The following is a 144,179-nucleotide window of genomic DNA, read 5'->3' as shown; positions in this document are numbered from 1 at the left end:
CTGAGTTCCTTTGGGAGGACAGGCTAAAAATTTGAATAAATAAATCAGCAATAGAGTAGACACATGAGGAAAGACCTAGCAAAGCTTGAAGAATGGTCTTAGATTTAATGCTAAGAAATTGGTTTAAAAACCAGAGGAAACAGTACAGTTTAGGGAGTGAAGAACTTTTGTGCATGGAAGAGGAGCTGGACTTGAGCGTTATAATAATAACTAGTCCTTAAGCCCGTTACATTAACGGGTGCTAGAATATGTGTGTGTGTGTGTGTGTGTGTGTGTGTGTGTATATTTCTTTCTTTCTCTCTCTCTCTCTCCTTAGCCTGTTTCTGTATTTCTTTCTTTCTGTCTTTCTTTTTCCTCGGCTATCCACCACCACTCCTTGCCTGCTCCCTCTGTCCATTCTCCCTTCCTTTTTCTTCCCCTGTGTCCACCACCACCCCTTCACTGGTCCCCTTATCCAGCAGCAGCCTTTCTCCCTTTGTTTTAACTCCCCCCCCTGTCCAGCAGCACCTCTTTCCTGCTCCCCCTGTCCAGCAGTAGGCCTCCCTTCCTTTTTTTGCCCCCCCCTCCTGTCCATCAGCACCTCTTCCCCTGTCCAGCAGTACTTCTTTTCTGTTCCCCCTGTCCAGCAGTAGGCTTCCCTTCCTTTTTTTGCCCCCCCATTCATCAGCACCTCTTCCCCTGTCCAGCAGTACCTCTTTTCTGTTCCCCCTGTCCAGCAGTAGGCCTCCCTTCCTTACCCCCCCTGTCCATCAGCACCTCTTCCCCTGTCCAGCAGTACCTCTTTTCTGTTCCCCCTGTCCAGCAGTAGGCCTCCCTTCCTTTTTTTTGCCCCCCCTGGTCCATCAGCACCTCTTCCCATGTCCAGCAGAAACTCTTACCTCCACTGACATCTGCCTAAAACCGCCGCGGCCTGCAGGCACCGACAGCCTCTGCAGCCTGCTCCCACTCCCTCCTCGTCATCGCTTGCCGTGCCGTTCCCCCCCCCCCCCCGGGGAAGCTTCGTTTCCGGCTTCGGCAGCTTCCTGTTTGCGGGCCGCCCGCCTGCCCGTGTATCACTTGAAAGCCGACGCCGCAGCTCCTCTCTCGATCCCCGCCTGGTGTGGTTCGAGAGAGGAGCCACGGCGGGCGGGTGAGGAGGGTGAGAAGATCCTGGCAGGTGCGCCTGTGCCCCCCCTTCCCCTCCGAATCAGCGGCAGACTCTGGCGGTGAGTGACGTCGAGGGGGGAGTGTCTCCGTGTTCTGGCCTGCCTCCGTGTTCAAAAATCGAATTCAGCACGGAGGCACACCTCACGCCACCAGGAATCACACTCTTTGAAAAGCGCATGCACGCTTAGCCTTTTATTATTATTGATAATAAAAATAATAGTTTATATACCGCAGAACCGTGAAGTTCTATGTGGTTTACAATGGTTAAAAGATGTTACAAATTAATTAGAATTAACAAGGTTAGAAGCTAGTTATTAACATCGCTAGAGATCAGTTATTGTGGAGCAGGATTGTACAGGTTAGTTGGCTTAAAATGGCCAAACAGATTGAAAAGATAATGGTGAACGCTAGAAGGATGCTAGGTTGCACAGGGAGAGGTATGGCCAGTAGAAAAATGACGTATTGATGCTCCTATATAGGACTCTGGTAAGACCTCATTTAGAATATTGTGTATAATTCTGCAGACCACACCTTTAAAAATATATAAACAGGATGAAGTCGGTCCAGAGGAAACCTACTAAAATGGTTGGTGGGTCTTTGTCATAAGGTGTATGAGGACAGACTTAAAGATCTCAATATGTATACTTTCAAGGAAAGGAGGGAGAGGGGAGATATGATAGAGACATTTAAATACCTATGTGGCATAAATACACATGAGGTGAGTCTCTTTAAATTGAATGGAAACTCTAGAGCAGTGGTTCCCAAACCTGTCCTGGGGGACCCCCAGCCAGTCAGGTTTTCAAGATATCCCTAATGAATATGCATGATAGAGATTTGCATATAATGGAAGTGACAGGTATGCAAATCTCTCTCATGCATATTCATTAGGGATATCTTGAAAACCTGACTGGCTGGGGGTCCCCCAGGACAGGTTTGGGAACCACTGCTCTAGAATGAGAAGGCATAGATTGAGGTTAAGAGGTGATAGGCTCAGAAGTAATCTAAGGAAATACTTTTTTTTTACAGAAAGGGTGGTGAATACTTGGAATGGTCTCCCAGAGGAGATGAAGACAAAGACTTTGTCTGAATTCAAGAAAGTATGGGATAGGCATGTGGGATCTCTTAAGGAGAGAAGGAAATAGTGGATGCTGCGGATGGGCAGACTGGACGATCCATTTGGTCTTTTTCTGCTGTCATGTTTCTATGTTTAGATTAGTGCCATCTGCCATAAGGTGGATAAGCCGCAACCTCAGTGAGGGAATATTGTTATAGACACTTGCCGCAATACCACTCACTCCCTCACACTGTACTTAAGTGATATAGCATGTAAATGCAAGGGGGTGTTCACATTGGTGGAACATGGAAGTTGTATGGGTGGAACTGTCACTTATGCATGCAATTTACAAACTACTCTCAGGTATACCTACTACTATTATTTCTATAGCGCTACCAGACGCACGCAGCGCTGTATGGAGTCACAAAGAGTAAGAAAACAGTCCCTGCTTGAAAGAGCTTACAATCTAAACAGGCAAGACAGACAAACAGGATATCATGGATAGAGTTAAGGGGAACAGTTAATCAGCTGGCTGGGTTGGAGGGCAGAGGAGTAAGGTTAAGGATTGAAATACCCCTGTTGCAGTTGTGCTAGGTCTATTGCTGGTGTAACCATGAGAGCATAAAAGGTATGCAAGGTTATGCTAGTATTCTATAATAGAATCTGGGTACCAAGATGCTTTTATAGTTTGGGCTCTCACCATGTGTCTTCAGGGCACCGAAAATGGAGCACCCAGTTATAGAATTTCCCCCTAAACATCATATAACAACCATGACTACTGCCTAATGGTTAGTGCAGTGACCTGAGAACCAGGTTGGACTCCCACTGCAGCTCCTTGTGATTCTGAGATAGTCATGTAACCCTCCATTGCCCCAGGTACAAAATAGGTACCTGTATATACTTGTAATATGTAAACCACTTTGAGTATAACCACAGAAAGGTGGTATATCAAACCCCATCCCCTTTTCCTTTAAGACATGGTACATCATGATATGTAACTCATGAAATACATAAATAATATTGAATCAAAGCTACATGTTAGGAGCTTTTGATACTTCTCCTAGATGAATTTGGTCACCCATTGATGAGCCCTTCAAAGGTTACAATAGTACTGTACAGGTGGTGCCCTTTGGGATATTCTTGTCAACAGAAGTTGCCCAAGCTAGTAATTTATTCTGGAAGAACCATTAGCAATCAGCAATCTGAGATACACAGATGATACTACCCTGCTGGCAGAGAGTAAGAAGGACCTCAAGAAGTTGATCCCAAAGCTGAAAGAAGAAAGCGAGAAGATGGGACCTTACCTGAAAATCAAGAAGACTAAAATCATGACTACAGCCACCAAGAAAGTTTACATATAGATCAACAATGAAGAAATATTTATTTATTTACTTCACTAGTCTTATAGCCCGTTACATTAACGGGTGCTAGAATATATGTGTGTGTGTCTGTCTTTATTTCTTTCTCTCTCTCTCCTTAGCCGCTTTCTGTATTTCTGTCTTTCTTTCTGTCTTTCTTTTTCCTTGGCTGTCCACTACCATCCCGCACCCCTCCTGACCCGACTCCCGCTGTCTTTCTTTCTGTCTGTCTCTGTCCCTGGCCCCCTTTGTCTGTTTGTCTTTCTGTATATGTCCCTGGCCCTGTGTCTTTCTTCTTTTCTTTCTGTCTCCCTTCCTCCCTCTGTCTGTCTGTCAAAAGCAGCATTCCCTCCCCCCACACCAGTTCCCTGGGCACCTGCCCCTGTGTCTTTCTTCTTGTCTTTCTGTCTCCCTTCCTCCCTCTGTCTGTGCAAAGCAGCATTCCCTCCCCCTTCCATTTCCCTCCCCCCACACCAGTTCCCTGTACAGCAGCATTAGCGTTTCCTCTACCCTCTTTCCCTTCCCACAGTGGCGACTACAAACGCGGGTCCGAGTCATTTGCCGCCCCCCCTTCCGTTCCCGCGGGCCCGACTGGCGATTTAAGCAGCGTGTGCATCAGTGTTCACACGCTGCTTCGGGTCCTTCTACTGCCCTAATTTACTCAGGCACGTCCGGAGCAAATCAGGGCAGTAGAAGGGCCAGAAGCAGCGTGTGAAGACTGATGCATACGCTGCTTAAATCGCCAGTCATGCCCGCGGGAATGGAAGGGGGGGGGGCGGCGGCAAATGACTCGGGTCCCGGGCAGCGGAAAGTTGCTGGGCTCCGCAGGCCTCCCCACCCCACCATCCTAACGTCAAACTGATACCTGAGGCCGGCCACCACCACCACCACTTCCGCAGCTCGCTCGCACTTCGGCCGGTAGGTGGAGAGCAGGGAAGCTTTTGTGATGCGCGAACACGCAGCAGCAGGACGGACCAGAAGCCACGCATGCGCACTTCCTATGTGTCGCTACAGCTCACGGAAAAGCGGCACACACTTAGGAACAGCGCATGCGCGGCCTAGCATTTTATGATATTAGATTTTCTATCCCATTGTCTCCAAAGAGTGCAGAACGGGTTACAGGTTAAACATACAAAATATCAGTACAAGATTACAACGCAAATTTTCATCCTAGTTGGCACATATTAGGTGTAGTTATCCTTACGTGAAACAGACTAGTTCAGTTACCAATATACAATTCTTTGTAGTCCATGGATCAAGGGCAGGAGGGGTCAGATGAAGAGGTATGTTTTTATTTCTTTTCTGAAGTTGAGGAGACCTTCAAGAGATCTGATCTGTTGATGGCAGTCGATTCCAGTGGCTTGGTATGAAGTGGGAGTAGGACCAATGTTTGGCAGTTTGTAGTTGAAGGCACAACCAGGGGGCGTTTTGAGGCATATTTCATCCTGGTAGCGGAGGGACCAGTTTAGCACTTATGGATGAAGTTTAGCCATCACTTAGAAGTGGTTGATAGCTTCATTTTCCTTGGGTCCCTAATTGATCACAGTGGCAGTGATCAAGCATCGATTAACACTGAGGCGTGCAGCCATGGTGAGCATGGACCAAATATGGAAATGCAAGGATGTCCCAGTCACCATCAAACAAAGACTGATTACTGCCATTGAAACATAGAAACATGATGGCAGATAAAGGTCAAATGGCCCATCCAGTTTGCCCATCTGCAGTAACCATTATCTTTTCCTCTCTCTCTAAGAGATCCCCAAGTGCCTATCCTACTTTTTAAAAAACAAACCTACCCCTCTCCCCCCGGATACCCCCTCAAATAAAACCCTGCTTCTACTACCCATAAAGATGAATTACCCTTTTTCCATTGGCTGTTACACCACTCATGAGTTTATAGATTGTTGCTTAACCTCTCTCCTATCCATTCTCTAAGCTGAAGAGCTCTCTCACCTATTTATTATGACCTTAAGCATATCATTCAATTCTCTTTATCTTTTGGAGAAACTTCAGTATGGAAAAAGAACAGCAAGGATCAATATCACTTCCAAGCAGTGAAAAACCTCTGTGGGTTATCAAAACTTTTCACCCTTCCTATCACTGTACACTCAGCAGTGCCTCAATATATTTTTAAACATGCATTCTTATGCTCAGCTGGTGCAAAAGTATTAGGTAGCCTAGACAAATCCAAGTTTATTCCATACTTGATATACCATCTATCAACTTATGCACGAATACAGGATGTCCGGAGCTATACTCGGAGAGAGCTCCCAGGAAAGAGACTTGGAAGTACTTGTAGACAAGTCAATGAAACCGTCCGCGTAATGCGCAGTGGCGGTGAAAAGGACAAACAGAATGCTAGGAATGATTAAGAAGGGGATCACAAACAGATCTGAAAAGGTTATCATGCCATTATACCGGGCCATGGTACGCCTCCACCTGGAATACTGCGTCCAACACTGGTTGCCGTACATGAAAAAGGATGTAGTACTATTCAAAAAGGTCCAGAGAAGAGCGACAAAAATAGTTAATGGACTGGGGGAGTTGCCATACAACGAGAGGCTAGAGAAACTGGGCGTCTTCTCCCTTGAGAAGAGAAGACTGAGAGGGGACATGATCAAAACATTGAAGATATTGAAGGAAATTGACTTAGTAGAGAAAGAGAGACTGTTCAACCTCTCCAAGGTGAAGAGAACGAGTGAGCACTCACTAAAGTTAGAAGGGAAAAGGTTCCGTACAAACGTAAGGAAGTTCTTCACCCAGAGAGTGATAGAAATCTTCCAGAGGCTGTTATAGGGGAAAGCACTCTTCAGAGAATCAAGATAAGGTTGGATAAGTTCCTACTGGAACAGAACATATGCAAGTAAGGCTAGACTCAAATAAGGCACTTGGTCTTTGACCTAAGGGCTGCCACATGAGCAGACTGCTGGTCACGATGGACCACTGGTCTGACCCAGCAGTGGCAATTCTTATGTTCTTATGACGGTTTACATCAGCCTAGTGTTCTCTCACCACAATAAACTTTTAGGCCTTCCCCCTCATACCAATTTTCCCAGAATAATCTGTGTACAGTACTCCCCCGAAATTCACGGGGGTTTCGTTCCAGGAACCCCCGCGAAATTAAAAAAACCACGTATGTGGTTTTTTTGTCTGTCAAAAGGCAAGGGAGACAGGAGAGGACAGCTGGAGAGGACAGCTAGAGCGCCGGCAGGTGAAGAAAATCACTCGCGGTCTGCTCTGACAACCTCTTCCTGTAGTAAAGTCGGGCTACACTATTCAAGAGCTGCTTTGACACGCAACTCCTGATTGGTGTAACCCAATATTACTACAGGAAGAGGTGGTTGGAGCAGACTGCGAATGAACGAGTCCGTGATTCGCAAACTGCAAATGAGCAGGGGAACACTGTATATGGGCTGTTTGAAAACTACCCCCCTCGCCCTATATTGTTTTGCTGTGGCTGCTCTTTATTTCCCCTCAACACCACCAAAATTGCTGATCCAGGCAACACCTAGTCTACCTGTTGGGTCAGCCCTCTTAATTATTTGTAATACGAGAGTTTAAATCAGATCTGTTCTTTATCATCATTAACAACATACCAAATACAGCAAAGCCATTTTACCAGTAAATGGCTTACTTTGGCAACATAAGTAAAGTTGACAGGACAATACAGTTATTTGAACCTGAATCTCCCAATACAAACAGAAAGAGGGAAGCTGGCCTATCCTGAGGAAGATATAAACATGTGGACCCCGACCAATTTACACAGCACAAGAAGCCGAGGAAGGGGAGCAGGAGCCACAAGAAGTTTCAAAAGCATGGGCATATCGCGAAAAGTGGAGACTGCTTCTATTTTGGAAGCTCTACAAGTCCCATATTGTGTTCCCAATTGTGACATATGGTTGCAAGACATGGACTCTCAGGAAAGCAGATAGAAGAAAATTTGATGCCTTCGAGCTGTGGTGCTGGAGAAGACGTCAACAAATCTCATGGACAGCTAGGATTACCAACAAAGATGTTCTTCATCCTATAAACCCAGAGTTGTCCCTGGAAGGCAAGATTACCAGACAGAAACTGACCTATTTTGGACATGTGATGAGGGCAAATTCACAAGAAAATGAGGTGCTACTCAGAATGATCATTGGTAAAAGGAAGCAGGGGAGATCAAAGGCCCATTGGCTAGATGCTATCATGAATGACACAAGAATGAACATCAAGCAATTGAAAGAAGCCATGGAAAATGGAAGCATGGCGAGGACTCGCCTACAGATTATTCAAAGGTCAGACATGATTGAATAGATAGTACAATGTTTCTCAAACTTTCTTGAGGTGGGGCACACTAAAAGAAGTGGCCATGGCTTGAGGCACTCAGAAGTGCATGGATGTTGCCATGATGACATCATGCATGACATCATCACATCAACATCTATGCATGCGCAGAAGCTTACCAGATGGGCCCTGAGAAGCCAGTAGGGGTTGCACTTGCCAGCAGAGAAGAGTCTGGGAGATAAAAAGAGGTGCTGGTGCCGGCTGATTGTCTGCAGCAATGTTTCTCACCTAAATCAAGCTAAGTACCTCCAACCACAGAACTTCTAAGCTGTGACCCAGATCCCACCCCCTTTACTAATTGTAATGCAATTTTTTTCCTTTCATTTTTCATATACACTTCTCCCTCCGTATTTGCGGTTTCATCAATCGCGGTTTCAATTATTCGTGTTTTTTAGCTTGCTGGCTCCCCCCCCCCAAATTACATCAGCTTGCATAGAGAAATCGCTGATTCCAAGCAATTTCTTCACCGTGTTTTGCTTCTCCTTCAAGAATAGGCCAGGTCTCCCATCATGTTATTCGCGGTTTCACAATATTCACGATAATTTTTAATAGAAAACAGCGAATGACACATGAAAAAGATATTTGTGGTTTTTATGTATTCGTGGGTCTGTTAATCCCCTATCACAGTGAACACAGAGGGAGAAGTGTACACAAAATATACGCAGCAGATATAAACATTTTAATTAGAGAATGACACGGGGAAAAAATCTGTCCCCGTCACCGCCCCGTCCCCGGTCCACCATCCCCTTCACCGCCCCGTCACCGCCATTCCCTTCACCGCCCCGTCACTGTCACTGTCACTGTCATTCCCTTCACCGCCCCGTCACCGTCACTGCCATCCCATTTACCGCCCTGTCACAGTCCCCGCAGCATCCATATAAACCTTAGTACTGCAATATTGAGCTTATTCCTTTCTTATAAATCAAAGTTCTGGCTGCTGAACTAAAGAAAGAGATGTTCAGCTGGCAAGGCTTTGTTTATAAATTTTTATCAACACAACTAATATACTACTTTATCCTAAAGCAAAAAATAAATAAATAAATAGAATTTTTTTTCTACCTTTGTTGTCTGGTTTCTGTTTTCCACATCTTCTCATTCAATTCCTTCCATCCACTGTGTGTCTTCTCTCTGCATCTTCCATTTGCTGTTACTGTGCCTCTCCCTTCACCCCCCCCCCCCCCCAATTGGTCTAGCACCCATCTTCTTCCCTCCGCGCCCCCATAGTCTGGCATCTGTCTTCTTCCCTTCCAGCGTCTTCTCCCCACTCTGTCTTCCACATTTCCCTTCAGGGTCTATTCCTCTCTACCCTCTTTCAATGTCTGTTCTATTCCTTTCTACCACCACCCTTCCCTCCCTACCTTCATCATATGTTCCTTTCTACCACCCTTCAGCTCCTCTCACGTGGCATATCTATCTACCTCCCTACTAAGTCCACTTATGATAGCTGATCTTGGATTCCCTTGCGATTAGCTCAACCGGACACTGGAGCAAAGAAAGACACCCCAACCCCACCCCGGGAACCCTGGGTAGGCAAGCAAGCAGAAAGTGTGGGGATGCGGCCCACCTTACCCGAGTTTCCAGGGAGCAGGAAGGATGCAACAATTCCTCCCATATCACAATTCTGAGGAGGTTTTGATTTTTCCGTGAGGCAGGGCTGATCCTACCACTGAGCACATGGCCTCACATTTTGGCCCCATTTCCTTGCTTTTACTGATGAAAAGATCCTCAAAAGGTTTTTTTTCTCCTGGTTGGTTAACCTTTTGAGGATCTTGTCAGTGTGGTTAACCATTTTCACTATTCTTACATTTTGGCCCCATTTCCTTGCTCTTACTGATGAAACCAAATGAGGCCCTGCATCCCTTCGCATCTTCCATGGACTACCCCGTCTTCAGCGTCTTCTCCTCTCCATCCTCCCACCCCCAGCACCCTTCACGCGGTCCAGAAGCTCCCTCTTGCTGGCCAGCCATGGATTTCCCTCCCTCCCTTTCCCTTACCTTCTCTTCTCTTGTTGAAACTGGTGATTTCAATAAGGCTATGTGCTGTATTACAGCCGGAGCCTTGAAGTTGCATCGGGTTGCCTGCTAGAAAAGTCTCCTCCGATGCAACTGGAAACAGGAAGTTGCGTCGGAGGAGACTTTCCCACAAGGCAACACGACGCAACTTCAAGGCTCCGGCTGTAATACAGCACATAGCCTTATAGAAATCGCCAGTATCAACAACAAGAGAAGGTAAGGGAAAAGGAGGGAGGGAGATGCATGGCCGGCCAGCCGGCAGGAGAGAGGGGGCTGCCGGATCAAACGCTCTTCACCTCGTGTTCACGCTCGTTCACCGCCCCTTGTCCCCGATCTTGTGGTGACCTTTTTTTGGGTCACCGTTTTGGCAGATTTCCCGCGGTTAGCCGCGGCTAGCCGCGGGTAACAGCCACCGTGTTATTCTCTAATTTCAATCACTACTGTATATTGAAAATAAAATAATTTTCCCTACCTTTGTTGTCTGGTGACTTTATTTTCTGTGCTTTTAACTATGTTTCCAGGGCCTTCTTAGCCATTGACTGTTTTTCTCTCCTTCTTCACTTTCTGCCCTGCATCCATCTTTGAAAAATAAATGAAAAATAAAGAAAAAGACTGACTGCATTGGTAATAAATGTCAGCGGTGAGAGGGCTGATGACAACTTAGAAAAACGCTCAGAAAAAGTGAAACTCTGAGGGGGGTGAATACCTCCCCTTGGGCAAGAGTTTACAATCCAATCATTGCATTTGCTGTTTGAAGCATCACTCTCTGACCGCTGGTAAAACTTAATCAATTCAATAACTTTGGTTGACAAAATTTTTGTTCAAAAATATATCATACACGAACTCTCTTGCTCTTTAAACGATACTATACACTTATCTGTGCAAGCTTATAAGGATTATGGTAGTAAGGGCTCTAGGGGTCTCAACGTGGCCCCGTTTCGATAATCTTCTTCAGGAGACCCGATACTGCACACTCTAAGACCTTGTGCTAACGTATCTTTGCAACAAGAGATGATCTAGAATTACAATAAACATTTGTCAGTCACAGCGCACAAAATATACTTGCAGTGCGCTGTAAAAACTTATACTTGTTTATAGCAAAAATGAAGGTAAGAAGCACTGTATATGAACAAGTAGAACATGAAAACAGAAAATAAAAATTATCCACATACCGTTTGCCAAATTTAGAAAGTCCAAACGACGGAGACCGCTTCACTCCTCACTGGTTTTATGCTACTGTGAGGAGGAGGGGTGACCTCCGACGGAACGTGATGACGTCACTGAACTGCTGACGTCAAAGGTCATCCATCTTTGGCATTAATGTAACATTCAATTTTTCTGCTTTCTTCTACAAATCAATTTTTCCCATGTCTTACCTTCCCTTCTTATTTCTCACTCCTTCCCTTCCCATTTCCATGGTCTGACATCTCTCTCCTTCCTTTCCCCCCTTTCCAGTCTGACATCTCTCTCCTCTCCTTCTCATAATCTTCTATTACTGCTACTACTACTACTATTATTTCTATAGCGCTACCAGACTCTCCTCCTTCCCTTCCATTCCCTGGTCTGGTATCTCTCCCTTCCTTTATTTATCTCTCCTTCCCCCAGTGTAACATTTCTCTCTCCCTTCCTCATTTCTTCTGCCTGTAGTCCATCTCCCTTTCCTTCCTCCTTTCTGGCTCTCCTCCCAGTCCAACATTTCTCCATCCTTTCCACCAGTCCAACATTTCTTTCTCTCTTCCTCCTGCATGCTTCTCCTCCAGTCCACTTTCCTTCCCCTAACATCTCTCTCTCTCCCTCTATGAGTCCAACTTTTCACTCTCTGCCCTCTCCCTCTTCCCCCAAGTGTGCCATTTTTCCTTCCCTCCTTTCTGTCCTTCCCATCCATATTCCCTTCTCCATGAGCTCAACACTTTCTGCCTCCTGTATGCTTTCTCTCTTTCTCTCCTTGCCTCTTCTCTAGAGTGACATTCCTCCTTCCCACCCTCCAACCCAACATGCTCTCTCTCCATACACTATCTCACTCTCCCTTCCAGTGTGCAGAACCTTTCCTTTCCCTTCCCTTCTGCCAGGTCCAGCAGCACCTCTTCTCCCTCCCCCTGACCAGCAGTACCCCTTCTCCTTTCCCTCCTCCCCCTGTCCAGCAATACCCCTTCTCCATTCCCGCCTCTCCCTGTCCAGCAGTAACTCTCTTCCCTTTCCTCCTCCCTCTGCCCAGCAGTAATTCTCCTCCCTTCCCTATCCCTCCTGATCTGTTAAGCAGTACTCCTTCTGCCTTCCCTCCTCCCCCTAACAAGCAGTAACTCTCCTCCCTTCCCTTTCCCTCCTCCCCTGTCCATCAGTACCCCTTCTCCCTTCCCTCCTCCCCTGTCCAGCAATACCTGTCCTCTCTCTAGCCTAGCTGCAACTCACTGTGTGCTTTTAACTTCACCACACAGCTGCCGCTAACATTAGTTTAGACACAGTTTCATCAGGCATCCTCAAGGCCTTCACTAGGCCAGCCGACCTAGCAAAGGCCCCGAGGCTGCATAATGAAACCGTATCTAAACTAATGCTAGCAGAAGCTGTGTAGTGAAGTTAAAAGCATACTGAGCTTCTGCTGCTGGTCCGGGGATGCGGAGAGAAGATGAGCAAGGCAGGAGTCCCAGCATATGCAATGGTAGCAGGAAGTTGCAAGTCAGCTGATGCCGGCACTGGAGCCTCTCTTCCTGCCCAGTGTGCCACGGCACATTAGTGTGCCACGGCACACAGTTTGCGATACACTGGGATAGTAGTAGTAGCTCAGATCAGCCTTGATCTTATATATAGTAACATAGCCAAATGGTGTTTGTTATAAGACCTTCTTTGATAGGACCTTAGCGTTTCAAGCAGGTAAACTGCAATTTTGGCTTGGTGAATGTGTTCATCAAGCCACATCCTACTGTTCTTTTCGAAAATTAGTCGTCTTTTCTGTTTGACAAATTTATTACTTAACTTGGGGCTCCTTTTACTAAGCTGTGTTAGGACTTTAACGTGCGGAATAGCGCATGCTACAATGCCACACTTGCTAGACGCTAACGCCAGCATTGAGCTGGCATTAGTTCTAGCTACGTAGCGTGGTGTTAGCGCGCACTGAGCATGAGCATTGGACGCCAGTGCACTCATAAAGCTGCAGTTACCAATTAAGCTGCTAGCTTTCACTCAAGGTGTGAAAAATAACAAAAATCATGGAAAATGACGCTAACGCAAGATTTACCAAAATATTTAATTTTATTGTTTTTATTTTTTCAATCATGAAACTCAAAAGAATAGTTGAAAGAATAGTTGCGTTAGTGGGAGGTCGTTATAGTTGCCAAAATGCTGGCCTTCTGATAATGAGCTCAGCTCGATACTTCGAAGCTCCCCATTATATACCTTTGGCTCAGTCAGCCAATCAAAATTAACAGAGGTGGTGTTTAAAGTTAGACAAAGAAAATTCCTTTATATGTTTAAAAGTTTCAGAAATCATATTTGTTTGTTTACATTCATTTCTGAATATACATTAACATTTTATAACATATCCAATATTCCTTTTATCCTTTTCACAAAGGTATATTAAGAGAATTCTGTATTTGTTAAGTGCTGAGAAATTCTGAGCCTCAGAGAAAAAGGAGAAGGCAGTCAAGGAGAAGGCAATCAAGGAGAAGGAGGGGCTGTTTTCCCCCTCTCCTTGAGTTGACAGCTTCAAATTTCACGTACTCACACAGAAGCCTTTCTAACTTAACCATTTCCAGATGTTGTGTTCAGGATTTTTTCTTAGTGTTCTTTTTTTATAAACCATTGCATTTTTAAATATAAATTCTTTAATCCATCCATACCATACATTCAGGGGCCCCAAACATTCATAACTTCATAATTCGGTCATTCATATTTCATACATGTTATATCTTAGTTTGGGATACGTAATCTAATATACTTTTTCTAATCAGCCTAAGGCACATCTGGTATCAATTAGAACCACGATGCTAGAAGCAGGAAACCTGAACAAAGACAGGGAAAAAAGTTGAACACAAGATGGAGTTCAGCCAAACAGATACAGAAAGACAGAGTTCAAAATGGAGTCCATGTATATCCTGATTTCCTCCATGATCTAGCTTAATAGCAAAGTACATAAAAAGAATATTATTATGCTTTCCCTTAATATTAATCTGTAGTGTGTTTTTCTGGCCTTGGCTACATACATATTCAGATTTTTATTCACCAAATTTTCGTACGCTTCTATTGGGCATGGCCTTAACTAACACATATGCTTGTATCTGACTAGAGTTACCCAGAATCATACGAAAAGCAGGCCATTTTTGTAGAAAAATTCCACAAAATACTGCACTGTCATGTCCTGACGTCCATTCCATTATCGTCCCATAGACATCACCCCCTACTGGCCACGAGTCACTACTGCTCAGCGCTAATCTGCTGTATGCGCTAAAAACGCTAGTACACCTTAGTAAAAGGAGCCCTTGCTATTTTTAAGACTGTAATCATATTTTTAACTTTTTATTGTATGATTTTATGTTCATGGTATGAATGTATTTCACTGACTGTCCAGTTTCTCTTAGTGTAAACTGCCTAGAACTTCTGGTAATGGCGGTATAAAAGAATAAATTTATTATTAGTAGATGGCAGATAAAGACCTGAACGGTCCATCCAGTCTGCCCATAGGTTATACCCATTTAAAAAATGCATGACCTTATTACACTTTATGTGCTTATTACACTCGTACACAGATGTTTTATAGTGGAGGTCTTCCTATGTCATAAATGTGGGACGGGGGTCATACTTTGGGACATGCCTTTTGGTTCTGCCCTATTATTCAGCGCTTCTGGAGGCGTATAATCTCTTATATGTCAGGCTTAATTGGGAGAGTCTTATGTAGTACCCCGGACCACTTTGTCTTGGATTTGCCACAGGCTTTTGGCCATTTACCTAGGGGGCATCAAGCTTTGTGTAAGAAGATGAGTTTACTGGCCAGGAAATGTATTCTTCAGTTCCGGACCGTCCAGCATATTGGCATTGGCGGAACCAATTGCATCAGTTGGTCATTTGGCAGGCGCGAGATGCTAGAGGATCTAGGAAATGAAAGATGTTGTTTTTGAATATATGGAAGCCTTATCTGCAAGTCTTACATCCTAAGGGTCGCAGTGCGGATTTAAGATGGGTGTCCTAATTTGTTAGTTAGTTGGGTTGGGAGAGTAATGGTGAGTACTAGTGGGGTGGGGTGGAGAATGTCATTGGGGGGGAGGAGAGGGGGAGGTTTGAGGAGGGAAAATGGGGTGTATTGAGGGTTCTGGTAATTAGTCAAAGATAGGATAAGTGGTTCAGGTGGGGGGGGGAAGGGGTTGTGTGACATTTTTGGGGTTCATAAGAGTACAGGGCTTTGGAGTACCTTTCCACCCTCATTAATCTCACTTGCCCTATGTAGAGAAGGAAGAGGAGGGAGTGTGGTTGATGCTACTCTTTTATGGTATATGCTTGTTCTATTATTGTATATGATGCATTATTATTTGTACTGTGCACCTTTGGGGATGCTGTGTTTGCATCAATAAAAATTGTTAACCTAAAAATATGCATGATTAAATTAACTTGTCTCTTCTTTGATATTTCTGGGCCATAGACTGTAAAGTCTGATATTATCCTAGGTTCCAAATGCTGGAGTTGATGTCCAAGCTCACTCCAGCCTGTCCAATCATCCCGTTGTTTGCAGGTTATCTACCTTAAGGTCTGGCCAATAACAGCTTCATGTTCCAAATTAATGTAGCCTATCAGTCCTGGATCGAAGAACTGAAGTAATGCAGCCCTTTTATCTGGGCACCCTGGCTTGAATGTTGAAAAGTTTTCCCAATCTGTGTCTGTGAGAAAGGCCTGTGCCACTCATTCTTCTGGACTTTTCCCATCTAGCTGACCTAGATTACCGCTGGAGAAAAAAAAAGACATACAAGTTCTTGCTTATTTATATGTATTTTAAAAGCAAAAAATTGCAAAAGGATAAATAAGCAAAACACACCAACAAGCTTTAGCATTTGCTAACAGAAAGGCTTTTTAAAGTAATCCTTCAGGCACTGTGATAACAGATTTTACTGAAAAGGGAGAGGGCCTCCTTCAACTGAATACTACATCTAAACTTTGGCCTCCTAACACTGTTGTGCAGTAAAACACCAATTTGTCAAGCTGGGAACACAATTTTTTTTTTCTGCCCTGCACAGTTTGTTGTGTGATCAATTAAGCCATGCAATGTTTTGTACAGTAATGGCACTGAGTAAAAATTAAGGGTCTGCACGGCCAAAACCAAAGTTTGATGTTTTTCTTTCTTTCTACATTTTTGGTATTTTTATAACATTCCCCTTGATTATATATGGAATGCCCAATGTTGGGTACCCAAATTTGGGCATAGATTCCAGGTGCATGTGCAAACTAATTAGTCAATTGGGTGATTGCAATCAATTATTGGAGTTAATTGGCACCAATTTGCATTTGTGTGTGCACCTGCCCTAGTCACTATTTTATGGGAGGCCCACGATGCTAAGGGCACAAATAAGACACAGAAATATTTTTTTGCCGTTTGGGACCCCTATCTCAATTCGCTATTGCCTAGGCTCTGCAGCCAGATTTTGAACCAATAGTGACATGTGTCCCTCGCTATCGTGTGGCTATTGATTGGTTTCAGCTATTGAGCACCAACGGGTTCCTGACAAAGGGACGCTGAGTTACCGAAACCGGGCTTGGTTGAACCCGGCGACAGGGGATCTTTGATTGGAGCGATTCCCTAGATGTTCCCGTTACATCAAAGGAAATTGTTTTCATCTAATTCAAGCTAAGTCTGAATTCTGGGGAGTTGGCTGGGGGGGTTCTCAGAGTGGTTTTCTGTTTGATTTCACTTGTGTGATCATTGTAATTAATTAATTATTATTTATTTATTACACTGATTTTCACCATTCTGTTTGAGCACACGTGAGGTATCAGATGATGGTATGCCAGTAGGGGTTTGCTAGCCCTACCTTGTTGTTCATTGCGCTGGAGGTTTTCTTCCCTTCGCTGACCTCTCATACTGAGGATACCCCGCTTCATATAAAAAATGTTATATATATAAAATAATGTATTTATTGCTTGGTGTTCACACTATTGTTTATCTCCAAAATACCACTCTCAGAACCCATTGACTTATTAACTGCCTTAACGTTTGTGCCTTGCTATCGTCAGCCATGGGTATCCTTGCTACACTCTCTCCTGTGCTACCCGTAGGGTTGGGGGATTAGGGGTGGGATGGAGGATCATGGGGGGGGGGGGGTTACTGGTGTATTTTCTTGCTGTTTATGCCTGCTTTGTATTGCTTTGTTGCCCCTGTCTGCTTTGTTTTTGCTTGGGTTGCCTACCACAGCGGAGTTCCCTGGGTCCCTGGTACCTTCATTTGTGGTGGCCTACTGGCGCTTATGTCATTTCCCGGTTCTTGTTCTAGGGAGAGGGGTGGGGGCAATATGAACGGCAGTGTGTGTGTGTGTGTGTGGGGGGGTTATTTGGAGTTTATTACTATTAAAAATTGTATGGAGACTGGTTGTATCTTGCTCTTTGTCCTGAACCTGTGGTTTGCTTCGTTTTTCCTCGGTTTATGGCATTTGTTGACCTGTGGTCGCTTGCTGTCATCAATAAAAATTGTTTGAACTTAAATTTCATAGCGCACAACTCAAAAGAAGGCATTCCCAGAAATTAGTCATGATGTTATAACATACTTGGGTTTGCACACCCAACTGCCATCAGTTGGGCAACAGGATTTACACCAGTAATCAGCAAGCATAAGTCCTCATGCTCAAAGTTGGGTGTTAATCTGCTCTAAGTGCTATTTGATAAAGGTCACTTAGCACTAACCCCCCCTATTCTTGTATATAGCAGCAAAAGAGGGGGTACTGAAAAGTTCTCAACCCAACCAACAAGCTTCCTAAATTCTGAGCATTATTTTGCCACTGTAGATGATTTTGTTAAGTACACCTGTATCTTATTTCATTAAGTGACAATTTACAGAAACAATATTCTATGTTTTGACATTGTGTCAGATCATTGATTGAAAACAGAGAGGAAAACGGTGACGGAGTTCAAAGAAGCGTGGGATGAACACAGAGGATCTAGAATCAGAAAATAATATTAAATATTGAACTAAGGCCAGTCTTGGGCAGACTTGCACGGTCTGTGTCTGTATATGGCCGTTTGAGGGAGAATGGGCTGGGGAAGGCTTCAATGGCTGGGAGGGTGTAGATGGGCTGCAGTGACCTTTGACAGAGACTTCAGTAGTTGGAACCTAAGCACAGAACTGGGCAGAGCTTTAGATTCTTGCCCAGAAATAGCTAAGAAGAAAAATTTTTTAAAAAAAATTAAATTGAATCAGGTTGGACAGACTGGATGGACCATTCGGGTCTTTATCTGCTGTCATCTACTATGTTACTATGTTTGGTTGGGCTGAGAACGTTTCAGCACCCCCTCTTAAACTGTGTTCACTATTGCTGCCCGATTTCCGATTCGAATCGATTCACCGATTCACTTTGGGTGAATCGATTCGAATCAATGTGTATTTTTAAAAAAATCAGCCTCTCCGATTCGGGGCCCAACCTCCCCGTACCCGGCTGTAATCACGCTCACGAATCCTGCGACTCAAAACATTTTTTTTTTAAACCCTCTCACCAGCTTGTGGATTCGGCCTGACTCGGCACAGCCTGAAGTTGTGTTTGACTCTGGTAAAGAAAGTACAAAAGAAAAAAAACAGGCGCTTTTTCAAACCCTCCCTGTAACATTAACAGCTGCACTGCTTTCTCCTTCCATAGCTTAAGTGAGCCAAATCCCTTCTGCAGCCTCAGAGCCTCTGCTAGGCTGCCCCGCCTCTGATAATGCAACTTCCTTCTTCCTCAAAGGCGGGATGGCCTAGCAGAGGCTCTGAGGCTGCAGAAGGGAATTGGCTCGCTAAAGCTACAGAAGGAGAGAGCGGTGCAGCTGCTAATACAGACTAGTGTTACCGGGAGGGTTTGAAAAAGCGCCTGGTTTTTTTTCTTTTGTACTTTCTTTACCGGAGTCAAACACAACTTCAGGCTGTGCCGAGTCAGGCTGGGGAATCCACAAGCCGATGAGAACCTGTTAATCGGGAGGGGGACGTGGTGCCGATGGGACCTAGGAGACAAGAGGGAGGGGGGATGATAGGAGGCGAGGAGAGGAGGGAGTGATGCTGCTAGGCCTGGGAGGTGAGTGGGTAAGGTACTGCTTCTAGTCAGAGGGGAGGGAAAGGGAAGGGAAGGGAGAGGAGCCCTGCTAGTCGAAGAGGAGACGTGCTGCTTGCCCTGGGGGTGGAAAGGAGAGGTGCTGCAGCTAGTTGGTGGGGGAAACAGAAGTAGAGGGGAGGGAGAGGTACTGTTGGAGCTGAGTGGAGGAGGGAGATGAGACGGAGAGGTGTTGCTGGATTTGGAACAGATGAGAGTGCTGCTGGACTTAAAATGGAAGAGGGAAAGCTGCAGCAGGACTGAGGGGAGAGCAGTGGAGGAGGAGGGGGAGAGCAGTGAAGGAGGAGAGTGAGAGGGGAAGGGGGAAGAGAAATGCTGTTGCTGCACCCAATTGGGGAGAGAGGGAAGGAGGGATAAGGAAGCCCAGGAAGGGAGAGGAGAGGAAAGAGATGCCAAGACTATGGGAGGGAGGGAAAGGAAAGGAAAGGCAATACTAGACCATGGAGGGAGAGATGTCAAGGCTTGGGGGGGGGAGACAGATGCCAGGCCAGGGGAAAGGAATGGAAATGGAAGGGGAGGACACAGATGGAAGATGGATGGTTAGCACGGAGAAAGAAGAAAGAAGCGAATTATCAGAAGACAACCAGACAGCAAAAGGTAGAAAATAATTTTCTTTTTTGTGATTACAATATGTCAGATTTGAAAAGTGTATCCTGCCAGAGCTGGTGTTAGACCGCAAATGTGACCTAGGATTTAACAGAGAGAGGAAAAGTCCTTTTTGTTTCTTTATTTTGTTTACATCACAGTGCCAGTGTGGGTAGGAGAGCGCAAAGGGGGGTGTAGAAGCTATAAAATAAATCCACCAGGATATTTGAAAACAACACCCAATTGGACAGGAAAATCAAATCAAAAATAGGCTGAATCGAATCGAATCAAAATTTTTTTTTCCTGAATCGGGCAGCACTAGTGTGCACAAATTGTTACACACAACTTAATTTTTTAACAAGACCAATTGGTACTGATAATTGGCAATTAACACTTCATAAATGATGCTATTTGGCACAAATTAGAAGTTACTCACATAACTTGGGAGGCACCTTCGATAAAGTGGTGCGCATCAGTTCTAGTGGGCAAACCTGAAAAAGGAGCATAGCTAGGGGAGGAGCATGGGCAGATCATGGACATTCCTAAAAGTTAGAACACGCCTGATCCACACACAACTTAGGCACAGATATTTAGTCCTGATTTTCCTTGGTCATATCGCCGCTAAGTGTGATTCTACATATGGTGCATGCCTTTTATACAATTATGCTAAGTGCTGTTCTAGTCAGCACCAATGTTTTTGATGCTACATATATAATCAGGCTCTAAGGCTCGGATTCTATATAGGATACCGATATCGGTGACCGCCTATATGGTATCTTCTGATTGCATGTCAAGGACACCCTAAAGAGAATCATGTCTCTATGAAAGATAGGCGCCAGAAATGTAGGGTAGGTTTTTCTGGCCAGGGTTATCTTTGTTTTGACTCACGTCTACATAGGCGCTTTACGGCGCCTAACGCCATCTCCGGCATTTGCCATGCCCACAGTGGCGTCGAGTGCCATAAAGCGTCCATGTAGACGTGATTCCGGTGCCTTTTATTCAGTTGCCAGCAGACGCTTTCATTTTACCACATTTTGCCATTTGAAATGGTGTTTCTCGATTAACTTAGGCGCCAGCAGGGTGCCTACCAGCGCCTATGTTTTGGTGCTGTTTATAGAATATCACCCTAAATGACCTTTTTAGAATTGGTGCTTAGTGCAGATCTTAACGCACCTAACTTTGGGTGCTCTTTACTGAATCTAGCTCTTTACATTAAATAACTTTTTTATGTGCAGAAATCAATTGTAGATATGTACATGTGCAAACAAATAATTTGCTCGCACTTTTTATTTTTAGGCATCCATTTGAACTGAATGTGTGCTCACAAATACACAACCCTAGTAAAAATAATTCTAACTATTATTAGCATGGATGACAGCAGAGACAGAAAGTGAAATGACAGCTTTCATTCCGTCAGTTCTTGAAATCACCTGCACTTTAGTGAATGCTCTGGCATTAAGGTCAGATGTTACCAGTATGATCCCCTTGGCTGCCATGTTTTACTAATGCACAGCACACCCTCTTTAAACCTTGTAATTTCAGGATCTGGGCTGCTCTGACTCTCCTGTTCCTTCAAATCTCCATTTCACGGGCAGCGTTTTCTATGTAAGTGAAAGCCAAAGACAAACATATTGATCCAGGAACTAATCTCCTTCTGGGGTCTTTGAGAAGTCATCCCACGCCTCTAATCAAAGCTGCCTCTCTCTTTCCACGCATGCAAGCAGGGTGAGCTGCCCAGAGCACTGGCACCAGATGTGTGACAGCCTGACTTCTCAGAACTGTTATTAGAAGGGCAGGGATGTCAAGCAGGTCTCACCCTCCATCCTCCCTCCCGTTTCCTATTGATCTGTGCTCTTTTCAGACACAGACGCAGGAAATAAGAAACCTGTAAAAACTGACTTATCATGAGCCAGGACCTGGGCGGCATATACATCCTTTCTGCTTCAGAAGATGCCACTTGTGGAAAAATGGGGCAGCTTTATTTAGTGAATGGTGCTGACTAATGCCAGAGAAGCAGTTTGAGACATGCAGGTGCTGCCCGTGGCTGAGTCTTCTGATCCCGTGGGTGTGGGGACTTCAGACATCTAGGTTGCCACTTGTTTGTTACTAGTGTATTCAGAATAAATCACCATTTTGAATGCAGATTATAAATTGATGTCCGATGTGTTTGCCATGATTGATGTCCGGTGTGTTTGTCATGAGTATATTTGTCAATAAATAAGTGGATGCCTTTCCCCAAATTTTATATACATCTAGATATAAATATAAATGAGCAGGGCGTATAATACCATTCATGACTTCCACTGAGCCATGCTGCACAATGTCATCATTAGCTCAACAAAAATTCTGTGCTCAAAAGTGTTTTAAATTGTGTGTTTCTGGGATGAGTATATTTGAACACGATGTACCTTGCCCTGAAAAATCCTATGGGTGAAATGGTTGCCCCATGGGATATTTTGAAAAGGATTATCTAAACCGTGTTAGCAATTTTAGCACAGTGAGCCACGGTGCACGGCCTGCGCTGCTCCCGACACCCATAGAATTCCTATGAGCGTCAGGAGCAGTGCGAGCCATTCAGCATGGCTACCCGTGCTAAAACCGCTAGTGCGGTTTAGTAGAAGAAGGGGTTAGTCACTTTTTGTGCATTAAGAAAGAGTGTTTTCTGACCAACGAATGAAAATGGAGTCAAATTGTTGAACGACACAGTGAGAAATCAAAAGGTGTTGTCCTTCTGAGTTCTTTGTGAGTATTAGGTGGGGTTCAGAATAAGATAATAGCAGAAAATCAAAAATAATTGTACCTAAGGATCCTTTTGCAAATTAACCTTAGTGTGCCCCTGCATGAGTCATTCCCACATGCTAAAACCATTTTTTTCTATTATTTTCACCAATGGCCATGTGCTAATTTTACCATTAGCTTATGACCATTTAAAAAAATTACTCGGTGAGCGCTTACTGCCTCCTATTTAGGTATTGGTAAGCCTCCAACAACTGTGTACTAACCAGTTAGCATATGATAATGCAGAAGCGCTAAGGCCTTTCATTTGGCACCGTTAGGTGCCCCACTGGAACCTAACCAGTGGCATGGCGAGGGTGAGAGGCGCCCAAAGTGGTGGTGCCCCTCCCCCACCCTCATCTCTGCCCCCGATCCCCCCTGCCACACACGCTCCTTCACTTTCCCTTCCCCTACCCCTCCCACGAACCTCTAGTCGAAGTTGTTGCTCGCGGTGGTCAACCACATGCTCCTTGCAACTCAGTCGGCTCTCTCTCTGATGTTACTCCCTATGCGCAGCACTCAGAACTAACATCAGCAAGAAAGCCGACAGGGTCATGAGCACGTTGTTAACCGCCACCATCAACAACTTCAACTAGAGGTACGGGGGCAGGGAAGGCGGGGCATGGCGAGGGGAGGAATGGGAAGAGGCAGGGAGGGGGGGCAGAGAGGAGAAAAGGTGCTGATGCCCTCACCAACATGACACCTGGGATGGACCACTCCCTTACTATGCCACTGCACCTAACTTGTGGAAAAAGCTGTTTAAATGTGATGAAAAATAGAAAACTGATGCCTTCATCACGGTTCCGGAAGCGCTTTACCATGTCTAATGCTACTGTTGGCATGGCTAATGTCGGAAGCAGATTAGGCATCATAAAGCTCCTCCGTAGCAATGATTCATGTGAAAGGTAGGCACTAGAAATGTAGGCCTTAAAAACCCTGGCCTACATTTCTGGCGCCTACCTTTCATGAAGCTGCAATTCTATAAAAAGCACTGTTGCATGATAAACATGCAATCAGCGGCTGTTTTATAGGCAGCGGTTGGTAACGGTGCTAATTATAGAATTCAGCCCTAACTGTTTGGCACAGGAACCCTCAAACAATTTTCGGTTCATAGACAACGGTGCGAAAGACAAAAGTGCGCGCCGACAATTGAGCGCAGCGCGTGTCACCGCGCCGCTCTAAATTATAGTTTTTAGGGGCTCCGACGGGGGGTTTTGTTGGGGAACCCCCCCAGTTTACTTAATAGACATCGTGCCGGCGTTATGGGGGGTTTGGGGGGTTGTAACCCTCCACATTTTACTGTAAACTGAACTTTTTCCCTAAAAACAGGGAAAAAGTGAAGTTTTCAGTAAAATGTGGGGGGTTACAACCCCCCACAACGCGGCGCGATGTCTATTAAGTAAAGTGGGGGAGTTCCCCCCCATGCCCCCCTGTCGGAGCACTAAAAACAGTAATTTAGAGCGGCGGCGCGCGCTGCGCTCAATTGTCTGGGCGCGCCTTTGTCCCGGCGCACTTTTGACCTGGCACCCAATTTTCAAGAAGAAAATAATAAATTCACAGTTAGTGCATGCACATGTCAAAACTAACATAGGATGTTTTAGTGCATCCTGCATTGGACTTTTATTTTGATGTATTAGGCTCACCTTAATGCCTACCACAGCATAGTCAAAGGACCCCTTTGTGAGCACATTTATAAACATAAATAAACAAACACTAAGAAAGAACCCCTATGTACCGTGTTTCCCTGAAAATAACACAGTGTCATATTCATTTTAGGCCAAAAAAACGCACTAGGTCTTGTTTTTGGGATATGCACATTATCATCTCTCCCTTCCTCTCCTTCACCCCAAATCTTCCTCTTTCCTTATTCTCCCCATGTGCAGCATCTTTCCTTCCCTCCTTCCTATCCCTCTTGCAACAGGACCCTTGCCCAGCTTCTATCCTTCCCTCCCTTCCATCCCTCGTGCAGCAGGACCCTTGCACAGCTTCCCTTCCCTCCTTCCCATCCCTTGTGCAGCAGAACCCTTGAATGAGCACCCCCCCGGGAACCTGCCCCCACAGCTGAACCCCCATCCTACTCGCCCTCCGATCTGAACCCTGCCGACTGTGAGTGAGCCCTACATACTTCCCTAAGCAGCGTCGGGCTGGCAACACTCTAAACAGGCTGCTTCAGCCTTGTCCGCCCGTGAATTCACTTTGCTGCATTACTGATGATGTCATCAGTAACACGGCAGAGTGAATTCACAGGCAGACAAGGCCGAAGCAGCCTGTTTAGAGTGCTACCAGCCTGACGCTGCTTAGGGAGGTATGTATTAGGGCTCACTCACGGTTGGCAGGGTTTGGATGGAAGGGAGGGAAGGATGGAGGTTCGGCTGCAGGGCATGTGTGGGTGCTCGGGGGGAGGGGGTGGGTGCACGCTCAAAGGTTCTGCTGTACAAGGGATGAGATGGGAGGGAGGGAAGGGGAACTGCCGGCAAATCCCAGGACTAGGGCTTATTTTGGGGGTAGGGCTTATATTAAGCCCTACTCTGAAAATCCTGCTAGGGCTTATTTTCGGAATAGGTCATATTTTCGAGGAAACACAGTAGGTCTGTAATTATTACAAAACAGTTTAAAACACTGGTCTGAGTCCAGAATCTCCACTTATCATGGAATTTGGGAATATAAGAATTGCCACACTGGGACAGACCGAAGGTCCATCAAGCCTGGTATCCTGTTTCCAACAGTGACCAACCCAGGTCCCAATTCCCAAGTAGTAGAACAGATTGTATGCTGCTTATCCTAGGAATAACCAGTGAATTTCCCCAAGCCATCTCAATATTGGCCTATGGATTTCTCTTTTAGAAAATTATTTTTATGCAGTGATATGCATGAAGATTATATTATGTAATCATAAATGTTAATGCTAATTAAACTGATAACCACAAAGTTACAAATACATGGCAGAGATTTTTCAAAAGTCATTTAAAGGTAGGCATCTAAAGGGCTAAATTTTATATATGGCGCCTTAAAAAACCAGCACCAAAATAAACACTATTCTATAAACTGTGTTTAAAGTTAGGTGCGCTTTATAGAATAGCGCTTACATCTGGGAACCACGCCTAACTTTAAGCATGGCCATTTGCATCAACAAAAAGATGAGGTAAATGCTGTGACAAATCCATTGCCACCCCCAGCTTTGTCCCTGGGATTAATAACGTGTTTCTCCAAAAATAAGACCTACCCTGAAAATAAGACCTAGCATCATTTGTGGGGTAGTTCTTAATATAAGTCCTACTCCCACAATAAGCCCTAGTCCTGGGATTCGCTGACAACTCTTCAACCCTGCCCCCCTGCCGCTGCTGCCCCACCCCCCACATGCAGCTGAACCCCTGCTGACCCTCCATCGCTCCCTCCCCGCTGACTGCAAGCGAGCCCTATCTTCAACTGAAGCTGCGTCGGGCTGGCAGCAATCTAAACAGGCTGCTTGGCCTTATCCATCGGGGATTTCACTCTGCCGTGGGGAGGGAAGGATGGAAGGTCAACAGGAGTTCAGCTGCGCAGTGTGTGGAGGGGTGCTCAAGGGTTCTGCTGCACAAGGGATGCTGCACGAGGAATGGGAGGGAGGGAAGGATAGAAGCTGGGCAAGGGTTATGCTGCATGAGGGATGTGAGGGAGAGAAGGATAGAAGCTGGGCAAGAGTTATGCTGCACGAGGGATGGGAGCGAGGGAAGGATAGAAGCTGGCCAAACTTCTGCTGCATAGGGGGATGGGAGAGAGGGAGGGGAGGAAAGATGCTGCACAATTGGGGGAGAGAAAGGAAAGAGGAAGAATTGGAGTGAAGGAGAAGAAGGGAGAGATGATCATGTGCATATGCCGAAAATAAGTCCTAGTGCCTTTTTTGGGCCCCAAATGAATATAAGACACTGTCTTATTTTCGTGGAAACATAGTAAAAGCAGAACACGGTCCTTAGTCAGAAGAGCTGACCAGGTTAGGAGTAATGATGCAGGAATGGCTGACTACCTCTCAGACAGTGAGGCAGAACAAGAAAATTATGAGCCCGAGATTACTTTGGAAAAGGTGCCATATCAGTTTAAATATGGTAAGAAGCCAGTTAGAACTTGTGCTGAGAAGTGGAAATCTGGCCCTTTAAGGTGTTCTCAATATTAGCAGCCTAGGAGAAACCAGGTTCCACTTTCTAGGGAATTTCAGCCCAATTCCCCTCCTAGGAGAGAGGGGTGTGACTATGATACATTTAAAAACAGAACCCTGAATCACAGACAGGGGGAAGCAAGGCAGAAGCATCAGCAGGAGTGCAACCAGGAAGGTGAGGGGAGGAGTCTTTCCCTTCAACCTCACAGCAATAAGGAGGTGGAAATGGCTGAGGACTTACCCAGTCTGAGACAAGTTGCTGAGAGCTTGGTAGGAGCAGAGGCTATGGATACTTTTGAATTACTTCTAGGTGCAAGCTTTGACCAGGAATTAATGGAGATTAGTTCCTGAACTAAAGGAATGAGTCGGTTTGCTTTGACTATAAGAATTTAGTTTTTTGGTGCTTGCTGGCTTTCTGCAGGCAGAGGTCAGGTGACCCTATTCAAACAGAGCAGAAAAAGTCTCTCCCTTTTGCTCCATGACTGTTCTGTTATTTGTATGATAAGAAGCTGTGAATTTAAACCTGTGATATTTCTTTGATAAAAGCCTCTACAGTTCTCCCTCCGGATTTGCGGTTTTCCTACTTGTGAATTTGATTATTCGCAATTTTTTTTCTTCTTTTTGCAGGCTGCCCAAACCTCCCGAAACCTTACCTGGTGCTAGATTCACTAAGCAAACTGATCGTGTACCGATCAGTTTGCGAGCCCTTTGCGACCCGATTTCCCTCCAACCTGATTCACTAAAGCCTATAATGATCCAATCCCGATCCTCCCATGCAAATTAGTAAAACTTCATGCAAAATAGCCAAGCGACTGATTCAATAACAATTGCTTGGCTATTTTGAATCAGGTTTTACTATTGGAAAACCCGACTGCTGCAGACCTGTCGGTAATTGAGTTACCGACAGGTTTGCAGATTTTTTAACAGGCCTGGCTGCCTTTTTAATTAATTTTTTTTCCATGGCACATATAGTTTGCGTGTGTTACACATGAAAAATATCTGACCCATAAAAAAAATGAAAAGACAGGCAGGCATGTCAAGAAACATCTGAGGGCCCCTCCCCCGATGACCCACTCCCTCCTGCAACCCCCTGACCCACTCCCTCCTACAACCACCTGATGCTACCCTCTCCACCCATGTGGAATTTTCACCAAATCAACCTTTTTTTACTTGGCCTTATTTTCTTGCTAATCATGTTAACCCAAGTCCTCAACCAAAATAACCTGAGCCCAAACTCATCCCTCAGTATACCAATCCATTGGGGCTTTCGTCCCCCTGCTAATAATAAAATACATGTACCACGTCACCCATCAGTTATACCAATTGCACTTAAACAATCCATGCTCACCAATAACAATAACTCTATTCCCATTATTTCTCCATTTGTCCGTTGTAATTCCACTACTCCAAGTCAAACGAACTTAAAAATAGGACTCATAAACATCAGATCCATCAAAGGTAAATATCATCTAATCAAGGAAAAGATCATTACAGAAGGTTTCCACCTTCTCTGTTTAGTAGAAACTTGGTTAACAGAAGGGGAAGAAGCCTATTTGTCCTATTGTTGCCCCACAAACTACTCATTTATATTTAATCACCGACAGAAACGAAAAGGAGGAGGACTAGCTATAATCCATTCAAAGGACATCATAAAAACCATTGATCACTCCACAGGAAATGCAGAAATCGAATTTCTTCAAGTTCAACTTAACACTAATCCAAAAACAGATATACTATTGCTCTATATTCCCCCACCAATTGTACAGAATAACCTATTTCTTCTACAAAATCTGATTTTTGACTTCAGCTCCTCTTCTGAATATCCGCTAATCCTGGGAGACTTTAACTTCCATTTTGATGAACCTACTAATTCTCTCACTAAAGAACTTCTATCTTACACTGATGCATTAAACTTACAACCCCACATTCAAGAATCTACACACTTGGCAGGACACATCTTGGACATGATTTTTATTTCAAATACGAACTATCTTTCCTACTCTAATATTCTAAATACACCGGTTCCTTGGTCTGATCACCACCTTATCTCATTTAACTTACTATTAAGAAAGAAAATTGCATTAACTTCCTCTCCAAAAAAAATTACCTATCGAGACTATTCAAAATTAGAACTCTCTTCAGTCTCCTCCTTTCTTCTTTCAAGACCCCCAATCTTAGAGACAGACCCACTTGAAGACCAACTTAACTCATGGAATGAAACAATCCAACTTCTATTAGACAAAGAAGTCCCTTTAATTAACAAAACAGTCTCTAACCAAAAAGTCCGAAACCCCTGGTATTCACCAGAACTCTTACTGATTAAAAGACAACTTAGGTCTATAGAAAGAAAATGGCGTAAAAACAAAACCATTGAAAATATGAAATCATTCAAAGAACAATCTCAATTTTACAAAAACAAAATTAATGAAGCTAAAAGAACTTATTACTCCAACAAAATTAAAATAGCCAAAAACTCATCTATTTTATTTTCTATTATAAAATCTTTTAACTCAAACTCACAACAAGAAATTAAAAGCTCAAGCCTTTCAGAGCAAAACCTGGCAGATGCCTTTTGTAACAAAATTATCAATATACGAAACAAATTCGCCTCTAACCCAATCATTACCCCGCCTGAAACATTTAATAACTACAAACTCCCCTGTGCCAAATGTTCCAACTTCAATATCCCAACATTAACAGAAATTAAACTAATTATCTAACAAATAAACTTAAAGAGTTCTCCATCTGAGATTATTCCCCCAGTAATATTAAAGAAATATCTTTCTTGTTTTGGACCATTTATACATTCTTTTATTAAAAAAAGTCTCAACTCCGGGTTTATACCCAAGACTTGGAAAACATCTACTATACTTCCCATAATAAAAGACCACAAAATCAGTCTTGACGACCCTACAAACTACCGTCCTATTGCAAACATTCCATTCTTAGCGAAAATCACAGAGAGAGTGATATTTAACCAGTTATCAGATTTTGTCAAATCTACAAACATATTGCACCCCAACCAAACTGGTTTTAGGAAACATCATAATACTGAATATTCGTTAATTGGTCTCACAACTAATATTATCTATAATCTTGATCATCACAATTCAGTTATTTTGTTTTCCCTCGACCTTTCGGCAGCATTCGACACTATCGATCACTCTCTCCTCCTAGACAGGCTTCAATCAATAGGCATCGATGACTTATCACTACAATGGTTCACTTCCTTTCTATCTGACCGTATTTCTACGGTACGCTTCAACAATTCTAACTCTAAACCATTTTCCTATAATTACGGAATTCCTCAGGGTTCAATCTTGTCTCCATTGTTATTTAACATCTTTTTATCTCCACTTCTTAACCTTACCCAATCTATAGGTTTCACCACTTATGCCTATGCAGACGACATCCAACTGATTCATCCGGTTAACCCAGAAAATTCCAACGAAATAATGCAAATCAATCAAAAATTAGAAAAAATTAAAAATTGGCTCACACAAAACAAACTCGCCTTAAATATATCAAAGACAAAGGCTTTACTCTTCCCATCAAAACAAGGATTAAAACTCTCTATCCCTTTCTCAATAGATAATACAACTATTGAATTAGTAACATCATTAAAGATACTAGGAGTAATAATTGATGACAAATTTTCTTATCAAGAGCATATTAGCAATATAGTTAAAAGCTGTTTTTATCGTCTACGTTTAATCCGCTCAATGTCTAAATATTTAGAACCACAATCCCTAAACATCTTAATACACTCTCTTATAATATCCAAATTAGATTATTGTAATTCACTTCTGTTAAATATCACCCAAAAAGAAAAAAGACGCCTACAAATAATACAAAATACCGCTATTAAAATAATTCACAAAGGGAAGAAATACGACCATGTAACTCCTTTTTTAATAAAATCACATTGGCTGCCCATCAATCAACGAATAACATATAAAATAGCATTACTAGTGTTTAAAACAATATCCACCAATGAACCACAATTCATAGATCGGCTTCTAATACCTCACACTTCAAATCGCTCCCTCCGATCTGATTCACAAGGGTTGCTTATGGTCCCTTCATTGAAAGTAATAGGAACTAGACGTCATGATATTTTTTCAGTCATGGCACCTCTTACCTGGAATACTCTTCCTTTATATATTAGAGAAATTAAGGATCTCAACCTATTTAAAACTAATTTAAAAACTTTTCTTTTCAAAACTACATTTAATCTCTAAAATTAACCATTTCTCTACGATCTAAAATCGTGGACTTCTTTATTAGCAATATCCCAATCCAAATGTTTTACCCTCCCTACTACAACCTCTCTTTCTCCCCTATGGGAAACAACAATTTGTAACTTTACCTCCTTTTGTTTTTTCCTAATGTATCTTAGTTTGTCTGTATTGTCAGTCTATCGCCGCCCCTTTTTTTTATGTAGTATTATATATTTTAATGTTATATGTTAAATCTTTTTTTATTATTGTAATTCGCTTAGATTATAATAAGCGAAACATCAAATTCAAATAAACTTGAAACTTGAAACTTGATGTGACTCATCCCTCCCAGCCCAACCTCCCCAGCCGGATTGGCCCACCCCTGTACCTAAACCGACCCAACATCTCCCCTGTACCTAAATGTTGGGAGCAGGAGAAGTACTCAGTTCCTGCTGCTCCTTAGGCCTCCCTCCAGCGCTGACTTCCAGAGCAGGAGGAACTGCAAAGTCCTCATGCTCCTTCGTCTCCTCCTCTCCTGAATGACGCACCCCGAATGTGGGCCTTAGGTCTCACCCCGGTGCATCATGTGATGCATGGGGAAGAGCCTAAGGCCCTGATTGGCTCAGGCACCTCAGACTCCTCCTCTCTTGGGAGGGGCCTGTGGCACCTGAGCCAATCAGGTACTTCCTTAGGGCTGAGCCTAAGGAAGTCCTGATTGGTCAAAGTAATAGCTCAGCCCTAAGGAATTCCCTGATTGATTCAGGCACCACAGGCTCCTCCCAAGGGAGGAGGAGTCTGAGGTGCCTGAGCCAATCAGGGCCTTAGGCTCCCCCCGTGCATCACATGATGCACCAGGACACACATTCACGGAGGAGGAGACGAAGGAGCAGGAGGACTTTGCGGTTCCTCCTGCTCCGGAAGACAGCGCTGGAGGGAGGCCTAAGGAGCATGAGGGACTGAGCACCCCCACTGCTCCCAACTTTTAGGTTCAGGGGAGGTGTCGGGCTGGATAGGGCCAGGCCCGACCAGGAGTGGGCCACTCCAGTAGGGGTGCAGTTGGCTGGTCGGGGGTGGCGCAGTGGGCCGGTCGGGGTGGTTGCAGTCATTTGCGTGGCAGGAGGGAGTTGGCATCCCTCCTGCCTTTTGTGGGGCATCAGCGCAGTGGGGGGCATTTTTTAGGGGTTTGGGGAGGGAGTAGGCACTTTGGGAGGGGGGCTTTTTTATTTTTAAACCGAGCAGTTATTTTGTGAGTGTAATACACGCAAACTATCTGCCCTATTAAAATAAAAAAAGATGGCAGAAGCCCCTGACAGCAGTGACAGGAAGCTCCTTCTCCTGTCACTACTGTCAGGGTCTGCGCATGCTCCAGGATCGCTCTGTAGTGATCCTGGCCGTGGGTAGGGGGGCGTGTTAACGATCGTCCCCATTTGCATGCAGACCTTATGTGAATTTGTTGGCCTGCATGCAATCGGGAACGGATCGGACACGGAATCGGGGGTTAGTGAATCTAGTCCCTGGTAGTCTAGCGGTAACGCGGGGCAGGGTCAACAATGGCTGCCATGAGTTCCCGTTGTAGTCTCGAGACAAGCCCAAAGTTAGGTGCAAAAGGCACACTAAGCTAGTATGCTGTAAAGGTCATTTTACGCAAAGTGTCCTTTACAGAATACTAGAGTAGCGCAGAACACCACAGCACCTATCTTTGGCCACCATTTACTGAATTCCCCCCCACCCCCATAGTGTATACCATTAATGACATTTGTTTCAAAGTGAAAAACACATTTTCTTGCTTCCATATCTTTTGAGTATTATGAATGCTCGACTTAGATAGCATAGATCATTATACCATTTGCAAAGGAATCATTATTCATGTAGAAAGATTTGTACACATCCCTGAGGTTAGGCAGTGAGGGGAATGGGAGATGGTCCATAGTGAAAGCACAGTTGATGACCCTGAGAATGATTAATGAAACTATAGTAAATTGTGACCCAAAGGCACGGACTTATCTTGTGAAAGGAAAGAAAAGAGATAAGCCACTATTTTCAGGTAATAACATTCAAGCACTCTTTAAAAAAACAAAGAACTCTAGAATAGCATAGAAAATTGACATAGCCCCCTTAAAAGAGTCCTATGTAGAGTACAGAAAGGTAAAATTTAAAATAAAAAGGATATGAGAGCAAAGCATTTAAGAAAATCTATTAGAGATTTTTTAAAACATTAAAAGGCACCTAAAGAAATTAAGTGATTGGGAACCTAGGTAAATCTCTAGCCTTACACCCCACCCTCCCCCTTCACCACCACTAATTAACTTTCTGGTCCCTAGCTTGCAGCCACTGTTCCCGCTAAGCTGGACAAAAATCCTCCAACTGCATTGCTGCCAGTGGGTGGCAGTGCTTCAATATTGTGTCTTCCATCACTAGGAACAGACATGTTCTTTGAAGTGGTAGTGAAATATCACCCTCTACTGGCAGAACTATACAGTAGGTTGAGGACTTTCACTCAGTTTGGGAAGAGTGCCTACAGCCCCTCCCCCCAAAAAAAAAATGTTAAACACAATAAACGCAAACCATTGGCTATTGCATTATAAAGGGAGCTTAATATATTCAATCACCATCATAATAATACACCCAATATTGTTTAGTAAATCAATTTAGAGTCTCATTAGATCCTCAGCAGGCTCTTCGTTCACTGTTCATGCATAAATTGCATGAGCCACTATTGTCATTAGATCCTGAATATACAGTATATGTATTTTTTTCTTTATAGTGAATTTTTCTTATATTAAAGTTAAATTAATAATTATTATAAAACTTACCTTGTTACTTTCACTGAGGGAATGCCTCTTCCATGTTTCACTTAATTTCTTCAGGGACGAGGCTCCCAACAAGATAAATGTGCCTTCATAAGAACATAAGAATAGCCTTACTGGGTCAGACCAATGGTCCATCAAGCCCAGTAGCCTGTTCTCACATTGGCCAATCCAGGTCACTAGTACCTGGCCAAAACCCAAGTTGTAGCAATATTCCATGCTACCAATCCAGGGCAAGCAGTGGCTTCCCCCATATCTTTCTCAATAACAGACTATGGACTTTTCCTCCAGGAACTTGTCCAAACCTTTCTTAAAACCAGCTATGCTATCCGCTCTTGCCACAATCTCTGGGAATGCATTCCAAAGCTTAACTATTCTCTGAGTGAAAAAAAAATTCCTCCTTTTGGTTTTAAAAGTATTTCCCTCTAACTTCACTGAGTGTCCCCTAGTCTTTGTAAATTTTGATGGAGTGAACAATCGATCCACTTGTACCCGTTCTACTCCACTCAGGATTTTGTAGACTTTAATCATATCTCCCCTCAGCTGTCTCTTTTCCAAGTTGGAAAGCCCTAATCTTTTTAGTCTTTCCTCATACGAGTGGAGTTCTATCCTCTTTATCATCTTGGTCACTTTTCTTTGAACCTTTTCTAGCACCATTATATCTTTCTTAAGATAAGCAGATCAGAATTTAACGCAGTACTCCAGATGAGGTCGCACCATGGAGCGATACAGTTGCATTATAACATTTTTAGTCTTGTTAACATCCCTTTTTTAATAATTCCTAGCTTCCTGTTTGCTTTTTTGGCTGCCACCGCACATTGGACGGAAGGTTTCATTGTATTGTCTACGTTGATACTCAGATCCTTTTCTTGGGTGCTAACTCTCAAGGTTGACCCTAGCATCCGATAAATGTGATTCAGGGATTAGATGAGTTCCATTCAACTTCATTTCACAACAATGGGAGTATTATTTTGATGGTGATTGAATTAAACACAATAGTCAAGATCTTCACACAAAAGTCCTATAAGAATGATGGTGGTTCTTAGAGTTTGTGTGGTTTTCAGAGCCTATTGTGCCTTGATAGCAGCTCCTCTTTTGCTGCCTCCAAGAAGCTGTTACCCTAGGGTTGAACCTCCAAGAAGCTAGGTTTGCTGTCTCCAAGAAGCTGTTACCCTAGGGTTGAACCAGCCCTTTGAAAAGCCAGCATGGCAGAGAGAGAATTCGGGTTAGATAAAGGAGTTCAACAGATGTATCTGTGAGAGTGGTGCATCTCGGTGAAATCAGTTTTGGCAAGGATGTACATAGGTAAAGGCAAGCTAAGTATGTTAGTAGGCCATCTATAGCCATCCTGAATCTTCCCTCCCAAGGGATGTGAATATCATTTTAGAGGTTATGGTGAATAATTTTATTCTGCCTGATATTTAGACTGTGGTAGATAGATGGCTGCCTCCAATGGTCCACATTGAACCTGGAAATTCAATGTTGGTGTCATATCTGGCAACCAGCATTGAATTTCCAGGTTGTTTTTTTTTTTGGGGGGGGAGGGCAGCTGAGACATAGGCAGAACATAACATAAGCAATGCCTCCGCTGTGTCAGATCTGAGGTCCATCGTGCCCAGCAGTCCGCTCACGCGGCGGCCCAACAGGTCCAGGACCTGTGCAGTAATCCTCTATCTATACCCCTCTATCCCCTTTTCCAGCAGGAAATTGTCCAATCCTTTCTTAAACCCCAGTACTGTACTCTGCTCTATTACATCCTCTGGAAGCGCATTCCAGGTGTCCACCACACGTTGGGTAAAGAAGAACTTCCTAGCATTCGTTTTGAATCTGTCCCCTTTCAACTTTTCTGAATGCCCTCTTGTTTTATTTTTTGAAAGTTTGAAGAATCTGTCCCTCTCTACTCTCTCTGTGCCCTTCATGATCTTGTAAGTCTCTATCATATCCCCTTTAAATCTCCTCTTCTCCAGGGAAAAGAGACCCAGTTTCTCCAATCTCTCAGCGTATGAAAGGTTTTCCATCCCTTTTTTCAGACGTGTCGCTCTCCTCTGAACCCTCTCGAGTAACGCAGTACTCCAGATGCGGACGCACCATCGCCCGATACAACGACAGGATAACTTCTTTTGTTCTGGTTGTAATACCCTTCTTGATTATACCTAGCATTCTATTCGCTTTCTTAGCGGCACTGTGCCGTTGGCTTCATTGTCATGTCCACCATTACCCCCAAGTCCCTTTCTTGGGTACTCTCATTCAATAATATCCCTTCCATCGTATAGTTGTACCTCGGGTTTTTGCTTCCCACATGTAATACTTTACATTTCTCAACGTTGAACTTCATCTGCCATCTCGTCGCCCATTCCCCTAGTTTGTTCAAGTCCCTTTGCAATTCTTCACAGTCCTCTTTAGTCCGAGCTCCACTAAATAGTTTGGTGTCGTCCGCAAATTTTATTATCTCACACTTCGTCCTTGTTTCTAGATCATTTATGAATATATTAAATAGCAGCGGCCCGAGCACCGAGCCTTGCGGGACCCCACTCGTGACCCTCCTCCAGTCCGAGTAGTGGCCCTTAACTCCTACCATCTGTTTCCTACCCGCCAACCAGTTTCTGATCCATCTATGTACGTCTCCTTTCACCCCATGGTTCTTCAGGTTCCGGAGTAAACGTTCATGAGGCACCTTGTCAAAGGCTTTTTGGAAATCTAGGTATATGATGGCTATAGGGTCTCCTCTGTCCATCCATTTGCTAATTCCTTCAAAGAAGTGCAATAAGTTAGTTAGGCACGATCTCCCCTTGCAGAAACCATGTTGGCTGGTTATCAGAAGTTCATTTCTTTCAAAATGTTCATCAATGTTTTCTTTTATCAGTGCTTCCGCCATTTTATCTTCCAATCCTCCGGGATCACGCCTGTTTTCAGAGATAGGTTGCAAATTTGCTGCAGTAGTTCCGCTATCTCCTCCTTTAATTCCTTCAGCAATGCCAATATTCATCAGCTGGCTCGCTAAGTCCTAGTGGTCAAAGATATATACCCATGTAAAAAGCAGGTCTATCTTTGACCACTAGGACTTAGCCAGCCAGCCAATGAATGTTGGCGATGACCAGCTATGTCATGCAACATAGCTATTTCCATTGGATATCATTGGATAGCCAGCTATTTAGCCAGCTGGGAGTCATTCCCAGCAAGCTAAATAGTGCTGAATATCTGGCCCATTGAGTGCAATCATTTTTTAAAATTTTTGTAATTGTTGAAAACTAACAAATCCCAAATACCTTCCACTGTTTCCTTCCCGCAAATAATGGAGAAAGGAGGAGTGGGGAAGGTTGATGAACATCCATAAGCCCCTTGCTCCTTCTCAAACAAACCTTAGCCTAGTGTAGAAGCAACTCATCATTTCATTTGAGAATTTCCAGTAATACTAGAATCTCCTATCTTAATCAGCCTTTTTTCTTCTAAATAGTAATTATCAATCAAGGACTTCCTCTTAGAAAGTACTTATCACCTCTGAAATGTCATGTTTTTAGACACCTGGGTTTTGTTTTTTAGTTTTTTTTGCAACGTTCTCCCTGGTCTAAGCAAAACATTTGCTAACCCTTTCTATACATGACATCTACATATCTTATAGTTAATTCTTCTAAGAATAATAACATGAGATCACTTAAGAGAGTTATTCTATAAAGGGGCATAAAGAATAAACCTATTTGAAGCCCATTGTATAATAAAAATTAGGTGCCTACTTTTCTTTATAGATTACTAGTAAAATAGATCGAAAAATGCAGTAGTACCACAAGATTGCTGCAAGAGGTCGTGCAAGGCATTTTCCAGATGTTGCAGCCCCCACTAGACCACCTGGATCTGAAGGTAGGCCCAAAGTGACCTACTCAGATGAGATGGACTGGGAGATCATTGGGGGGTGGGAGGGAGGTATTTAAGTTTGTGGGCCAGGGGTGAAGGGGGTAGGATAGAGGGGGGCCATTTTGGGAGGGGCAGGGGATTCAAAGGGTTGCTAATGGCCCTCTGGCCTTTCCTAACCATTTAAATCCCTTTGCATATCAACCATAATGTATGTGATCAACAGTTTTGCCAAGAAACCTAAAACATATTATTTCAGAAAGGAGTGAAAACATTGCATTTATTTATTTAATAAAAGATTTAATTCCCCTGTTTTGGCAGTGTTCAAAAGGTCATCATGTTCCCAAAGAGATCAGGCAATAAGGTGTTAATCCTTGAGATTGTATAGATTCTGAATGTCAGCAAAAGGCAAAGACACTGGCCTCAGTTCATGACTGACCCTCTACTAAGATCTAAGGCAAAAGTTCAAGAAGTGACCTGCCTGCACAAATCTCCTTGCACATCTTATCAGCAATTAACCTTTCTAGATAATTCTGTAATTCCAATAGAAGTCATTGAGGACACTTCCTTACATCCAGTTCTAAAGTGAAAAGGTCAAGCTGGATTCTGAGAGTTCCAAGCCATATTTTTTTTCTTTGTTTTGTCCTTGATTTTCAGAGTATAAAAGGTTTTACTCATTTCTGCTGGCTGCCTAAAAGACATTATAATGAGGTGAAGCAATGTCAGGGCAAGGCTACAAGAACATTGTGCATATTACCTCTGTGCTAAGGCAGTGATTTTCCAGCTCAGTTAACATGTTAGAAATTAGAGAATGATACGGGGGCAAATGTGTCCCCTTCCACGAAGGAAATCAATTTTCCCATCCCCCAAAAGTTTTGTCGCTATCCTTGAACCATTCCTGTAAGCTCTGCCTTAACTGCACAAGCCTCAAACATTTGTGATTTTTAAAGTGTTTGAGGCTTGTGCAGATGAGGACGGAGCTTAGGCATTGGTGGAATGAGGCATTATGACATCACAGTCTGAGCTCTAGAATGTTGCTACTTATGATTTTAAAGGGTTTGAGGCTTGTGCAGATGAGGACAGAGCTTGCAGGAATAGGGCAAGGACAGGAAAAGAACTCGCGGGGATGGGAAAATGAGTTCCCGCGGGGATGGAGAAAAATTGTCCCCATGTCATTCTCTATTAGAAATGTCAGTGGTCTCTTGCAGAGCATCATCCAGTTCTTGATGCTACATAACAGTGATGATGAAACCAATCCTGTAGTTCGCTCTCCATCATACATTTGGTTTTCAGGATAACCCTAATGAATGTGCAAGAGTAACATAGTAAATGATGGCAGATAAAGACCTCAATGGTTTATCCAGTCTGTCCTGTAATCACAATTTTATGATTAAGTTAAAATGTCTTTTTTTCTTTATTTCTGAGCCATAGACCTTAGAAGTCTATCCAGTACTGACCTTAGTTTCCAACTACTGGAGCTAAACTAAACTAAACTAAACCTTAAGTTTATATACCGCATCATCTCCACGGATGTTGTGGAGCTCGGCACGGTTTACAAGAACTTAAAATATAGGAAGAGAAGGAAAAAAAAGGTTTAAATGAACTTAAAATATAGGAAGAGAAGAGTAAGGGGGGATAGAATTACATTTTAGTGAAAAGCCAGGTTTTCAGTTGCTTGCGGAATAATTGGAGGGAGCCCAGGTTCCGCAGCTGCTGTTGAAGCTCACTCCAACCTATCTAAACCATCTCATTTGCGGGATTCAGACCATGAAAGTTTGCCCATTCATATTCTAATTACCGATCCTCTATGCTCATCCCATTCTTTTTTTAATTCCATCATAGTTTTCCTCCCCACCACCTACCTCAGGAGGGCATTCCAGGCATCCACCATCCTCTCCATGAAAAATAATTTCCTAACATTTCCGGTACTCCTAAGTCTATCACCCCTCACCCTCTATTTATGTCCTCTAGTTTTACTAATTTCCCTTCTCTGGAAAAGATTTGGTCTTATATTAGTACCTTTGAAATATTTAAATGTCTGTATCATATCACCTCTGCCCCTCCTCTCCACCAGAATATATAATGTTGAGGTCTTCTAGTTTCCTCTCGTACTTCTTTTGGTGCAAATCTACCATTTTTGTCGCTTTCCTCTTGACTGCTTCAAGTCTTTTTATATCCTTGACCAGATATAGACTCCAAAACTGAACATAATACTCCAAGTGGGGCATCAACACCTCCTTTCTTCTGCTGGTTAAGCCTCTCTCTATACATCCTTGCATCCTCCTGGCTACAGCCATTGACTTATCACACTGCTTTGCTGCCTTCAGATCCTCAGACACTATCACCCCAAGGTCCCTCTCCCCATATGTGTGTATCAGCCTCCCACCTCCTATCACATATATCTCCCTCGGATTTCTATTCTCCAAATGCATCACTCTGCACTTCTTTGCAATGAATTTTAATTGCCAGACTTTGGACCATTCTTCCACCTTTTGCAGATCTTTTTTCATGTTTTCCACTCCCTTACAAATTTTGGTATCATCTGCATAAAGGCAAACCTTTCCTTCTAACCCTTCAGCAATATATCTCTCTCAAACATATTGAACACAATCGGCCCCAGCAGGGATCCTTGAGGCACTCCACTACTCACCTTTCCTTCCTTCAAGCAAATTCCATTAACCACCACCTTCTGACATCTGTCTGTCAACCAGTTTCTAATCTAGTTCACCACTTTGGGTCCTGACTTCAGCCAGTCAAGTTTGTTCAAAATCCTCCTATGAGGAACCGTGTCAAAGGCTTTGCTAAAATCTAAGGGCAATATTCTCAAAACTTTAACGCCGTCGCTAAACTGTTTTCCGCGGTTTAGCCTGCAAGCATTTTGGCGATAGATTATCATAACAGATTATATCTGTCTTTAGCGAGGTTTCTAGCAGTCTCCGACAATGGATTGCAAATGTGCTCTTTAACATTGAAACGAGGCAGAGGCATTTTTGAAGAGTAGCGTTGGCTTTTGGCAACAAAAAGCAGCGACTGGTCAGGGGGTGCCGTTACAGTACCAGCACTTGTGTTTTGACTGGCTAATGGGAAAAAAAAAAGTGTATCTATATATTTTTGGTGGAGGGTAGTAAAATCACACTTCTTTTGAGTTTTTGGGAGAGACAGCCATGTTTCATGCATGCTTGTTAAAAGCCAACATTTCTTCTTGAGTGCGTGCATGATACCCTTATCTTGTGTTTTTCTGGCTGTGGGTCTCGATTAAATTTTACATTAAAAATAAATTATAAGATTTATCTGAATTATAGTAGTTTTTGGGAGAAAAAGGCATGTTTTATGAGCGATTGAAAAAAGTCAATGTTGCTTTTCCCCTCCTTTCCCTTCCATTCGTCCAATAGAGCAGCAGGAGAGTGTTGGTTTTTTTACGGCATTTTTCTGCGCATGTGCCGCAAATGTAGGAAATCATCACTGCTATCCGCCAATCTTATTTGCATGCACAATTTTTTAAGAATGCCTCGGGTTTTTAGATTCGGTATCAAAACGGCTGTGACCGTCGCTTTTTAATGCGGGTTTTTGAAAATCCTGGCCTAAGTAAATTATATTTAGCGCACTTCCTTGACCTAATTCTCTGGTCACCCAATCAAAGAATCCAATCAGATTCATTTGGTACGAGATACAGAAATGCCAAGTTGCCCAGTTCCAGGCTGAAAATTTTGGGACAGTTCTGGATTTCTGACAACCCCCATCCAGGCATTATGGGATTTGTAGCACTAATTTAAATGGACAGGATCAAGTCACACAATGCTTTGGGATATAAGTTTAAAACCAGGAGTGGCCAAAATATCTCTAGCATGGAACTGGGTAAACTGGCATCTCTGTAGATATACTTTCATACATTAAACAGGCAAATATATATAGGTATATTCTCCCTATTTCTACCCTAACTGAGATAATTTTCGAGCACCATTCTGACCTGCTGGGCAACTTTCTTTAAATTAGTCCCCTTTTTTTATTACTCCTATCATATATTTCTGTATTTCATCTTTGCTTATACTCTATGCTGTCCATTAAAATATTTTATCATGTATTGTAATATAGCATACTGGTAAGTGCCTCATAGAATGTCAGTGTCTGCACCCCCGGGGTGGCACACGTTCTACAGCCCCTGATTGGAGGTTGCGACTGCAAAAAGATGGCTAAACACTGGGTTAAGGGGAAGAATAGGGCTTTTCCAGTTTCTATCACTGTATTCCATTTATTTAAAAAGAATAAACGGCATTATGACATCACAATCTCAGAAGTGAGCGAAGTAAAGGGCAATCAAGCCATTGTGACATCACTGATGAGGTTGGATGGAATCTCAGCTCTGGTTACCAGAGTCTGAAGCGCTTCGCCAATACTTTGTATTGTAATTTGAATACTTTTATTGTTCAATTTTCTACACTGTTCTTCCAAGGGAGCTCAGAATGATTTACATGAATTTATTCAGGTACTCAAGCATTTTTCCCTGTCTGTCCTGGTGGGCTAACAATCTAGCTAACATAACTGGGGCAATGAGGGGATTAAGTGACTTGCTCAGGTTTACAAAGAGCAGCATGGGCTTGAACCCACAACCCCAGGGTGCTGAGGCAGTAGCTTTAACCACTGCACCACACACTCCCCACCGTGGCAAGTTTCAGCATATTGTCTAATACAGTGTTTTTCAACCGCTGTTCCGCGGCACACTAGTGTTGCCTGGTGTGCCGTACGGTCAGGGCCGCCATCAGGGCAGTACCACCAGTCTAGGGAGAGGGGAGGTCCGCCCCACGTGGACAGGAGAGAGCTGGACAGGGGACCCGCGGAGTTCAATACATCTCGAGCCGCGAGGCTCGTCTTCTGTTCCTGCCTGCCCTGCAGCTAACATATAGCCGATCGCAAGCGTTCCCCGATGTCAGCGCTGACGTCGGAGGGAGGGCTTAAGCAAAGCCTGCCCTCCGACGTCAGCGCTGACGTCGGAGAATACTTCCGTTCGGCTATTTGTGCGCGGCAGGGCAGGCAGGAAGCAGAAGACAAGCCTCGCGGCTTGAGCTTCGTTTTGCTGAGAAAGTTGCAAAGATGGGCTGGGAGGCAAACACGGAACACAAAAGGGGGAGGGAGTGCGTTTTGGACACAAGGCATGAACTTGGGAGAGAGGAAGGGAGGGAAAGAGATGCTGAGGTGGGGGAGGGAATGGGTTTTTGGACACAGAAGGCATGGACTTGGGAGAGAGGAAGGGAGGGACAGAGATGCTGAGGTGGGGGAGGGAATGGGTTTTTGGACACAGAAGGCATGGACTTGGGAGAGAGGAAGGGAGGGACAGAGATGCTGAGGTGGGGGAGGGAATGGGTTTTTGGACACAGAAGGCATGGACTTGGGAGAGAGGAAGGGAGGGAAAGAGATGCTGCGGTGGGGGAGGGAATGGGTTTTTGGACACAGAAGGCATGGACTTGAGAGAGAGGAAGGGAGGGAAAGAGATGGTTGTGTACACGGGGAATAGAAGAAAGGAGAATTTTTGGTCATAGGGAGGGAGTGAGGTACAGATAGTGGCATACCAGGGTGGGGGGAGGGCGGTCTGCCCCACCCCGGGTTTACGTCCCAAGGGGGTGCACAGCTGGCCACCTTCCAGTGTTGTCCCTAGGCCGGCAAACTGCGGCTCTTTAGCCACTTGAGTGCCTCCGCCGCCAACGGTGTTGTTGGCGGTGGCAGCATTATAAAATACTTTCTTTGTGTTTATTTGATTCCTATTCAAGAGAATTACTTTATATATAGTCAATATAGGCACAGAGTTAAATTTTTTAACATTTTCTAATGGTGGTGTGCCTCGTGATTTTTTTCATGAAACAAGTGTGCCTTTGCCCAAAAAAGGTTGAAAAACACTGGTCTAATACACCTAGATCTTGGGTGCTGATTCCTAAGGTAATTGTCTATTGCTTATATTTGACTTATTCTTGCTGTACACCTCCTTCAAAACAGGTGTGAAATAAATGCTAATAAATAAGAAAAATAAATAAATATATATATATATATATATATAGTGCTAAAAATTGTGTGCAAAAATTTGAGCACATACCAAAATTGAGCATTCAATTTAATTACATATGCTGACTTTTACAAGGCTGCAGTACAGGTTTCTACTCGGGCCAGTGAGATAAATGCTTTGCGACTTACAGAATTCCTATGAGCATCAGAGCATTTACCTTGCTGGCCCGCAGTAGAAACCTCTACTGTGGCTTTGTAAAAGGAGCCCTTAATGAGCAAATTAGCATTAATAATGGTTCACTAACAATCAATTATCGGTTCTAATTAACAGTGACCGAATTTACACACGCATCTTTATAGTCACTATTCTATAAAGATGTGCGTGTAAAGATTTCCATGTGGATCCAAACGGTGACATACTCATGGGAGTGGCATTGGTGGGCCAGGGGCATTTTTAGGATTTGCATGCAGTGTTCCATAATTCAGGGGATCCGCACCTAATTTAGGCACAGGAAATTATACCAGAGTTCAGTTGCTGTAAATCCTTATGCCTAAATTTGGGTGCAGATCCCAGCACTAAATCTTATTCTATAAATGACACCTGTCTTTGAGGCCCAAATTCTGTAACCTTCGCCTAATGTTAGGCACCTATTTTGAAGGCACCCAACTAGATAGGCGCCTATCTTAATTGAATAACAAGCTCAATTAATTTTTTTAATCAGCACTAATTGAAACTTAGGCGCCTATCAAGAAAGAGCGATTCTGTAACAAGGTGCCTCAAAAAATTTAGGCGGACTTCAAAAAAATAAGCGCTATGTATGTTAGGTGTGGGCGTGGCTACATGTTAGGTGCCTTGTTACAGAATCACTGCTCTTAAGCGTGCTTAAGCGCTCGCATGGGCGCCTAACTTTTAGTGGTGCCTAGATCTGGCCTATTTATTGGGCGCCTCAAAAATAGGTGCCGCTCAGCGTGATTCACTAAACAGCACCCAATTTTACTTGAATCGCGCTGAACGGTGCCTATTGCGGCGCCTAATTTTTGGGCGCTTCTTATAGAATTTGCCCTTGAGTGCCAGTTGTAAAATGGTGCTTAGAACACATTTTTTAGGGTGCCCAAATTTGGCTGTCATTTATAGAACTGAGTCCGTCATGCATATTCATTTGAAATATTCCGCAAGCATGTCAAAATGAAGTGGAGTATGTGTGTTGGGGTGGAGAGAAGAGAGAGACACTGGGAAGCTGATATCTCTCCTGCAACCCAGACCCAAGTCTCAGCCTGCCTGTCCGACATTGCTACCTGGATGTCTCACCGCTATCTAAAATTGAATATGGCTAAAACCGAGCTGCTCATCTTCCCGCCTAAACTCACCTCCCCACTTCCCCTGTTCTATATATCTGTGGACAAAACTCTCATCCTCTCTCTCTTGTCTGCTCACAGTCATGGGGTCATCTTTGACTCCTCTCTTTCCTTCTCCTCATAGAGACAACATATTGCTAAAACCTACCACTTCTTCCTCTATAATATCACTGAAATCTGACCTTTCCTCTCTGAGCACACTACCAAAACCCCTATCCATGCCATCATGCTTAGATTACTGCAATTCGCTACTCTCAGGTCTTCTGATCAGCCATCTTTTCCCCCTCCAATCCATCCAGAATTTGGCTGCACGACTCAAATTCTGTGAAACACTTCACTGGCTTCCCATCTGTTTCTGAATACAATTCAAACTCCTCTTACTGATGTATAAATGCATTTACTCGGCTGCTCTCCACTATCTCTCCTCACTTGTACCCCCTTATGCTCCCCCTCCCCCGAGAACTCTACTCAGCTGGTAAGTCCCTCTTATCTGTTCCATTCTCCTCCTCTGCCAATTCCAGACACTGTCCCTTCTAACTTGCTGTCCCGTATGCTTGGAATAAACTGCCCGAATCCCTATGGTGGGCTCTGTTTCTGGTAGTCTTCAAGTCAAAGTTAAAAGCCCACCTCTTCAAGATTGCTTTCAATTTATACTCCTCTCACCTTGGGTTCTATATCCCTAACCTTATATAGCATGTCTGTCTGTCCAAATTAGATTGTAAGCTCTTCAGAGCAGGGACAGTCTATTAAATGTCAATTGTACAGCAATGCATATGCCTTTCAGTGCTATAGAAGTGATAAATAGTAGTAGTAGTAACACTGCCAACGAAGGAAAACTCAGAGCTTCCAAGTAATCCAGTTCCAGAAGGAAGATTTTCAGCAAGTCTTGAATCTTTGTCAGTCTCTTTCTGATGCACTGTGTGACCTGCAGCACTGATTTCAATGGGTAAAATCAGAGACTATAACTACCACACTATTTAGGGATGTAAGTTTTAAGCAAGGACTGGCCAAAATTTGGAACTGGATAACATCTTGGCCAATTTCCTAAGCCTTGGTGAGTTTCCCAAGCCATAGTCAGCTGGGCTTCCAAACATTCACAATGAGATAAATTTGTAACCATTAGCTCCCTAAAGTGTCCAAATTTCTCTTGTGGCAGATATCCTTAAAATCCAACAATTCCGAGATCACCAGGACAAGTTAGGATGCTTATATGAATCTACTGAGTTCTTTGAGGTCATATTTTTAATAGTTTTCAGCTAAATTGCAGTAACAAATTCTCTTCAGGCTGCCTGGTAGCTTCTCCGTGGGCTTGCGGTGATTGTCTGACCTTCAGGATACAGCCACCTTAATGAGCATTATCATTTCTTAAACAAGCTTTTTAGAAACTGCTGTTGCCCAGGACAACTTTGCTAAATTAGCAGATCACTGAGCAATTGAAAAACCAATACTGGCAATTAGTACCCATTGCAACCCAGTCCTTCACTATAAGCTTGAAAGCAATTTATATGAACTCTCCTGCTTAATTCCTCTTCTAGCCCAGGATTCTATCTGCTCACAATTTTCGTTCTGTGAAAAGCCAGGAGCAGGGATTCTCAGCTCAATCATTCGGACACACAAAGTCAGTCTGGTTTTGAGCATGGCTGTAATGAATATTCATGAGATAAATTTACTTACAATTGAGGAGTATGTGCAGATATTTCATGCATATTCATTATGAGTATCCTGCAGACTAGACTGGCTTGATGTGTCCCAGGACTGTGTTGAGAACCACTGACTTGGAGGGCAGTTTAGTCCAGGGCTTCACAAACCTGCCCTGGGTACATCACATCCAGTCTGGTTCCAGGATATCCATAATTTGTATGCATGAGATACATTAGCACAGTGGTTCCCAACCCTGTCCTGGAGGAACACCAGGCCAATTGGGTTTGCAGGCTAGCCCTAATGAATATGCATGAAGCAAATTTACATGCCTATCACTTCCATCATATGCAAATCTCTCTCATGCATATTCATTAGGGCTAGCCTGAAAACCCGATTGGCCTGGTGTTCCTCCAGGACAGGGTTGGGAATCACTGCATTAGCATACACTGGAGGCTCATTGTGGATATCGTAATATCCTGACAGACTATTGGGTCCCCATGTCAAGGCTGCAAATTCCTGCTGTAGTGATTGGCTGATGATGGCAGATGCAGGAGCAGCAGTACAGTACAAGTCCAAAAATCTGGATTGCTCGTGGATTGGGTCAGGGGCTGATGTACAGAACTCTGCAAACCGGCGCAAAACACCAGGTTACAGAGTGTGTTTGTTTTACCAGGCGATGCTCAACACAAACGGCATGCAAATGATATGCACGCTGTTTGTGTTGAGGATCAGTGGTAAAAGGGGGAGGAGCATATGTAACACTTCCGTACATGAGCTGAGTGGTAGGCACAGGTCATGTGCACAGGCCTAGTAGCGTGCAGAGAGCCATGATTGCCGGAGCTCCGAACAAGCAGCAGCAAAGGCTAAATCAAAAACCTGCAACTGAAGTCTCTTTGCTATGGTGAGTTTGGGAGTCTTTTTTTTTGTGTGTGTGTTTGTGTGTTCCATGGCAATTTTGGATGCAGCTGCGAGGCATGGGACACACATGCATTTAAAATGCACACATGGCCACTTACGGACTTTAAAATTCAAGTACAGTGATACCTAGGTTTACGAGCATAATTCGTTCCAGAAACATGCACATAAACCAAAATACTCGTATATCAAAGCGAGTTTCCCCATAGGAACTAAGGGAAACTTGCTTGATATGTTCCCACCCACCCCCACCCCCCGAGGTCAGCGGCGCTGCTCTACCCCCCCCCCCCCCCCGAGAACTGGCATTGCTCCACCCAAAGGCCCCCCCCTGCGATCTGGCACCCTCGCGCTTGTGTTGTACCACCCCCCCCCCCCCCGCCGCGAACTGAAATCCCCCAGAACCACTCAAATATGCTGCTTACCCCCATCTGGCCACCGGCACCGACACCAGCATGTCCTGTGCATTGGTGCCGGTGCCCAAAGATCTGCATCCTCTTCTTTGCTGGGCCTTGAGCATCTGCGCATGCTCAAGGCCTGCGAGTTCACACTCTCTCCGAGTATTTAAAGAAGAACTAGAATTTTATTTTTAGAGAGCCAAGTTTATTTACAAGATTATATAGGCAATGCTGTAATTTTAGTTATAATTTAGGAATCTTTGAACATGGGAAATATGCCACAAGATAAAATATTGTTAAGCTGGATTAAAAGTACAGTAACTCTCTCTGATAAAGGACCAAAAAGTACTATTTTTTGTTATTGTTGCTTCTGGTTAGAATGATGAGGGAGGTCATCATGATGGCTGGAGAAGATGATGTCCTTGCTTGGAAGAAATGTTCTTCAGTTGCAGATTGGCTTGGAGTAGAATATGGACACTTAAAATATTTATTTATTTAAAAAATTATATACCGCATAAAACTATGCAGATAACATATTGGTTACACACATAATATTCTGATCGCCCTTTAGTCGCATGGATATGAACAAACAATGGAGAGACATCTTATCAATAAAACATTCAGCAATGAAACAGAAAAAGTTAAAATCCAGATATTCGTTGGCACTATATCTTACAGGAAGAACATAAGTAGCAACATTTTCATAGAAAAGCATTAACAAAGAGCTACGTTTTCAACATTTTCTTAAAACTGATCTTTCCAACACAAAATCACAGTATGTCTGGCAGAGCATTCCAAAGTTTGAAATAGAGGTCTGCACAGGAACGGGGATCGCGGGAATCCTGCGGGTCCTGCGGGGGTCCCGCGGGAATCCCCCCCAACCCATGGGACTCCCATGGGGACCCCCCTCTGGCCCACTGGACTCCCATGGGGACCCCCCTCTAGCCAATGGGACTCCCACGGGGATGGAAGGCTTTGGAAGCAGGGTTAGTCCATATAATATAATGGACATGTCAGCCTTAGTAAAAGAGGGGGTTTATAAGTTAATTACCTGAACAGAAAACAAAAAAAGGGATCCACCAAAGAGATTCCACAAGGAAAACAGCAGCACAAACACAAAAGAAACTGTGGAATTGATGATCCTGTCAGAAGTAATTGCTGCTTTTTATGGGGACGGGCGGGGATGGAGGTAATTCCTTGCGGGGATGGGTGGGGACGGAGAGGATCCTGGCGGGGATGGGTAGGATTTCTGTCCCCGTGTAACTCTCTAGTTTGATGCTCCAATTCTAACATGTATAATAGGCATCCTCCCCTCTAAACTCAATTTCATAGTGTAAAGATTCCAGCAAGGTGTTTTGCACATGTCCAGCAGTGATCCAAAGAGAAGGAGTTTTATGGACTATAGGAGCTGGAAGTCAGGTTCAATCACAAGTCAGGGTTAATGTCCAATCACTTCAGGAATAGTGTCCAATCACAACTCAGGAATTCAGCTGAAAATGGTTTCTGTTCGGGGTGGGTAATGTCATCTGGTTTAACTAGTCACATGCTTTCTAGATGGACAGAGCCATGATTGGATTTTAATAGGGTAATTGGGGAGTTTCAGGTAGATAGTATCCCTTTTGTCTCATCCCAGCTTTGAAAGGCTTAGGCTATTAACACTTTTGCTCCAAACCCTGTGTCTTTTTGTTCTACCTCAGCCTGTTTGCTGTTCATAGCTTGGAGAATAGAGTTATTTTTTGACACTGCTGCAACTTCTATTGTGCATATCTAGCAAAGTTGTATTTGACACTGATACCAAGCCCAGCTATTTTTTGTATTCACTGAAAGGAGTGCTTAACTTCTTTGTTCAAGCTTTCAGACAGATAGATGGCTAGAGTCTTTCAGAGGTCAGGTTAGGAAATACATTTTAGTTCAAGCAATATTTTTATAATTGTTAGATCCAGCAAAATTAATCATCTCATGCCACACCGCCTATGCAATAGCTGGCTCCAGAATATCTGGGCCTCAGTACAAGAAGTCACCAGAAGTTAAGTAAACTATGCAAGACATGCACAGCTTACAAAGGACCCACACTAAATGAAGGCTAATGTCTTGAATCTTGGAACTGAAACCAATGTCTTCTATACAATTTCCAAGAGTATAACTCTCTCTGTTTTCTCAATTACTCCTATTTCACTTCAGACCTTCATATATTCATAATGACTTTTCACGGACCTCAGAAACACCCTCCTCCAACCATTATTTATACATTTCTTTGAAACGGGGAGCTTCACAGGTGTATTTCTCCTCACTGGTCCCTGGACTGGTCACTGGACCAGTGAGGAGAAATACACCTGTGAAGCTCCCCGTTTCAAAGAAATGTATAAATAACGGTTGGAGGAGGGTGTTTCTGAGGTCCGTGAAAAGTCATTATGAATATATGAAGGTCTGAAGTGAAATAGGAGTAATTGAGAAAACAGAGAGAGTTATACTCTTGGAAATGGTATAGAAGACATCAGCTTACAAAGGAGGCATAGAAAAGAGAGATGTGCCTGCAGAAGTGATCAGGAGGCCCCCACAACACATGGAGCACTTGCCCAGATAGGTCAAACAAAGATATAATACACAATAAAAGAGATGTTTATGGGAAAATAAGCTGCTCCTTTCCAGAGGTTTTATTTTTTTTTTGGGGGGGAGGGGATTTTCCACTGATTTTCAGTCATTTTTTTCACTTTGTTTCACACATTTGTTTAATAAAACATTTTAAATGCATGCTAGAACTTTTTAGTATGTACTAAGAGAGTCAGGACCAGATTCTAAAAATGGTACCCTAAGTTAAGCGGCCCTTCCACCACCATCTCTAAAAATAATAGGCACTAGAAGAGCTACAATTTTTTATATCCTAGCACCCCAGCTTTGGAACAAGCTACCAATTTATCTACGTGCTGAAACCTGTTTAGAAAAATTTAAAAGCACACTAAAAAGACACCTATACAAAGATGCATATGAGTCATAGATTGGATAACTTTTTCTATCAACAATCTTAGGATCAAACACTTAAATTTAACCAGATCTGTATATAGGTCACAATTTCTCCTATTCACTTTAAGACCTAGTTTTTATTTAAAATATTTTTAATTACTCTCCTGATGTTGTTTCTCCTTAAATGTTTTCCTATTTTCTTAAACAATTGTAATTCACCCCCTCTTTCCTTATGTATCACTATTTAATTATGTATATTGACTGTATGTTTATTGGTATAAATTGTTTTATTTTGTCCCCCAAAATTATTATTGTTATACACATTGAAAATATTTGATATTGCGTTTACATCAAAATTTTAATAAACTTGAAACCTAACTTAATTGGTTTATTCAGCACACTAATTGACACACTAAAGTGTCTAAGGGCACCTCCAAAAAGAGCTCCATTATCATACCTACAAATCACCTTATGATGTGTATTGCATCATAAGGTGCCTCGTGGATATAATTCTTGTGAAAGGCAGGCACTAGAAATGTAGGCCTTGAAAACCCTGACCTATATTTCTGGCATCTACCTTTCACATTTCACATAGCCACATAAGAACATAAGCAGTGCCTCTGCTGGGTCAGACCAGAGGTAAATCATGCCCAGCAGTCCGCTCACGCAGCAACCCATCAGGTCCAGAACCTGCATATTAATCCTCTATCTATACCTTCAATCCCCTTTTCCTTCAGGAAAACATCTAATCCTTTCTTGAAACCCAATACCATACTCTGTCCTACCACGCCCTCTGGAAGCGCATTCCAGGTGTCCACCACCCTCTGGGTGAAGAAGAACTTCCTAGCATTGGTTCTGAATCTGTCTCCTCTTAATTTATCCGAATGCCCTCTCATTCTTGTAATCTTCAAAAGTTTGAAGAATCTGTCCCTCTCCACTTTCTCTTTGCCCTTCATGATCTTATAAGTCTCTATCATGTCCCCTCTAAGCCTCCGCTTTTCCAGGGAAAAGAGCCCCAGTTTCTCCAATCTTTCAGCATATGAAAGGTTTTCCATACCTTTTATCAATCTCGTCGCTCTTTCCTGAACCCTCTCGAGTATCGCCATATCCTTCTTAAAGTACGGCGACCAATATTGGACGCAGTACTCCAGATGCGGGTGCACCATCACCCGATACAACGGCAGGATAACTTCTTTTTGTTCTGGCTGTAATACCTTTCTTGATAATACCTAGCATTCTGTTCGCCTTCTTAGAGGCCGCTGCGCACTGTGCCGACGGTTTCATTGTCTTGTCTACCAGTACCCCCAAGTGACAGCCGTTTACAGAATAACTCCCACACATTCCTTCTGCTAGAATCTCTCCAACCATGAGATGTCCTCTCTGTCTGTCCAAATTAGATTGTTAGCTCTTCTGAGCAGGCACCGTCGATTGAATGTTAAATGTACAGCACTGCGTATACCTTTCAGTACTACAGAAATGATAAATAGTAGTAGTAGTGGTTACATGATTGACACTAGAGAATGATACAGGGACAAATTTGTCCCCGTCCCCACAGGAACTCAGTTTCCCCCTTCCATCCCGTCCCCATGAGTTTTGTCACTGTCACTGTCCCTGCCACATTCCTGTAAGCTCTGCCTTAACCACACAAGCCTTGAACACTTATGATTTTAAACTGTTTGAAGCTTGTGCAGATGAAGACAGAGCTTGCAGGAATGGGGTAGGGACAGGAAAAGAACTCGCAGGGATGGGACGGGAAAATGAGTTCCCGCAGGGATGGGCAAAATTTGTCCCTGTGCCATTCTCTAATTGATATGTGATTGGTGGCTGTTTACAGAATCCGGGCCCCAGTGCATGCACATTCTTCTAATAGTTTGAAAACTTGACTTGATGATGGGGCACAGGAACCAGAGATGTCTACTTCTGGAGCAGAGGGTATAAAATTCAGTGACTTGAAATTATCTATCACTTCCACAGGATACATACAATATACAGTATAATCCCGTCATAAAGGACTTCAAGGGACCTGGAAAAACAATCCGCTATATCCAGAGTCCGTTATATCCAGAGTTTCATTTTTAAAAAACGTTATTTAGGGCAACTTGAAACAACGTAAATCGATGAATAACAGTCACTGCATAAGCATATCAGCAACATCAATAACAAAACTCAGCAAAATATTGGTATGGCACAAGATGATTGCAAACCAGAATACTGTACTGGAAAGAAAAATGTCTTTTTTTTTCTGGGCTGCATTTTGATACTATATCACCAGCACGCCACATGCCTTGTAGGTGGAGCCTGTATGTCCGTTATAGCCGAATAAAATTACAGCTTAAAGCGGCTCTGGGGACAAAAATAGTTGTCCGGTATATCCGAAAGTCCGTTATATGTGAGTCCGCTATATCCAATGATTTTCTGTATGTTTATAATGGCACTAGGCCGGGACCAGAGGACCTCGTCCGCTATATTCGAGGTTCCGTTATAAGCGAGTCCGGTATAACGGGATTATACTATAGCAATAAATCTCAATTAATATTAATTATAGAATATATGTGTGCAATTTGTTTGTTTTTTTAATTTAATTTTTTATTTTCAAGTATTAAATTTATACAATCATATCACAATGTAATTCTTAGAAATACAGAAACATGGTAACAACAATTCAGCAATGTTCACTATCATCCGTATGAAGACTCTCAACAAAGTATTCAAAGGCAAGGAGGTGACACTCCAAACGAAGATCAGACTTGTCCACACACTCATTTTGTCAGTGGTCAGTTATGGATGCAAAAGCTGGACACTATGGAAACAACACAGAAAGAAGACTGACTCATTTGAGCTTTGGTGCTGGAGAAGTAGTTGTGCCGTGGACTGACAGAAGAACTAACAAATCAGTTCAGGAAGAGATCAAACCGGCTATGTCACTCAAAGCCCAAATGATGAAGCTACAACTGCCTTATTTTAGTCACACCATCAGAAGAGAGAGATATTGGAGAAGGACATCATGTTTGGGAAGATCAAAGGAACCAAACGAAGAAAGCGACCTGCAATCAGATGGCTGGACACATTGAAAACAACCATGGGGATGACCTTTCCGGATTAGCACAAAATCGATCTCTTTTTAGATCCACGATTCAACTCTCAACACCATCAGAAGAGAGAGATATTGGAGAAGAACATCATGTTTGGGAAGATCAAAGGAACCAAACGAAGAGAACGACCTGCAATCAGATGGCTGGACACATTGAAAACAACCATGGGGATGACCTTTCCGGATTAGCACAAAATCGATTTCTTTTTAGATCCACGATTCATCAAGCACTAGGAATTGAGCTAACAACAATCATCCACATATCAAAGGAAATTGAGACCAAAAAGAGGGAAAAAGGAAATTTAAAAGATTTTTTATTTTTTGTTCAAAGCAGAAAGCCTAATCAGGGAAAATGTCTCATCTGGCTCTTAAGTGTACAATTTGGAGTGGGTCTCTGGGAATTTTTACTTCTGGGGCAGGATCTCCCTTTATGCTTTTGGTTGCCAGCTGGTTTCAGTTTGTAGTCTTGCTTCCTTAATCATTGGTCTTCACATCCAGTCCTCAAGCACGGCCAAGGGTCAGGTTTTCAGATATCCCTGTGAATATGCATAAAGGAGATTTGCCTGTTTACTATCTCCATTGTATACAAATCTCTGACCTAAAAGCCTGAAAACCTGACTAGTTGGTGGCACGCAAGGACAGAGAACAAAGTCCAAGAGGTCGAGAATCAACGTAATTTATCCAGCCAGAAATAGATCCTGGCTCATTAAATCAGGTTAAATGGTCATTTTTCAATGGCACTTAACAAGTTAGTGATGCAGAAAATAACCAGTTACCCTCAAATTCTATAAAGTTCACCTAAAGTTAGATGCCTCCATTGGCGCACCTAGCTGCTACAGGTGCCTAACTTACCCCTCTTTTACTAAGTCACGGTAAAGGTTTGTAACGCAGCTCAGAATGCTAAATGCTCTGATGCCGTGAACATCGGTGCAACATCAGAACATTTAGCGCCCCGAGCTGCGGTAGAAACCTCTACCATGGCCTAGTAAAAGAGGAGGTTAATTAATAGGCTTAATTGGCACTTAACTCATAAATACTGTTAATTGATTTTTAGGCGCAAATCTATAAAAGTCAGGCCCCTTGTCCAAAGTGCCTATTTAAAAGTGGGTATGGTTAGGGCAGATTGTGGGTGGTTTTTATTTTTTTTTTACTTATTCATACAATTATAGAATGTGTGCCTAATTTAGGTATAGGCCTCTAGGCTGAGAAAATACTGTTATAAAATGTTGTGCCTAAAAGTTAGGATGTCTAGTGATGCCTAAGGCCGCTTAGGCGGTGCTAAGCAAGATTCTGTACAGTGCGTCTAACTTTTATAGAATTATGCTCAATGCCGCATTAATTGGTGATGATTTTTAGGTGACATATATAGAATCAGGGCCTTAGTTTCTAACTCAAAACTGGCGATTTTGGGGGTGTTCCAGGGGCAAAGTCAACACTTGGCTGATTAAGTGATGGCATTCAGCACTTAACTAGCCAAGGTCAACACATTAATAGAACTGTATAAACGTCAGTCATTTCTTTATATGGTTTCTCATAGCCTGTTAAGTGCTGAATATCACACTTAACTAGCTATGATGTATCCATAAGAACATAAGAAAAGCCATACTCGGTCAGACCAGAGGTGTAATAAGGGGGGTAGTCCTCCCTGGGTGCCATCTTCATGGGGGGAGCACCAGCGCCAGTGCCTCCTCTCCGCCTCTCCACATATGTCTTAAAATGTTTGCTGGCACAAGCAGCATCTTCCACTTGCTGCTTGCGCTGACCTCGGCTCCCTTCTGATGTCACTTCCTGGTTATGGGACCAGGATGTGATGTCAGAAGGGAGCTGAGGCTGGCATGAGCAGCAGGTGGAAGATTCTTCTCACTCCAGTGAATATTTCAAGAGGTACGTGGTGGGCGGGGGCGCTCATGAGTTAGGAAAGAGTGGTATGGTGGTGCTTTTGTGGTGGGGTGGCACTCAAGTGGAGGGGGAGCAGTGGGGGGTACCCAACATGGTGATGCCAGGCACCATCACCCCAGGCATCAACTTCCCTCATTACGCTACTGGGTCAGACCAATGGTCCATCTAGTCCAGTTTATTGTTTCTACTAGTGGCCAATCCAAGGGGTAAGTGCCTAACAGAAACTTAAATAGTAGCACATTCCATGCTACCAATCCCAGGACAAGCAGTGACTTCCCCATATCCATCTCAATAGCAGACTATGGACTTTTCCTACAAGAACTTGTCCAAACCTTTCTTAAACACAGCTTTGTTTAAACACTGTAACAATATCTTCTGTCAATGAATTCCAGAGCTTAACTATTCTTTGAGTGAAAAAAAAAATTACCCCTATTTGTTTTAAAAGTATTTCCATGTAATTTCAATAAGTATCTCCAGGATCACCCTTTCCAGCTTTGTAAACCTGGAAATTTATTGCCAGAGCTCGGATATGGTCCAGCATTGAATTTCCAGGTATAAAGCTAGTGGAGGTCAGCAAAATGCTGATCACTGATAGCTGAGTATCTACCAGAAAAGTCTTAGGGCAGGGGTGCCCAAAAGGTCAATCGCAATCAACCAGTAGATCGCGAAGGCAATGCCAGTCGATCGCGGAGCTCATACCGGGCTCCGTGATAGACTCGCATTTCCTTCACATTCTACCTGTTTCTCCATGGACATTTGCTTTCCCGACGCGGTAAACAGAAGCACCAGGCCGACCAGCTTCACCCCCCCCCCCACACACCAACGTCAATTCTGATATCGGCGAGGAAGTTCCGGTCCAGCCAATCGCCTGGCTGGTCCGGAACTTCCTCTCTGATGTCAGAATTGATGTCGGGTGGAAGACTGGTCAGCCTGGCGCTTCTCTTTACCGCGTTGGGAAGCATGGACAGCTCACAACTCGGCGGCGGGCAGCTTGGGGGCCTGTTCCCCGATGGCATCAGCAGTGGCTTGGGGGAAAGCAGGGAGAAAGAAAGACAAAGAAAGAAAGGGGGCAGACAGGGAGACAAAAAGAAGGGAAACAGAAAAAAAGAAAGAAAGAAAGAAAGGAGGACAGGGAGAAAGAAAGAAAGGGGAGACAGAAAGAAAGAAAGGGGGCATGGAGAGTGAAAGACAAACAGAAAAAAGGGGCAGGGAGACAGAAAGAAAGAAGGGAAACAAAGAAAGAAAGGGGGGACAGGGAGACAGAAAGAAAGAAAGAAAGGGGGACAGGGAGACAGAAAGAAGGGAAACATGAATAAAGAAAGAAAGGGAGCATGGAAGGAGAAAGACAGAAAGAAAGGGGGCAGGGAGACAGAAAGACAGACAGAAAGAAAGAAGGGGTAGTGAGAGAGGAAGAAGGGGGAGGGGGCAGGGAGAGAGGAAGAAAAAGTTGGGGGAGGAAATGAGGTCTGGAGGAAAGGAAGCATACAAGAGGCTGAAAGAAGGGAAGAAATATTGGATGCACAGTCAGAAGAAGAAAGTGCAACCAGAGACTCATGAAATCACCAGACAACAAAGGTAGGAAAAATGATTTTATTTTCAATTTAGTGATCAAAATGTGTCCGTTTTGAGAATTTATATCTGCTGTCTATATTTTGCACTATGGCCCCATTTTACTAAACCGCAATAGTGGTTTTTAGCGCAGGGAACCTATAAGCGTCGAGAGCAGTGCAGGGCATTCAGTTCAGCTCCGTGCACTAAAAACCGCTATCGTGGTTTAGTAAAAAGGGAGGGGGTATATTTGTCTATTTTTGTATAGTTGTTACTAAGGTGACATTGCATAAAGTCATCTGCCTTGACCTCTTTGAAAAAACCCCGGAATATAAATGATAAATAACATTTTCTCTGCATACAATGTGCTTTGTGTTTTTTAAAATTTTATTGTTGGTAGATAATTTTGACTTAGTCATTTTAAAAGTAGTTTGCAAGCCCAAAAAGTGTGGGCACCCCTGTCTTAGGGAATATAATTGGAAACTATGAATTACAAGTCCCTGCATTCAATGGTGTAAACTCAGGACTGGATCAACATTGCTGAGCAAGTTTACTTAGAACATAGAAACATGATGGCAGATAAAGGCCAAATGGCCCATCCAATATGCTCATCCACAGCAACCACTATCTCTTCCTTTCTCCAAGAGATCCCACGTGCCTATTCTAGGCTTTCTTGAAATCAAATCTCTGTCTCCATCACCTCTACCGGGAGACTGATCCATGCATCTACCATCCTTAGATTACTCCGGAGCCTGTCACCTCTTAACTTCAACCTATGCCCTCTCATTCCAGAGCTTCCTTTCAAAAGAAAGAGACTCGACTCATGTGCATTTACATCATGTAGGTATTTAAACGCCTCTATCATATCTCCCCTCTCCCGCCTTTTCTCCAAAGTATACAGATTGAGATCTTTAAATCTGTCCCCATATGCCTTATGACAAAGACCATGCACCATTTTAGTAGCCTTCCTCTGGACCAACTCCATCCTTTTTATACCTTTTTGAAGGTGCGGTCTCCAGAATTGTATACAATATTCTAAATGAGGTCTCACCAGTCTTATACAGGAGCATCAATACCTCCTTTTTCCTACTGGCCATACCTCTCCCTATGCTTTTGCCGTCACTTTTTCAACCTGTTTGGCCACCCTAAGATCATCACATACAATCACACCTAAGTTCCAATTCCCATTCTGTTGTGCACATAAGTTCTTCACCCCCTAAACTGTACTGTTCCCTCGGGTTTTTACAGCCCAAATTCATGACCTTGCATTTTGTAGCATTAAATTTTAGCTGCCAAATTTCAGACCATTCTTCAATCTTCGTCAGGTCTTCATGTTATTTGGAGTTAGACTGTAGTTGGAAGGAAAAGGAGGGAGGGAATGCATAGAGCAAAGTGAAGTGAAGCAGGGATCAGGGCTTCCAGCCACCCTTAGGTCAGCCCTATTTGCTTTGATTAGGACAGAGTAATAACAGAGTGCTGCTTCAAAAGTGTGGTATATATATAAAAAAAATACCAATGAAAATTCAACTGCAAAGTTGTCTACCCGAGTGGACTACATACATGGCTGAGAAGCACTATATATTGCATAAATTACATTTATACTCTAGTAGGGTGAATGGCATCATAGAAACCCATATTTTGAATTGAAATTCATCCCCTTTCTCTCCTTTGCCAGTTAAGAAAGGGATTGCACTGTGACCCTGTATAATATACGCAGACTTAATTACTTGTCTTTTCCAAATTTAGCTTAGTTACAATTCAGCTACTGTACTAATTTTTCTGCTCAAGAGAACTTACGTGCTAAGCTGTACCCAAGGCAATGGAAGGTGAAGTGACCTATCCAAGGTTAGAAGCAGCATCAGTGGAGAAGTGGGATTTGAAATCTGGTTTCCCTGATTCTCAACACACTGCTTTGACTGCTGAAGATCTCCCATTTCTTTAACAAATTACATAAGATCCCACGGCAAAAACACATTTGCTTATTTAAAATTTTCCCAACCTCTACATTCCTCCCCCCCACAACAAACAAGAAAACATAAAAAAGCTTTAGGAGTATGAAAGACTTATCATGCAATTTTTTAATTACCCACATGATGGCACTGTGGTGTAAGTAAAGTACCAGCTGGCTCTTCATCACAAACCAAAGATGATCCCAGGTTAACCTTATATCACCATTCACCAACTCTAACTTTTCCCTAATTAGAGAATCCAGACCCTCTGGTCTTCTAGTGCAGAGATAATAACTGTAGTTCCAGTTTCCTATGAGCGTTTTGCCCCACTTGCACACACTCGATTTTCATAAAATAACATAAAAGAACTCTCAATAACTTGTTTCAGCATTTCACTGGCAGAAACTTAACAACAGATGCTCCAGATACCTCACCCCCGATGTTCACTATCTTTTAGAAGCACAAGGACCAGCTAGTTACACTACAGACCATTTTGGTTTGTCAAAACATAAATCCACTGACTAATCCAGCTAGAAATTGAGGAAAAACAATCCACAGCTGGAGAATGAGAATGTAGAATGCAGCTGAAAAACCTTGATTAACATGGGAGGACAGGGTTTAATATATGAGTTTCACCTACTGTAGCAGCTGCCCTTTCCCTCCCAGGAGACTCAGATACTGAAGGTGAACAGAAACATGATATAGGAAAACATTCTAATTGATTTTTTAATATTCAAACATTACAATTGGGTGCCACCCATATATCATTGTTTAATTGTAAATTATACTAATAGGGTATCATTATTTCATTACAAAGACTCACTGTTTTGCTGTAAGTACTCTGACCTGTTATTTTATTTAGCTGATTTCAGGTTATAACACATTCGAGCAATTTGTTTATCCAATATATTTCTCTATTTGTCACTAGCATTTTCTGTAGAATCTGCAGTTTTTCAAGGAAGAAATCTTGACCCACCCTTTTCCCTTGCATAATCCTATTCAGGGCTAAACTAAGAGCCTCTTCTATTAAACTGTGCTAGCAGTTTCTAGCATGGGGAGCCGCACTGAATAGCCTGCACTTCTCCCGATGCTCATAGAAGAGGGGGTTAATCCTGCTCATGTACTTTTCTAGCCTATCTGGGTGCAAACAAGACAGTTGCCCTGGACCCCTATAAAACATGCCTTTTCTTAGATGTGTGAGGTCCTCAGTGTGTCTATCTTCCTGAACCATTTTAGGGAAAAAAAAAAAATCCAAATGAAAAATGTACAAAAACCAATCATTGGGACATAGGACAGGCCAGCATTCTTTGCCATATAGACATCCCAGAAGAGCAGTGGAGTACCCTAGGGGGCAATGCGGTGAACTTCCCCTAAAAATGCCCAGGCATACATCTCATCAAAATCTCCTTACATTGTATGCTGAGCCCTTCAAAACTCATCCCAAACCTACTGTGCCCAACTGTATACTACTCCAATAGCCCTTATGCCTGCAGGTGACACATATATGGTGATACAGTAGGTTTTGGGTGGGCTTTGGAGGGCTCACAGAGTGGGATATGAGCCTGGGTGCCCTTCCATGCAGTCCACTGCATCGACCACTAGGCTATTCCAGAGACCTGCTTGCTGCTGTAATAGGTCTAGCTATAACATTTGAAGGCGATGGCATAGTAAGGTTGGGGAGGGTCAGGGGGCAGACCTCTCCAGGTGCCGTCTTTACAGGGGGATGCCGGTGCTGGTGCCTCACCTACTCTCCACCCCCGTATACTTCTTTAAAAGTTCACCGGCGTGAGCGATATCTTCCACTTGTCATGTCCTCGTGGGACCAGGACATGATGTCAGAAGGGTGCTGAGGCCAGCATGAGCAGCAGGTGGAAGAACGGCTTGTACCGGGGAACATGTTAGGAGGTATGAGGAGGACAGGGTTGCTCAAATGGCAGGGAAGAGTGGGAGGCACAGCGGGGAAGAGTAGGGGGACACACATGGTGTGGTAATGCCAGATGCCACCACCTCAGGTGCCAACTTCCCTCGCTACACCACTGCATATAGGCTGGTATGCACAGTTTCATGCACATTATTAAGGAGTGGGAAGAGGCCAGTGACCACTGGGAGAGTGAGGGGAGCTCTGCCTTCATGCCTCTAGTGGTCATCTGATCAGTTTGGTCACCTTTCTGGCATTTATCTGTTATGTAAACAGGTCTAGCTTCAAACATCCAAGTTTTGCCATGGACATTTTCTGTGATGTTCCATAATTGCAGAAAAAATGTCCAAATCATAAGCCCACCCCAATCCTGCCCAAAACATGCCCCCTTGGGATTTAGATGCATTGCAGACAAACAGCATAGAAAACTATCTAAAAAATATGTTTCAAAAATGGCAATTTGGGCATTTTAGCAAGCAAAATATCCAAATGCCACCTTACAACACTTTGGGGATGTTTTTCTCTTTTGAAAATGAGCCCCATTGTGGAATTAGAAAAATGACAGAGATGGGCAACAAAAGTGATAAAGGGGAGGGAATAGTTCATCTCTGAATAAAATGAGGGCTCTTCAGCTTGGAGAAGCGATGACTGAGAGAGGAACATATAAAATAATGAATGGGATACGATATGTAAGTAGAGAGCAGTTATTTAACCTTTCACTCAATCCACAGCTAAGCTGTGAATATTGATGCTGGAAGATGTGGTCAAAGCAGTTAGCATACCTGAGATTCAAAAGGATTTAGACAGATTCCTAGAGGAAAAGTCCATATCAAAGCAAACCCCATAGAAATGGACAATAAAACCAAGAAAGTAGGGACAAGGAAAAACAACAAACATAAGAATAGCCTTACTGGGTCAGACCAATGGTCTATCTAGCCCAGTAGCCTGTTCTCACAGTGGCTAATCCAGGTCACTAGTACCTGGCCAAAACACAAGGTGTAGCAATAGTTCATGCTACCTGATACAGGATTAGCAGTGGCTTCCCCCGTGTCTTTCTCAATAACAAACTATGGAGTTTTCCTCCATGAACTTGTCCAAACCGTTCTTAAAACCAGCTACGTTATTCGCTCTTACCACATCCTCTGGCAACGCGTTTAACTATTCTCTGAGTGAAAAAAAAATGTCCTCCTATTGGTTTTAAAAGTATTTCCCTGTAACTTCATCGAGTGTCCCCTAGTCTTTGTAATTTTTGATGGAGTGAAAAATTGATCCCCTTGTACCCGTTCTACTCCACTCAGGATTTTGTAAAATTCAATCATATCTCCCCTCAGCTGTCTCTTTTCCAAGCTGAAGAGCTCTTACCATTTTAATCTTTCCTCACACAAGAGGAGTTTCATCCCCTTTATCGTCTTGGTTGCTCTTCTTCAAACCTTTTCTAGTGCAAATTTAGACAATGATAAATGAAATCTTCAAGGAAGTCTTTAATGACTTAAAGAATGCAGCACTGTCCATATTTCAGCCCATGCAGGGGCCTGACTCAGGGGCCACAGCAACAACAAATCATGAACAATGACTCTACTACTGCTGAATAGAAATGATTATTTTTATACTGTTACTCACTGACTGTGTTCAGTAGTGTAGCGAGGGTAGGAGGTGCCTGGGGCATTGTCACCCCTCTTCACCCTCCTCTCAACCCACCCCCACTCCTTCCCCGCCCCCCATGCCACACTCGTGCCCTCTATTCCCCTCCTCCCATAAATCTTTGCCAGCATGAGCAGTTTCTCCGGCCTGAACCCGCGTTGGCTTTCCCTCTGATGTCACTTCCTGGCCTTGTAACCCAGAAGTGATTTCAGAGGAGAGCCAGGCCAGCGCGAGCAACAGGTCAGAGAAGTTGCTTGCGCTGGTGAAGATTTAAAGAGGTATGAGGGGGTGGGGAAGGAAGGGCATAAGCTTGGCATGAGGGGGGCGGGTCAAGAAAGGTGTTGCTTTTTATGAGATTTTGTTGCTGTGACCCCTGAAGCAGGCACATCATGGGCTGAAACTCAGACTCTGTTGGGTTCTTTATTTTAAGCCATTAAAGACTTCCTTGAAGACTTCATTTATTAATATCTAATTTATGCATCCTGGGTTGATTTTTTTTTGGGGGGGGACTTGTCCCCACTTTCTTGCTTATGTTGGAAAAGCCAGATTGAGGAAAGCTACTGCTTTTCCTGGCAGCAAGGAACAAGGAATGGATCTTGCTGAGTATATATGAGCTGCATTAGCAACTATGGGATGCTGGCATGGATGGACCTTTGTTCTCTAGAGAATGACATGGGGACAGAATTTGTCCCTGTCCCCGTGGATAGCCACGGGAAACCATCCCATGTCGTTCTCTAGTTCTGACCTACTTTGACACATCTTATGTGCTTTTGTGACAGGCTCTTTATTTAAGAGTTTTCCATTGTCTGCAGGTGATTGCTCCATGTCTCTTCCTTTTTGTACGGATACGCCATGTGATTTGGAAATGGTTGAGATCTGTAAATCAGACACCACTGCTTAAAATCAGTTTCCTATCATGACCTTCTTATCCCTTACTGAGCAGAATGTTTATTATTAATTTTTTTCCTGGTTGCTTGCAAAGATGAACATTTTGTTATTTTTTTTTTTCCCCCGAGTGTCTGCAATTCACTTTCCTTTTGTGCCCTTCCCTGCTGTGGAGACAAATGTTTTAATAAAGATAATAATTATAAAGTTTCTCTTTGCCGGTCTTCCTATGCATGTGTCCTAATCTCTCTTTTTCAGTGTCTTTCGGTGTCTCTACATGAGTCCGGTCTTAGCACTGGCTTTATCTGTATTCAAGCGCCCAAACCATTTTTATAAGGGGGTGAAATAAATGCAGAAAATTATTTGATGAGCCAAGCAAACCTGTGCCCTCTGGGAAGGGGGATGGGAGGAGGTGCTGCAGAAGCTCTAATTCCACTACCTATGTCATTGTTTCTTTTTGCTTATGTATGTGATTGTCTCTCTTTCGCCTAACATTAAGCCTTTGTTTCTGTCTCTTTCTCTGTTCTAATATACCCCCTTCTCTCAAGGTCTGCCCCAATCTCTCTTTGTCCGTTCATATCTCCTGTCTCTTTCTGATTTGTCTTCTATCTGTCTGACCTGTTTCTTATTAGCTTTGGGTTTTTCTTTGTCTCCACTGAAATTCCCCCCTCAGGGAAAGAGTAATATCCATTCCTTGCTCACCTCCAACTTAGTTATATTGTTCTTTATCCCAAGTGTGTTAGACATGTCCAGTACGTGAAACCTGTTTCAGAAGATGTTTTTATTTTGAAAATCTCTTCATTGGTGAATAGAATGCAATACAATAAAATATATGTCCCTAACATGGTGTTCTTTATAAGGCAATTTTTTGGCAGGTTGTCTTGAGAGGTAGGTCTATATTTGGGATTGACATATGGTTCTCTGGTTTACAAAGATGAAGGGAAGTTGCCCATTGCTCCACAGACCCCACATTGTAACACTGGTTCATAGGAATACTGAACCAGCTGCCCAGTTATTTAGTATACAGTATGCTCAGATTGAGTATTGTTTCTAGGCTGGGGCTCTTCTCTCTGGAAAAAAGGAGGCTCAGGGGAGATATGATAAAGACCTTCAAGATCATGAGGGGCATAGAGAGGGTGGATAGGGACAGATTCTTCAGACTAAAGGGGACAACAAGTACGAGGGGGCATTCGGAGAAACTGAAGGGAGATAGGTTCAAAACAAATGCAAGGAAGTTTTTTTTCACCCAAAGGGTCGTGGACACTTGGAATGCGCTACCGGAGGAAGTGATCAGGCAGAGTACGGTACAGGGATTCAAACAGGGATTGGACGGATTCCTGAGGGATAAAGGGATCGTGGGATACTGAGGGAGGAGCTGGGATGTAACACAAGTATAGAAAGCTAACCAGGTAATAAGTATAGAAACCCAACAGGTCGTGCATGTGCAAGACCGGAGGGTTAGGACTACGATGGGAAGATAGGACTTCAATGAGAAACCAAGGTGGCAAGGGAGCCCCTTCTGGTGATTCAGACAGGTCGTGACCTGTTTGGGCCGCCGCGGGAGCGGACTGCCGGGCAGGATGGACCTATGGTCTGACCCGGCGGAGGCACTGCTTATGTTCTTATGTTCTTTAAAATGACATGGAACATTGTCCATTCTTTTGTCTGTGTTATCAATAGAGCATGTCATTGCACAATTGTGTACACTGAGAAGGGTATTGTATAGTGGTTAGAGCTACAGCCTTGGCACCCTGAGGTTGTGGGTTCAAACCCTGTGCTTTTCCTTGTGACCCTGGGCAAGTCACTTAATCCTCCACTGCTCCGGGCACATTAGATAGATTGTGAGCCCGCCGGGACAGATAGGGAAAATGCTTGAGTACTTGAATGTAAAAAACCACTTAGGCTATAAGTGGTATATAAATAAATAAATAATAAATAGATACAGAGAAACATGAAGGCAGATAAAGGCTACATGGCCCATCCAGTCTGTCCATCTGCAGTAACCATTATCTCTTCCTCTCTCTAAGAGATTCCACATGCATGTGTGGCCCTGTGTGAAAGTCTACATGGTGTCCATGTGTGGGTCAAAGTATCTGATATCTATGCTGGAGTCCTCCCAGCATGTTGTACTGGAAAATTAGCCAACCTGCAGACCTGCTGATAATACATTGACTTCCAGTTCCACCTTCAAGCAAAGAGGAGGGAGAGATTTACTGAGCTGTGGCCTGGTAATTTCAGACCTGCTACTACAGATGGGAAATGAGAGATCACAGCTTTCCTAGAACAATTTATACTTTATGATTGTTAAAAGTAGCAGGATCAATGACTTTCTATCACATCCAAGAATAATAAAGTATAAATTCTTTGGGAGAGTTAAAGCACCTGATCTTTTCTTGCTGAAGTGTGGTAACACTTATGAAATTACTGTAGTAATAACTTTACATGGATTCATTGCCTGACCCCCAATATCACCGTTGAAATACAGTACAGCACACTCACACTTTAACTACCTGTCCCTACTAAAGCCTGCCCAGGGCAGATTTCACAACAGACTAGCTGTATATCAGGAAAGCTGATTTCCTCTGATCTCCAATGACACCAGAGATTATAGCATGGCCTAAGTTTAACCCCCAAAGCTCCAGGGGTCTTCTAGAATTAAGGAGATCCTGGATCCTCTACAAGGAGAACTGTTTCAGAAGTTGGTAATGGAACCCACACAGGATGGGGTCATACTGGACTTAATGCTTACAAACAGAGAAAGTGTTTCTGATGTTATAGAGAGTGATCATCTGGCATCCAATGATTACTGCATGGTACAGTTTAATATTAAGATGGGTATATAGAGGGCTCATTCAAAAGTAAAAGTTCTAGCTTAAAAAAAACTAACTTTGTTGTCTGTAAGGGAACATCTGGAAGGAGTAGCAATGCAGTGGGCAAAACTGAAAGGAGTTATTGTAAGGGAGGCAAACCTTTTTGTGAGGCAAGTAAGTAAAAGTATGAGGAAAAGAAAACCGCTTTGGTTCTCAAAAGTAGTAACTGAGAAGATAAGGAATAAGAAGTTATCTTTCATAAACTACAAAAGATCGCAGAAAGAGGAAGACAGGCAAAAATATCTGGAAAAGATGCAAGAGGCTGGTTGAGTAGTCAGGAAAGCAAAGATACAAATGGAAGAAAAAAATAGCTGACGTGGTAAAACAGGGAGACAAGACTTTTTTTTTAGATATATCAATGATAGGAAGAAGTGCAAAAGTGGCATTGTGAAACTCAAAAATGAAGGGAAGAAATATTAGAAGCTGATAAAAGAAAAGACTGAATTGCATGACTGAATTACATGGCTGAAGCACCAGAACTGGGACTGCAGAAGGCAAACAAGTTTCAAGTTTCAATTTATTTAATATACCACAAATACAACCACAGTTAGTCTATGCAGTTTATAAAACGCGAATAGGGATAAAGCAGTGGTAGACCCTGACCAATTTTCAGAGGGTTGTATTCACGAAGAGCTAGCTAAATTAAAGATAGGCAAAGCGATGGGGCCAGATGGGGCCAGCATCTGAGGATGCTGAAGGAACTTAGGGAAGTTCTGGTGGTTCCACTGACTGATACTTTCAATGCTTCTCTAGACTCAGGAATGGTACCGGAGGCCTGGAGAAGGACAGATATGGTCCCTCTACACAAAAGTGAAAGTAAGGAAGAAGTAGGGAATCTAACCCTAAGTCGCTAGTCATCCAAAGGTGGCAGTGTATAAAGTCCATTCTCAAAAAATACATCCAATATATATATATATTTGAGAATTATCTACTTCTACATCCAGCCGTTTGCTCGTCCAAACTGTTAAGTCGTCTATCTTTATACCCCATTCTCATCCAAAAAATCTTCCAAGCCTAATACACCTAGAAAAAGACTTTTTGGACGTGGGAGGGACTGGACACCTAGACATGACAACACAGTAGTGGGGCACTGCTGTGAACTTCACAAAAAAAGTGCCACATAAACATCTCACCACAACTCCCTTATAGGTCATGGTGAGTTCCCCAAAACACCTCCAAAACCTACTATTCCTACCTGTCTACCACCCTAATAGCTTTTATGGATGCAGGTGCCACCTATGTGGCAGTACAGTAAGGTTTGTTTGTTTTTTGGTGGGTTCACATTTTTCACCATGAATACAGTGGCTAGAGTGGCTTATGGGCCTGCATCCTCCTCTCTATGGTTCACTAGCCCAACTCCCAGACTACATAAAACAACTTTGTGCAGCTCTACTAGGCTTTCCTATGCCAGGTGCTGATGTTCTGGAGGCAGGTATGTACTTTTTTATTCTGATTTTTATGACAGGGGGCAGTTATCACTGGGGGAGTGTGTGTGGGTCTGTACTTTCTGTCTACAGTGGTTATTGGGTCACTATGGATACCTTCTGGGCACTTAGACCTACTTTTAAATCGCCTAACTCACAGTGTATAAGTTCATTTAGGAAGTCTTGTTGAACTTTCAATTTTCGCTGCAGGACGACTAAGTCTAGGTCGGCCCACATCCCACCTACCTCCTGCCCTAACCACTCCTTCAAAAACACCCCTTTTCGCTCTGGGTGTACAGTAGAACTGAAAAGGCCAAAGCTGTTTTTAGATATATCTAAAACCCATTTCAATTATTAGCACTTAGGCAACTTGTCTTTTAGGTTGTCCAAGTACCGATTTAGGGGGTTTTTTAGACGTATTTCCGTTTCGATTATGAACGCCTATGCAAATATAGGTCCACAAACTAAAAATCCTAATATACCCAAAGCCCTAAGATGCCAGACTCTGCATCTAGTACTCCAGAGAAATAGAAACAAATGAATTTATTCCTGGTTCAAATCCAGATGTTGTAAAAATTAAATTAAGGTTAAGGGGCTCGTAATCAAAACAAAAAAACGTCTAAAAAGTGTCCTAAATTGGTACTTGGATGATCAAAAAGCCAGATCGTCCAAGTACCGATAATCAAAGCTGGTTTTAAATGTATCTAAAACCAGCTTAGGCCTTTCCCCTGACTCTAAATGCAGAGAGCAAAAAGAGGTGTTTTTAGAGGAGGAGAAAGGGTGGGAGGTGGGCTGACCTAGACATAGTCGTACAGCAGGTATAACCAAAAGTTTGAACAGGTTGCCTAGCTGGCACTTATATGTTTTGACTTAGACCAAGTCAAAACAGGTATAAGTGCAGAAAAAGGGGCCCTTGAGCTGATCGCGGCTGCCGCAAAAAGCTCAGCACCCCCGGCAACCTGCCCACCCCCCCACTGCAATGATTGCAGTAGGAGAGATGGCTCATCTCCCCTGCTGTGATGGTGATCCCCCGCCACTCTGAACCACGGCACTACGGTTTACACGAATGCATTCAGATACTTATGCATTTTTCCCTGTCTGTCCCAGTGGGCTCACCATCTATCTAATGTACCTGGGGCAATGGGGAGATTAAATGACTTGCCCAGGGTCACAAGGAGTAGTGTGGATTTGAACCCACAACCTCAGGGTGCTGAGGCTGTAGCTCTAACTACTGTGCCACACTCTTGAATCTTCCCCTATCCCCTCTCCTTTGCTGATCCCTGGAAAAATATCTTGCGTGAAACTGGTCCTTGATGCAAAAAAAGACGGGGACTACTGCTATAAACTACATGAGGAAACAGATCTTGTCTGTTATTGGTCCTACTGAATGGAACAGACTTCCACCGAACATAAGGAAGCTGGACAATTTAAAATTGTTTAAAGCTCAATTGTGTCTACATATTTTGCACATGGCATTTGGCCAGTCCTGAATTCTTTATTTGTGATTTGTTCTGCTGGATTACTTATAGCTGTATGTGTGTCTATATTTTATTTCTTGTTTTTATTATGCATGTTTTACTGTAACCTGCCTTTGATAAAGGCAGGCTATAAATGTTTTAATAAATAGATATAAATAAGTAAGTGTAAGTGCCAGCACTAGATTTGATGATGATGCTGGCTAAACATGTATCCCTGTATGTTTAATATAGAGTGGGAGCCTAAAAGCTATTCCTCAAGGAGACAGGAACCTTGAAAGGATGTTTACGGACCATTTGTGAGGATAGAGATTCCTCTCCAAAGAGTTCATAGACAACCCCGCGAAAGACAAAGGCGCGCGCCGACAACTGAGCGCAAGACAGAGGCGCGCGCCGAAGAAAATTACAGTTTTTAGGGGCTCCGACGGGGGGGTTTGTTGGGGAGCCCCCCCCAGTTTACTTAATAGAGATTGCGCCGGCGTTATGGGGGGTTTGGGGGGTTGTAACCCTCCACATTTTACTGTAAACTTAACTTTTTCCCTAAAAACAGGGAAAAAGTTAAGTTTTCAGTAAAATGTGGGGGGTTACAACCCCCCAAACCCCCCACAATGCCCCCACAACGCGGCGCGATCTCTGTTAAGTAAAGTGGGGGGTTCCCCCCCACGCCCCCCCCGTCGGAGCCCTAAAAACAGTAATTTTCTGCGGTGCGCGCCTCCGCGCTGCGCTCAATTGTCTGCACGCGCCTTTGTCCTGGCGCGCTTTTGACCTGACACCCTCCAAAGACAGGGTGCGTGTACTCATAAGCGCCCATCCTGTTCACATGAGTGCCTACAAATTTCAAATGCAAGCAAATCAGTTGTGCTTGTGTATATCTACAAATTAACATATACAGTATGCAATTGATTTGTGCATGTAAAACATTTTGGGTATACAATCCCCTGAATTCTATAAATGACGCTTTAGTTATGAACGCAAATTGAATAACGAGCCAATTAGTGCTGATAATTGGCTTCTTATCAGGCAATTATTATCTTTAATTAGTTTTAATTTAAATTGATGCATGTACATTTAGGTGCATGATCCACATCTAAAATTTACATTCAGCGTCAAAAAGGGGTGCAGAAATGGGAGGGTCATGGACGGATCATGGGTGTTCCTCAAAGTTCATAATTATAGAATAAGGGACATCCCCAGCTAAATATATGCATAAGGTTTTGCACCATGTTAGATGCAGCTCCCAGGCATAAGTGCTACTCTATAGTGGCGCCTGACTTTAGGTGCCGTATATAGAACAGCAGTTAGGCAGATTTTTTTCACAATGCCAATTTTATTAGGCAGAAAATATAAAATTCAGTCCAATGTGCACAATAATCATAAATGTGTTTAAAAAAACAAGAACATTTCCCCCCCTTCTCCCCAACTTCAAAATCTTCATTTAAAATGAAAATGAATTGAACTTTTCTCTGGCCATGTACAGTACATCTTTAACAAAGAGTGTGCATTATTTGAAATCATTACCATTAAAGGAGTTAAACTCTAAGTTAACTTATTATGCTTGTTAGAATGCCAACATCTGCAGAAGAATGTATTTTCTGGAGTCCAGAGGTGAGCGACTGGCCTAACCTTCAAGGGACCTGATGGGGGATGCATGAAGCTCCAGTAACCCATCAAAGAAAGCTGGGTTGGAAGTGATTTTCTTATGCAGGGCTATGCACAATAGCATGCAAATCACATGCAAGCTAATTATGCAGAGCAGCCCAGTAAAAAAGGGGAAGAACTGTGCCTGGTGCCTGCTCTGAAGAGCAAAGTGGTAGGCATAGCTCCTCCCCCTGTATGATCAGGAGCCTCAATCATATGAGTCAGAAGGGGAGAGCAGGGCTGTCGGCTCAACTGTGGCTAGTCTTTTCTTTTTTTTTTTTTTAGCTGCTGTTGTGCATGTGTTGTGTGCACTGGACATATAAGGCATGATTTTTCTTGGTCTGCAAAAGGCTGGCAATACTCAAAATCTTCCCCGTCACGACTCAGTTCTTTGAAAGCTTGAGCCATGTGGTGCCAGAAGTTCAGGTTAGTCTCGTTGTTTCAGGTCTCGAAAGACTTGACACGGTGAGACTAACCCGAACTTCCGGCAATGCATGATTCAAGTTTTCAAGAGGCTAAGTTGATGTGTAAGAAGAAGGAATCCTAGTTCTTCTTTTGTTAAAGCCAGGTGAGGAGAAAAATTGGATTGGGGAGGTGTAATATAAGATAGAGAAAGATAGTGTGTGTGTGGGAGGGGGGGGGTGTACATGAGAAAGAGTGAGTGTATACATGCAAGTGTTCAGCCCTTCACATGTTATGAAATATAAAATGTGGCCTCGGATAAAAAAAAGAAAGGTTGAACAAGCCTAATTTATACCAACTGAAACCACGTGTAAACCCTCGCTCCTGATCTGCTCCTGGCCATGCCCCGTTTTTAGAGCCATGTATAAAATTTAAATGCTTACATTTCAGTTGAGGCCAATTGGCACCGATAATTGATTGTTTGGGCCCAATTAATGAAACTAATTGGATCTTTATTCAATTAAGTTGTGCACATGCCATATGAGGACGCACAATTCATAGCACCATATACAGGGCAGGATTAATTTGTCGAGGGCCCCTAGGCACACAAGTACACTGGGCCCCATGCCCAGCCCCACCCCACCATGCGTCCAGGCGGAAACAGGAAGCTGCATCAGAGGGAAGCTTTGGGCAAGCAGCACCGCTTGCACAATTACAGTTCCCGTTGCCTTTCTTACCCACGTTGCTTGCTCGTCTTACTTTCCGTTGATGGGGTGGGGCCACGTTGCCGATCGGGGTGGGGCCCGTGTTGCCGATCGGGGAGGGGAGGGTTCCGTATTGCCAATCAATGCTGGAGGGGCCCATCGCCATTTGGAAAAAGCAATGTTGATGTCCTCCTTCATTGGGCCCCCCTGACCATTTCGGGCCCTAGGCACGTGCCTACTTGGCCTATTGGTTAATCCTGCCCTGACCATATATAGTTTAGAATTCAGGGGTTAATCTCCCAGAGTTTATCAAAACAGTCAATGTTATAACAGGTGATGTGTGGTATTTATCTTTGCAGTAACTGTCTCATATACAGTCCATTTCCTTAGCCAGTCACCATAGAACTAAGATCTTCTTTCTCCGTTTACAAATATGTTTTATAGTGTTTTATATTTATAATGGATGGATATATAAGCAGTAGTCAAAAGCCTAGTCCAGTTGCTGTTTGAGCTAGATTGTATTTTTTATTTATTTATTTTTTTTTACATTATTCTATGATATCTCTATCAGTCTGGGACCCACATAGGATCATTGTGTATTTTGGCATGTACCTCCCTACATATGAGCTTGCAAAGCTTTTGTATTCAGTTTAACTTCCTCTTTAATTGTTTTTGCTGGGTTTTTTTTTTTTTTCTGAGGTTTAATGCTTGTCTTGGTTTCAGGTTATAAAGTAACTTCACCCTTATACAACTTCACTTCCTGGACACACAGGCAAATAATACATGCCACATGCTTCTCTCTTCTCAGAAGATGGCTGGGTCAGATGCTTTATTCTTTCTCCTGTCGTCAATGACAGTTCTCTCCTGGTCTTTACTGGTCACTGGTAATCAAAGATGGTGCTCTGAGGTATGTGAAGTCTGAAAATAAATTATTTACATGTTCTGTGACATTCAAATCTAAGCTTCCCGTGAGAATGGGGCTATGAAAGGAACGACAGGAGTTTCTTTCACAGACAGAGAGAGCTGAAGACTTTTGCATAAAGATAGTGGGTATTGAAACGTCTCTCACACAGATGCTGAAGATTTACCCACAGTCATTGAATGTTGAGGGGTCTCACACAGACATGAGTTTTGAAGGATCTCTCACAAAAAATATGAATGCTGATGGGTCTCAAACAGTGAATGGGTGTTGAGAGGTCTGTCACACAGTGACTGCTGAGGAGTTTCTTACACAGATAGTGGTCTCTTGCTGAGATGGTAGGTACTGAGAGGTCAAACAGATAGCTTGTGTTGAGAGGTCTCTCTCTTGGGCAGAGTGAGGAGATATCTTGTAAACAGACAGAAAAGTTTGGCAAGTCTTACTCATAGAAAGCAAAAACTGATAGAGTGCTCCTGGATTTGAGAGAGAAAGCAAGAACTGGGTATCTCACACTCAGTGTAGGCTGAACAGTCTCGCATGCAATGAAAACAGAGAGGTCTAATATACTATTAGAAAGACGTCAAACATTTTGTCACTACTGACCGGTGGGTTTCTGTACATTTCACACAGAGCTAGCACATATCCAAGGGTCTGACAATGAGTGAGATGTGGTGGTTAAGTTACTGAATGTAAGCACAGGCACTTCTTTTTATCAAGCTCACTAGAAACACTAAGTTTTGTAGCCTTTTCATCGAAGGCTTCCTGGAATCTAATAATATATTAGAATTAGGAAATCTGTGTACGAAGCAGTAGTCAGGGTTGGTCAGAAGTAATTTACTGATAGAAACTCAAAACCTTTTCCTTCGCTGCTTTGCCTTAAAACAGAGCTGCCAAGCTTTCAGGATATTCAAAATGAATATGCAAGACAGAAATTTGCTTACATGAGAAATAGCCCCCTTTCCGTATCTGCAAATTTGCATCATAGGTATTTGGTATGACTATCCTGGTTTAGCAATTTCCAGAGCTAATTTGAGATGCCTTTTTTGAAAAATAAATGTACAAAACTTTCAAACTAATGGTTTTATTTCCATAATCAGTTTTATTTTCCTGGTCTCTTATAGAGACTCTCTAGAGGCAGGTACAACCAGACAGTTGCTGTAACAGCTGCCAAGCAGTAAAATATCATATTAAGTGACACATGTTGGGTTGGGGGAAGATTGGATTAGGATTGGAGTGGTATCTGGGCATCCAAGTGGTAGATGAAATTTAATGTGGACAAATGCAAAGTGATGTGCATTGGGAAGAATAACCTGTATCACAGTTATCGGATGCTAGTGTCCACCTTGGGGATTAGCTCCCAAGAAAAGGATCTAGGTATCATCGTAGACAATAAAATGAAACCTTCTGCCCAATGTGCGGCGGTGGCCAAAAAAGCAAACAGGATGCTAGGAATTATTTTAAAAAAGGGATGGTTAATAAGACTAAGAATGTTATAATGCCTCTGTATCGCTCCACGGTGCAACCTCATCTGGAGTATTGCATTCAATTATGGTCTCCTTATCTCAAGAAAGATATAGTGGCACTAGAAAAGGTTCAAAGAAGAGCAACCAAGATAATAAATGGGATGGAACTCATCTCATATGAGGAAAGAGTAAAACAGTTAGGGCTCTTCAGCTTGGAAAAGAGACTGTTGAGGGGAGATATGATTGAAGTCTACAAAATCCTGAGTGGATTAGAATGGGTACAAGTGGATCAATTTTTCACTCCGTCAAAAATTACAAACACTAGGGGACACTCGATGAAGTTATAGGGAAATACTTTTAAAACCAATAGGAGGAAATTTTTTTTTCACTCAGAGAATAGTTAAGCTCTGAAATGCATTGCCAGTGCTTGTGGTAAGAGCGGATAGCATAGCTGGTTTTAAGAAAGGTTTGGACAATTTCCTGGAGGTAAAGTCCATAGTCTGTTATTTAGACAGATATGGAGGAAGCCACTGCTTGCCCTGGATCTGTAGCATTCAATATTGCTACTCCTTGGGTTTTGGCCAGGTACTAGTGACTTGGATTGGCCACCGTGAGAATGGGCTACCGGGCTTGATGGACCATTGGTCTGACCCAGTAAGGCTATTCTTATGTTCTTATGTGGTAGTCAGTGATAGCAATCATGGTTTATTTAAAACACTTATATACCTTGTGATGCTGTCCTAATTCCCGATAGCATCGCTGCACTTATCACCACATCAAAAGGTTGCATTAGATGCTGCCAAGCTACCAATAGCAGCCAAGATCTTCCTGATGTGAACCTCTCCCCTCTCCCTGTCAGTATGCCCACAGAATCAGGTCACCCAAGATAAACCCCCAAATTCAGTCTTTCGTATGATAAGCCCCCTATCCAGACACTCCATGATAAAATCCTCAAATCCAGGCACCAACCTAGACCCCCCCCCAAAGGCAAGTTTTCTCAATATAAGCCCTCCCAAACCCTACTCTGACCCTCTCCTCATTCCTGGCTCCCTGGTACTCACCCCTGCTAGTCTAATTTTACTAGGGCAGGAAGGTTATCCAGAACTGCTGGTAGCCTTGTGGTAGCACCAGTGGCGTACCTAGGGTATGTGGCACCCGGGGCCCATCATTTTTTGACACCCCCCCCCCCATGTAAAAAATTTTTTATTTTTTTTTTGCAATAACCATGAAATGGAATAAATGGTCAGAATAGAAACAGGCAGTGAAAATTTTCTTTTATTGAACCTCATATATGTAACCATTATTCCAAACATAACATAACATAAATTATGTCTAAATTGTCATGACATTAGAAGTACATATGGAGTAGTTGCAGGTGATGCTTGGGACAGTTCTGATTGTGTTAGTTCGGTTTTATGTGTTTTTTGAATAGAAGGGTTTTTATTTCTTTTTGAAGGTTTTGCAGTCTGTGGTTGATATCAATTGGTTGTAGAGTTGGGGGTCGAGTGTTGCAGCTCGAATGGCTAGGAGGTTGTCGAACAGTTTTTTTCTTTTGACGTTTTTGGTTGGAGGGTGTGTGAATGGTGCACAAGTTCTCCTATGTCTGTTTGAAGTGGATTGAATTATTTAGCTGAAGAAATTAGTTACCCCCCCATTCCACACACATTAATTCTCTTCCATTTTTGTTCCCATTATAAAAAACACTGATAAGTTCCCAGAAAAAAAATACATTAAAATAAGAAGTGAAAACAAAGGCCCCTACAGATGAGAACATAACATAAGAATAGCCTAACTGGGTCAGACCAATGGTCCATCATGCCCAGTAGCCCATTCTCATGGTAGCCAATCCAGGACACTAATACCTGGTCAAAACCCAAAGAGTAGCAACATTCCATGCTACCGATCCAGGGCAAGCAGACACTTCCCCCATGTCTTAATAACAGATTATGGACTTTTCCTCCAGGAATTTGTCCAAATCTTTCTTAAAACCAGCTACACTATCTGCTTTTACCATAACTTCTGGCCACTTCATTTTTAAGTTTAGATCTTTCCTTTCAAACAGAGACCTTGCTAAATGTCAAATACAGCACAAGGTAACTTCACATGGACTTAGCTGTGCAGGAAATGTGAATCTCCTCATACACCCACCATATAGTGCAAAAATGTGCAAAGGTCTGTTTTTTTCTTTCAATCACTACATAGCCTAATGCCACACAAGCAGCGCTGTTACAAACATATTCTGTAGGTCAATGCTAAGGATAACAAAGTTTCCTTCCTTGGACCAGAAGGAGATAAACCACTGGAAGAGATCCCAAAACAACACCCAAAGACCCACTCAGTGTGTGAATCAGTTGAGTGGAGTGGACTAACTGGGGGGTGGAAATGGGCCCGTAGTTTGCTCAGCAGAATTTCCCAGACCACCTCTTCCTCTCAACACATTGACACGCTGCCACCATCACCACTAGGAACACCTCACTGGGTAGGCCAGCTATGCTATAAACTTTATAAAACACTTTATTATATTTTCTTATAAAGCACATATTTTAACTGACCTCTCTGACATCCTCAGCCTTTCCATTCACAAAAATAGAAGGAAGAAAAGTTCCCATTTCCTGCTGTCTCATGTCCCCGGCCTATACAATATTTTTTTTCTGCAGACCCTTCAAAAGTCTGACCAAATCCTCGTTTCACTTGCATTATAAAGTACTGAGGATGCCATCTCTCCCCAATCCCAGGTCCTAAAGTCTAAGACAGTAGCGCAAACTAATGCTGCCAGATACAGGAAAAAAAAATTTTGATTCGATTCAGCCCTATTGAATTGGTTTTTCAATTCGATTTTCCTGCCCAGTTGGGTGATTTTTTTCAAAACTCCTGGTGGGTTTTATAGCTTTTTCACCCCCTTTGGCTTCTCCTAACCACACTGGCGCTGTGGTGTAAATAAAATAAAGAAACAAAAAGGACTTTTCCTCTTTCTGTTAAATCCTAGCTCACGTTTGCAGTCCAACACCAGCTCTGGCAGGATACACATTTCAAATCTGACATGTTATAATCACAAAACAGAAAATAAAATTAATTTTTCTACCTTTTGTTGTCTGGTTATATTTCAAATCTTGTTGGTCCAAGGCTCTGGTTTTCTTCTGATAACTTGCTTGCCAGGGTCTCCTTCTTTCTGCATGCTAACCATCCATCTGCCAACTCTGTCCTCCCTTTCCATTTCCCTTCCCTTCCCAGGAAGTCTGGTATCTTTCCTTTTTTTCATCTCCCTCCACAGATCCACCTTTTCTTAAATACCCTTTCATCCGGCATCTCTCCCTCCTTCCCCACCATCCCAGAGTCCACCATCTCTCCCTTTCTTTTCCTAATTACCCTCCTATCTAGTATCTCTATCCCTCCTCCACACCATCCCTTGTGTCCAATTTCTCTCCCTTTCTATTCCTTCCCTCCCTAAATCCCATGGTCCATCATCTCTCTCCCTCTCCTCTATTTTCAGACCCATTATTTCTTCCCCCCCCAAAGTTTGGCATATGCATGTCTCTTTGAACACCCCCTTCCCTCCGTGTACTTCTAAATCATGGTCCCCCCCCAAAGGCCTGTCCCCCCTTAAAGGTCTGCCTGTCCCACCTTGAAGGCCTGCACCCCCCTTGAAGGCCTGCACCCCCCTTGAAGGCCTGCACCCCCCCTTGAAGGCCTGTCCCCCCCTTGTAGGCCTGTCCCCCCCCTTGAAGGCCTGTCTCCCCCTTGAAGGCCTGCACCCCTGTCTGTCCCAGTGGGCTCACTATCTATCTAATGTACCTGGGGCAATGGGGAGATTAAATGACTTGCCCAGGGTCACAAGGAGTAGTGTGGATTTGAACCCACAACCTCAGGGTGCTGAGGCTGTAGCTCTAACTACTGTGCCACACTCTTGAATCTTCCCCTATCCCCTCTCCTTTGCTGATCCCTGGAAAAATATCTTGCGTGAAACTGGTCCTTGATGCAAAAAAAGACGGGGACTACTGCTATAAACTACATGAGGAAACAGATCTTGTCTGTTATTGGTCCTACTGAATGGAACAGACTTCCACCGAACATAAGGAAGCTGGACAATTTAAAATTGTTTAAAGCTCAATTGTGTCTACATATTTTGCACATGGCATTTGGCCAGTCCTGAATTCTTTATTTGTGATTTGTTCTGCTGGATTACTTATAGCTGTATGTGTGTCTATATTTTATTTCTTGTTTTTATTATGCATGTTTTACTGTAACCTGCCTTTGATAAAGGCAGGCTATAAATGTTTTAATAAATAGATATAAATAAGTAAGTGTAAGTGCCAGCACTAGATTTGATGATGATGCTGGCTAAACATGTATCCCTGTATGTTTAATATAGAGTGGGAGCCTAAAAGCTATTCCTCAAGGAGACAGGAACCTTGAAAGGATGTTTACGGACCATTTGTGAGGATAGAGATTCCTCTCCAAAGAGTTCATAGACAACCCCGCGAAAGACAAAGGCGCGCGCCGACAACTGAGCGCAAGACAGAGGCGCGCGCCGAAGAAAATTACAGTTTTTAGGGGCTCCGACGGGGGGGTTTGTTGGTGAGGCCCCCCCCAGTTTACTTAATAGAGATCGCGCCGGCGTTATGGGGGGTTTGGGGGGTTGTAACCCTCCACATTTTACTGTAAACTTAACTTTTTCCCTAAAAACAGGGAAAAAGTTAAGTTTTCAGTAAAATGTGGGGGGTTACAACCCCCCAAACCCCCCACAATGCCCCCACAACGCGGCGCGATCTCTGTTAAGTAAAGTGGGGGGTTCCCCCCCACGCCCCCCCCCCGTCGGAGCCCTAAAAACAGTAATTTTCTGCGGCGCGCGCCTCCGCGCTGCGCTCAATTGTCTGCACGCGCCTTTGTCCTGGCGCGCTTTTGACCTGACACCCTCCAAAGACAGGGTGCGTGTACTCATAAGCGCCCATCCTGTTCACATGAGTGCCTACAAATTTCAAATGCAAGCAAATCAGTTGTGCTTGTGTATACCTACAAATTAACATATACAGTATGCAATTGATTTGTGCATGTAAAACATTTTGGGTATACAATCCCCTGAATTCTATAAATGACGCTTTGAGTTATGAACGCAAATTGAATAACGAGCCAATTAGTGCTGATAATTGGCTTCTTATCAGGCAATTATTATCTTTAATTAGTTTTAATTTAAATTGATGCATGTACATTTAGATGCATGATCTACATCTAAAATTTACATTCAGCGTCAAAAAGGGGTGCAGAAATGGGAGGGTCATGGACGGATCATGGGTGTTCCTCAAAGTTCATAATTATAGAATAAGGGACATCCCCAGCTAAATATATGCATAAGGTTTTGCACCATGTTAGATGCAGCTCCCAGGCATAAGTGCTACTCTATAGTGGCGCCTGACTTTAGGTGCCGTATATAGAACAGCAGTTAGGCAGATTTTTTTCACAATGCCAATTTTATTAGGCAGAAAATATAAAATTCAGTCCAATGTGCACAATAATCATAAATGTGTTTAAAAAAACAAGAACATTTCCCCCCCTTCTCCCCAACTTCAAAATCTTCATTTAAAATGAAAATGAATTGAACTTTTCTCTGGCCATGTACAGTACATCTTTAACAAAGAGTGTGCATTATTTGAAATCATTACCATTAAAGGAGTTAAACTCTAAGTTAACTTATTATGCTTGTTAGAATGCCAACATCTGCAGAAGAATGTATTTCTCTGGAGTCCAGAGGTGAGCGACTGGCCTAACCTTCAAGAGACCTGATGGGGGATGCATGAAGCTCCAGTAACCCATCAAAGAAAGCTGGGTTGGAAGTGATTTTCTTATGCAGGGCTAAGCACAATAGCATGCAAATCACATGCAAGCTAATTATGCAGAGCAGCCCAGTAAAAAAGGGGAAGAACTGTGCCTGGTGCCTGCTCTGAAGAGCAAAGTGGTAGGCATAGCTCCTCCCCCTGTATGATCAGGAGCCTCAATCATATGAGTCAGAAGGGGAGAGCAGGGCTGTCGGCTCAACTGTGGCTAGTCTTTTCTTTTTTTTTTTTTTTAGCTGCTGTTGTGCATGTGTTGTGTGCACTGGACATATAAGGCATGATTTTTCTTGGTCTGCAAAAGGCTGGCAATACTCAAAATCTTCCCCGTCACGACTCAGTTCTTTGAAAGCTTGAGCCATGTGGTGCCAGAAGTTCAGGTTAGTCTCGTTGTTTCAGGTCTCGAAAGACTTGACACGGTGAGACTAACCCGAACTTCCGGCAATGCATGATTCAAGTTTTCAAGAGGCTAAGTTGATGTGTAAGAAGAAGGAATCCTAGTTCTTCTTTTGTTAAAGCCAGGTGAGGAGAAAAATTGGATTGGGGAGGTGTAATATAAGATAGAGAAAGATAGTGTGTGTGTGGGAGGGGGGGGTGTACATGAGAAAGAGTGAGTGTATACATGCAAGTGTTCAGCCCTTCACATGTTATGAAATATAAAATGTGGCCTCGGATAAAAAAAAGAAAGGTTGAACAAGCCTAATTTATACCAACTGAAACCACGTGTAAACCCTCGCTCCTGATCTGCCCCTGGCCATGCCCCGTTTTTAGAGCCATGTATAAAATTTAAATGCTTACATTTCAGTTGAGGCCAATTGGCACCGATAATTGATTGTTTGGGCCCAATTAATGAAACTAATTGGATCTTTATTCAATTAAGTTGTGCACATGCCCATATGAGGACGCACAATTCATAGCACCATATACAGGGCAGGATTAATTTGTCGAGGGCCCCTAGGCACACAAGTACACTGGGCCCCATGCCCAGCCCCACCCCACCATGCGTCCAGGCGGAAACAGGAAGCTGCATCAGAGGGAAGCTTTGGGCAAGCAGCACCGCTTGCACAATTACAGTTCCCGTTGCCTTTCTTACCCACGTTGCTTGCTCTTACTTTCCGTTGATGGGGTGGGGCCACGTTGCCGATCGGGGTGGGGCCCGTGTTGCCGATCGGGGAGGGGAGGGTTCCGTATTGCCAATCAATGCTGGAGGGGCCCATCGCCATTTGGAAAAAGCAATGTTGATGTCCTCCTTCATTGGGCCCCCCTGACCATTTCGGGCCCTAGGCACGTGCCTACTTGGCCTATTGGTTAATCCTGCCCTGACCATATATAGTTTAGAATTCAGGGGTTAATCTCCCAGAGTTTATCAAAACAGTCAATGTTATAACAGGTGATGTGTGGTATTTATCTTTGCAGTAACTGTCTCATATACAGTCCATTTCCTTAGCCAGTCACCATAGAACTAAGATCTTCTTTCTCCATTTACAAATATGTTTTATAGTGTTTTATATTTATAATGGATGGATATATAAGCAGTAGTCAAAAGCCTAGTCCAGTTGCTGTTTGAGCTAGATTGTATTTTTTATTTATTTATTTTTTTTTACATTATTCTATGATATCTCTATCAGTCTGGGACCCACATAGGATCATTGTGTATTTTGGCATGTACCTCCCTACATATGAGCTTGCAAAGCTTTTGTATTCAATTTAACTTCCTCTTTAATTGTTTTTGCTGGGTTTTTTTTTTTTTTTTTTCTGAGGTTTAATGCTTGTCTTGGTTTCAGGTTATAAAGTAACTTCACCCTTATACAACTTCACTTCCTGGACACACAGGCAAATAATACATGCCACATGCTTCTCTCTTCTCAGAAGATGGCTGGGTCAGATGCTTTATTCTTTCTCCTGTCGTCAATGACAGTTCTCTCCTGGTCTTTACTGGTCACTGGTAATCAAAGATGGTGCTCTGAGGTATGTGAAGTCTGAAAATAAATTATTTACATGTTCTGTGACATTCAAATCTAAGCTTCCCGTGAGAATGGGGCTATGAAAGGAACGACAGGAGTTTCTTTCACAGACAGAGAGAGCTGAAGACTTTTGCATAAAGATAGTGGGTATTGAAACGTCTCTCACACAGATGCTGAAGATTTACCCACAGTCATTGAATGTTGAGGGGTCTCACACAGACATGAGTTTTGAAGGATCTCTCACAAAAAATATGAATGCTGATGGGTCTCAAACAGTGAATGGGTGTTGAGAGGTCTGTCACACAGTGACTGCTGAGGAGTTTCTTACACAGATAGTGGTCTCTTGCTGAGATGGTAGGTACTGAGAGGTCAAACAGATAGCTTGTGTTGAGAGGTCTCTCTCTTGGGCAGAGTGAGGAGATATCTTGTAAACAGACAGAAAAGTTTGGCAAGTCTTACTCATAGAAAGCAAAAACTGATAGAGTGCTCCTGGATTTGAGAGAGAAAGCAAGAACTGGGTATCTCACACTCAGTGTAGGCTGAACAGTCTCGCATGCAATGAAAACAGAGAGGTCTAATATACTATTAGAAAGACGTCAAACATTTTGTCACTACTGACCGGTGGGTTTCTGTACATTTCACACAGAGCTAGCACATATCCAAGGGTCTGACAATGAGTGAGATGTGGTGGTTAAGTTACTGAATGTAAGCACAGGCACTTCTTTTTATCAAGCTCACTAGAAACACTAAGTTTTGTAGCCTTTTCATCGAAGGCTTCCTGGAATCTAATAATATATTAGAATTAGGAAATCTGTGTACGAAGCAGTAGTCAGGGTTGGTCAGAAGTAATTTACTGATAGAAACTCAAAACCTTTTCCTTCGCTGCTTTGCCTTAAAACAGAGCTGCCAAGCTTTCAGGATATTCAAAATGAATATGCAAGACAGAAATTTGCTTACGTGGGAAATAGCCCCCTTTCCGTATCTGCAAATTTGCATCATAGGTATTTGGTATGACTATCCTGGTTTAGCAATTTCCAGAGCTAATTTGAGATGCCTTTTTTGAAAAATAAATGTACAAAACTTTCAAACTAGTGGTTTTATTTCCATAATCAGTTTTATTTTCCTGGTCTCTTATAGAGACTCTCTAGAGGCAGGTACAACCAGACAGTTGCTGTAACAGCTGCCAAGCAGTAAAATATCATATTAAGTGACACATGTTGGGTTGGGGGAAGATTGGATTAGGATTGGAGTGGTGTCTGGGCATCCAAGTGGTAGATGAAATTTAATGTGGACAAATGCAAAGTGATGTGCATTGGGAAGAATAACCTGTATCACAGTTATCGGATGCTAGTGTCCACCTTGGGGATTAGCTCCCAAGAAAAGGATCTAGGTATCATCGTAGACAATAAAATGAAACCTTCTGCCCAATGTGCGGCGGTGGCCAAAAAAGCAAACAGGATGCTAGGAATTATTTTAAAAAAGGGATGGTTAACAAGACTAAGAATGTTATAATGCCTCTGTATCGCTCCACGGTGCAACCTCATCTGGAGTATTGCATTCAATTATGGTCTCCTTATCTCAAGAAAGATATAGTGGCACTAGAAAAGGTTCAAAGAAGAGCAACCAAGATAATAAAGGGGATGGAACTCCTCTCATATGAGGAAAGAGTAAAACAGTTAGGGCTCTTCAGCTTGGAAAAGAGACTGTTGAGGGGAGATATGATTGAAGTCTACAAAATCCTGAGTGGATTAGAATGGGTACAAGTGGATCAATTTTTCACTCCGTCAAAAATTACAAAGACTAGGGGACACTCGATGAAGTTATAGGGAAATACTTTTAAAACCAATAGGAGGAAATTTTTTTTTCACTCAGAGAATAGTTAAGCTCTGAAATGCATTGCCAGTGCTTGTGGTAAGAGCGGATAGCATAGCTGTTTTTAAGAAAGGTTTGGACAATTTCCTGGAGGTAAAGTCCATAGTCTGTTATTTAGACAGATATGGGGGAAGCCACTGCTTGCCCTGGATCTGTAGCATTCAATATTGCTACTCCTTGGGTTTTGGCCAGGTGCTAGTGACTTGGATTGGCCACTGTGAGAACGGGCTACCGGGCTTGATGGACCATTGGTCTGACCCAGTAAGGCTATTCTTATGTTCTTATGTGGCAGTCAGTGATAGCAATCATGGTTTATTTAAAACACTTATATACCTTGTGATGCTGTCCTAATTCCCGATAGCATCGCTGCACTTATCACCACATCAAAAGGTTGCATTAGATGCTGCCAAGCTACCAATAGCAGCCAAGATCTTCCTGATGTGAACCTCTCCCCTCTCCCTGTCAGTATGTCACCCAAGATAAACCCCCAAATTCAGTCTTTCGTATGATAAGCCCCCTATCCAGACACTCCATGATAAAATCCTCAAATCCAGGCACCAACCTAGACCCCCCCAAAGGCAAGTTTTCTCAATATAAGCCCTCCCAAACCCTACTCTGATCCTCTCCTCATTCCTGGCTCCCTGGTACTCACCCCTGCTAGTCTAATTTTACTAGGGCAGGAAGGGTATCCAGAACTGCTGGTAGCCTTGTGGTAGCACCACTGGCTATGAAAGGAGCGATTGTCTTTATATGGAATTGGCAACCTCTAGCAGTAGTTTCTCATTGTTACCAACAGGGGTCACCCTTCATTGTAAAAGTAATGGCAGAATGATCCTCGCAGTATCGTAAGGCTAATGCTAGAAGTCATAGCTGCTACTTTGGACCCAAGTGTCTCTGGGAAGTAGTGGAGGGGAACCACTCCTGCCCTAGTCCACTAGACTACCAAGGAGACACATGGGTGATCCCCAGGTGATCATGGGTAAGGAGAGGTTATTTATGTTATGCTTTGCTTAGAAGGGAGTGAGTTTAGTGATAGTGAATTTTTATTTAGTTTCCTTGGTATTAAAGTTTAGTTCTTGATAAATGTCTTTTCTTGATTGGACTTTTGGGTAATATGAATGGAAGTTACTGTATTTCTGCTCTTTTTGTTTTATTGTTTGATTTCTTGATGCATGATATATATATATATATACATTTTTTAAAGTGAATAGGTGATACTGAAAGTTTCTGGGAAATCCTTTCTGAAGACCCCACCTCCCCAAGCATATTCCTTCCTTCCCAAGACCTCGTAGTCTCCCGGGTCCATTTAAAGGATGCTGCTGTCTACACTGTTCTGGGTTCAAAATGACAACTGCCACTTTTAGAGGTCACTGACCCCACTACTGAAAAAAGCTGATCTAGAACATTCCTCCCCTTCCAGCTATCATCCTATAGCAAATATTCCTCTCCTGACCAAAATGCTCGAGGCTATTATATCCACTCAGCTCTCATCTTAAATTGAGAGATTCTCCATTCTATTACCTTGCCAATATGGCTTCAGACCCAATTTCAGCACTGAATCCCTGCTGGCATCTTTAATCTCAAAGATTCAACAACTTCAATCTCGTAATAAGTTTGCTATCCTACTACAATTCGATCTATCTGTGGCCTTTGATGTTGTCCACCACGATATTCTAATTTACCAACTTTCTGAGATAGGCATTGATTCCACAGTCTTAGACTGGTTCTCAAAATTTTTATGATCCCGCTCTTACACTGTTAACATGAATGGAACCATGTCTTCTCCTTGGAGACTGCTATGTGGTGTTCCCCAGGGATCACCCCTATCCCCTATTCTTTTCAACATTTATATGTCTTCTTTAAAATTCTTCCATCTATCTCCCTTTGAAACTCTATTTACATATGCAGATGACATCCTTGTCCTTCTCGAGATAGATTCAAACCTCACTAATCTCACCAAAAATATAACAGCTTGCATAACGAAACTCCAATCCTGGGCCCTCTCTGTACATATGAAGCTGAATGAGTCCAAAACAAAACAACTCTGGCTTGGCCCAAAATTAGATCAGTTACCCACGCTCATTCCATTACCTTCTGGTCCCTCACTATAGATCAAATTCTCAAGCAAAGTTTTGGGCATCATTATTGACTCTACACTTTCCTTTAATGATCATCTCAACTCTCTGGTAAAAAAATGTTTTTTAGTCTTCACATGCTGAGGAAAGTGAGATCCTGCTTCCACCAACAACATTTTGCTGTCCTTGTATAATCAATCATTCTTTCCAGACTGGACTATTGTAATTCCATCTATCTAAGTCTAACCAAGAAAAATATTCAAAGACTTCAGCGGATCCAGAACACTGCGGTTAGGTTGATCTTCGCAAAAAGCAAATTTGATCATGTTTCCCTGCTTCTGTCAAAACTTCACTGGCTTCCGGTGATTTCTAGGATTCACTTTAAATGTACCTGCCTAATTTTCAAGATCCTATATGGCATTCTTCCTCCCCTAATCCCACTATCCTGGAATTCTTCGAGACCTGACACTACCTGATCCGCCCACAAACTCAAACTATCTTTCCTCTCGTTAAAAGGTGTCATGTATGCAGGTAAATTAGGGAAATCCCTTTTCTTCAAATTCACTGAGCTTTGGAATAACCTCCCTGCCCCACTGCGGAACCTAGGCTCATTCCAATTATTCCAAAAATATCTGAAAACCTGGCTTTTCTCCAAAACATAAAGCTATCTATTTAAAATGTAAAGCTAGCTATCCTCTTCATAACCTCTAATTTCTTATTACGTCCTTCCCTCATTTATTGAATTACCTGTAAACCGTGCCAAGCTCTATCTTTATGGAGATGATGCAGTATACAAACTTAAGGTTTAGTTTAGTTTAGGTCACAGTTGCCATTATGAATATAGAGCTGGCATGGGCAGCAATGACTGGGGCTCATAGAACACCAGGGCATCTTTCAAGTGGACCTGGAGTAGCCTATGAAGAGGTAGAGATCCTCAGGATGGATGGATGATCTTTGTTAGTGGGGTAGGGGGCTTTGTTCCAGTGGTGGGGGCTTTCAGGAGGGATGGATGTACTTGGGGAGGTGTAGGGAGAAGACTAAGTGATAAGCCCTCACCTCTGCTACTGCTGGCAGTATTCGCACTATAAGGAGACAAGGTGGTAGAATACTTACTGATCCCCACAAGTGAATAAAGAGCAGAGAGAACCTACCACCTTAGCAGTAGCTGTCAAAGTAACATAGGAGTGAAGGGAATGGATGGGCATAGGTATAGCACCCCTGCCTCCATTGTGCCCTTTGCAGTTGCACTGACCATACATACTTCACTAAGTACAACCTGCCTCCACCACCTATTTAGAGCCATTTGGGGAGACATTAAAATTCTGACATTCCGTACAAATGTAAGTGAGATTTCCTCTCAACTGGCTAGGAAAGATTTGTTTTCTCAGCAGACTCTGTATTATGGAAACTCGAATAAAATGGGAAGATTATTGGCTAATTATCTCAAAGCCAAAAAAAGAAAAGATTACTGCTATAAAAGATGAGAAGGGTGAAACTCATTCTCAAATTGGAAATATTTTAAAACAATTTTTGAAATATTATAAAGCTTTATATTCTTCTGAGCTTTATTCAAATAAAGAACTTGTAGGTTTAGAGTTTTTAAAGTTAATAAAGGGGTCAAAAATCCCTGAGCATATAAAGAGAGATCTTAAGGCACCTATATCATTGAAAGAACTTCAGATAACATTGATGTCCATTAGAGTTGGATCCGCTCCAGGTGGTGATGGGTTCACTGTAGAGTTTTACAAATCATTCCAAATTATATTATTACCTCATCTTTTAAATTTATATCAGGCTCAACTAACTACAGGTTGTATTTCGAGTATTATGGCAGAATCTTTAACTATTGTTTTACCGAACCCAAATAAAGATCCCATGTTGGTTTCAAATTACAGGCCTATTTCTTTGATTAATGTAGATGGAAAACTTCTGGCTAAGTTATTGGCTTTATGCTTGGCCAAGGCGCTCCCTTATATTATTATTATGCACCAAATGGGTTTTGTTGCTCAGACATTCATCAAACAACACCAGACTGGCTTTTCATATGTTAAATTTAACAAAAGCTATGGAAGATCCGGCCTTCTGTGTATCTTTGGATGCAGAGAATGCCTTTGATTGTGTGTACTGGACCTTTATGTATCAAGCAATGGATTGGTTTGGTACAGATTCAGGATTTATACAAATGATTCAAACCTTGTATAGTTCCCCTTCTGCCAGATTATATATTAATAATACTTTTTCAGAACGTTTTCGACTGGAGAGGGGAATTAGATAAGGATGTCCATTATCTCCTTTGCTTTTTGATATTGTTTTGGAACCCTTGTTATTGGCTATTCAACAGGCAAGGGAGATTCAGGGTATTTATGCAGGTCGGGAATATAAGGTCTTTGCTTATGCAGATGACATTTTGCTTTATTTGAGGAATCCTGGATCTACTATCCCACATTTACTGGATTTGATTGACTAATTTGGTAAATTTTCTGGATATAAAATAAATTGGAGTAAATCAGAGGTTCTTCCGCTAAATCAGTGGTCTCAAACTCAAACGCTTTGCAGGGCCACATTTTGGATTTGTAGGTACTTGGAGGGCCTCAGAAAAAAATAGTTAATGTCTTATTAAAGAAATGACAATTTTGCAAGAGTTAAAACTCTTTATAAATCTTTCCTTTTGGCTAATTTTTAATAATAATATTGTAATTTATAGCTAAAGAGACATATGATCAAGAAACTGTTTTATTTTATTTTTGTGATTATGATAAACATACCGAGGGCCGCTTGTGGCCCTTGGGCCGTGAGTTTGAGACCACTGCGCTAAATGTACACTGTCCAAAAGAATTATTTGACTCATTTCCCTTTTCTTTGGAAGGATGAGGGTATAAAATATTTAGGCATTTGGATTCAAAAAACGCTGGAAGAGACAATGAAAGTAAATGAAAAATCTTTATTGCTGAAGGTTTCAGAGATGTGTGATCAATGGAATCCCTTACATCTGTCTTGGTGGGGGAGAGTTCAAACGGTTAAAATGATGATTTTGCCTGTGGTTTGCTACCAAATGGGTATGTTGCCAGTTTATTTTCAGGGGTCCTTTTATAAGAAATTGAATAGTATTCTCACTAAATTTATTTGGGTGGGTAAAACTGCTCGAGTTGCTTTAGTATCTTTACAAAAACCAATTGCGGTGGGTGGGGTAAATTTTCCAAACTTTTATAAGTACCATCAGGCCTATATACTGCATCAGGTTATGTATTGGATCCTTCCTGAGCTCATGGAGCATCTTCCGGACTGGCTTTACTTGGAATGGCAACTCCTGTCTCCATTGTGTTTATGTCATGTTTTAAGTATCAAGTTACCTAGGCTTTATAAGGACAATAGAATTTTAGTTTCCACATGGCAAACATTAAGGGCTCCTTTTATCAAGGTTTGGTAGGGGTTTAATACGGGGAATTCCGTGTGTTAAACTGACTGCCGCACTAGTTGCTAACGCCTCCATTGACAAGGCATTAGTTTTTTGGCTTGCTGCAAGGTTTAGCGCGTGATGAAATGTCCAATGCGCTAACCCCCGTAGCGCACCTTGATAAAAGGAGCCCTAAAATTAATTAATAACCTAACACCTATTCCGATTCATCAATCCACGTGTCAATCCTTATGGTTGAACTCCAAGATTCCAATTGGCAGGTTTAAGATCATCTGGAAGCATTGGATGCAGGCAGGTATACGTACATTGGATGATGTGTTATCAAACGGGAGCCTGCTTGAATTTTTACAACTGCAACTATCATTTGGCATTGCAAAGCCTCAAAAATATAAGTGGTTGCAGTTGAAGCAGACCATTTAGAAGGGGTTCCCTGATTGGCGAAACTTGAAACCTGAGGAGTAGTGGCTCGTGGCCAGTAGGGGGTGATGTTTATGGGACGGTAATGGAATGGATATCGGAACATGATAGTGCAGTATTATTGTGGAGTTTTTCTACAAAAGTGCCTGTTTTTTGTATGATTCTGGGTAATTCTAGTTAGATACAAGCATATGTGTTAGTTAAGGCCACGCTCAATAGAAGCGTACGAAAAAAGATGAATAAAAATCTAAATATAAATGTAGCTAAAGCCAGAAAAACACACTACAGATTAATATAAGGGAAAGCATAATAATATCTGTTTATGTACTTTGCTGTTGGGCCAGATCATGGAGGAAATCATAAAGGATACATGGACTTCATTTTGGTTCTTCGTTTTGCTATATCTGCTATGTTTTTGGAATCCATTTTGGGTTCTCTGTCTTTTCTATATCTTCTCAGTCTTTGGAATCCATTTTTTTTCCAAGTCTTTGTTCTCAGCATCGTGGTGTTAATTAATACCACATGTGCTTGCTTTAGACTGGTTAGGAAGATAACATGTCCCAAACTAAGATATAACAGGAATTAAATATAGTTATGAATGAAAATTATGTATGGAAGGCTTGGCCAAGCAAGTATGAATCAAGCAAATATGACTGAAGTATGTGAGTGTATGGCTGTGTATTGAACAAAAGAATTGGTAGAAGAACATAATATATATATATTTGCAACCTAAAGAAATTCAAAGGGCACATCTGGACATAATTAACAGTCTCTAGCATAGAGAGGGGAAACCAGCCCCTCCTCCTCCAGGCTAAGGTTTCTGTGTGCAGATCCATAAGCTGTCAGCTTAGGGAGAGTTTTTTCCTCTAAGGCTGACAACTTTTCAGAATGGAAGGGCTGAGAACTTTTCAGCACCCTGGTAATAATTGTAAATTCTCTGAAATAAGTTTTAAGAATAATAAAGGAATATTGGAAATGTTATGAATATAAGCAAACAAATGTAATTTTTACTTTGTCTAACTTTTAAGACCACCCATGTTATTTTATTGGTTGTCAACCTGATGATGTCACAATGAGACAAAAGTATATAATAGAGGGTCATGAGATCCTGAGGTGAGCTCGTTATCAGAAGGCCAGCATTTGGTAACTATAACGATCTCCCATTAGCGCAACTGTTAATGCAAGCAATTATGCTTTATTCTTTTGATCTCATAATGGAAAAATAGAAACAATAATTCAATAAATCTTAATTATAATTTTTAAAACCTTGCGCTGGTGTCATTTTGCATGTTTTATTATTTTTCAAACCTTGAGCTTTCAAGAGGCATCGATGTCCCTTGCTCAAACCTCAGTATAGCTTGCTGGGTCTCTGCTTCCAGACAGATTTCCTAGGGCATCAGGCCGCCAAGTGGTACAAATTAATATCAGAATATTTGAATAAGAATCCAAAAACAGGCTTAAAAGATATTTGGAGCATTGAGATTAAGCAGCAGATTTCTGCGTTTCAATGGCCACAAATTTGGACTTGGAGGATGAGATGTACAGCATCTATGAGACAAAAATGTATTTTTTTTGTTGCATAGAAGTTTTTGGAGCCCTGTTAGATTACAAAAATTAGATAGTTCTAAGTCAAATAGATGCTGGCATTGTCATCTCGATATAGGGACACTGGTTCATCTGCTTTTCTTTTGTCCCTTGATACTTAAATTTTGGCAATCCATTTTGAGTCAAATCAATAGAATACTAGAAAATCCAGTGGCATTGACATATGATACAGTGCTGTTTGGCATGTTAATGAGGACCAAGAGTCCAATAACTTCCCATAACAACAAATTACTTTTCATCACGATAGGAGTTGCTATACAGCTTATTCTGAAAAACTGGAAAAATTGGGATAGATTAAACTATAGCTTTTGGTGGGAATCCTTGTGCGAGACTTATAAATTTGAACATATGAGAGCAATACAATTGGGACATTATAAAAAATTTAAGGATGTTTGGGGCCTATTGAAAAAATTTTGTAAAGATTGATTATTGGATTTAGCCCTTTGATATATGCATCCAGGATAGGTGGGTGGGAGGGGTGGTATGTAATTAATTCATTATTGGATTGCAAGGTTGTTTATCTTGTTCATTTACATTATATTAAATATTTTTACACTTTTAAGAAGGATGGGTGCGGATGGGGAGGGGGTTATGGATTTATTGTATCATTAGAAGGAATTGAGTGTTGTCTATTGAGTTAATTGATTGATAATATGTTGCACTTTAAGCTAGTTTTAAAATGAATAAAGATTTTTAAAAAAGTTTTTAGAACAAGCAAAGGAAGGAAGAGTTCTTGCCTCAATAATTGTCGAACAAAACAAAAAAGGTAAGTGAGATGTCTAAAACTTCAACCATCGGGACTGTTATTAAAAGTCTCAATCTCAGTCACAAAACTGAAGAGTGAGGACCTCACTCTTCAGTTTTGTGATTGTGAGATTGAGACTTTGAATAGTGAACAGTCCCATTAGTTGAAGTTGTGGACATCTCGCTTGCCTATCTGATAGTTTTTGCTAGTTATGGCATTTGATAAAATTTTGGTTTTCCCTTTGATCGACACTAAATTCTCAGGAGATGACAGCAAAGGATGTGAGAATTCTAACAGATGGATTTTATTTTCAAACGGCATGTGCCATGAATATGCACACTCAGTTGTTGCTCCATAATAAGTGTTCACGCTTTGCATCTGATGTACACCAAATTTTCAGGACATATCTTTAGTTTCTTCTGGAGCAGTGTCTCAGTCATCTTGTGCCTACTATGACTTAATGAACTTCATTCTTAGGTCAGCATACATATGTGATTTCAATCTGCCCATACTTGCATCATGCCAAAGAGAGCTTCCCTCTGGAGTTCATAAGATGTAACATGTATAGTCAACTTATCAAATTGTACTTGAAAATTCATTTTCATCAAGTCTCTGGCATTCAAAATTATGGGAAATATTTCTGTATCTTTCTGCCACATTTTCTTGGTCTCACATTCCATTTCTTGGTAGTTGAGAATCTTCTCTCTCTCCACACAATTCACAGAATAATTACTTGCCACTGACATCTCTTTTATAAATATAGTTGTGTTTTTTTTCCTTCACCACTATGTCTGGTTTTGATGCATGCAGTGTTTTATTGATTAGATTGGGAAAGCCCCAAATGTTCCCAGACATGCCAAGCTACACACATTCGGCAAGTCTCTTTTATTAATATAGTTGTTGGTTTTTTTCCTTCACCACTATGTGTGGTTTTGATGATTCTAGTGTTTTATTGGTTAGAATGGGAAAGCCCCAAATATTCCCAGACATGCCAAACTACACACATTTGGCGTGGGAGACATACATTTGGGAGACATACATACTTTCTCCAGCTCAAACGTTTAAGGGGAACAACCTCATATTTTGGATCCCTTCTCAATGGTGACCTGGATCTCTTTATTTTCCTTCCTCTACTTGCGCAGCTCATCATCTTTCATGTTCTCTATTTGTCTGCTCCACCCCCCCCCCCCCTGGGGTCCTCCAACCTTGTTTGCAGTATGGTGCTGCAAAGAAGCTGTTTCCAGATGGCATGGTACATTAGACAGAATAAGAATAGGGTCACTAAGATGGGAGAGGCTCAACATGGCGGGAAGATAGAAAGGTAGAAAAAAAGAATTGTATTTCCTATTCATTGATTAGAATATGTCAGTTTTTGGAATGTGCATCTGCCAGAACTCATTTTAGACATAAGAACATAAGAATAGCCTTACTGGGTCAGACCAATGGTCCATCAAGCCCAGATATGACTGGGGACCACCAGAAAAATCTAAATCACTGGTCTTTAATCTCTGGCATAGCAGTAGTAAATCTCCTGCTTTGGGATGGACTACCCTAGCAGTCTCTATGTTCACGCCATAACCTCTTCATTCTCTAGAAATCTCTTCAGGCTGTGATCCCAGTGCTTTTCTAGTACAGCAGTGTTGCAATATTTCTAGTTTCCAGTGCATGAAACATGCCACTTTATTCTGCCTTCCTGAGTCGTCAGTTCTATGTGGAGCTTTGAGTTATGAGAGGAAAGCATAGAACTACTATTTAAAGAAACAAGTAGACATGAATATTTCACAACCTAGCAAGTGGAAAAAGAAAGACATTGATGTTCCTAATCAAGCTCACAAAAAAAGGGAAGAGCAGCTAATGAGGAAACAAAGACTGAGAAAGCAATTTTTCACTACCATCCTTAGTAACAGCACAAAATGCTTTACTTAACTGTTGCAGAATATAGACATACACACTGTACCGTATTTAGGAAACAGACAGAGAAATCAGTGAAGTAAGGCAAAAACCATCTCTTAGAGCAGTGGTCCAAAACCTTGTCCTGGAGGCCCTGCCAGACCAATCGAGTTTTCATGATAGCCCTAATGAATATGCATGGAGCAGATTTGCATGCCAGTCACTTCCATTATATGCAAATCTCTCTCATGCATATTCATTAGGGCTAGCCTGAAAACTCGATTGGCCTGGTGGGCCTCTAGGACAGGGCTGGGGACCACTGTCTTAGAGCAAGCAGTCAGTGAGAATGTTCTGCTTCTGAGCTTTGCTTTATTCCTACAGAAGGGTGAGAAGAGCAGGAAACCTTCCCCTCTGGCACCTTGTCAATTCTAGTACGGCTCAACCATTAGGCAAAACTAGAAGGTGCCTAGAACAACAGCTTCATGGGGACAGCAAAAAGAAGCAACACAAATTCAAAGAACCATCAACACACTTAAATCACTCTGAATATCGGTCCCATTATATTTAAAGGGGTAGAGCTCTAAAATCTTGGATTGAATTTTGGGTTACAGAATGTAATATATAGCATTCTTTCTGGCCATTTTTTAAGGGGATGTCTTCAAACCCAATATATATGTAAAGCCTGCAGGTCCTTTTTAACAGGGGTTAACCCAGTCATCAGAACACACCAAGTCTGGCTGGTTTTCAAGATATTCACAATTAATATTTATTTGGGATAAATCTGCATGCATTGCCTCCATGTCATGCATGTTCATTTTGAGTATCCTGAAAACCTGATTGACTCGGTTTGTCCCAAGGACTGAATTGAGAATCCTTATCTTAAAATATTGACTCGTGAACGTATGCACACATATTTCAAACTCCAAAAATGTGCATGAAAATGCAGTCTTCTATCCCCCTCCAAAGAATTCTCTATGATATGTACATGTGTGTTGCTTATATGTGCATACATATATGCAAATGTACTGTATATTAGCCAAATATCAGAAACCACATTTATGTGCATAAACCCCTGTTTTATGGATGAAAATATTTATCTAATCTAATATGCAATTTATTGATCATAGCAATACCATAAAATAGTTCAAGGCAATTTATAGAAAAGAAATACATAAATAAGGAGAATTTACAAAGAGAAATATCAATAATAACCACTGTAAACAAAAATAAACTAAAATTTCATATCAAAATGATAAAGCAATATACTAATTTTTACTATATACAAAAGTTTTCAGGGTTTTTTTTTGAAAAACCCATATAGCTAGAGGCTCATAATCAAAACAGAAATACATCAAAAACCGGCATAAATTGGCACTTGGACGATCTGTAAGACAAGTCATCCAAGTGCCGATAATCGAACCAGGTTTTAGACGTATCTCAAAATGACTTAGGCCCTTTCAATGCTGCTGTATGCCCAGAACTAAAAGAGGCGTTTTAGGAGGAGTGGTAAGGGCGGGATCTGGATAGAATGTGGTCCGGCCTAGACTTAGTCATACTGCAAGTATAACCAAAAGTATAACAAGATTACTAGATGGAAATTGTGCGTTGTGACTTAGGCCATGTAAAACCAGGTCTAAGTGCCCAGGTCTCCAAAGTGAGCAGATAACCACTGTAGACACAAAGTACAGACCCCCACATACTCCCTCACTGATCACTGTCCCCCCTCCATAAAAAACGGAATAAAAAATTCACAAATCTGCCTCCAGAACATCAGCAGCTGGCATAGGAAAGACTAGTAGAGCAGCACAGAGGTGGTTTAAGTAGTCTGGGGGGTGGGCTAGTGACCCATAGAGAGGAGGACACAGGCCCATAATCTACTCTAACCACTGCATTAATGGTGAAACACCCCTCAAAAAACTCCAAACCCTGCTGTACTGCCATATAGATGTCACCTGCAGCCATAAAGGCTATTGGGGTTGTAGACTGGTGGATCTAGTAGGTTTTGGGGGGTTCACTATGACCTATAAGGGAGTTGTGGTGAGTTTATATGGCACACTTTTTGTGAAGTTTGCAGCAGTGCCATGTAAGGTGTCCCACTACTGTGTTGCCATGTCTGGGTATCCAGTTCATCACTTTGCTATCCCCTCCCACGTCCAAAAGGTCTTGTTCTAGGTGTTTTTGACTTGGACGAATTTTTGGATGAGAATGGGGAATAAAGATAGACGACTTAGCGGTCTGGGCGATCAAATGGCTGGACGTATAATTGGATGATTTTTGGAAAAAAAAATATTTTGGACGTATTTTTAGAGAATAGACTTTAGACTCTGTCAACTTTGGGTGACTAGCGACTTAGGTCCAAAATGGATTTAGACATATCTTTTGATTATGCCCCTCCAAGGCTCTACCTTAACTTGCCAAGGTAAGCTATTCCAGGTGGAAATAGCAGCTTAAATAAACAAGATACTAAAGTGTTGTTTAAACCGTATACCCTTTGAAGAAGGAAACTTCAATGAAAAAGTGTCACTTATCCTAGAGGAAAAGAAAAGTCATTGAGAAAATGACTGAATTAGATATTCAGAAGAATCAACTTGACATTTGTGACAGACCATACAGTCAACTTTAAAATCAACTTGTTTTCTTACTGGCAAACAATGAAGTCTAACCAAAGCATCAGGATACCATTATATCTTCTTAAACAAAAAATCAATCTTAGTTCTATATTTTGAATCAATTAAAGCTTATTTAACATTCAAACACTCAAGCTCACATGTAGAGAATCACAGCAATCTATCTCAGTGGCGTACCTAGCATATTTGACACCCGGGGCCCATCATTTTTTGACACTCGCCCCCCCATCTGTATGAAAAACATGATTTTTAGTAACAATCCACACGTCACACAAGAGTGTACCTAGGAAAAGGCAGCATCTTACATACTGCAGTGAGCAGTACGTCAATAAACCCCTTGTAAAATTAAACAAGCCAGACTAGTACAGATCAATCCTACACAGTCAATCCTAACAGAAAACCATGTCTTTCATACACACAGAACATAGACACACCCTCAACCAGTATAGAATAAGTAATCACAAACTAAACATAGAAATATGTAAATAAAGTTTAAACGGAACCACCAAGAAGCCAAATCAGTGAAAAACCACATAAACAATGACACATAACCCTCTAATACTCTGTAAAATATAAATATAATAGATGTACATTTGAAGAAACTGGCAAACAATCACCACTTTACAAATTAAAAAGAAATAAAACTTTCAGAGGCCATAGCCTCCTTCATCAGGTAAATATAGTATACTGCTGCTACATTATATACTATCCCGACCTATGAAAGGGGTTTTTGGTCTCTAAAAGTTAGTAAAAAATGTATTAAAATTAGTCTCATAAAAAGATTACCTTATTTTCTATTTATAAAAGTTTTATCAATACAACTACAATACTATTTTATTCTAAAGCAACAAAAAATATTTTTCTACCTTTTTTTTGTTTCTGCTTTAATCATCTTGTCTTCACTCTCTTCTTTTTAGCCAGCATCTGTCCTCTCTCTTTCTTCCATGCAGCATCAGCCCCTTATATCCACTGCCCGCCCTCTCCCCATTCCATATGGCAAATTCCCTCTTTCTATGCTCCTTCCATAAACTGTCTATCCTGTGCCCCTTCTCTCCTTTGTACATGATTCATTTCAGCTCTGCAACCTCTTCATTTTTCTCTCTCTGTCGCCACCCCCTCCCCTATGCTCTGGCATCTCTCTCTTTCCTTCCCACCCATGGTCTGGCATCTCTGTCTCCTTCTCTGATTCCCTGGCATCTCTCTCCTTTCCTTTTCTTCCATCTCTCCCTTCCCCTCCATGCTCTGACATCTCCTCCTTCCTTTCCCCCTTCCTTTTCCCTTGGTCTGGCATACCTTCCTCCTTCCCTCCATGCCCTGGCATCTCTTTCTTCCTCCCTCTCTTCCCTCCATGCCCTGTCATCTCCTTTCATTCCTTCCTTTCCCTCCATGCCCTGGCATCTTCTTTCATTCCTTTCCCTTTCATTCTTCCTTCCTCTCCCTCCTTTCCTCATCTTCCCTCTCCCTCTCTTTCTCCCTCCAGTTGGGTGCAACAATTCTCTCCCCCTCTGCTCTCTTTCCTCCTTCTGTCACCCTGCCCCCGGTCAGCAGTGAAGCCCCTAAGCGAGTGCTCCAAGGCCTGGCATCATGAACTTCTTCGGGCAGCAGCATTCACAATTCGCAGCTGTTGCCAGCTTTGGTTTTTTTTCTCTGGCGGGTCCTGCCTTTATGGAATCAGGAAGTAGGCATTACCCAGCCGAGAGGAAGGCCTGAAGCCGGCAACAGCAGCAAATTGTAAATGCTGTTGTTGCCCGAAGAAGTTCATGATGCCAGGCCTTGGAGCACCCAGGGCAGACCGCTTCTCCCCCGCCCCTCCCTGGTAGCAAAAACATAAGAACATAAAAATAGCCTTACTGGGTCAGACAAATGGTCCATCAAGCCCAGTAGCTTGTTCTCATGGTGGCCAACCCTGGTCCCTAGTACCTGGCCAAAACCCAAGGAGTAGCAATATTCCATGCTACCGATCCAGGGTAAGCAGTGGCTTCCCCCATGTCTTTCTCAATAACAGACTATGGACTTTTCCTCTAGGAACTTGTCCAAACCTTTCTTAAAACCAGCTATGCTATCCGCTCCTACCACAACCTCTGGCAATGCGTTCCAGAGCCCAACTATTCTCTTCCCATCTCACCACCCTACAAAAACATTTGTCCTGGACGACTATGGTTGAACATTAAAGTGATGTATCCAGACAGCTGAATGTTAACATTCTTTATGCCTTGCCCTTATGGACACAGTTCTCTATGCCAGGAGTGGTCATAGATGCAAAAGAAAACTAACCATAGTGCCATAGTGTAGCTTCAACTGACACTCAGATTTGGCTCTTTAAAATGCATTATGCAAGTCCAGACATTCAAAGGTGCAAACCTAGGGCTGAGACAATCTGCCAAGGTTAAGTGAAATTAGATGACTGCTAGGAAAATCTTGAGAAAACAAACTGAATAAAAGGCCTGGAAAGTAGGGGTACTGCGGATCAAACCATAGTACTTCCATGATCACTCAGGGAAAGAGATGCTGCTCGGTCTCCACTGGCAAACACTACAGGAAGCCCATCAATCTTACCAAATTCACTAAAGTGCTTAGTTTAGTCAATTTGATTTGAGATTAGCAGGAATCAGTCTGGGGTGGCTGAGGCAGACAAAGGACTTTTTGGTACATGGTAACCCAACCCTTCTGCCACAACAGGCCTAATTACACAAAGCTCTATAAAAGGAAGAGGCGAGACACTGGAGGAGTGGGGTAGCAAAGGGGAGATGCTGGGGAGCAGGAGGATGCTGGGTATTGGGAGTGGCCGGTACCTTCACGCGCTCCAGCTGCCTGACGACATACTCCTTCCTTAACGTGACTATTTATTTTTTTCATCAATACGGGACATCTATTAATTTTCAGTCCCGCCCCCCAATTTCTTCCATTCATTTTTTCATGTACACACAATATCTTATTAATTCATAATGGTAACCATAAATTTTTTTTTAACACAAAGCACACTGTACACAGAGAAAAAGTAAATTATCATTTACGAGTTTTGGGTTTGTTTTTTTCAAAGATATTAAGGCAGATGACTTTAAAATATGCAATGTCATCTTAGTAACTATAGAAAAATAGACAAATATAGTGCAAAATATAGACAGCAGATATAAATTTTCTAAACTGACACATTTTGATCACTAAATTGAAAATAAAATCATTTTTTTTACCTTTGCTGTCTGGTGATTTCATGAGTCTCTGGTTGCACTTCCTTCTGACTGTGCATCCAATATTTCTTTCTTTCTTTTGCATCCAACATTTCTTTCACAATTCAGCCCCTTCCCCTTTGGGTCCAGGTCTCTCTCCTTCTTTCTCCAGCCCCATCCTCTGTGGGTCCAGGTCTATCTCTTTCTTTCTCCAGCCCCATCCCCTTTGGGTCCAGGTCTCTATCTTTCTTTCTCCAGCCACATCCCCCTTTGGGTCCAGGTCTCTCTCTCTTTTCTCTCTGTTATCCTCCCCAGATCCAGTGTCAGTTCTCCTTTGTACCTTTGTTCCAGGTCTCCCTCTCTCTCCCTCCTCTGTTATGATCTTGATCTCTCTGTTCTTCCTCAGGGTCTTTCCCCCTCTATCTGAACCTCACATAGTCCTGCATCTGCCTTTCTTTTCTAGTCTTTCTTCTGCTTACAACCCCCCTTTCTCTGCCTCTTTCTCTCCTTCCTTCCTCCCTCCCTCCTTCCTATGTCCCCCTCACTGCCTTCCAGCCTTTATCCCACCCCCTCCCCCCAAACCAGCCAGCCTCCCTCCCTGCCACGCTGAAGCCAGCCAGCCTGCCTGTGTGTCTGCCTCCCTCTCTCCGAAGCCTGCCTCCCTCCCTCCCTCCGAAGCTGATTCTTCTGCTCCCCCCACCTGGTCCGCCACCGCCGCCCATTGCTGCTTCCTGCCCGCAGCAACAACTGCAGGAAAGGCATGTCCAGGTGCTGGCCCAGAAGCCTTCTTCCAGATGTCAATTCTGACATCGGAGAGGAAGTTCTAGGCCAGCCAGAACTGACATCAGGGAGAAGGCTTCTGGGCTGGCACCTGGACATGCCTTTCCAGCTGTTGTTGAGGCGGCGGGCAGGGAAGCAGGGAGAGATCCCATTCTTCTCCCTCCTCGAGCTTGCCGCCAGCGTAAAGCAGATCCATGGCATCGGAGGACAAAAGAGGAAGGAGGAAGGGACACGGTGCCCCTGCTGAGAGAGAGAGGGAATTTTAAGTGGAAATGTTTTCTGGTGGAGTAGGATGGTCAATTCCTTTTACTTTCATTTGTAAAAAGTCCCAATCCAATCCAATCCTTAGGTCCATCCAATCCAATCTAATCCCAATCCAATCCAATACGGGACATCTCCAATACCAGGTGCCCAACTCGGTTTACTTGATGAATTTTATATGAGGTAAAGGGCTTCCTCCAGTACACGGTCATTAATACAGCTTTCTCTAACCCGGGCTTTGAGATGGCGGGAAATGTGTGTCTATGAAGGGGAATGGTTGGGAACATCTCAAGCTCGTTCAGAGTCGGTTAGGGATGGTTTAAAGAAAAGGAGAAGTAAGAGGTGGAGGCAGAGGTGGGGAGACTATGGGGGGGAGCAACTAAGCCAGGAACGGCTGCAGCATCCCCTTACACAAAAGCTGCATGCTGCAAATATCACCCTAGCGATGGCGGGACGCACGCTGAGTACGGAGTCGGCACCTCGTAGCCCCAGGTGCCGGGTATGCGGCCAGCCCACACCAACACGAACAGGTGAGAGACAGGAAGGGGGGCCGTGAGAAAGCACATCAGTCCGACGTTATCCCGATCCCAGTGCAGCTCACACCCCAAGACGAGGGACTTGTTGGGTGAGTGACATCACATCCTGCCCCTTGCTGTGTGTGTGAGTGTGTAAAGCCCAGCTGTCGCATGCGCACTGTCCCTTGGTGGCTGGCGGTGAGATCAATGTTGTTCTCGGTGATCGCCAGCCCCGTTGTCCCCGCACACAGCTTCGGGACGCCGCCTCTGAAAACGGGACATTTCAGAATCCTGAAGCTGTGTGTGGGGACAACGGGACAGAGGATCTGAAAAATGGATGTATGGTCACATTATCCTTCCTTCGCCATTTCTTCAGGCTTCCACTGCCATGCTCCGATTTTGAGCGTGCGAATCAGGAGGATTTTTCCCGCCGATCTTCACTTCCGGAGTTGCCGAGCCTCCCCGAAGCCCACCAATTGGCCTGGATGCTGCTCACGCCTACCTCTCCTCCTGATTCGCACACTCATCCGCTCCCCGCTGTGGATTGGCCGCAGCCCTGCTGTCTCCACTGCCCCATAGCTTTCCCTCTGCTGCGATCTGCCATGGCAGAAATGGGAAGATTCGGTCCTGGTTTTCAGCAGCGTGGGAGGTTTCGGACCAGGCCGGCTGTGCACCCCCTTGAAGCGTGCACCCGGGGCGGACCCCCCCGCCCCCCCTTGGTACGCCACTGATCTATCTGTGTCAGAACAAACATTGAACTGAGCTGCCTTAAAGTATAAAAAGTTTTCCCCTACAAATTTGCAACTTGAAATTTGTAAGTGAGTAAGGAATCCAATATAATTCCAAAACCCTTATTGATTTCTTGACTTTTAAAGAAATTCCTGAAGGTAGTTTTAACGTAGATGGAACGGAATAGGGGGACCTGCAAAAGAAGTGGAAGTAGTAGGACCACTAGGAAACAACGATCACAACATGATCCAGTACAAATTAGGAGTAAGTACAGCAAAAGGGAAGAGAACAACAGTGACAACGTTCAACTTCAAGAAAGGGAACTATGATGCTATGAGAGCAATGGTAAGAAAAAAACTTAGAAACAGCTCAAGGAAAACAGAAACTGTAGAGCAAGCCTGGTCTCTATTCAAGGGCACAGTGCAAGAAGCACAACATATGTACATCCCCAGATTTAGAAAAGGGTGCAAAAAAAAACGAACAAAAGACCCCGCATGGATAAACAATGAGGTGAAGAAAGCGATAGGAGACAAGAAAAAATCATTCCGGAAATGGAAAAAGGACCAAACTGGGGAAAACTGGAATAAACACAGGAAACGCCAAAGAGAATGTCATCAAGTGGTTAGGAGAGCGAAAAGAGAATACGAAGAGAGACTGGCCAGGGAGGCAAAAAACTTCAAATCATTCTTCAGATATGTTAAGGGGAAGAAACCAGCGAGGGAGGAAGTAGGACCGTTGGATGATGGAGACAAAAAGGGAGTGATAAAGGAGCAAAAAGAGGTAGTCGACAGGTTAAACAAATTCTTCTCATCAGTCTTCACAAGCGAGGACACATCCAGTGTACCGGGACCTGACGTGATCTTCCATGGTGACCAAGAAGAAAAACTGTCAGCAATAGAGGTGAGCCATGAGGAGGTCCTCCAACAGATAGATAGATTGAAAAGCGACAAATCCCCAGGCCCGGACGGAATCCACCCTAGGGTACTAAAAGAATTAAGAAATGAGATAGCGGGAATACTCCAACGAGTTTGCAACCTATCCTTGAAAACTGGAGAGATTCCGGAGGACTGGAAGATAGCAAATGTTACACCTATCTTTAAAAAGGGGTCAAGAGGAGACCCGGGAAACTATAGGCCGGTAAGTTTGACATCGGTTCCAGGCAAGATGGTAGAAGCACTGATAAAGGACAGCATCTGTGAGCACATCAAAAAAAATGGGCTGATGAAAGCGATCCAACATGGCTTCTGCAAGGGAAGATCGTGCCAAACAAACTTACTGCACTTCTTTGAGGGGGTAAACAGCCAGTTGGACAAAGGGGAACCTGTAGACATCATTTACCTTGACTTCCAAAAGGCCTTTGACAAGGTACCCCATGAGCGGCTACTTAGGAAGCTGTGGAACCACGGGGTGGAAGGGGACGTACACAGATGGATCAAACACTGGTTGGCAGGCAGGAGACAGAGGGTTGGAGTGAAGGGTCACTACTCGGGCTGGAGGAAAGTCACGAGCGGAGTTCCGCAGGGGTCTGTACTTGGACCGCTGCTGTTCTATATATTTATAAATGACCTGGAAACGGGGACGAATTGTGAAGTTATAAAATTTGCGGACGACACTAAACTCTGTAGAAGGGTTAGAACTACGGAAGAGTGTGAGGACCTACAAAGGGACCTAAACAAACTGGAGGAGTGGGCGAATAAATGGCAGATGAAATTCAATGTAGGGAAATGCAAAGTCATGCATATAGGGAGAAAAAACCCGATGTTCAGCTACCAAATGGGGGGATTAGTATTAGAGGAAAGTAACCTTGAAAGAGACTTGGGTGTACTGGTGGATACAACAATGAAGTCAACGGCGCAATGCGCAGCAGCCGCGAAGAAGGCAAACAGAATGTTGGGTATTATTAAAAATGGTATTACGACCAGAACAAAAGAAGTCATCCTGCCGTTGTATCGGGCAATGGTGCGCCCACACCTGGAGTACTGTGTTCAGTATTGGTCACCGTACCTTAAGAAGGATATGGCAATACTTGAGAGGGTCCAGAGGAGAGCGACACGAATGATTAAGGGCATGGAAAACCTTTCATACACTGAAAGATTGGAGAGGCTGGAGCTCTTCTCCCTGGAAAAGCGGAGACTCAGAGGAGACATGATAGAAACCTACAAAATCATGAAGGGCATAGAGAAAGTAGAGAGAGATAGATTCTTCAAATTTTCAAAACATAAAAGAACAAGAGGGCATTCGGAAAAATTGGAAGGGGATAGATTCAAAACAAATGCTAGGAAGTTTTTCTTTACTCAGCGGGTGGTGGATACCTGGAATGCGCTTCCAGAAGACGTAATAGGGCAGAGTACGGTACTGGGGTTTAAGAAAGGATTGGACAATTTCCTGTTGGAAAAGGGGATAGAGGGGTATAGATAGAGGATTACTGCACAGGTCCTGGACCTGTTGGGCCGCCGCGTGAGCGGACTGCTGGGCGCGATGGACCTCGGATCTGACCCGGCAGAGGCATTGCTTATGTTCTTATGTTCTTATGAGTAATCATAGTAACATAGTAAATGATGGCAGATAAAGACCTGAGTGGTCCATCCAGTCTGCCCATTAGTTATATCCACTTTTGTTTTGTTGGTATTTAACTTCAACTTTTGAGAAGTAGCCCAGTTAACAATTTTGTTAATACGTATAGAAATTCTATTACAAGTATTAAACATATTAGAACCCATGGGAACTAATATAAAAATGTAATCTGCATAAGAAAGCAAACATTCCTGCTCTTCTAATCTTACAGTTTTCAAAGAGCTCATAAATATATTAAAGAGCATAGGTGATATGGGAGACCCTTGAAGTAAACAAGACAAAACTGCAGATCTGTACAAGACGTAGGCAAGATTTATTTGTGACAAAAAAATATATATGCAAACCCTTTTACCAATCAGGGGACCCGACACGGTCCGTGTTTTGGACAAACCTTCGTCAGGGGTCCTAATAGGTACAAATATGACATAAAGTTTATTATTATTAAAAAAATGACAATTAAACACATAATAAATTAAAATAGTAATTAAAAAACCATCATAACAAGAAAATGGTGTATCAACCAAACTTATACCAAAGTTTGTGAGGAGTACGACACATGTACGCATATACGTGAAGATAAAAATAAAGATAAAAATAAAAAGAACAGACGTGGAATGAAATACATGCAAAATAGGATAAGTGACATTAAATAAACTATAAAAAATATATATAAGAAATATATATAAAAGTGTATAAAGGCAAAAATAGACACACAGAGAACGTGACCCATAGAAAGGAAATAAAACACAATAAAGAAAAAAAGAAAAAAGGAAGAAAAAGAATAAATGTAATGTAATGTAATGTAATGTAATTTATTTCTTATATACCGCTACATCCATTAGGTTCTAAGCGGTTTACAGAAAATATACATTAAGATTAGAAATAAGAAAGGTACTTGAAAAATTCCCTTACTGTCCCGAAGGCTCACAATCTAACTAAATTACCTGGAGGGTAATAGAGAAGTGAATAGAGGATTATTACGCAGGTTCTGGACCTGTTGGGCCGCCGCGTGAGCGGACTGCTGGGCACGATGGACCTCAGGTCTGACCCGGCAGAGGCATTGCTTATGTGCTTATGTGCTTATGTGCTTATGAAAAGTAGAGTTAGAGGAAAAATAAAATAAACATTTTAACAAGAAAGCATTGATCTAAATACTTTGGAAGGTAGAAGAGAGGAGAGAAAGGAATAGAAGCAGAAGGGGGAGCCGTTGAACAGTAGAATTCTGGAGAAATTTAAATGATAGAAATAGAACAAAACAAAGACAAAAGGCAAAACAATAGATAAGATTAAAGATAAATCATAAGCTGGAAAGAAAAATAAAATAAAACTTTGTCTTCAATCCACGGTTTCAGCGTCAGTGATGAAGTGGAGCAAGTAAGTTTAGGAGGAGCGATTGACGTTTCCAGAAAGGGCTTCTTCAGGGAAGAGACTTGGCAGACAGTCCCAGGATGCCTATGTCTCCTCCCCTGCGATGTTCTCCCATCCATGCATTCCCTCCCAGACACACTGCCCGTGCCCCAGCCGCTCCAAGGAGCCTGCCCCAGATGAGGCCCACGGTGAATGCAGGATTCTCTCCTCTGCGGGAAAGCAGCCCAGAGCCGACAGTCGATCTTCTTAGCGGATTGCATGGGGGGAAGAGTTCACACGCTTGGTAGATACTATAAAAGTAAACAAGAAGTAAAATACATACCATGGTAAAAGTAGGGGAAAAAAAACCCAAAAGTCACAAAAATACTGTATAGTGGCAGCTATAAAATAAAATAAAAGAGCAAAAAAAGTCATAAAAGTATAAAATAGTATACAAGCAACAAACCATGTATTATAAATTGTAAAACATCTCTAAAAACCTTAAAAAAACAATTACAGGAAGATTGTATTTTAACATACATCATGTGGTAAGGATAAAAGACCACAACCATACTATAAAACAATTTAAAACAAATGAAACGTATGAATAAACCTTACATACAGAGGTTATAACACAAATAAATAAAAATTAATAAAAATTGGCTACAAATAGTGTTTGTCAATGAGTATATCATTACATCATACAACTATAAATTCAAAAAGGCAGGAATGAGAAGAATAGTAATAATGAACACATTATAAAGCTTATTTAAGGAATGGACAAAATAAATAGTAATTATAAGTGGATATATTAATACAACACACAGCCATAAATACAAATAAAAGCAGCCACATTTTTCAACTTTTTGTGAATGCAGGGAATAGAATACACAGGACTATATAGATTTTATAAGGAACTATCATACTAGTGGGAGAGATATGCAAGGAAAATTAAGGACAGTTCGGTTGAGTAAATCTATTAAAATATGCCTAAAAAATGAGTATAATAATGAAAACAAAAATATATCTAATGTAAGGGAGGACGATAAAAAGTGTCTTAAACTTTTTTTAAAAATTTTTGAATAAAGACAGTACCAAAAAAAAGGAAAAAACTATATGAATAACCATTAGTGTTGAATAGAGGGGGAAAGTGAGCTGACTTACATTAGGAATTACATACAAGGCTCCACAGGCTGATGGCACTAAAGCCTATACAGGATTAGTGTGTATGTTTGATGACCTGCCAGATCCTATTTCACAAAACTGCGGCCACAGTCCACAGCACAGACCGACGCGCCGACCACCACACACCACCCCTAGTGTCAGTGAGACTGCCGGAGTAGTGCGGGACGCCCAACGCCCAAACCCGCGCTAAGAGCACACTGTCACGACTCCGCAAAAGGGGAGAGGAGGGGCGCACAAGAATACAGCTAAAATAACAAAATCACAAGGGTATGTAAAAACCTCCTATATAGGAGCTACTAGGAACCATAAAAATAAAAATAAATATAAAAAGGGTCTAGAGAATGAGCCGTCAGAGAGTAGAAAATATATAATAAGAACATACCAAAATATAAGCGACGTCAAGACTCGTCACTGTAGATAGCCGTCAAGAAAAATAAGCAGTACTGTAGGAAAACTTAAATAGGTGAATGAAAACGTAAAAGATGTCGTAAAACCCCAAAAAACTAATGTCGGAAGGCAAAATGATAGAAAGGGAGACCAACCAATCAGCTTTCAGAATGGGCGTGTTTATGTTATATTTAAGGGAAATTAATGTGGAGTTGAAAATGTGGATGATGGTATAATATAATGGAAAGAAGAACTTTTATATGTAAACCTAAGTATTACAGATGATAGCATGATAGAAAAGAAAAAAATTTTTTTGATAATGAATTAAAAGGCATGTGGCTGTAGAAATTAGTGATGATAATGAAAAATAATATTAAAACAATTTTATATGTATAAATAAATATAATAATAAAAAGAATTAAAAAAACATAATAATAAAAAAACAGATATCTAGTAATGTGCATATACAAATAACACGCAATAAAAAACAAAAGAATAATATAAAATCATAAAAAAGGAAGAAAATCTATATCTAAATTTAAGCCTGCTGGTGTAATAGTATTCAATTCAAATATAATTCTCTGTTCAGCCCTCAACAATACATTATCAATGTCACCACCCCTCCAATTGTTTTTAAAAGTTTTAAAAACGAAGAAACGCAAATCATCAATCGTATGGGCTAAATCCTTCCAATGTTGGACCAAGGGTGCTGTGCAAACTTCTCTTAAAATGCAACTCCTGTGTTCAATAATTCTTGTTTTGATCTTCCTCTTGGTTTTGCCAACATAGATAAGATTGCAAGGGCAAATAATGATATAAACAACATGCTCAGTATTGCAATTGCTGCTGAAATTTAAATTATATGTCTTTCTTGTACGTGGGTGCATAAAAGTTGTGATGCTCAGAGAGTGCTTGCAGACTGAACATGACGTGCAAGGTTGATGTCCACTGTGGTGATGCTGGGCATTTGGAGCTGGCGAGAGTGCAGAGGGCACTAATTTATCTCTAAGATTTGTGTTGCGTGCTAAGGCAATCATGGGTGTCTTGCCTCTAAAGCACGGATGTAATTCCAATATACGCCAATGGTCTTTAATGATGCGTGATACTTTTCCAGAGAGATGTGAATGTTTCAGGATGCAGGTAAAATCTGGTGGCTTCCGTATTTTTTATTTTTTATTTTCTTTAAACAGGCGTATACTCACAATTTTCCGGTCCCGTTTTGTCTCTAATGTACACCATTTTCTGCGCAGCCAGTCAACCTGTCATCTAATGATAACGTGACTAATACTTTAGTTTCACAACCATGCAAAATCTCTAGAGTTCCTAGAGTTTCTATGAATAACCTATAAGCTTTTTCAAGGCGTCAAATTAGATCCGAGTCACGGCACCAATTGAGCAAGGGTCATTGACGCCATTTGTGAAAGCTTCAGGTTTGAAAATAATTATACATGCAAAATGACACCAGCGCAAGGTTTTAAAAATTATAACCAAGATTTATTGAATTATTGTTTCTATTTTTCCATTATTAGATCAAAAGCATCAGCATAATTGCTTACATTGCGCTAATAGGAGATCATCATCGTGGCCAAAAGCTGGCCTTCTCACAATGGTCTCGTTTTCATATCTCATTTCATTCTATTATATAACTTTTGGCTCAGTGACATCATCAAGTTTGACATCCAATAACAATTCATCAAAGAGGTGGTCCTAAAAGTTTAGACAAAGGAAAATAAATCTCTCCATGTTTCCATGTTTAAAAGTTTAGAACAGTACATTTGATTTCTGAATTAACATTATAACGTATTCAAGAGAATCTGCTGAGAAATTCTCAGCCCTAAAGGAAAAACTCTCTTCCTAAGCTGACAGATTCAAATTGCATGGCCTTACACAGAAACCTTAGTCTGGAGGAGGAGGGGGGTAGGTCCCCCTCCCTCTCCCTGAATGGACAGCTTCATGTTACACTGACACAGTGCTAGGCGTGGGCTTCCAATGCCCTCCTTCCTATGCTGGAGACTGTTACAGCATCTCAGATTCTAACTTAACTACTTCCAGATGTTACCTTAAGATTTTCCTTAGTATTTCTTCAGGTTTAAAATATATAAAATATTAGAAATTAAGTACACACCATTCTTTCATATATCTCTCATATATCAATCATTCCTTCGTTCATTCGGGGCCCCTTGCACACATTCATACTTAATGCATTTTATCTCTTAGTTTAGGACACGTGATCTTCCTAGCCAGTCTACAGTACATGTGGTATTACTTAACACCACGCTGCTGGGAGCGGGAAAAACTCAGAGAGGACAAAGAAGACAGAAACTAGTCACTGGTAAACACAAAGAACCCAAAATGGATTCCATGTAATCCTGATTTCCACCATGATTTGGCTCAACAGCAAAGTACATACACAGATATTATTATGCTTTCCCTTATATTAATCCTTAGTGTGTTTTTCTCTGGCCTTAGCTACATTATATTTAAATTTTTATTCACCTGTTTTTCCGTACGCTTCTATTTGGGCGTGGTCCTTAACTGACACAGAATTGTCTCTAACTAGAATTACCCAGAATCATATGAAAAACTGGCGCTTTTGTAGAAAAACTTCACAAAAATACTGCTCTATCATGCTCCGACATCCATTCCATTATCGTCCCATAAACAGCACCCCCTGCTGGCCACGAGCCACTACTCAAGGGACGATGTGGGAAATTACAGACCTGTAAGCCTCACTTCAGTGCCAGGAAAAATGGTAGAAACAATTATAAAAAATAAAATTGTGAAACACGTAGACAAACATGATTTAATGAGACGGAGTCAGCATGGGTTCAGCCAAAGAAGATCTTGCCTCACAAATTTGCTTGACTTCTTTGAAAGTGTGAATGAACATGTAGATAAAGGTGAGCCAGTTGATATATCTAGATTTTCAGATATCTTTCGATAAAGTTCCTCATGAGAGGCTCCTGAGAAAATTAAAGTGTCATGTGATAGGTGGCAAAGTTTAGTTGTGGATTAGGAATTGGTTATCGGATACAAAACAGAGGGTAGGGTTAAATGGTCATTTTTATCAATGGAGGAGAGTAAACAATGGAGTGCCACAGGGGTCTGTACTAGGTCCGGAGCTATTTAACTTATTTATAAATGATCTGGAAATTGGAACGAGTGAGGTGATTAAATTTGCAGATGACACTAAACTGTTCAAAATTGTTAAAATGCATGTGGATTGTAAAAAATTGCAGGCAGACCTTAGGAAATTGAAAGACTGGGCATCCAAAGAGCAGATGAAATTTAATGTGGACAAATGCAAAGTGATACACATTGGGAAGAATAACCTGAATCACAGCTAGGGTGCACCTTGGAGATTAGTGCCCAAGAAATGGATCTGGGTATCATCGTAGACAAGGAAAAACAAAGAAGAACTGCAGACAAGATGCAGGCTATGTACAAGATGCAGGCTATGTTTATTATATCAATTAATGATTGCGGTTAATGTTACCACCTTTATACAAACCTAGGGACCCGACACGGTCCATGTTTCGGTTAACACGCCTTCATCAGAGGTCCTAGGTTGGCACGATATCTAATCAAGTTTCAAGTTTTATTAAGGTTTGTTATATACGCAATATCATATACTTCAATGCGTATAACATTTTTAAAAATAGGGGACAAAACAAAACATTTTTTAAACAATTGAATACAAATTATATACGTTCTAATACATAACTGATACAAAAGGCAAGGGTGAAGAACTACAATCTTTAAAGAAAGAGAAGAAACATTTAGGGAAGAACACATATGGTGGGAACACAAAAGAGAGAGAGAAAAAAAAGGATATAAAGGCAGAAATGATCATAGAAAAAAGAAGATAAATTTATGACCTACTCATAGGTGTAATTAAGATCTACAAAATTTAGTAATTGGTAAGTTAAACTAAGCTATCTATGTTTCAAATGCATCCTTATACAGGAAGCTTTATAAGGAACGCTTGAATTTATCTATAGAAGGTTCATTGCATAAGTATATTGGTAAATTGTTCCAAAGCTGGGGTACTATAACCGAGAAAATGGTAGATCTCCTGGTTCCTATTACTTTTAAATAAGGGATAGTCAGTAAATGTGTTGATCTAAGTGCCCTGAATGGAGAATACAGTATCAAGAGACGATCCAAAAATATTGGAGCGTGTGATTGTTGAATTTAAAAGTTAACAGTATAATTTTAAAAGTTATTCTATGTGTGATTGGTAACCATTGTGCTGCTTGTAGAAATGGTGTAACGTGATCATATTTTTTTGAATTAGTAATAATTTTTATTGTTGTATTTTGTATTATCTGCAATCTTCTTATTTCTTTTTGGGTTATGCCATAATATAAGGTGTTGCAATAGTCAAGCCTAGAAATAATTAATGAGTGTATTAGAATGTTAAGAGCTTCAGGTTTTAAAACTTTTGATAAGGATCTAATGAGACGTAACTTATAAAAGCAATTTTTAACCACTGAACTAATCTGGTCATGATAAGAAAGTTCCTGATCTAATATTACTCCCAATATTTTTGTTGTAGTTACTATTTGGAGAGGGCTATTGTCTAGGAGTATCTGCAATTAAAATTTAAGGTTATTTTTCCATGGGAAAAACATTGCAGAAGATTTTGTTGCGTTCAGGGGCAACATATTATGCTTAAGCCATTGGCTTATTTGTTTTAACTTGTTATTTATTGTTGTTATCTCATTGGAATCTACTGTATTTAAAGGGTACAGGAGTTGGATGTCATCTGCATATGCAAAAGAAGAGAATCCAATAGACTGACTGAGGGTTAAGAGAGGTGATAAAAAGATATTAAATAAAACCGCAAACAGAAAAAGAACAATAGCCTGTATGGATCGAAGGTGAACACTGATCCAAAATCTCTCTGTGAGCTGGCTACGAAGTGAAAAAAACGCCGTGAGGAAGCAATGATTGAATTGGAGAAACAAGAGGAGAGTTTGAAGGAAGTAAAGTCTGTCCATATGGAAATGGTTAAGGAAAGATCATTTATTTCTCGCAAGTTGGAAAATTTTGAAAACTTACTTAGGAAAAATAATTTGAGACTTTTGAACTTTCCTAAATGTCCCGTCATCTCTCCCATGGAGATGGCGAGAAAGTACTTTCGAGAAGTCCTAGCCATTCCAATGGAAAATCTACTTCCAATTGTTAGGGCTTATTACTTGGATATTAGGAGACCTCAAGGGGAGTCTACCCCTCAAGGAAAATCTGAAGATAATGTTGATTTGTTTTTATTTCTAGAAAGTTCCCTTGAGGTAGTTACAGATAGGACCACTCTTCTTCTGACTCTAGCATTGGAAAGTGATAGAGAATATGTTTTACGTCTGTATTTCCGTCACTTAAATGACAAATTTTTGGGCTCAAATGTTAGAATTTTTCTCAATCTGGCTTTGAAAACCCAGAGGCATAGAAAGGAATTCTTGGCCTTGCGGCCAAGAGTCCTGGCCTTTGGGGCTACTTTTTTGCTTAAATTTCCAGCAAAATGTTTTATTTCCTATCAAAGTAAAAATTTCCTTTTATGAGCCTAAACAAGTATTAGTTTTTTTAGGGCCAAAAGAAAGGTTGGTTTCCTAGTCCTTGATGAATGATCTGTCTACTGGCTATAGGAGGGATAACCATTCCGTCACTCTATTTTTGAATAACTATTCTGTTAATTGTTAAATTTATTTATTTTCTTGGTTCTAAATTTGTGGACTGAATAATTGATTATATCTGCAGTATACATTTTAGTGTACATATAGGATAATTTTCCTTTCTGTATTTTCTGATCTCTTTCAAGACAGTAAATGCTTGATAAATTGAAAAAGGACATAAATTAAAAAAAAAACCCAAAAACAGTCCATGGATAATTCTCCCTGGACTTGAGCTTGTTGTTTTTTCCGCGGCACAAAGTAAACTTGGAAGAATGGAGGCACAGCTTCCTTTCAAACTCCCAGAACTTCCATCAGGTATGTCTTAAGCAGTTCAATGGGAGCTATATTTTTGGATTGAGGAAAGTTGACAAAGTGTAGATTTAACCTTCTGCTATAATTCTCCATTTTCTCCACTTTACTACTCAATCCCACTAACCCCTGACTATAAGCTAGTGCGTTAGATTTACTTTCCTTCAGATCTTTTTGAGCTCCCTCCATTTTTCTCTCCAACTCAAAGTTTCTAGCTTCCTGAGTGATAATTCTGGTCTTAACATCTTACAATGAATTATCCACCAAAGTTTTGTTACAAACCACAATCTTCTCCAAGCGTGCAACAGCATCCCAGATGGAATCTAAAGTGACATGTGAAGTATTCTGTTGTTGACCAAATTCCACAGCCCTGGAACTTCCTTGGGGCCATGAACTTCCCACAGCTCCTTCAGACTCCAAGGGGAGCTCAGACTCAGCTCCCATACTGATCTCCTGCATACCAGCGTCTCTTCATATGCTCTGGAGCCTCCCTCCCAGTGATGAGTTTTCCACAGCGCTTCTCTTTCCCTGCGGGCTCATCAACTGCTCGGCGTTTGTCTCCATGCCTGGATCCATGGGCAGAAGTCTTTCTCCCAGGCTTAGTGTGATGTCCAGATCAGGTAGGGCCGCCTCCTCACCAGCACCCGTTCTGGGGAACGACGCCATGGGGATCAGAAATCATTCAATGGAAGAAAGGGGATTCAGAGAAGACTCAGAAGGGTAAGTCCTATCTTTCCCCTTCCTCTCACCCATCATGACCACAATTTCAATAGCGATTCCGCTTTAGGAAAAGTTTCCAAACTTGGAGCCCCACAATGTCTGATCAGTTAAGACACCATCTTGGATTTTTCTCCCCCTCTTATGTTCTTAACATGCCAAACATGTAAAAAAAATGGCAGAATATAAAATCATTAAAAAATACAATATTCATCCAGCATACAGTGAAAAAATAGCAGCATAAAATAATGTTAATGATCTTTTTGCTGTTCTTGCACTACTGGATGTATGTAGAGTTGTACAGTGATGATAAGTATTCAGGTATAATATATCCCTGCTCCAAAGATTTACAATCTAAGTGTACCCCGGGCAATGAGAGATAAAGTAACTTGCCCAGGATCACAAAGAGTGCATGTGGCAGAAACAGGAAGTGAAGTCTGTCTTCCCGGTTTCTCAGCACATTTCTGTAACCACTAGAACACTTCCTCTCTCATAATCACATTAAAAACAGCACTATATCTTAACTTTCACATAAACCTCTTTCCAGTAAAAACCCAAAAGGAGGATCCTGGGAATGAGGAATAAGAAACAGAGGAGAGGTTGCTGAGGGAAGGAGGTAGGGGACGGGTGTTGGGGGAAAGGTAAGAGGCAGGGGCAGATCTGGGGAAGGGAAGGAAGAAGACAATGGAAAGCATAATGCAGTTGTTCACCTGCAAAAGTTAAGTCATCCTGGCAAAGTAATGTTTAGGCAGAACATTTGTTAACTGTTATCACTATATAGTCTAGTTCCTGTCCAGGAACATTCGTTTTGAATTTGAAATGTACTAGATCCAAGCCCAGATCTGTTCTATCTGATTAAAAAGATCAATTGTGCCCCTGTCTACTGACTTAATATGAGATTCCTATCTTTTTTGATTTGTTTGATAAAAAAATAAACATCTCTTTCTCATTATGAGAGGTGCTGAAAAGTTCTCAGCCCAACCAAGCAGAAAATGATGTGGATCATTGAAATGGAAAGTGTCAAGAAAAGTAGAATAACTTGTAAGTTTCATGGATCCACATCATTCTTTTGATTGGGCAATGAACATTCAGCGAATCCTCATACTTAATCCAGCCTTAAATAAATGCAAATAAATAATATAAAGATAAACAGGTGCTAAATGAGAGGCAATAGAAAGCTGAATTTGATTTACAGCCTACAAAAGTGAAACACAGGAGATTGTCTCTCGTCTTGAAGGAGTCCAACTCTGTGGTTGCCGAGGGTGGGGGTAGGTTAGAGTGAAAGAGGATTTCTTGGGAGATATGGATTACTGGTTTAATGACTGTAGTGTTTTAGTTTCAGATAGAGGTTTTCTATTGTTTTGCCTTTTGGAAACATCTACAGCCCCCTGTTGAAACAAGGCTTTTATCTTTTTCAACATTTTTAGATACTATAAATGTCCAAGTATTGCAGCAAGGATGTATCACATTTTTTATTTTCCTTAGGAATGCCTCCTTTTCACTCTTAACATGTTAGTCTTTCTCCTCTATTTGTCTCTGTATCTACTGTTAGGGAAGGGCTAAGTTTTGCAAAAGCTTTGTAGATTTTGTCAGAGGCCTCCTCTTAGAATTCCAATGTGGAGACTGTGTTCTCTGTAAACTAATAGATTTAAGGGAAGATAGGTAAGAACAATTAGAGTCCTGGATCCACTCCCCAGTTCTGTCCTTGACATGGCTTCTAAAAGAATAGAATACATTTTATTCCTGCCTCCTATCTAGGAGCAGGCAAAGTGCCAAAGTCCTCTTTCAGATTAGATACACAAGAGAAATAAATGTTATCTTATTCAAGCATTCTATACTTTGGAAGGGATTTGATCAAGGATTTTTCATGAATAAACCTGCCCACAGGTTACGTATATGCATAAAAGTATACACAGTGGCAAGAAGGTTCATACTTTTCTGTGATTCATACGTAGTTGTATTTGGGGGAGGAGACTGGACAGAAGTGGTGTTATTAAATATGTACTTTTATAAAACATGTCTTTAAACGTTTACTTTAGTCATGTACATTTACACTTATTCTCGAGCAGACGTACATGTACTGTATGTTGCTGAGTTTTAGCTGAAATTGTCCAAGTTTTGTAAAGTCATTTTATAAGAACACATACCACTACCAAAGTACTAATCAGATCTATGCTATCTAGTTAAAATATTTAACATTAATCCTCTTCTTTATTTTTTCACTTCTTTATCAACTTTCAGGTGCTTTAGTTAGATTGTGAGCCTTCGGGACAGTAAGGGAATTTTTATTAAGCACCTTTCTTACTTCTCACTTTCAATTTAAATGTATATTTTCTTAAAACCGCTTAGAACCTAACGGATGTAGCGGTATAAAAGAAATAAATTACATTACATTACATAGGTGCCTATATCTTAATAAAATATCCCCCAAATAGGTGCCTACTTGGTCTATCCACTACTGCTGCCCAATTCATGGAAAATTTTTTTTATTCGATTTGACCTATTGAATCGATTTGCTTTTCCTGCCCAATCAAATGTTTTTTTTGGGTTTGGTTTTTTTTTTTCAAATCTCCTGGTAGGTTTATTTTGTTTCCAACCACCCACTTCCCTTTGCCCTCTCGAATCCCACACTGGCACTGTGGTGTTAACAAAATAAACAAAAAAAAAAGTTTCCTCTCTCTATTAAGTCCTAGCTCATGCTTTTTGTCTAACACTAGTTCTGGCAGGATACACATTTCAAATCTGAAATATTGTAATCACAAAATAGAAAATAAAATTAATTTTTTCAACTTTCCACTGCCGTATCCAGCATTTGTTTTTTTTCCATTTTCTACCATCTCTTTCCCTCTCGCTCTTTCCCTGCCTTGTGTCCTGGGTTAAACCTCTCTATTTCCCTCTCTATTTCCCTGGGTTAAACCTCTCTATTTCTACACACAGAGGAGGGGCGGGACTGTGGCAGAGGAAACAGCACCGAAGCAGCTGGCATCGCGATCTTGCTGCAGGCTGCGTCTATATGGTAAACGGTGCGGGGAGGCCAGGGGGAAAGCAGGCCTTCAAGGGGGGGACAGGCCTTCAGGGAATACAGACCTTCAAGGGGAGACAGGCCTTCAAGGGGGATAGGCAGGCAGGCCTTCGGTGGGAATGCAGGCCTTCAAGGGGGGACAGGCCTTCAGGGGTGGATGCAGACCTTTAAGGGGTGGACAGGCCTTCAGGGGAGGGGGGACCTGGTGTAGAAATACATAGAGGGAAGGGGGGGTTCAAAGAGACATGCATATGCCGGACTTTGGGGGGGAAGAAATAATGGGTCTGAAAATAGAGGAGAGGGAGAGAGATGATGGACCATGGGATTTAGGGAGGGAAGGAACAGAAAAGAAGTTGGACACAAGGGATGGTGTGGGGGGGAAAGAGATACTGGATAGGAGGGTAGTTGGGAAAAGAAAGGGAGAGATGGTGGACCCTGGGGTGGTGGGGAAGGAGGGAGAGATGCTGGATGAAAGGGTAATTAAGAAAAGGTGGATCTGTGGAGAGAGATGAAAAAAAGGAAAGATGCCAGACCACCTGGGGAGGGTAGGGAAACAGAAGGGAAGGACAGAGATGGCAGATGGATGGTTAGCATGGAGAAAGAAGAAAGAAGGAGACCCTGGCAAGCAAGTTATCAGAAGACAACCAGAGCCTGGGACCAACAAGATTTGAATAATGACTAGACAACAAAAGGTAGAAAAACTAATTTGATTTTCTGTTTTGAGATTACAATATGTCAGATTCAAAACGTATATCCTTCCAGAGCTGGTGTTAGACTGCAAACGTGAGTTAGGATTTAACAGAGAAAGGAAAAGTATTTTTTGTTTCTTTATTTTGTTTACACCACAGTGCCAATGTGGTTAGGAGAAGGCAAAGGGGGTGAAGAGGCTATAAAATAAACCCATCAGGATGTTTTAAAAAACACCCAATTGGGCAGGAAAATCGAATCGGAAAAACCAATTCAATAGGCTGAATCGAGTTGAATCAAATTTTTTTTTCTGAATCGGGCAGCACTAGGATTCAGAAATGAGCACTTGTGTGGAACTCGGGAAAACCAAAAACATGGTTAAAACAGGGGAAAAGGTGAATGGTGAGGCTGGACCAAGATGGCATTGGAGTAAGATCTTGCTTCTGTCTGTCAATCTTAGTTGATGCTAAAATGTAATAGTCAGCTTTGGGGAACCCATTCCCCCACACAAGCATTTGGGCACCCTGTCAAACTGTACTTACCAGCTGTACAGTACCTATTGGATTATACAGTATTATTGCATCAATCCGAAGGACAATCAGATTTATTTCATAAAATTGCAAATCAACACATAAATATAAAATGCAAATCAGTACATAAATATAAAGTCCTTAGTCTTTGTGACCTGAGACTGTCCATGTTTCAGACTCGAAGCAGAGGCCTGCCTCAGGGGCGTAGTGGTAAGTCCACAAGATGGCATTGTCATACTTGAAACAAACAACTTTCGAAAATAGCGCTGGAACTTATACATGGATACACAAAATACACTTTCCTATTGTGAAAGGTGAGAAAAACAGAAATGCTCTCTAGGACGGTGGTTTTTAGCACAGGTTGGGACGCTGAATGTTCTGATCTCGCTGCTCCCAATGCTCTATGAGCTGGTTAAAGAAGCACTACTCTCCCCCTAAAAAAAATGAAAAAAGGATATTTAAAGCCAGTCACTGGAAACAGCCTAGCATTGATTGTCTGGGATCAGCGCCAACCATGGGACTTATGCGGTTGCCTTCTGTAGTCTGAATATCGGCCCCTTACTATCTAAATTTACTATTAGTGCTACAAATTATGTCTATAGCGCTACTAAACCTACGTAGCACATTATGGGCCCCTTTTACAAAGTCGCAGTAGCGAGTCCTGGTGTGACAAATGTGACACACAACATAGTAATTGATTGGACTATGTCATATTTGCCACATGGGAATTGCCACCATGGCTTTGCAAAAGGGTCCCTATATGCAGGTACTTTTTCTGTCCCTAGTGGGCTCACAATCTAAATTGGGGAGGGGGTGGTGTTTATTTTTTGGTACCTGGGGCAATAGATTGATAAGTGACTTATCCAAGATCACAAGGAGCTACTGTACAATGTGAATTGATCTTAGTTCCCCAGGATCTGAGTCTGCCATTACATTTCTAAAGGAAGTTTTAAGGTTTCCTGATAACTGCTTTTCCACCTTTGCAAAATATTTTCTTTTTACATCAAGCTGGAAAGCTCTGTTCTCCGTGGATGTTTCTGCAGTACTGGAAACTTCAGTAGCAGAGGTTACAATTCAGTCTACATTATTGATTTCTTTTGCATTTTTTGCAAGATAAGGAGGTGGTTCTGAAATTATCCTATAGAGTTGCTGATTTAACATTTCTAGGAGGCAATGCGCAAGTGTTTCTGGATATTTCTAAATGGATGCAAATCAGGAGGACAAAGTTTCTTGGACTGCACTAAGAAGTACTTTCATGGAAACAGCTTTTCAGTTATAATTTCCTTGTAAATGCTTCATTAACTGTGGTTAATTCAGAACTCTGCAGTACGATTGATTTTTAATTAGAAAAAAAATGGATCGCATTACTCCTTATTATCGTAAAATACACTGGCTTCTGATAAAGGCCAGAGTAGTTTTCAAATTTGGCTGTTTTTGTTACAAGGCTTTGAATATATTGAGGTGCTCTTCAAGTTTTTCTGCTTTTTTCTGTTTTCTACTGTAAGGATCTGCTCTAATTTGAAATATGTGAAAAGATGCTGGGAGGAAAAACTAGGTCATAAGAACAAAAGAATAGTCTTACTGGTTCAGCCCAATGGTCCATCAAGCCAACGGTGGTCAAACGGTGGTCAATCCAGGTCCTTAGTACCTGGCCAAAACTCAAGGAGTAGCAACATTCCATGCTACCAATCCAGGGCAATCTGTGGCTTCCCCCATGTCTTTCTCAATAACAGACTATGGACTTTTCCTCCAGGAAACTGTCCAAACCTTTCTTAAAACCAGCTATGCTATATGCTCCTACCACAACCTCTGGCAATGCGTTCCAGAGCCCAACTATTCTCTTCCCATCTCACCACCCTCAGGATTTTGTAGAATTCAATCATATCTCACCTCAGCTGTCTCTTTTCCAAGCTGACGAGCCCTAACAATTTTAATCTTTCCTCACACAAGAGGAGTTCCATCCCCTTTATCATCTTGGTTGCTCTTCTTTGAACCTTTTCTAGTACTGCTATATCTTACTTGAGATAAGGAGACCAGAATTGAATGCAAAACTCCAGATGAGGTCGCACCATGGAGCAATACAAGGGCATTATAACATTCTTAGTCTTGTTAACCATCATTTAAAAAAAAAAATTCCTAGCTCCTGTTTACTTTTTTCGCCGCCGCCACCACCACACATTGGATGGAAGGTTTAATCATATTGTCTACAGTGACATCCAGATCCTTTTCTTGGGCACTAACCCCCAAGGTGGACCCTAGCATCCAGTAACTGTGATTGGGGTTGTTCTTCACAATGTGCATCACTTTGCATTTGTCCACATTAAATTTCATCTGCCTCTTGGACGCCCAATTTCCTAAGGTCTGCCTGCAATTTTTCACAATCCGCATGCGTTTTAACAACTTTTAATAGTTTAGTGTCATCTGCAAATTTAATCACCTCACTCATTGTTCCAGTTTACAGATCATTTATAAATAGGTTAATTAGCACCAGTCCCAATATAGATCCCTGCAGCACTCCACTATTTACTCTTCTCCACAGAGAAAAATGACCATTTAACCCTACCCTCTGTTTTCTATCTGATAACCAATTCCTAATCCACAACTGAACTTTTCCACCTATCCCATGGCTTTTTAATTTTCTCAGTAGGAACTTTATCAAACTTTATCAAAAGTGTTCTGAAAATCTAGATACACTACATCAACTGGCTCACCTTTATCCACATGTTTATTCACATCTTCAAAAAAGTCAAAATTGGTGAGGCAAGACCTCCCTCGGCTGAACCCATGCTGACTCTGTCTCATTTTAATCATATTTGTCTACTTGTTCCACAGACTTACCAGTCTGTAATTTCCCAGATATCCCCTAGAATCCTTTTTTAAAATCGTCATTAACATTGGCCACCCACCTTCAAGTACTACAGCCAATTTTAGCGATAGGTTACAGATCACTAACAGCAGGACCAGGTGATTTATCACTTTTTAACTTGTCGATTCACTGAGATTTTTTTCAGTTCCTCCTCATCATCACCCTTGAAAACCATTTCTGGTTCAGGTAGATCTCTTATATCTTCTTCTGTAAAGACTGAAGCAAATGATTAATTTAGGCTTCCTGTTACGAAACTGCAATAGCAGTTTCTAGCGCGAGGAGCTACGCTGAATGGCCTGCATTGTTCCCGACGCTCATTGAGTTCCTGTGAGCATCGGGAGCAACGCAGGCCATTCACTGCGGCTCCCCACACTAGAAACTATCGCAGTTTCATAAAAGAGGGGGTTAGTGTCTCCACTATGGCCTTATCCTCCCTTTTGCTCCTTGATCTTCCAATGGTTCCTATAATATGAGCATCTGTATTTTATGATCATTATAGGGAAATGTTAAAAACTTACTTATTTAAGCAATTTTGGAGGGAATAATGTGGATGCAATATATGTTTCCATTGTTATTTTGTAATTTTCTGTGAAAGCACAGTTCTGTTTATGTTAACTGCATAGTACTACAATGGAGTGTTATGCTATGTTATTGGTTTCCAGGGTAAGAAACATGGAGTACATATTTAGCCTGTGGCGGTGAGCGCTTTTAATATCCACTACTGGCTGTATTCTCAGATATTCAATGCCAGGCCATGTCCGGGCAAAGTCATAGAATATCTGGGTGTGTATGTTGGCTGCTAAAAATTAGGTAATAAAGTGCAACATTCATCCCTTAACCGCACATGCTGAACTGCTTAGACAGGATTAAGTAGTTATCTTTTGTAGTTAAGGGCTGGATTACTAGCATTGGGCAGCGCAAGACAATGGAAAAGAAAGGGCCCAACATCGGTCAGAAGCAGACTGCCTTAATTACTGCTGTTGCTAGTGATCCAGGCAAATTTGGAAGGCTGGGGAGCTGGACCCATTGTGGAGGTGAAGGAAGGGAGTTGTGCTAGATCTGGATAGGGTATAGGGATAGAAGGAGCTAGCGGTGGTGGGTGGGGGGGGATGAAGATATGCTGGACCTTGTTGGGGGGATGTGGCGATGTGCTGGACCTTGTTGGGCAGGATATAGAGATGTGCTAGATCTTGTTTGGGGGAAGGAAATGGGGATGTGCTGCACCTAGTTGGGGAGTATAGGGATGTGTTGGACCTAGTTGGGGGGTGGTATGGGGATGTGCTGGACCTTGTTTGTGGGGGAAGGAGATGGGGATGTGCTGGATTTTGTTGGGGGAGTATGGGAATATGCTAGATCTTGCTAAGGGGATATAGGGATTTGCTGTAGTTTGGGGGGATATGGAGATATACTGGGAAAGGGGGACAAAAGGGGGAGAGTGAGAGAGAGAGACTAAACTAAGAAGGAAAGAGGGGTGAGGTGCTGGACCTGGAGAGGGGGGAAGAAGGGAAGACAAAGATCAGAGAGTTAAGAGGGAGCTATGCCAGACCAGAAAAGATGGAGATACAGGGGTAAGAAAGGGAGAGATGCTGGACCCAAGGTGTGGGGTGAAGATGAAGGGAAGAGAGATGGGAGGGACAAATCATAGAGAAGAGATGCTGGGTGTGGAGTAAGAACAGAGACAGGGACACATAGAGGCAATATTGGAAAAGTGGTGGAAGAAGGACACAGAAGGGGGAAGTGAATATTAGAGGAGGATAGGGATACTAAGAGGCCACATGCAGAACATGTGGGGAAGACAGGAAGAATGATACAGGAGAGATACTGGAAAGGACAGATAGTGATGCAGAGAGAAGATGGATAGTGGACATGGAAAGAAAAAAAATGTGAAGTGGATGGGAGACCCTGGAAAGACAAGAAAAACAAAAGAGAAGGAAACACGTGGACCAAATTGAGTGGAAAAATAAAATGGCCATGCTATAAAGGTAGAAAAAATGTATTTTATTTTGAATTTATTATTTGGAACATATCAACTTTGGGAAATGTGGATCTCTGATATCTTGAACGCTATTCTCTGTCTCTAGTATTGCAGTATATGAAAGTTTGAATTCTTGTGGATTCCATTTCAGTTTTTTGCCTTCATATAACTATAAAGAAAAGAGCTCCTCACTCTGCAGCAAATATAGTGGTACTGGGCAACTAGAAGAAAGGGAGTGTAGAGACCAGTCATGCTGGGGGTGGAAAATGGGGTTGGTGATTGACATGGGGGTGAGAGACAGGAGTTGGGGCTTGGAGAGGGGTCCAATACTGAGATAGGAGGAGGAAGAGATGTTAGTGGTGGGAGAAGGAAAAGAAGGACAGATGTTAGGGAGGAGGGGAAAGTAACATGGGCATATGCAGGGGAAGATGAAAGTAGAAGAACACAGATGGATGATGGGGATAAGGTAGAGAAAAAAATAGAGTGAATAAAGGAGAAGGAGATTCTGATGAAGAAGAGAAGTAAATGTAGAAGAGATGGGACAATAGCTGCTAGGGAAAGAGGAAAAAGAGGCAAAGAGCTAGGAAAACTGCAATGGATAAAAGGTAATATAGGTAAGAAAAAATGGAACTAGGGAAGGTAAAAGGGGGTAAGACATATAATAGGGAGGGGATGAATAACAGAGAAGAAGGTGGGGTGGGTGAGGGGTTGAGAGAATGAGAGAATGAGAGTGAAAGGGAGACATTGGACAGGGGTGCAGAGAAAGTGAGAGATGCTGAATTCAGGGAAGAGAGAAAGGGAAGAGTTACGGTACTAAAAGACTGGAGAATGAGAGGCTGTGGAAAGGGAGAGAGAGATGGACAGTGGGGCACTGGAACGAGGGAAAGAGATGAAAAGCTGGACAGTGCCAAGGTGGTCAGAGGAAATATTCAGTTACACTATCCACTTAGGCCCAGATTTTCTATAGGATGCCAATATCAGTTGTCGCCAATCGTGTGTCAATCACGTGAAGGTGCCCTATAGAGAATCAAACCTCTGTGAAAGATAGACACTAGAAATGTAGGCCAGGGTTTTCCAGGCCTACATTTCTGATCCATATCTTTGTTGTAAATCACGCCTACATAGGTGCTTTAGGTCGCCTAAAAACACTTCCTGCATTAGTCATGCTCATAGTGGCGTTAGGTGGCTTAAATCGCCTACAGAGGTACAATTTCAGTGCCAATTTTTTTAGGTGGCAGTAGGTACCTTGAAATTCAGTTAAAAACATTATCTAAATGGCATTTTTTTTACTGAGATTGGGTGCCTATTGCCGCCTAAAAAAAATCGGTGCTGGTTAGAGAATCCAGGCCTTAGGGCTCCTTTTACTAAGCTGCGCTAGCGGTTTTAGCGCATGCTTAGCTCACGCTGCAATTGAGCTGGCATTAGCTTTTTCGCATAGCGCGGGGGGCAGTGCGCGATTAAAACGCTACCACAGTTTAGTAAAAGGAGCCCTTAGTGTCACAGAATATCTCTGTAATCAGCGTTTATCCAGTTAGAAGCACTAACTAATTTTATTATGGTATGTTAAACTGAGCTCTTCTTTTACTTACTTCCTATTTTTGCTTCTTATTGTTTGAGCATCTTGCATCTCCTTTGTGTTTTTGCAGTAAAGCAGATTAAAGTATATGAGAATAGAAACATAGAAACTTGGTTCTTTGAGTTTGACAGGATATATTGTTTTGCTGATACCCTCTAAGAAGCTGCTTCCCTAGACAGCTGGTCAGTCTTACCTAGTAGTTGGGGCAGCCCTTTCCCCACCCTCATTTTGGATCCTGGGGGGGGGGTGCACCAACTCATCCCTTGCCTTAGGCAGCAGATTGCCTTGAGCCACCTCTGATTTCAGCAGACCCTTGTACAAGAAACAAAAGACCAGGAATGAATGGGCAGCATGCTCAGATTGCTGGTGTGAAGCCTGAGATTGCCTTAGCAGTGGTCACAGAGTAAGAAAGGGATTCTTGCTCTCTAAGAATTGAGTTACAGGATTAGATCCCTTTCTCGCTGGGAAATTTGGGCCTCTTTATTGAATGCTGATGCCTCTTCACAATATTAAAAGACTAATTTTAAAAAGTTTTGTTTATTTCTCATTTTAGATCATTGTAAATATAAAGTACCAGTGCATGGACCAAAATCTCTCTAGCATTCCTACCGAGATCCCTTCCACAGTGCAACAGTTGGATCTCAGCTTCAATCCACTTCTTCGGCTGACCCCCAAATACTTTGCTAAATTTCCTTCTCTACAGGTGCTGGATCTTACAAGGTAAGAGCTACTTCTTGTGCTATTAATAGAGGGTTAAATACTCTGTCCAACCATTACTATTTGTTGAAGCAAAGAAGCCTAGATAAGGATCAGGAGACCATAATGGCAAATCTCAATTGTTATCTGTAGCATATGAGGTTGCCACCAACCAAGAAATCCCACTTGTGATGTTACTAGCATACAGGCTTGGCATCAGTGGTGGATGCAAACAGAGCAGTTGCCCTTGGTCTCCAGCCATGTCTAACAATCTCCAAGCCTACATGACACAGAAGAAGGCGTGGAAGGCCATTTTTGAAAAGGGCATTTAAGTCCGCTTTGGAGGTTTCGCGCAAGACGTCCAAATTCAGAGGTTCCAAAATATCCATTTTTGAAAGGTGAACTGCTAAATGCCCCCCAATTTTTTTAATCATCTACTTGGACATCTTGGCCAACAAGATGTCCAAAGGACAGCCAACCTTAGGATTCCTAACTTTATACCCTATTTTTGACCACAGAAATGTCTAAAATAGAGAGTTGTGCGGGGACTAGAAATCCCACCCATCCCCACTCATCCCCATCAAAGTCCCACCCATCCCCACCCGTCCCCGTGAAGAATCCCTCCATCCCCACCGTCCCCATGAGGAATCCCCTCTATCCCCACCCGTCCCCACGAGGAATCCCCTCCATCCCCGCTCGTCCCTATAAACTTCAGAAATAGTTATTTCATTTAATTATGCTACTGAATTAAAGGCTCTGGTAGAAACCCATTTACAAATAAGCAAAGAGACTTTATTAATTTGGAAATATTAATTGGGAAGAATACATACTTTGTAAATGGGTTTCTACTAGAGCCTCTAATGTTTATAAATTTTTATCAACACAACTAATATACTACTTTATCCTGAAGCAAAAAAAAAAAAAAAAGAAATATAATTTTTTTCCTACCTTTGTTGCCTGGTTTCTGTTTTCCTCATTTTCTCATTCAATTCCTTCCATCTACTATCTCTCTTCTCTCTATGTCTTCCATTTGCTCTGTTAGTGTGCCTCTCCCTTTCTCCCCCCTTCCAAATTGGTCTGGCACCCATCTTCTTCACCTCCACTCCCCCCATAGTCTGGCATCTCTGTCTTCTTCCCTGCCAGCTTCTTCGCCCCACTCTCTCTTCCCCATTCCATTTCAGCGTCCTTCTCCCCCCCATCTTCCCCATGTCCTGTCAGCATCCTTCTCCTCCCTCTGTCTTCCCCATGTCCTTTCAGCGTCCTTCTCCCCGTCTTCCCCATGTCCTTTCAGAGTCCTTCTCCCCCCCCATCTTTCCCATGTCCTTTCAGCGTCCTTCTCCCCCCGTCTTCCTACCTGTCCTGCCGCAGCACACATCTGACCAGAAGTCTTCCCGATGTCAGCGCTGACGTCGGAAGGAGGGAGGGCTTTGCTTAAGCCCTCCCTCCAACATCAGCGCTGACATCGTGGAAGACTTCCAGTCGGCTGTGTGCTGCAGCAGGACAGATAGGGAACAGAAGACGAGCCTCGCGGCTCGAGTGCATCCAACCCCGCAGGAATCCCACAACCCTAGGGGGCATCCCCACGGGATCCCCGTGACCCGAAGGGGGAACCCACAGGATCCCCGCGGGTCCCGTGGGATTCCCGTCGTCCCCGTTCCTGTGCAGCTCTGTAGTCTAAATCCAAAATGGCCAAATCCAAATCATTTGGACATGGGAAGGATCAGCATTGTAATGGACTGGCCACAAGGACTTCCCAACAGAGTAGTGGGATACCTTAGAGGACACTGCTGTGAATTTCACATAGAGGGTGCCAGATATACTTCCTTGTCATAACAGCTGATGAATCCAGAGACTATTTTTTATTTTTATTTTATTTTTTTTTATTTTTTTATTTTATTTTATTTATTTAGATTTTTATCCCGTCCTCCCAATAGCTCAGAACGGTTTACAAATGAACATACACAGTAGGGAGTAATTAGACATATAAGTAGTACAACAGGTTTAGTGATTGGATTTATAGTTTTTGGAGAGAATTAAATACAGGGAGAGTTAGCAGAAAGAGAGAAGGGGGAAATACAGTAGTTTAGTTTAAGGAAAGTTATAAGCGTTTAGGTACAATTTGTTAGTGGATAGAGTAAGAGAGGGTCATACTGGAATTTCGGGAAGGTGGTAGGAGAGTGGAGGGTGGGGCCTAAGGGGGGGGATTATGTCCATCAATTAGCAGCAGGAGATAGAGAGCGCTGAATTGACCTTGGGTATATCTTGGATACACATCCTCCTGGCCAATCAGTATACTCTATCTCCAGCAAGTTGAGGATGGGTTTCTAACAGCTCCTGGATTCTGCAGTGGATTTCAGCCAGACTTGGCTGCAGCTACTAGCACCAGTTTCCTAGATCTGAAAAATGGCTGCTATCGTTCTGGTTCCTGGTTTTGGCTCCTGAGGACGAAAGGCTATTTGCTCCTGTTGCTGTGGCTTCAGTGGAGCCTAGGGGCATTGGCCATACTGAGCCAACTTTAGGGGCAACCCGCCCAGGTCCCTTCCCCACTCTCCCAGCCGGTGGAGAGAAGAAGAAAAAGCTGATGTGGTCAGAGGGTCCTTTCTCATAAGAAGAAAAGCCTGACCATGGGTGCCGGCACAGTTCCCTGTGCGCTGTAGCACTAACACTTCTCTCTTTGCCTCCCTTTGCCGTGCAGGGGCACGTGAGTACTTGGCTTAGGCCTCAGTAAAGAGACATGTTTCTGTGGCTTAGGCCTCAGTTGAGAAATGTTCCTGTGCATGTTCCTGGGGGCGTAGACCTCAGTTGTGAAATGTTCCTGGGGCTTTAGGCCCTTGTTATGAAATGTTGCTGTGCATGTTCCTGGGGCTTTAGGCCTCAGTTGAGAAATGTTCCTGCGCATGTTCCTGGGGCTTTAGGCCTCAGTTGAGAAATGTTGCTAGGGCTTTAGGCCTTAGTTGAGAAGTGTTCCTACGCATGTTCCTGGGGCTTTAGGCCTGAAATGGTCCTGCGCTTGTTCCTGGGGCTTTAGGCCTTAGTGGAGAAATGCTCCTGCGCATGCTCCTGGGGATTTAGGCCTCAGTGAAGAAATGCTCCTGTGCATGGTCCTGGGGCTTTTGGCCTCAGTGGAGAAGTGCTCCTGTTTATGTTCCTGGGGCTTTTGGCTTCAGTGAAGAAATGCTCCTGTGCATGTTCCTGGGGCTTGGGCCTCAGTTGAGTTTTAGTCCTGGGGCTTCAGACTCAGATGTGAAATCTTCCTGTGGCTTAGGCCTCAGTTTAAAAAAAAAAAAGATTCTGGTGGCTTAAGCCTAGGATGGGACATGGCCCTTTGGCATAGGCCTCAGTAGAGGTCGATTTCTGGAGCTGGCCTCAGTTGAGAGCCCTTCCTGTGGCCTCAGAGGTAAGATCTTCCTGTGGTTTTAGACCTTAGAGGTGAGATCTTCCTGTGGCTTTAGGCCTCAGTAGTTAGATCTGGTGGCTTGGGGCCTCAGAGGTAGGATATTCCTGTGGCTTAGGCCTCAGATGTACAATATTCATATGGCTTCGGCCTCAGTGATAAGATATTCCTGTGCCTTAGGCCTCAGCAAGAAAAATGTTCCTATGGCTGAGGCCTCAGTTAGCACAATATTTCTGCGGCTTACGGCCTCAGATGAGACGTGTTCGTTTGGCTTAGGCCTCGGTAGAGGAAGATTCCTATGGCTCAGTTGAGGCCTCAGTTGAGAATTATTCCTGTGGCTTATGCATCAGAGGTAAGTTCTTCTAGTGGCCTAGCCCTCAGAGGTGACGTCTGCCTGTGGCTGAGACCACAACAAGGAACATTCTTGTGGCTTAGGCCTCTGAGGTGAAGTATGCCTGTAGCTGAGTCCACTGATGGGTAATATTCTTGTGCCTTAGTCCTCAGAGGTGAGATCTTCCAGTGGCTTGGGCCTTGGAGGTGAGATCTTCCTGTGGCTTAGACCGCAGATGAGTCAATTTCATGTGGCTCAGGCTTCAGTGAAGAAAATTTCCTGGGGTTTAGGCCTCAGATGGGATATGCTGCTGTGCATTTCGGAGGTAGTTTGAAATGTCAGAGAGGAATGTACTGCTGCATTCTCTGAATAATCCAACCACAAATAACCTAATATCAACAAGGGTAAATAATATAGGAACCTTAAAAAAACAAACAAACCTTTTTGTAAAACAAATACTGAAGGAGAATTATATAATGTGAATGGGGAGACATGAGTGTCCAAACAATAACTGGGTCAAAGTGACCTTCTGGAGCTTCCGTGTTAATGAAATCACTGCTAAATAGCAATCACTCATTAAATGCTCCACACCTAAACCTATTTTTTTTTTCCCTAGTAATGCATATGTGAATGCAAACTGCAAGTATAATTACAAACATCCATATAATATGGTTTAAAACCAATCTTGATTATTGGTCAATGCCATTAATATCTCTGACTCAATCACTGGTTGGTGTCATAAATAAGGTCATTATCCTTGCAATAAATAACCTCACATAGTTAGAGTGGTGATGTGAAAAAAATGCACTTATCTCAGAGAGCTTTAGAACATTATTATACAGGCTGTTCCACGAGTTGTTCCATAAACTGTGCTCTTAATTCTAGATGTCAATGGTTGTGTGGCGTTTTTAATCAATGATAAAGCCACTGGAGTGGAGGTGTGACCTATTGGTTAGAGCAGTTGCCTCAGCACCCTGAGGTTGTACTATAAGTTCAATTTCCTTTGCAGCCTCTTGTGACTCTGGGCAAGGCACTTAACACTTCATTGCCCCAGATATAAAATAATTACCTGTCTAAAATATGTAAATTGTTTTGATTGTGTAACCACACAGAAAAAGCAGTATACAAGTCCTATTCCCTTTACCCTATTACCGTATACTTTATACTCAAATATAAACTGAGATTTTTGGGCTAAAAAATTATCCCAGAAATGGGGTCCCCAGAGCCAGTCAGGAAGCCGCTCAGCACCGCGCAACAGCACCAAAACGCATTCCTGCTCAGTGCTGCTCAGCGGATGAACAAACCAGAACTCATGGCAGTCACCGACTGACCGGGTTAGCAGCGGAGCAGGAGTACAGAAAGCTTACTCCTGCCCGCTGCACCTCTAGACCACCAGGGATCGGTAGAGGAGGTACGACAGACAGGGCAGGGAGGGGGGACAGGGTGCAGAGCCTGGGAGGGAGGGGGCTGGATGCAGAGTCTGACAGGGTAAGGAAGAGGGCTGAGTGCCGAGCCTGATGGGGGGAGGGAAGGAAGGAAGGCGGCTGGGTGCAGATCCTGATAGGGGAGAGAGGGAGGGAGGGAAGGTATCTGGGTGCAGTGTCTGGCAGGGAGGGGGGCTGGTGTAGAGCCTGGCAGGGGATGGAGGGAAGTGGGCTGGGTGCAGAGCCTGACAGGGCAGGGCACTTGAATATTAAGCCACCTGACATATTCGAGTCAACCATTTTTCCTCCTTTTGGGAGGGGAAATGGGGGACTCGACTTATATTCAGATCAACTTATATTCGAGTATATACAGTAGGTAGGCATGTATTTTCATTGTAAAATTGACAGTGTGCCTATATATCCCCCATTGGTAAGTTTGTGGGTGGAAGACTCCTGCTTAGCTTAGAGGGAACAGTACACCACTGTATAGGGTACAGGTAGCTAGAGAAGTTTTTGCAGTAAGAGTGTGAGGTGATCAGGCCATTTGCAGCCCTCTATCAATCATGCTACAACAGAGCATAACACTAAAGCAGTGTCTTGCAAACTTTCCAGCCGGCAGCACACTAAATCCAGTTACCTGGCCGGAAGGCACCCAAAAGTGTGTGTTCGTCGATGCAATGATGTCCATGCATGCGTGGAGGCCCATCTGGCCACAACCTGCTTGGGAGGAGGGGAGGTGCAGGGAGAGGAGAGGAGGAGGAATGCCGGTGAGGAAGACAGTTATCTGTTCCGGCTGACTGCATACAGGATGCTAGAGGCATGTCCTGCAGGCAGGCAGTCGGCGCGGAGGACTCTCCCCCCCCTCGCCAGTGTGTTGCAGCACACCTGAAATCTCAGGAGGCACATTGGGGTGCCACGGCACACAGTTTGCAATACACTGCACTAAAGCAAACATTCTACTTTTTTTGGTTTTGCCAGGTGCTAGTGACCTGGATTGGCCACTATGTGGATGGGCTACTGGGTTAGATGGACCATTGGTCTGACCCAGATAAGCTATTCTTATGTTCTTATGTTGTTCCTGTAAGACTTTGAGAACAGTTTTGGATTTCAGATATGCATGATTCATACTCTCAGAAGACCACACAGTGCAGTCTTTACATCAGTTATCAAAACAAATTCCTTTAGAATATTGACTCATATGACATAGGGGGGAAACTATACTGGAGGAGCAGTGCCTACAGCATTGGGCTATGAGGAGGACAAGGGTAAACTGGAGAACAGGTTGAAGAGATGAAGCTGAGATTGTCAGTGAAGAGACAAACTGGCGAAGGGGCTTATTCCTGGTGGAAGCAAAGATTAAAAGAATGTGTGGTGGTGGGGTAGATGAATTGGGAGAAAGTGTATGTAGGGAGATGAGCTCAGAGCTGAACCCAGTGGTGCAGAAAGAGGGGAGCTGGGGGATGGTCCACCCCGGGTGCCATTTTGGTAGGGACGCCGGCACCTGTCCTCTCTTCCTCCCCCCTCGCTCTTTCCTGTTCCCCCTGATGCGTGCATGCGCCCCTTCCCTTCCCTCATACCTTTTTAATTTTCTGGGTGTGAGCAGCATCACAGACTTGCTACCCGCATCGGTGTCGGCTTTCTCTGACATCACTTCTGGAGCTTGCGCCTAGGAAGTGACATCAGATTGATAGCAGACACGACGTGGGCAGCAAATTCATGATACTGCTCGTGCCAGGAAAATTAAAGAGGTATGGGGGAAGGAAAGGGGATGCGCCTGGCAGGGAGGTCAGGAAGGAGCAGTGGGTAGAGAAGAGGATGGGGAGGGGTGCTACCACCCCAGGCACCCCTCACCCTTGCTACGTCACTGGCTGAAACTACCACTAGGCAGAAGACGTGTCTGTCTAGGTAGAATTTGGAGGATAGCAGTGACTTGCTGACATGGCGGGATAGCCATATTTCAAAGCTTCTGTTATGATGAGAAAATATAATACAAATAGATGTTAATTTGGGGAATGTTTATATTATTAACCTGCACTATGAGTCAGCACTGTATAATATTTCAGGCCAATTTATTTAGAACATTAAGGAAGAAATAGATTCTTATTTTTACAGAACAAGTTTATTTACAAAATTATGCAGGCAATTTTAGCTATCAATTTAGGGATCTTTACTCAAAGAGAATGTGTCACAAGATAAAATATTGTTAGAGAGAGAGAGAGAGACTGATTAATTATGCTGGAAGAAAGAAACTCACTCTGGTAATGGAGGTCTTGTGTCTGCAGAGGATAGTTTGAGGAGATGATGGTCCCTTGCTGGAAGAAAAGTTCTCTAGTTGCAGAATGGCTGGGAGTGGGACAGGGAGACTTAGATGTGGAGGAGATGTCTAGCACAGTGTGTTGCAGGTCTAGCGGTGATCCAAAGAAGGAAGGATCTTAGGTGAATCTGCCCCTAGAAGTCAGATGTTATGTAGTAATTCGATCAGGAACTGGTTTCTGTTCTGGGTCTTGGTGATGTAATCTGATTTGATTGTTCCCCAACCTTCAGCACGTTCAGAGCATGAGATGGGCATATTGGAGGCATGTTATGGGTGGGCTTTGGGCAATGTCAAGGGCGGGTTAGACATGGACGTCTTGCAGCAATAATCAAACATTTTGCAAGACATCCTGGACAGAACTTATACGTTTGGAACTAGACCTGTTTTAGAAGGCTCTAAGTGCCACAAAGGTGCCCAAACTGACCAGATGACTACTGCATTCATCAAGGTAAGACATCCCCACACTCCCTCAGTGCTCAAGGACCTCCTCACACCCACAAAAATCAGAATACAAATGTATATACCTGTCTCCTAAATATCAGCACTTGGTATAGGAAAGCCTAGTAGAGCTGCACACAGTTGTCTTAAGTAGCCTGGTGGGTGAACCATAGAGAGAAGTCCCATAACCCACTCTAACCACTACATTCATGGTGGAAAATGTAAGCCTCCCCCCAAACCCTACTCTAATGCCATATAGGTGCCACCTTCAACCATAAGGGCTATTGGAGTTGTAGACATGTGGGTATAATAGGTTTTGGGGGGTTCATCATAACCTATAAGGGAGTTCTGGTGAGATGTTTTTATGTCACTCATTTTGTGAAGTTCATAGCAGTGCCCTCTAAGGTGCCCCACTGCTATGTTGCCATGTTTGGGTAGCCAATCCATTACAGGACTGGCCCCTCCCATGTCCAAATGGTCTTGTACTGTGGGTTTGGGACTTGGATAAAATTTTGATCAAAAATGTGGTATAAAGATAGACATCCTGACAGTCTGGGCGTTCCAAATGCCGGACGTCCAGATAGAGGATTTTCAATAAAAAAAATTCTAGACATATGGTGGTTTGCCTTTTGAAATAGGCATTTTATTAATGCTTAGCGCCATATATCCAAATCGGACTTAGATGTATGTTTTGAAAATGCCCCTCCACGTATTCAGTGCATGAACCGTCTTTATTCAAAGACTTTACAAATTGTTTACATTTTTATACCAGGAGAAAGGAAGTAGACAAATAGTTGTGAAACAAATGTGATCATACACACAAAAAAATTATGGGTAATTTAAATACATAAATTTCCCATTCAAAAAAGAAAGCTGATTATGGCATCCCGATTCTGCAGAAGAGATCTTTTAAATAGCAGCAAAAAAAATTAATAAATTCAGCCACTAGAAACTAGAGCTGAGGCGTTCTATCCAATGCAATTTTCTGAAACAGCACCCGAAATAACCCCAGGAACAGGTCAAAAAACCCAAGGCATCAAGATTTTTTTTTTTGCCTGTGTTATGAGTCTAATTTATGAGCCTAATGCTGAAAATCATAACCTCCTAACTGTCTTCCTCGTCCTAAATCCACCTCTGTTACCACCAACATTTTATGCACCTACATTTAGTAGTTTAGTGAAATTTTGAGCATAAATTTAGACAGGGCTGGCTCAAGAGATTATGGCACACCAGTACATGCCCTGCCAACCCCTCCCCCCCCCAAGCCAGTTACATCCTCCCTTCTGATGCTATTGCCCGGACCCAGCAGGATGTGGTTTCATAGGCAAGATGCTGCGAGGCTGGAGGGCCAGTATCAGTGTCGAGCAGTAGCATCTGAAGAGGGAAATGCTGCATTTCCCTCCTCTGATAGTGACGCTTGTCCTGCCCCTTTGTAGCAGCTGGCCTATGAATCTATGACATGCCAGGAACAGGCAGCAGCAGCAGAAGAAGAAGTAGGAGGAAGAGGAGGGAAGTGTTCAAGCCGCATAGTAGCTTAACTTATGGGCTAATAGCAACAAGACCCTGAGCATTTGGTAGCCTTTTTGCTCTGGCATCCTGGGCCAGAGCTTTACCTAGATCATAGGTTAAACTGACCCTGAATTTAGGCAATTAGTCCTAGTACATTTTTTAGATATATAACTATCAAAGTTAGGAGCATAAATCCTTAAATTTTAAACACATTTCTATTCGTTTCACAGAACCTGAGATGTTTTCTATCCTTTGTGTATTAGGTGCAGCATAGACATCATGGAAGATGATTCATTTGGGGGTCTGAGGAAATTAACTGTCCTGATCTTGACTGGAAACACTCTTCGGCATCTGGGTGACAGAGTTTTCTGTGGCTTGCTATCTTTGCAGAAACTCTTGGCTGTGAATATGAATTTATCCTCTCTGTATGACCTCCCCATTGGACATTTGTTAAGTCTACAAGAGCTCAACCTTCGAAGCAACAATATCAAATCATTAAAAATTCCTGAATCTTTCTACAATCTGACATCCCTTCAAGTACTAGACCTGCATGGCAACAACGTTTCAGACATTGTCATTGAAGACTTGAATGTTCTCACAGAGGTGAATATGTGCAACCTTACTATAATTCTCTCCAATAATATAATAAATCACATTGAACCTGGAACATTCAAAGGCATTCACATTCACAAACTCTCTTTGAGAAACAGTTTTCAGAATAACAGCATTATGAGAACATGCCTCCATGGGTTAGAGGGCTTACAGGTCAACAAACTGGAGTTTGGGAGCTACCATGATATTAATTCAAAAATCAAATTTGAAGATGGTCTTTTAGATGGCTTATGTCAAGTGGAGTTCCAGGAGGTAATTCTTATTTGCTTCAGTGATATTTTCATTGAAAAGCATACCTTGTTTGACTGTCTAAGCAATGCTTCTTCTATTCGAATAGTCAACTCTGATCTTGTGAAGTTAAGAGCAATTCCAAAATTTGCCAGACTTAGCTATTTAGAAATTAAGAACTGTCTTACTATGGATGAGTCTATGACAAAACTGGTCAACTGGCATACACTGAAGACTGTGAAGGTCACAAAATGTTCTAAAACTATCATTTCCATACCCAAGTTCTATGGGCAGGTCCAATATGTATCATTGGACCTTACCCATAACCAGATGATCTTCAAAGAATGTTGTAGCATTAATGACCTTGGGTCATCATATCTTATGTATCTGAATTTGAGCTTTAACTCGCTCATCACAATAACATCTGATTTTGAGGGCTTGCATGAGCTACTGTCCTTGGACGTTCAGTACACTAAAATTACAAGAATTGGTATGGTACCCACATTTCTTACTCTTGGCAAACTTCTCTATCTTGATCTCTCCAACAGCAGGACACATTTCTTTATACAGTGTGCTTTCTGTGGCCTTAAAAGCTTAGAAGTTCTGAAGATATCTGGCAATTCCTTTGAGGGAAACATCCTGTCCCAGATGTTTAAAAATTTGACACATCTCAAAGTCTTGGATATTTCTAATTGCAAACTTGAAGGAATGTCCTCAAGTGCATTTGCTGACCTTACGGAATTGCAGGAAATCAGAATCAGCCACAACAAGCTCATGGAGTTTGAACCAATGGTCTATGCACCTCTTTTGTCCCTTTCTATCTTGGATTTGAGTTATAACCAGTTGCCTTTTCTTCCAGAGAATGCCTTAGAATCTCTGACAAGGCTCTTGATTCATTTGGACATTTCACAAAATCCATTTGACTGCTCTTGTACCCATTTAAGCTTTCTGCAGTGGACGCAAAAGCAGAAAAGACTATTGCAGAACATCCAGTCCATGACCTGCTCCAGCCCCAGTCATTTCAACAGTGTCAAGGTGATGAATGCGACTATTTCTTCCTGTTATACCACATTCAACTTGACTCCTCTAGCTGTCTCAGTAGGTGTGCTACTTCCAGTAGCTCTGACAGCATTTCTAGTTTATAAATGCTATGCCCAACACTACTACAGACTGGTCCTCAGTCGATTCTGCATTGACTCCACAGAAGAAGAAGACAAGTATGATGCTTTTGTCATTTTTTCCAGCAAAGATGAGGAATGGGTGATGACTGAACTGGTGGAAAAACTTGAAGGGGGATTGCCCCCTTTCCGTCTTTGCTTACATTTCAGAGATTTTACTCCAGGGGTGTCCATTGCATCCAACATCATCCAGGAAGGATTTCTAAAGAGTCGGAATGCCATTGTAATTATCTCTGATCACTTCATGGAAAGCAGATGGTGTGGCTTTGAGTTTGAACTTGCCCTGTCTTGGCAGTTTCTGGAGGGCAATGCTAGTATTATTGTGATTGTCTTAGAGAAAGTAAACAAATCTCAGCTGCGACAAATGCTGGGACTCCATAAGTACTTACGCAGAAACACATACTTGGAATGGAAAAAGAACAAATTAGACCAGCATATATTCTGGACGCGGCTGAGAAATGCTTTAATGGATGGCAGGTCATGGAATACCAGAAGAAGGGAATCTTCATAGCATATTTTGAAAGACTGAAAACCGAGTCGCAGATACTTGAGGAGAAAGAGGGCTGTGTTTCCCTCCATTAAGGCATGTCTCTGTCTTTTGGGAGAATGGGCACATGTGTATTTTTACTTCCTCTTATAACTTGTCTATAATACAGCTTGTGTGAGAATTCCACATTGAGAACATCAAGGGATATTGGTATGAGTTAGAGCTGCTACAAAAGAGTACATTTGGTAGTTGATGGATGTATCTCAGATAAGGAAAAAGGAAGTAAAGGGAGTCATCTTATAAGACAAGGACTGAGACAGTTTTAATATTAACTACAAAGGAGATTACAGAATAGTTAGGTACCTTTTATACATATAAAAGAGATTTCCAGGTGTAAATCAGCATTCATATAGATATATATAAGCAAGAATTTTGGAAATGGTGCTATTTCTATCTGGAAGCAGCAGTATACATAAATGCAATAAGGTGTGTTTTGGGCATAGTTTGAGTGGTCCTTCAAAGTATATATGTAATCCATATTTTACAATGGCAATATGTACAGATGAAGGGCAATTCTATAAACTGGCCATTCATATTTACTGCCAAGCTACCCACATAAATGTACAGAATACTGCAATATAGGTTTGCACTTGTGCACATTTACACATAAGGGTCGCTATTAAAAGTGATTTAACCAGCCAAAAATGGCTTCTGGTTGGTTAAATTGCTTACTCAGGACTAACCACTAACTTTTAGCAGTACTTACCCAGTTAATGCAGCTGAAAATAACCAAGTGCTGAAATGAATGCTGGCTCTTTTGGGGGCATTCTGAGGCACCGTTTAGACTTGGCCAGTTCAGTGCCAATATTTGTGAAAAGTTCTAATGTCCTTGCCATCAAATACTTGTGGGTTTGTTTGGGTTTTTTGTTTGTTTGTTTTTGTGGTATATTTTATAAAAAGCTCCATGATTGTGGTATATTTTATAAAAAGCTCCATGGTATATTTTATAAAAAGCTCCATGATTTGTTTGGTTTTTTTTAAATAAAAAGTTCCATAGTGCTCCTTTTTAAAATGGTTAATGTTTTTGAATGCACAGACATCCATTTTCTAATCTTGATGCCTGGAACATTACCTTCAAGTAGACAAGATGGGCCTGAGGCATTGTACAGAACTGGACATGTAACCTCTTACTGTGAAACCTGAAAACTCCTTAATCAATTAACATGCCTTAAACTCAAAAGCTCAGATTGCATGTCTTAGGGGCTAAAAGCATGATAAATATGTATTAAGATACAGTGCTACAGCTCTATCTATTAACATTAGATATGTTACAGCTGGAGTGACCACAACTGATACCCACGTTGAATGGACAGCTAGTCCTATCATAAGTTCTGTTGCACTATTATACTCTTGTAATGCTTTAAGCTGCACAAGAAAGACAGCTATTCTGTAAAACTTATAATCTTTTGAAGACACAGTCAAGACAAGTAATAGCTTTCAGAAAATGTATTTATTATTGTATTGATGATTAAATCTGTCTTGTGCTGTTTGTTATACCAATGATATTTTGTTTAAACAAATGTTAAATTATACTAATGTGACCTTTTTTTTTAGCAGTCTTTGGTTTAAAAGAAACTCACAATTATGCAGAAACTTGGAATATGATTGTGGGTAAAGATGTCTAAAGTACAAGTTGCCCATAAGATAAATAGAGTCAATAAATCTCTAGCACCAATTTGGGAACCACTGAATTAGTAAAAGTATTGCCTCTTTATCCTATATCAGAAATATCAACCCATTTCAACAACTGCTGGGAGTGTATTAAACCTTCCCCACAAAAGCTGGGGTGAATGTTTAGTAACGGCACAAAAAAAGAGTGGTCAGTACAATGGTCTTACAAAATCAATCCCCCCTTTTACAAAGCTGCGGTAGAAGCTACTGTGTGGCAAATGCTCCAACACCCATTCAGTCAGTATGGGCGGTAAAGCATTTAATGCATTGGTCTGGATTGTCGGGCCTAGTAAAAGAGGCCCCAAACCAGGTTTATTGAAGAACTCAAGACAGATCTGTTTCAGCGTCAAAGGCTGCCTGCTTCAGGAGTCAAACTATCTATAACAACCTGAGGACATCGATATAATGATACATCGGTGCCAGGTTCAGAATTGTACCAACGCAAAAGATAGGCACTGCAAATGTAGGTCAGGATTTTCTGGGCCTGCACTTCCAGTGCCTATCTTTGTGTGAATCATGCCTATGTCAGCATTTTAAGCTGCCTAACACTACTTCTGATGTTGGCCATGCCTACATAGGCTTTCAGCCTAAAGCGTCTACATAGGCACAGTTCAGGTGCACCTCAAATCTCAATTACAAACGCCATTTGGATGGTGTTTTTAACAGAGGTATGGGTGCCAACCAGTGCCTAGAAAATCAGTGCCGGTTCGTGAATCTGGGCCAAAATACAAAGAAAAATATATGTGCATTTATATTTTTAAAAATTCCTAAAATTAAATGAAGTAAATCAAAACACATGTGAATCCAATAAGATGTACAGATTGAATTATTTATATGTATAAAATTAAAGGTTAACAAATTACATAAAAATCCAATCCAGAAATATGGCCTGTGAACATTTGTTTTTAACATTTTTCTTGACTTTTGACGCAATACACATATTGAGGTACCGTATGTTATTTGCGTGTGCCTTTTGGAGTAGACCTTTATTTATAGCCAGCATTTCTAGGTCTCACATTTATTTGTGGTATTTGTAATAATTTTGTGCATTATTATTTTTATACAGACCAATATTTTGTTATATTAGCCTCCCCTTTTACAAAGCCACAGTAGTGGCTGCCGTGTGGCAAACCCTCCGATGCCCCTTAAATCCCTATGGGCGTTGGAGCGATTACTGCAGCAGCAATCACTACCACGGCTTTGTAAAAGGAGCCATAAATTTGTATTTATCTTTTAGATTTATACCTTTAGGCCTTCTTTTAATAAGTCACGGTAGAGGTTTCTACCACGATCTGGAGAACCAAATGCTCCAATGCCGCTCCGATGCTCATAGGAATTTATTATTTATTTATGACATTTCTAACCCATTTAAACCTAAGTGGCTTACAAAAATACATTCATAATTCTATGAGTGTCAGAGCAGCATCGGAGCAGTTAATGCTATGGGCTGCAGTAGGAACCTCTACTGCGGCTTAGTAAAAGGGGATGGGGAGGGATCGATTTTATATATATAAATAATTCAATCTGTACTTATTGGATTCACGTGTATTTTGATTTACTTTAATTACTCTTTAATTTTAGTATTTTTTTACATATATGCATATATATATTTTCTTTGTATGCATTTTCTGTCTGTATGATAAATATTTTATATGTATAGTTATTTGTATCAATGTTCTTTAGTTGTTGTAGATACTTTGACTCATGAGACTTTTGAGTCCTTCAATAAACCTGGCTTGATTTTGTAAGATAGTTAATCAGAACTATACTGTAAAAATAATTGCAAAATTAATAGCACATATACCCCCCATTTTACAAAACTGCAATAGCGGTTTTTAGCGCAGGCCGGTGCGCTGAATGCTCTGCGCTGATTCCAACGCTCATAGAGTTCCTATGAGTATCGGGAGCAGCGCAGAGCATTCACAGCGCCGGCCTGCGCTAAAAACTGCTATTGCGGTTTTGTAAAATGGGGGAATAATAAAAACATCTATGACAAAAGACATTTGCAGCATAGAAAACTGTCATGAAGAGTATGAATGATTTAAATGCTGGACATCTGGATGGGGCTTTACTTCGTTGGTGAGCATGAGAGGGAACTTTTTTTTTTCTTTTTTCTACCCCTTTTGTTGGCTCAGTAGAGAAGGTTTGTGAGTAACTTTGAAAGAGATAAACTGCAAAGAAGGGCCGCTGCCAGGTCTGTCTGGAGATAACTTGCTAATGCAGTAGAATTAGACTAAGTTTTCCTTTTCTGAACCAGTTTTGGATGTTGACATTTGTTCCTGGTTACATTTATGAACACAAGTGCATTACTGCACCTTTATAAGATGATTTTGTGATTGGCTATTATACAAATGATGGCAGATAAAGGCTGAATGGCCCATCTAGTCTGCCCCTCCACTATATCCTCCTCTCCCCAAGAGATCCCACAAGCCTGTCCCACACTTTCTTGAATTCAGATACAATCTTCATCTCCACACACCTACCACCCTTTTCTGTAAAGAAGTATTTTCTTGCATTACTCTTGAGCCTATCACCTCTTAATTTAATCTTACGCCCTATCCTTCCGGAGTTTTTCTTCATTTGAAAAAGACTCACAGAGATATTTAAACATCTCTATCATATCCTCTCTCTCCTGTCTTTCTTCCAGAGTACCGGTATACATATTAAGTTCTCTAAGTCTGTCCCCATATGATTTATGTCAAAGACCACTAACCAATTTTGTAGCAGTCCTCTGCACTAACTCCATCCTTTTTATATCTTTTTGAAGGTGTGGTCTCCAAAATTGCACAAAGTATTCCAAATGGGGCCTCACCAGAGCCTTATACAACAGCATTATCATTTCCCTTTTCCTACCATCCATTCCTCTTCTTATGCACCCAAGCTTCTTCCTGGCATTAACTGTCACCTTTTCTACCTTTTCTGCCACTCTGAGATCATCTGACACAATCACCCCCAGGTCCCGTGTTTCTTCCATTCACAGAAGTGTCTCCTATACTACACTTCTCCCTCCAGATTTGCAGGGGATAGGGGCAGAGCTGGATCGCGAATGGCGAAAAACCGCGAATATCTGGCTCTGACCCACCCCCGCCTCCCTCCCGCCTTCCCGGCCTTACCTGGTGGTCTAGCAGGCTTTCGGGGCAGGAGCGATCTTCCTACGCTCCTGCCCCATGCAGATCGCCATTAGGAAATGGCTGCTGTGAGTTCCCGTAGTCTCTCGAGACTACGATGAGAACTCCCTACAGCTATTTCCTAATGGCGATCTGCACGGGGCAGGAGCGTAGGAAGATTGCTCCTGCCCCAAAAGCCCACTAGACCACCAGGTAAGGCCGGGATGCCGGGGTGAAGACTTAACGATGTTTTTTTTTTCTTTTTTCCCCCTCCCCAAAAAATCGCAAATATGTGAAACCGCGATTACCAGAACCGCAAATGGGGAGGGGGAAGTGTATACCATTATCCTGGATTTTTGCAGTTCAAGTGCATGACCCTACATTTTTTTAGCATTAAATCTTAGTTGTTAATTACCAGATCATTCTTCAAGTTTCACCAGATCCCACCTCATGTTATCCACATCCTTCAGAGTGTCTACCCTCTTACAGAGCTTGGTATCATCCACAAAAAGACAAAAAGTCCAGATAGTCCTTCCGCAATTTAACTTATAAAGATGTTAAATAGAGCCGGCCCAAGGACAGATCCCTGAAGCACATCACTAACAACATCCTTTACCTCCAAGCAAGCTCCATTAACAAGCAAACCCCATTTACCCTTTGTCTCCTTCCACTTAACCAGCTTTTATTCCAGTTCATCACTTTAGGGTCCATACCACTTGCATTCAATATATTTATCAATCATCTATAAGGCACTAAAGTTCATGTGCACTACATCTAGTGCCCCTCCCATATCCAACTGTTTGGTCACCCAGCCAAATAAATCAATCAGATTTGTCTGACAAGACCTGTCTCTCATTAAACCAGGAGTTAGTTTAGTGACTAGACCTGTTGCATGACATATGTTGTGCTGTGATTATTCGGCATGTTATATATTCTGTGGTCTCTTTTTCTCCACAGTTTTGGTGGATTGTATTATTATTATTTTCTATGCCGCAGCTGTTTTTTTCATTTATGTTTTTACTATATGTACTATTGATTTTGAAATTGATTTTGTAAGACCATTGGTCTGACCCCTCTTTTTATTTGTTGACTTTGATCTGGACCTGGGGTCTCCATTCCTTTGTGGGGGTTTTCTTTTAGTAATGGCACAGAACAGCAAGCTAGACATACTAAGGCATTTTGCTTCTTGTTCCAGTCTATTAAACTCCATACCAAACGTAGAAAGAGTCTAACGACTTACTCCCCAATATTCAGAACAAGTTAATTGTACAGGAACGTGTGCCTTAATGGCTAACCAGTCATTTTCAGACAGCCGGTTATTCCATCTGAAAAATAACCAGTTAGCACTGAAACGCTAGCTAGTGATCCTGGGGGCATACTGGGA

The 144,179-nt window shown here is 42.2% G+C and overlaps 1 protein-coding gene across 1 annotated transcript; it reads left to right on the top strand.

The window, feature by feature from the left end:
- Positions 1-73,100: 73,100 nt before the first annotated feature.
- TLR4 (toll like receptor 4) lies at positions 73,101-139,547 on the top strand. The gene is made up of 4 exons (XM_033959810.1): positions 73,101-73,137; positions 82,222-82,405; positions 125,900-126,066; positions 135,716-139,547. Exons 2-4 carry the CDS (start codon positions 82,289-82,291, stop codon positions 137,979-137,981), a joined length of 2,550 nt encoding a protein of 849 aa, XP_033815701.1. The 5' UTR covers positions 73,101-73,137; positions 82,222-82,288; the 3' UTR covers positions 137,982-139,547.
- Positions 139,548-144,179: the final 4,632 nt, after the last annotated feature.

Source organism: Geotrypetes seraphini, chromosome 10 (assembly GCF_902459505.1).
Source record: "Geotrypetes seraphini chromosome 10, aGeoSer1.1, whole genome shotgun sequence".
Lineage (NCBI taxonomy): Eukaryota > Metazoa > Chordata > Amphibia > Gymnophiona > Dermophiidae > Geotrypetes > Geotrypetes seraphini.
This window is presented reverse-complemented; position numbering and strand designations above follow the sequence as displayed.

Excerpts from the sequence above, each read along its gene's own strand:
- TLR4 (XM_033959810.1), top strand. The coding sequence starts at position 82,289 with ATGCTTCTCTCTTCTCAGAAGATGGCTGGGTCAGATGCTTTATTCTTT. Across the intron at positions 82,406-125,899 it reads ATCAAAGATGGTGCTCTGAG|ATCATTGTAAATATAAAGTA; the intron begins GTATGTGAAGTC and ends TTCTCATTTTAG. Across the intron at positions 126,067-135,715 it reads CAGGTGCTGGATCTTACAAG|GTGCAGCATAGACATCATGG; the intron begins GTAAGAGCTACT and ends TTTGTGTATTAG.